Source organism: Neovison vison, chromosome 8 (genome assembly GCF_020171115.1).
Source record: "Neovison vison isolate M4711 chromosome 8, ASM_NN_V1, whole genome shotgun sequence".
Classification (NCBI taxonomy): domain Eukaryota; kingdom Metazoa; phylum Chordata; class Mammalia; order Carnivora; family Mustelidae; genus Neogale; species Neogale vison.
The window spans coordinates 119,368,478-119,495,862 of NC_058098.1; the positions used below are offsets into that span (position 1 = coordinate 119,368,478).

The window sequence follows — 127,385 nt, forward strand, 5'->3', positions numbered from 1 at the left end:
CTGTCTAGGGGACAAGGCTGAATTTAGACTCCTGCTAGTCCCCTGCCTTGCTTTGCACCTTCCCCTGCCCCCTGAAGCCAATCATTCTCTTCGTCCTGAGAGAAGCTCCCCCACCCCCCACCCCCCCAAATCATGGCAATCAATCTCTTCTAAATCTTGCTTCCCGGGAACCCACCGTGGGGCAGGTCATATGTTGTTTTCTACTTGCATCATTTAAAAACACATTACATTCTTGCATCCCGGCCCTCCGGGTATTGTATGGTTGGGAATCCTCACCCATCTTGCGAGACAATGTGTGCCTGGGAATTCCCAGATTACGCGAGCTTAGAGTCAGTCAAATGAGATCAGGTGTGTGTGTTCTTGGTTGATCTTAACGCTTCCTTGAGTCTCTCCTGAGTCTCTGTCACGAACCAGGGCCACTTGCCCCATTCTCACAAAAATGTCCTCTGGTCAAAGCATCATCAATTTCCTCTACCGTTCCACTGAATCGTCGTCCTCTTTTCCTAAGACAGCAGATGAGTTCCACACAAAAGTGACCAGGGCTGTCTGCCTTGCCATGGTTGGTTCCTTAAATGTTCACATGGTCCTCATGTGGGAGGGATTAGTCCCTCAGGGGACATTTGGCAACATACGGAGACCTCTTTGGTTGCCTCCACCAGGGAGGGGGTGGTGAACCCTGGCATCTGGTGGGTAGATTTCAGGGGTGCCACTAACATCCTGCAATGCCCAGGGCAGCTCCCTGAAGCCCCCTAAAGCCAAGAATTACTTAGACCCAAATGTCAACATTGCTGAAGTTGAGAAACCTTGCTTCATCTGATCACCTTGATAAAGGGTTAGGGTTTGGGTTAGGGAGGTGACTGAGGGCTCTGGAGGGGGCAGTGGCAGACTTAAAACCTGGCTTCTTTCTACCAACCTGTTGTCTCTATATGTTATGGCTTCAGTTCTGTGTAGCAAGCGTGTGACAATAATCTCCTTGTAGAATGGAAACCTCCTAGTACAAGAGCATAACAAGAAGTTCTAATTTATAAACGGACACTCAAGAGGTATCCACTCAGCATGAGGAATTACCCTCCCTGCAAAATATAGATAAATAGATCTATATATACGTCTGTATCTCATATCTATATCTAGATCTAGATCTATCCATAACAGGAATGGGGGAATATCTGGTCTATTAGTCAAGTTTTAAGTGTTATATTTTATAACCAGATACACTGTGAATTTGTCCATTTTTTTAAGAACTTTTGTCTTAAATAAATTTATTATAGTATATATCAAACATAAGTAATGTCAAGAAAAATTAAAGACAAATATATAATTCCTACTCAGTTGTAAAAATGTTTGTTTGCCCATATTTGTTTTCCATGCTTAAAAAATTAACATTATAAGTACAGTTGAAACCTTTCAATGCATCTCCTAGCCTCAGGCTTTCCTCTCTGCCTTGAGGTAATCAGTATCCTAAAGTTGGTATCTATCCTCCCTGTTCCTGTTTTTATATTTTTAGTCAATATATGCATATATTCATGGGCAAGGTACAGTACTTGGATATGAGTGTGTTTTAAAATTCCCACCCATTAGCCACCAGAATAGCTCATGTTTGAATGACTAAAAACTCCATTGTAAATAAGACACAGGTTTCCCGGATCTCTCATATAATGTTAAGGAAGTACATGGGTAAAACCACTTTGGAGAACTAGGAGTCTCTGCAAAAGCGGAAAGCACACATGCCCGCTGAGCCAGCAAGGGGTCATTTCCCATTTCCAAGGGAAACGCATACACATATGCACCAAAAGAGAAGTCCAAGATTGATTACAGCAGCGTGGCTTGTTAGGTCCCAAACTGAAACCCCCCAAGGGTAGATCACTAATGGAGTTCATAAATTAATTGTGGTGTATCCATGCAGGAGACCTGAAACCAGGCAAGAGTGACTAAGGTATAGCTTCATGCTTCAGTAATGATGCCACTCACACCCATAATATGGAAGGAAAGAGGCAAGGCACAAAGTGAGTGCAGACTTCTTGTGTGCATGAGCCCATGTGTATAAATTCAAAACTAGGCAAAACTAACCTAGGGGGTTACGGTAGTAGTTATCTTTGGAGGGGGCTAGTTCCTGGAGGAGAGTGAAGGTGCCTTTCTAGGATGCTTGGGAATGTGCTAGGTCTTAATCTGGGTGCTGGGTACAAGGGCCAGTCACTTTGTGAAAACTCACCAAACTAAACATTACAGTTTGTATGCTTTCATAAGCTATCATGAACTACATTCATGATATCGTATGGGGATAACGTTCTCCAACTGGAGTTTCTATTCAACATTACCTCACCCCCCCTTTCAAGAGAGAGATTGCATGTGTGCATGTGCATTTGTGGGGAGAGGGGCAAGGGAAGAAGGAAAGAGAGAACCCCAGGCAGAGTCCATGCCCAGCAAGGAGCCCCATGTGGGGCTCTATCTCACAACCCTGAGATCATGACCTGAGTTGAAATCAAGAGTCGACTGGCTTAACTCACTGAACCATCCAGGCGCCCCTCAACATTATTACTCTTTTGATATGTCGCCATCTTGGCCCCTTCGATCTGGTTCAGTCATTTGTTGGTTACATTGTGTTTTTGTAAAGGTAGTTGTCAAAATATGTTTTTTCATCCCTCTCCTAAGGGTTGTTCATGCTATTTCCAGTCTTTCCTGATTACAAACAACACCATTTGGTGTTTCTCTACTGACCACGTTCTCTTTTGTTCACGGTCTTCCATTGGCGTCAAGTTTTCTCTGCGCGTCCCTCCCTGTGTTCTCCGCTAGTTTGGAAGATCTGTATTTCCCTTCTACTCCGTAACAGTCATTGGTACATTTTCCAGCTGCCCACTGTATTTAGCAAAGCCTGCGTTTATTTCACGTTTACATGCTCTCCCCACACAGGGGAGAGCCCCGGATGGCATGCACTCTGAGCTCTGCCTTCAACCCTGGGCGCCGTGGTGTCACCTGTTGTCAGGCTCCCGGGAGTCGTCGGTTCTGTGATGCCTGTGCAGCCGCGTACTTAGCTATACTCAAATGTTTATCTTTGTTTTTCTCATCTGTGCTTTTATAACCCCCTTCTTCCTTCTGGGTTCAATTTCCTTCAATCAGAAACACATCTGTTAGCAGTTTTCCAGTCAGAATTTGTGAATGGTCATCTCTGGCTTTTGTCAAAACGTTTTTACTTTCCCCTCTTCCTCAGAGGATGGCTTCTCTGGGTGTGGAACGGTAGGTGGCAGCTGGTTTCTCCCCGTCCTGGGACCGTCACTTTCTGATGTCAGTCCAAGAGCCATTCCTTTGTGAGTAACATACCTTCTGTCTCAGCAGCTGCTTTTCTTCTGTGCAAGTATTTTGTTTTAAGGTATGGAGAAACTTTTAATTGATTAAGCTTGGGATCCACTTGCTTCTTCATTCCTGTGCTGGCATCGAAGGATGCCGGTATGTGTGTGGTTGTGTGTTGGGGGGGGGTCCTCGAAACAGTCACTCAGAGACCAAGGCTAGCCGAGGCTCCCTCTTCTGGTAGCGATTGCACCGATGGGGACAGGAGCTCTTTCGGGAGCTCGTGCTCTGGACATTCGGACTCTGAGTTCCCTCTTCTTTTCTGGAACTTGGGGATTTCCCCTTCCTTCTTTTGAGCTCAGCTGGGTGTTCCATCATTTTACCCATTCGACCACATTTATAACCATTTCAAGCAGAAGAAGAACATTCATTTAATTAAAACTTCATGGTGCCAGAAGTTGAATGTTTTAAGAGGTTATATTCCAAAACATTTTCAATCCCAGCTTTCAATCCTGTTTATTTTGTGTATGAATTTACATCTCAGAGCCAACTGCCAGAGCGCTCAGATTCCAAGCATCCAAAAATTACCATATCCTACTTCTGCACGTTCTGGCTTTTCTTACGCTGTCAGTTTCTGCCATCAGTTGGCTATATCTTCGTATACCTGCAAACACTTCTAGGGTCCATCACCACAGCAGTTCATTTTATTAAATAATAACCGCCCATATAGATTAGGAGACATCCTTCCAACAAAGATTTAACACTGACTACATATGTTGTCTGTGCTCTTCCCTGGAAGGAAAATAAAGATGAAGAAGCCTCAGCTACCGCCCCAAGTAGCATGCAGTCTGGTGGGAGAAATATTTCCCTGATACAGACAGACCATGGTATTGACTGAAGAAACACGGGAGCAGAATGCTTTGAGAATTCAGAGGGGACCTCACCTGTCCATGGAGAAATCAGAGAAGGCTTCATGGAAGTGGCATTTTGTACTGGTGCTGAAGGATGGTGTATTCGTTTTCCGTTGTTGCCCACAAGTTTAGTGCCTTGACACAACACCTTGTAAGGTACAGCCTGGGACTGGAGGTAGTAATACGATCTCACCTCTTTGAAAGCTGCTGAGAGTGAGTGCCCCACAGTTCTGTAAGCCTGAACAAAGTGTGAGTACAGCGTGGCTCTGCTGGGCCCTTTGCTTTGTTTCACAAAGTCAGAATCAGGGTGTTGGCAGGGCTGCATTCCTTCTCAGGGTCTCTGGGGAGGAATCTGCCCCCAAGCTCATTCAAGTTGTTTAGTTTCTTGTGGTGGCAGGACCGAGGTCCTGTCTTTGCTCTCAGAGGGCACCCCACTCCCCTTTATGCTTTACATGCGGTCCCCTCCAGCAGTGGGAGGCGAGTGCCTCTCATGCCATGGATTTTTCAGACTTCTTTGCCACATCTCTGCTGACCCCAGCTGGGGCACACCCCCCGCCCCCACCAGCAGCCTCGAGCTCTCTGCTTTTAAGGGCTCCTGTGATTCTCCTGGGCCTGCCTGGAGAAGTCAGGCTAGTCTCCCTGTTTCCGGGTCATAGCCTGCCCTCCATCTGCAGACTTCCTTTTGCCTTGCAAGGGAACGTATTTACAGGATCTGGAATTAGGGTGTGGGTGTCTTGGGTGAGCCATTACCCACCTAGCTCAGGAGTGTAGAATTTACCTATGTTGGGCCATGCCAGAGCTCCCCAGCTTAGGAGGCAGGAGACCATGTGCACGGAGCAGTGAGCACAGCTGGCTTTTTCTTGGGCGCAAACGGGCCAGTTTCTTCCGAACGATGAGATACTTGGGCAGGCTCTTGGGCAGAGTGAGACCTTCTGAACGAGTGGCTGGCGGCCCTGCCCCGAGGGCATGGGGAGTGCCGGGGGGGGGGGGGGGGGGCGTCCCCTCAGCCCTGGGGTGAAATTGCTGTTGTAGCATCTCTAGGCTTCCTGCGTATGCTTTGTTCCTCGTGACTGAAGAGCGTAAAGCTGGGCACCTTTTATGTATTATTACACGTCTGTTGCACAGAGTCCTGGCAGTCAGAAGGATGTGACAAGCACCTATTACCCGAGCTCTCAGACAGAACTGTAAATGCTGTGTTGTTTGAGAGATGCCCTTAAAAGTTACCGATATATGCACCCAGCTTTCCAGGTCTGCTAATAGTCTCCCTCTATAATATTTTTACGGGCTAGGTGGTCTTCTATTGTATGGGTGGCACTGTGGTTTATTTAAGGAGTCTCCCGATGTTGACATTTGGCTCGGGGCCTCGCTGTTTTACTATCATCAACAACTCTGAGATGAACACAACAAGGGTGGTTGGTGCGGACACGTGGCCCAGGATGCCATGAGACCCTCTGTGGGTCTGTGGGGGGGGGTGCCTGGGTGCAGTCCCCGCTGCTAGGGTGCATGGCCCCTTGCTCAGTTTCTTCATCCGGGCCTCTTGGCTGTCTCCAGGTGTGTTGTTTGTCATTCCCTCGATCTAGCTGCCCCGGAGGGCTCTTCTGGGGACCCTGGAGCTGTAGCATGGTGCGGAGGGGGGGGGGGGCGGATGCTGGCTCAGCACAGCAGCTGAGCGCTGTGGAGGACTGTGGGAGCTCAGCTGGGTGTGAGCCCCTGGGAGGTGGGGGGCTGGGCAGGCCCTGAGTCCTGGTGAGCGGAACCCCCAGGGAGACACGCCTGAGCTTCCCAGGACATCTCTTGGAAGTTGTTTCCTTTGGAAGGAAAGGGAAGAACACAGCAAAGGCATGTTGCTTTGATAGGCTGAAGGAGGATGAACAAACAGTTGCTGTGGGCGGTAACGAGGACAGTGACAATATTTGTGCTTCCTGGCTGGCATCCAGCTCCTGCTACTCTCTTTTCTCCTCCCTTGCTTCCAGCTGCCTGAACAAAATGGAGGATCTGAGAGTTAAATGTGTTCCTCTGGGTGGGGGGTGGGGATGGACTGGGAAAGAGCTCGGGGATCCCTGGAGGGCGAGGAAGCATTCCACACATGTGTGTTCTAAGTGGGGTGTGGGTTACACATCTATCAGAACCCAGGAACTGTAGCAATTAAGAGCTATGCATTTCCCTGCATAAAAATGATCCTCAATATTTAGCAAAAAATTTAAGTGTTCTGCATTTGCAAACCAGCAGGATCTGGCTATTTTTGTGCAAGTTAACACAAATGGGATAAGGTGGAGGAAAAGCAGGAAAGAAGGCCCAGCAGGGGCTGTCCAGGGGCTGACCTCTGGCTCCCCGTGGGGAAGCTCAGCTCCGTGGGCTCAGACCTTTAGCCCTCATCTGCGTGAAGGAGTCCTTGCAGGCCAGGACTGTGGGAAGGGTTTCAGATCCCGTGTAACAGTCCAGTGTGGTATCTGACGAAGGACAGAGAGTCCACATGTGGGAGCCATTCCTGAAACGTTTCCAGGGATCTGAGGCTGCTGCTTTGCTCTGTAATTTCCTAGGCAGGGTGGGGAAGAGTCAAGGGCTTGCCCCCAGGAAGAAGAGAAAGAAGTTGGGGCCTAGGGATGCTTCTAACTGCTATTTCTGAGAAACCCCCATCCAGGACTGCTGCACTGTGCCCTTCTGGGGTAGGTACCAGGGAAAGGGGTCAATGGAGGCAGATTCTGCAGGGGGGTGAGGCAGGGACCTGGGACCTGGCGGTTCTGACCCTGTAGAGGCAGACTGGGGTGCAAAGCAGCTAAAAAGGAGGAGTCCCAGAGCCACATGCAGTGCAGTGCTGGTCACGTGACCCTGCCTGCAGCCAGCCAGCCCCACCTTTCTGCTGCCACATGGAAAGTGAACCTGGTTACAACAATGAAATATTAATCTAAAGTAAATTTTGGAGAGATTATATAAATACACATCAGCTTTAGCTCTAAGATTATTCCTATTTGAACAGCAAGCTGCACGTTGTGAAGTCTAGCTTCTGAGTCTGTCTAGGCCACACTTGTGTTGATACCAACCTGCACCCCTGAAGACTACAGGGCTCACCATGCAGCCCTGTGTAGCAGCAAAGGTGAACCAACTGGAAGGTACCCTCAAAGAACAAGAAGAACAAATTTGAAGCCATGACCAGCTCAAGACCGCAGGGGTAGTCCTCTGATTGCAGCAAGTCCTTCTCAACTCACTGGGGACTTGCAGTGACATTTTTGGACCCAGGCCTCTGGCAGTCCAGAGGATGGCCTTGTCCCATGTGGCTGCCTCCTTCCCTGGGAGAGCAGGGAATTGGGGCCCACTTTAAAACCTTAGTAGATTTTTAACATGAGTTTACAAGTCCCAAGTACTAGTAATTCACTTAATAACTTCCTAGATAGGTATTTGCCAAGTCATCTTTTGAAATATGAAATTGTATCCAAGTTAAAAGAGGGATCTGTAAGTGACCTATCAGAGGAATCCTCCCAGCGCTCCATGGGACTAAATATTATACACCGTCAAGGCTTGGCCTTGAGCAGGAGAGATGCCCAAGATGGCTATTGAAAATGCAGCTTCTAGGGTCCCCCTTGTGGAGATTAGAAGAGTCAGGATCGGGACCCAGGAATCTGCATTTTAAATGAGTCCTGGAAGGGAAGCTGATGGAGGTAGTCCACAAATAGGATTGATCGGTATCACTCTAGGCCAGATGCTGCGTCCTCCTGCTCTTCTGGGAGCATCTCCAGGATGGGTGTGTGAGTTCTGGGTGGTTGGGAGGGTCCAGCTGGTTCATATAGCCGAAGGTGGGAAGGCAGTGAGGAAGGGCTCAAACAAGGTAGACTCTCTCTGTGAGAGGAATGTTGTGGTTGGTCAATGAGTAGTAGCGGCTTAGAGAGAAATAAAGGCCTCCTAGTGAGGGTAGGACTGAGGGATGAGAGACTTAGAGGTCAAGGCTAGAGAGGCCACGTGAGAGGAAGAGGACCGTGGAAAAGGCCGGAAGGACACAGGGGAAGTAGTAAAGGAAAAGAAATACACACAACCCTGATTACTTACCTCATTCACAGCGCACCATCATACCCTCTTACCTGTGGGGAGATGGTGCATGGAAAGGTTTACCAGTTGGCCAAAATAAGTATGGAAGTCAGGATTTCAATCCCAGGTTCATAGAGTTCATAGACTTCATCCCAGTTCATGAGCTCTTGCTCTTGACCTGGTGCTTTGTCCAGCGAGTTAATGATTTGCAACTACTCCATTCAACATTTGTTCACTATTTCATTCATTCACCCAGCATGAATCAGCTCCTGCTGAGTGGGAGGAGCTGAGTGGGAGGAGATAAGTGTAGGTGATTGGTAAACAGAGAAGGTACTTTCTGAGACTTAGATAGAAAACATATACATCAGACAACTGTGTGTGTAACTATAACTTTGCAAACAGTTGTAAGAACAAAAAAGGAAAATTATAGGTTTATAAGAAAGACAGCAGGAGCTCTTAATTTAGACGGAGAGACCAGAAAAGGCCTCTGTAAGAATGTGATACCTGAGGTAGGACTTGAAATCTTGGTAGGAATTCGCATCGCTAATACTGTGGGGATGGAAATATTCCATGTCTGTGCAATCCAACATGGTGGCTACAAACCACAAGTGACAATGGAGCCCTTGAAATGTGTCTAGTGTGACCAAGGAATTGAATTTCTAATCTTATTTAATTTTATTTAATTTAAATAAAGATATGTAAAAATCTGTGTGTGTGTCTAGAAGCCATTGCTTTGGACAGCACAGCTCTAGAACTAAGGGAAAGTTGATGTAAAGCCCCTGAGGTCAAGAAGGATTTGGCAGCTTCTAGAAGCCTGAGGTGTTGGGTACAAGGGGGAGGCGAGAGCTGTGAGGCCTGAAGGGAGTGGTGTTCAGAGTACAGTCCCTGAGGGCCTTAGGTGGGTGTTCAGGTTTACTGTGAGGGGGGCGTTGAAGGGTTTTGAGAAGAGGAATATGTTGGGCAATTTTATGTCTTAAGAAAATTACTCTGGTCTGGGGCAAAGTCATTATAGGGGGTGAAAGAGGGAGAAGAGAAACCAAGGAAGAAGAGTTGCTGGTGGTTCAGCCTGAGGTGGGAAATGGAAATGAGCAGAAGTGGGTGGATTTGTGATATAATTTTCAGGAACAATCGACAGAACCCACAGATTTAAAGGCAGATTCTGGCTTCCTAGATCTGTGTTGTCCAATACCGTGGCTGCTGCAGCTGCTTCAATTTAAATGAAGATAATTATTTTTACCAGTAATAATTTTTACAGTTTTTAACAATAAATTTTAATTAATTAAATGAAATAATGAAATCGTGTTGCTTGCCTACGGCACATGTCACGTGCTCAGTGGCCACGTGGGGCCACCGGTGGCCATTATCGGACAGCGAAGATTTAGAGAACTTTTCCAGCATTGCAGAAGCTTCTACTGAATAGTGCTGGGGTCACATGGAAAAGTATTTAAAATAGGTTCTAGACGAGATCAGTGAGGTCATGATGTCAAACACCCCCTCGTTGGATGCCCTGCCGATGTGGCTAGGGCAGTACCCAAGCCAGGCAGTACCTAAGCATCTTCCTCTGTGTGCCTGCTTTGTAAGCATCACGGGCAGAAACACCAAGTTTCCAACGGGCTTTGCTGCAAGAACAAGGGCAGAGCAGCTCTCACTTCTCCCAGAGGTTTGTCCATGAGGAGGCGGAGGAGGGCTGAAGAGAAGGGTGTGAGGATGGCCTAATGACCCCGTTGGACAGCAGGTGAAGTCAGGAGCTAGGGGCAGGGGCTGAATAAACAAAGCTTCCCAGAAGGCTTAGGCCTGAGTCTGACTCAGTCCATTTAATAATTCCATGGTAGCCTGGAGAAGGAAGAGGGACAAACAAACAGCAAAGCACAACCATCATTTCTAGCTAGCATGGTCCAGTGCTGGGGCTCCAGTCCCTTCTGCAGAAAAGAACACACGGCCTTCTGAAACCACACACCACACGGGGGACTCATTTTGTCATTCAGTCCCATGTCCTCCCTCAGTGTCTCCAAAGACATCCCAAAGGAGTGGGTTTCAAAGAACTACCATGGGTTCACGCTTCATGTAGAGTCTAGACCCTAAGGAGACCTATCTCCAGAGAAGCAAAAGAAAAACAACAAGAAAAAAATCTGAGCTAGCAAAGCTTCCTGGTGACTTGGTCATTCTGGGAACAATGAAGTGAGTACACAGGAAGTAGGTGAAAAGAGAGAGAAAAAAAAAAAAAAACCCTTGTTTTTGTCACCTCTGAGCTTCTGGTTATGGGCAGGGCTCAGCTTCAGATGAGTCAAGTGGAGGAAGGGGAGGGGGAGGCTGCCTGAGAACGGGCTTGGGAAGTCGAGGAGGACTCAGGGGAGCACAGCAGATGTCTGAGGGTCCACAATCCCCTGGGGTTCTGGCTTGCAGAACCTGAGAGAGACCACGGCACTGGGGCCAGTGACGTGGGTTTATCTCCACGTCCCCTGCCAGCTCCGGCTGCTTAGGCCTGCAGCACTTGGGGTCACGGCCCATGGGAGACCCCCATACTCGCCCTCAATGGATGCAGTGGTGCTCTGCTAGCCCGTCAGCAGTCCCTGTAGTGCTGTGTCTTCTTGGACTGCGGACAGATGACCCATGACTAAGACACCCCAGTGTCCTCTCCTCCAGTCCACGCTTGAATTTGCCTCTCTCCCGTCAGTATTGCTGTCCTCACCTGAGCAGGACAACCATAAGCAGAGCACAGCCTACATGCTGGGCGCTGTGCTAAATACTTCTCCCGCATCAGCTCAAAAACCTTCACCATACCCGGAAGGACTGTGTTCTCTCCACTTTACCAATGAGGAAGATGAGGCTCCGGAGAGTGAGGGCAACCATATGACCCAGCAGTGGTGCTCTTCAGTATTTACTCAAATGAGTGGAACGTTTCTGTCCACACAAAAACTTGCACATGGATGTTTTTCGCAGCTTTATTCATAATTGCCCAAACTTGGAAGCAACCAAGATGTCCTTCTGTAGGTGGAAGGATAAATAAACTGTGGTCTATCTAAACAGTAGAATATTATTCAGTGCTAACAAGAAATGAGTTATCAAGTCATGAAAAGACGCGTTGGGACCTGAAATACACATCACTAAGTGAAAAAAGGCAATCTGGTCAGGCTATGTAGTGGGCGATTCCAACCATACAACATGGCGGAAAAAAACAACAGAGAGAATAGAAATCCAGTGGCTGCCAGGGCTGCGGGGGAGGGAGGGATGAGTAAGTGGAACACAGAAGATTTTTAGGGCAGCGCAACCGTTCGGTAGTGTAATGGCAGATACATGTCAGTATCTATTTGTCAAAACCTGGAGAATGTACCACACCAGGAGTGAACCATGAGGTAAACTCTGGGCTCTGGGTGATGATGTGTAAGTGTAGGGTCACTGATGGTAACAAATGTGCTGCTCTAATGGGGGAGGCTGTTTGGAGGTGATGGGGTTGTGGGATATGGAACTCTGTCATTTCCATTCAACTTTACTATGACCTGAAGACTGCTCTAAGACATAGAGTCCATATTTTATTATTTATTTATTTTTAAAAAGATTTTATTTATTTATTTGATAGACCGAGATCACAAGTAAGCAGAGAGGCAGGCAGAGAGAGAGGAGGAAGCAGGCTCCCTGCCGAGCAGAGAGCCTGATGCGGGGCTCAATCCCAGGATCCTGGGACCATGACCCAAGCTAGAGGCAGAGGCCTTAACCCACTGAACTACTATGGACCCCTAGTAAATATGGACCAACTAAATATGGACCCCTAGAGTCCATATTTTAAAAAAAAAAATGTGTTAGCCCCTGTCTAAGGTCCCAGCATTAGGGAACAATGGAACTGGGATCCAAATGCAGGACACCCTGTTCTTGACTTGCGTGCTATCCTCCCACTGTAGTCTTTCCTACCTTAATTGACAGTGAGTCCGTGGTTGGCCATTAATTCTGTTTTCCAGATAAAGAAGTAGGCTCAGAGAGGTTAGCTAACTCACTCAAGTCACCAACTGGGTAGGTGACTAGCTGAGTGGGAACTTGAAACTAGGTCAACTGACTCAAAACTCTGTGTTCTTATCAGGTTACCTACTGACCCTCTGATCTAGAAACTCATTTGGCCTGGAAACACACAGAGCCTTGCTGGTTGCCTCCACCTACCGGGTACTACATGACTTCTGCTCTGTGTTCAGTTATCCAGCAGCTGCGGAGAGTGGAGGGAGCCCTGTGTACCCCAGGACCTGGGTCATGTCTTCACCATGGCAAGATGCACAAAAAACAGCTTTGACATCGGTCCACACCCTCAAGAAAGGGGTGTGTGGTAAATGCAGAAGTGGGGCAAAGGCGGTCCCTGGGCTTCCCTCACTTCTCACCAGAGCAGGCTTAGCTCTTCTCGCCTTCAGGGAAGTGGCACTCTGGGCTGGCCAGATCTCCTGGTTGTGGGGGGAAGCTTGCAACAGCGATGGAGAGGCCCTTTGGAAACACTGGGAACATTTAAGACTCCTTTCTGTCTCCTGTTTCGAGGGAAGTTTGAAAATGCCTCCTCCTCTGTGGGCTGAGAGCATGCCTGATTTAAAATCCTGACCACATTGTTCTTCCTCTCCTTCTAGTCTTTCTTCTCTTTGTTCTCTTCCCTGTTTTCTCAGGAAAGGTGGAGTGTGCTGCACATGTCTGTCTGTCTGGCAGGCTGTCACCTCTCTTTCCTGGCCAAAATGTACCCTCTACCCACCGATTTTGCTACTCTGTGTAGGGGGACAACCTGGATGACAGTAAGATGTTGAGTGCATAGCCATCCCTCTGTAGAAAAGGAGCTCAAAACTTAAGATCGTAATCATCAAGACTGCCAATGAGAAGTTGCATGAGTTGTGCACTGTTCAAGGCTGCTTGGTGGAGGGGATGAGTGGTGAGTGGGGTGTGAGACGGAGACCTTGCTGTCCTGGCCACGCCATGACCCATCAGCACAGAGGGGCATCTCTAATGAACACAGAAGTGCCAGGTGGCCTGAGGTATTTTCCAGAGCAATGGTGATCACTGTTCATAACCTGTATTACTGTTATCTTTATTCCTTAATTCTGCTTGGCATGGCATGGAAAGAGGTTGAACTTGGGAATCATGGCCCTAGGTTCAATCTAACTTAACTTCTCTATCTACAAGAAAGAGGTAAGAACTTTGGAAGCCTCTTGGCCTCAATGGACCCACCTCAGAATGCTTCCAAATATATATTTTCATTGACCCTCTCCTCTCTCACACACACATACATACAGAAGGAAAAAAACTCTGTAAGGAGACCAAAGCAGCATGGGTCACCATTCCTGATTTTCTTTTCTTTTCTTTCTTTCTTTTTTTTTTTTTTTTAAAGATTATGTTTATTTGTCAGAGAAAGAGTAAGGGCAAGAGTGAGCACAAGCACGGGAACTGGCAGGCAGAGAAGCAGGCTCCCCACTGAGGAAGGAGCCTAAAGCCTGAGTCCATCCCTGGACCCTGGAATCATGACCTGAGCCAAAGGCAGCTGCTTAAGGGACTGAGCCACCCAGGTGCCCCACCATTCCCTTTTAACAGAGGAACAGTTAAGTGATTTACCCAAGGGCACTGAGTGGTAGAGAAAGGATGGAAGCTGGTGGTCTCTCTTGGCTCCAGTATGGCCCGCCCCACCCCCACGCGCACACAGTGCTTCAGACCTGCAGCGGCCAGTCCAGTGTTCAAAGCACTCACATGTTCATTATCATCTGTGAGTCTCGAGGTGACCAGATGAGGAGGATGGTGGGTGCATTTAGGGTGATCATACAGATGGCTCTTGATTTTTTGCAGGGGGAATGTTATTGCATTTAAAGATTTTACTTACTGTTGTGGGGGGGGCATGAGTTGGTACATGGGTGAGCAGGGAGAGAGGCAAAGGGAGAGGGAGACAGAGAGAATCTCAAGCAGACTCCCCGCTGAGCACAGAGCCTGAGACAGGGCTTGAACTCACGATGCTGAGATCCTGACCTGAGCTGGAATCAAGAGTGAGCCACCCAGGAGCCCCGGGCTGTCTGTCTGATTGGACACAGGGGCTTGTGTGTCCAGCAGGCACCCCGAGGACAGTTAGAGAGCCCAGCGCCTCCGCCGTTTGCTGAGCGATGCTCTCACATGCCTGTATAGCCCTTTGTAGTTTCAAAGGCTCTTCCAGCTATAATACTGAAGAGCTCATTTGATCCCCAGGACTCAGGGAGGAGGCAGCTGTTCCCACAGCAGCCGTTTTCTGGGCAGAGGCGGGCTGGGGGCATGCAGAGGAGTGGACTGGTCTGGTCCACACTCCTTCTGCCCACGGGCCAGGAGTGTGGCATCCTCGAGGCAGTCCCACGCTGCCCCCCCCAACCCCGCACCTTCCCCAGGACTCCCTTCTGCAGGGCTGGGGCTGCCTTCCTGCTTGTCTGTGTATCCCCCATCCGCCAGTCAGTCCCATTCATTCTCTCTCTCTCTCTCTCACTCCCCTTTCATACACACACACACACACACACACACCACACATGCAGATTTTCTCACACATGCTTATGAATTTACATACACACATCGGCATTGGGGTGTAGACTCTGACTCTGCCCCCCCCACACCCTAGCAGTGGGGTGTAGACTTTGACCCCCCGCCATGCACACACACACACACACACACACACACACACACACTAGCTGTGGGGTGTAGCCTTGGACCACAGCCTGCTCCCCAGGGTAGAAACTTTCCTTGGCCCCAGGCCCTTTCCAGGGCTGACTCTATCCGACACAAACAGACCCACGCCTGGCCTCACACTGAGAAGGCAAGGAAGCTCCTGGCAGGTAGAGTCATGAAGGAGACATTGGGGAAGGAAATGTACTAACTCCCCCACTTAGTGGTAATACAGACTTTCCTGCTGCTTACTTCACTGGCTTTTTCAGCTCCGAGGGAAATACATACACAGACTTTAGTTGGGTTTCTTTCTGAGGAGGAATCAACAGACCTCCTGTATCATTTCTTCTAGGGCCTTCCAGCCTGCAGATCTACTTCTGTCTGTGGTCCTCAGAGCAGAGGCATGCAGCCCCCACTGGAGATGGCCAGAGGCAGCCTCATTTCCTCTTCTAGGGGCTGCTCTTGACCTCGGGGCCATGGCCCCACTGCCGGGCTCTGGTGAGGAAGGGGCCCCTTTAAGGGCTCTGGGTATGCTCTGTCATCAAGCACTTATGTGACCTGGAATGGATCAGGGCTCAGTGGGGCTCTGAGGGTAGTTTTCCTCTTATTCTTGGACTGTTAGTGGAGCAAGAATTCCAGACTTTATTTAGAGAAGGCCCCAGGGATCCTCAGAGAGGAAAGTGACACGCTGACCTCCATTGCGAGAGCCCCTGGGAATCTAGGGGGTTCTCCTTTCCATTCCTGGTGCTTTGAACCCAGGACACAGTCCAGGGAGGGAGGACAACCCGGTAGCAGAGTCTCATCTGGGCTGTCACCCACCTCTGGCCCTACCCAGTCTGCGAGGTAGTTCCAGAATGTGTCCTGTGGGCCTGCTGTGCTTTCCTCTGCCTGGGGAAATTGCTCGACTCTGGCCCACTTGGGGAGGGATCTGAGGGACGGAGAGGCCTCTGGTGCCTAGGAATCCTTAGGACGTGGGCAGCTTTTCCTGAGTGACAGCAGTCGTCTGTTGCTGGGTCCGTGTGTGAGCCTCTTTCATCCCAGCCCTGGCTCAGGCTCCCCCAGACCATGTGGCAGCCCCCAGGGCACTGTCAGCCCATTGCTGTTGGTCTTAGAGGCTGGCCTGTGCAGACTGACCAGCACCACCTCCCTCCCCACCGGCCTCGGGCCTCTGGAGATTTTCCCAGGGCGCTTACCAGTCTGGGCCCAGCCAAGGTCTTCTTTTACCCAGTAACCCAGCTGTTGGCAGACAGGTGTGAAAAGAACAGACAGCAGACCTCGTGGTCTGCTGATTTAATTACTGCTCTACAGAGCAGCGGAGGTTTGGTCTGGAAAGCTCCTAATAGCAGGTCTGTCTGGGCAACAAGAACAGACATTGTGAGCTTTAAATAAGCAGTTGATGGGCCACTGCTAAGCGTCATGTCGGACCAGCCAGTGCGGGCAGACCCCTCGGGCTCCGGCTCCCTTTCTCCCTCACCTCAGGCATCTGATGTGATGCTTCCTGGAACTGCTGGTCCTGCCCGGGGCAGGGGGCTGCCGCCAGGAGGGGCAGAGGGAGGGGGGCCAGCCCCTCCTGGGAGGCGGAGCCTCCATTGTCACATCCAGCCTGGGCAGGTCCTTTTCCTCTAGAGGCTCAGCAAACGTTGATCAATTACCCATTGTTTGCCAATGGCTGTCCTCTCCTGGGGGCCTGATGGTGAATGGTAAATCTTAGCAGTGAAGGGTCACACAGTGTGTCTTTGTGAAACTTTTTGCTCCCTGAGCCCTTCAGCTGCTGCTTGCGCTTGGCTGGGAGTTTATGGAGGAAAAGAAGTCTCTACGGCCTTGAGGATGGTGTAGAATTTAGCCTAGATCTCAGGTGGCTCCAGTGGTGGCCCTGGCAAACTCCAGGGAAGGCATAGGGTCCTGTTGGCAGCCCCTCAGGTGTATCGTGCCTGCCCCTGATGGCCTCAGGGACCAGTTGTGGGGTGACCACTCAGGCTGCCCCAGATGGCCATCTTGTGTGTGTGTGTGTGTGTGTGTGTGTGTGTGCACGTGTGCATGTGGTTGGATACTTTTATTCTGAATTTTTGTAAATTATGTTGTTAGTCACCGTATGGTACTTCAGTAGTTTTCGGTGTTGTGATCAAGCTAGAGGTCAGTGCCTCATGTATTCCACTTGTGGTTGTTATTGTTTTCTTCCCCCTACATTGGGATGATTTTCTTTTTCTTGATCAAATTCAAGGCCTTGCTTGCTTATTATGATGCTAGTATAACTTCATTTTTTAAAAGATTTTTTAAAATTTATTTATGTTAAAGAGAGAGAGACAGGCAGAGGGTGAAGGTGGGGGCAGATAGAGGGGTAGAGGGAGAGAGAGAATCTTAAGCAGACTCCCTGCTGATCCTGGCGCCTGAGGCGGGTCTCCCTATCAGGACCCAGAGATCATCACCTGAGCTGAAACCAAGAATCAGGTGCTTAGCTGACTGAGCCACCCAGATGCCCCTAGTGGAACTTTATTTTTAGATATTTTGAGATGTAGTTGGCATATAAAATTACATTAGTTTCAGGTGGCAACATGATTATACACACACACACACACACACACACACACAGAGAGAACAGTGCTCACCATTATAGGTCTATAACATCCACCACCACACACAGTTACAATTTTTTCTCTTTGGCCCGGATGACCAAACACACATATGCGTGTTGTGGGGGAAGGGCACACTTCGATCTGCAAGGACGGGCTGTTATTTCTCAGGGGTATGGGAGGAACATCATGGGCAGCCAAGGCACTCCCAGGACGTTTGTGTAGAATGACCTGGAGGTGTCGTGACCCATCCTTAGGCTTCAGAGGTGTTCAGAGGCCGGGATCACACACAGGGCCTTAGGGCCGGCTTCCGGGGCTGCCCTGCTCCCACGCACGGCACCCCTCTAGCCAGGGAGACGCAGCCGCACCCTCTTTCCACACACTGTCCTGGACATGCTTGCCTCCCTTCAGCCCTGACAGTAGTGCTCTTGCCCCTCAAACCATCCATCTGCTGTGACTGAGCAGTAAAGAACCATGCCACAGGGCGGTTTTAGCATCAAGAGAATTCAAGCTGGACATCTGAACAGGATCAGACCCGTGATTTCCTCCCTCTGTGGTTCCCTCCCTCTGTGGTTTTCTCAGCGTACTCTCCCATTTTCTTCTCTCAGGTGCTTTTACTTGGAGCTAATATCGAGGGCCCACTCTGCACTTGTATGCATTGTTTCATGGAATCTTCAAAACAGTCTTGTGAAGAAGCATCCTGAAACCTTAGTTTATGGAAGAGGGAACTGAAGTTGTTCAAGGAAGCAAGGTGTGCCCAGAATCCCCCAACAACTTAAAGGGTTTGGCCCCCATGGTCTGACCCAATCCCATGGCACCATGCAGACCCCCCAGGAGAGGATATGCTCATGTCTTGTGTGTCTCATTCATGGTCAATGCTAAGGTTTGTCCCTGAACCTGACATTGAATTGATTCAAGAAGGTAGCTGATAGTCTCTTGTCTCTTGCTTACAAGACCTGATGACCCACCTCTTTGTGCCCTCAGGTGACACCTGTTCAGGTCTATAGCCTACAGACCCCATGAGAGTCACTTGCTTTTTCCAGGTCCCCACCATCATAGATGCGCCCAGAGGGGACCACCCATAGGAGAGGGATGATGCCAAAAGTATCCATGAAGTCCTGCTCCAATGCCCATTCCCTGCGTGATTTTTTAGGCAAGCTCTTAAAGCCTCAGTGTCCTTATCTGTGAAATGGAAGTAAAGTGAGCGCCTGCCTCCTGGTGCTCTCGGTGGGTTATATGAGGTACCTTGCAGTATAGGCACTTAGCAGAGCTGGCAGAGAATAAGCACGCAATCATTCCTATCTATTACAGATCCATGGTATGTTATCTACAGTTCTGAAGTCAGAAAGCTCTGAAAATTGCATGGTTGGTGTCAAAACTCATTTGGAAGCAAAGCCTATCGTGAAGTGGCGCAGAGCTATATTTAGAAACGCTAATGAGGCAGGGCTCTGGAGCTCACTGGGGCTGTTATGTGACACGCTGTACATACGCCGCATTACCCATCTAACGTTTGAAGCATTCTGAATTCTGAAATGCACCTGGTTTCCAGGGTTTAGGATAAGGGATTGTGAACCTGGGTTACCTCCAAGTGCACCGTGTCCTCTGACCAACTTTCGATAGCCGTGACTGTCCGCTCCGGAGCTCTAAAGAGCCAAAACCCTAGAAGGAATGGAACTAACTCTCTCCTCCTCAGAGAAATTGCAGATTAATATTTAAGGACAGAAAGCATGAGAAGTAATAAGTCAGCTGAAACAATCTATTACTTTCTTGTTTGCTCTTGTGATCGTTGGAGAGTTTCTGTAGGAATCTGGTCCTAGAAGAGAACAGTCTTTTAAGACCATTTCAGTTCCCAGATCCCAGAATGCAGCACTCACTTCCTGCTTGTTCAGCATCTTGCTAGGCAGGGCTGGGGAAAGGAGAGCAGACCAGTCATCTCCTCTCAAGGAATCTCTGCTTGTATTTATTTATTTTTTGAAGATTTTATTTATTTGTCAGAGTGAGCACAAGCATGCGGGAGAGGCGGGCAGAGAGAGCAGCAGACTCCCCACTGAGCAGAGAGCCTGATGCTGGACTTGTCCCCAGCACCCTGGAATCATGACCTGAGCTGGAGGCAGAGGCTTAACCAAGACTGAGCCATCCAGGCATCCTGGAATCTATGCTTTTATTGAGGATAAAAGATATGCACTCTTGAAACAGAGATTCGTATGTTGGAAGATTAGGGTTGATCAGAATATACTAGAAGATTAATTAAGAAATCAACGTTCAAGTGAATAACAGAGCTAATATGTACTCTAGGAGTCCAGAAAACGGACCCCAAGGTGGGAGAGCTAATTGAAGGCAAGTTAATTCTCAGAGAGAAAAGCCCAGGGAAGGGGTAGGAAAGAAGAGGAAAGGTAGCACTGACGTTGGAAGGGAAAGCAGGGACTTTGGAACTCAGTCTACACTCCACAAGTACAGGCTATGTGGTTCGGGCAATTTGGTTAAGCTTTCTGAACCTTCGTTTCTTCACCTCTAATGTGGAAATAGTTCTACCTCTCTCCAGCTGTAATATTATAAATATTAGGTAAAATGCTATATGTAAAGTGTTACCAGACTACCCCTTCTTCTTCTTGTGGCCCTTGACCCTGCAGTTTGGCTCTTGGAATCTTAGTTCTCTTTGGCTCCATGATGTCTGTGTTTGATGAAGGCACATAAGTCAGGAAGAACCAAGCAAGCAACCAACCACTCACTCAAAACCTCACACAAATATCCCCGTTCCCCCGTGGCAGCATTTGGCAACTCTCCCACCAGCCCTTCCCATCAGTGTAGTTAAGCCACACCCTCCGTCTGGCAGTGGACAGGGAAAGCCAGCCAGCCTGCCCGTGGAACTTTGCCCTCTGGTCAGATGTGTGTGTTCTCAGGAGATCTCGTTCTGTCTTCTTCTTAAGACCTCTGGGCCCGTGACCACTCAGCACCACCCCATGAGAAAGACCCCAATAGATGGCAGTTGTCCTGAGATCTTGACTCCAATGTCTGATTTCAGCAGGTCATAAAAATACCATATAATTTATACATATCAACTAGGGCAGAGGTCAAGGGGGAAATGTTCAGCAAAGGGGAGTAGAGATTCATGGTCAAAATGCAGGGGGAGAGAAGGCTGCAGTGGATCTAATGCAGAAGAAAAAGGGGAAGAAAGGGTTGCCAGGGATGAGTTAACCCCAGAGCCTACCACACATGCAGGGAGCTCGGGAAGACTGTCTCAGTTTAAGGGGTGCGTCTGCACCCCAATATGAACGCCTAAGAGAGCTGGGACAGAGAAGGCTGTGGACGAACGGGGGCGGCGGGTGGTCCAGCAGCAGTGTTTGGTAGTGCTGTCGTCAGCCCACCTTCACGGAAGATAGAAGGTCCCTGAGGATCCGCTCCCTTGCCAGGCCCGGGCAGGAAGAGCACAGGGGCCTCGGGGACCAGGGACAGTGGGGAGAGCGGCCTGGCTAAAGCAGATGGGATGCTTGGCCGCTTAGAAGCAGAGATTGGAGGATTTTTGCACACCAGACTGAGCCTTCATCTCCACTCACTGGGTGCCACTGGGCATTGTTGAGAGAGCCAACGTGGTCCTTAAAAACAGGGTGGAGCGAGCCCCATGATGACAGTGAGTGTGAACATGTCAACAAGGAAGGGAAAGAAAGGAAAGGGAGGTGAATAGGAACAAAAAGAAAGGGATGGGTCCTGATGATATATTTTTTTATTTTGTTCAAATGAGTGTTATTATTATTTCATTGACTTAAAGGGTATTTTTTATAACATGATTTATCATGGTGAAATTCACATAGGATGAATTTCTGAGTTCCATCACACAGTGAACAATTCAGCGGCACTTTAAATATTCATAATATTGTGGAACCACGACCTTGATCAAGTTCCAGACTTTTCTATTACTCCCAAGTGAGACCCTGTATCCGTTGAGCCATTTCTTCCCATTTCCTCTTCCTTCCAGTCCCTGGTAACTGGCTGTCTTCTATCTTTATGGATTCATCTCTCTGGGATATTGCAGATAAGTGGAATCAGACAATACGTGACCTTTCATATCTGGCATCTCTGACTCAGCGTGTTTCTGCGTTTCCTCTACACCGTAGCATGCATCCGTCCTTCATTCCTTTTAATGGCTGCGTAATATTCCATTGTGTGGCTAGACCGAATCTGTTTAGACATTCAGCGTTACTGGACATTTGGGCCATTCCCCAATTTGGCCATTGTGAATAGTCAGTAGGAACACACGTGTACCATCCTGGTGACATTTGGAAGATGACTCTGGTGCCATGTCTTTATGTGTACTTTGCTTCAATGCGGGGACAAGTCAGACTGTGAAATGTATTTCAGAGGTTAGGTGCCCAGTTTCAGACACTGATGAGCCAGGAGACAGGCATCAGTAGGCAGAAACAGCTACATGTTGGCTAGGCCCCAATTCAGCTCAAGAGGCCTGGGAGAGTCGGTGTGGTCTGGTGGAGAGCACTCTAGGTTGGGGTCAGGAAGCAGGGCGGTGTTTGAAGGAATGGTCCTGTGGTTCCCAGGCTGGGTAGTAAGTAGCTGGGGAGGTGTCTGAAGTTTAGCTTCCTCCCTTCTCAGAATGTGCTGTGACCCGTGCTGGCCTGTCCCCAGGGCCGTGAAAGGCTGTAAGACCTGTCTTCCATGGGAGCTTCTCAAGCAGCGAAGGATCACACGTTCGTCCTGTGACTGTTACTTCCCTGTTAGAAGACACACAAGCTGACACTCCCGAGTCACCCCCCCCCCCCGTATACTTGTGTGTTAGTCCCAGGGCATTATTTGCAAGTGTTAGAAAATGAAAATCTTCAGAAGGCTGCTGGGGAGCCCACAGAATTGGAGAAATGAACACTCTGCCTCAAAAGGACAGGGACCACCCAAGGGCTGAGGGTCGGGACTGACTTCTGGGGCAAAGAAGCTGGGGTCATTTTTCTGCCTTGCCTGGCTCGACTCAAGGTGTCTGATCCCTGGAGAGGGTCTGGATGATGGGAAGGCAGGATCAGCAGACAGCTCCATCAGGCCTGCATGGGGGAAGGGGGCTGGGTCAGGGGAGAAGAGGTGGTTCTCCAAACGCCAATAAGTGAGCTGTTGACAGAAGGGAGAGGAAGTGGGTGCTGCGAGGGCCCAGAACCTCAAATGTCCACCAGAGGCAAACTCTTTGCCCAGTTTGCACAGAAGCAAGCACAGCCAGGGCTCTGGCATCAAAGGTTCTGGGGGCTATCCTAGAAGCAGAGCAGAAGTTGGGGCAACCAGGGATTTGGGGTGAAGGTTGGGGCCGGGCACCGGCACACCCTGGGGAGGTGCTGCCTGCCCTTCTGGGCCATGTTCCCTGTGTGAGGTCTGACAGCTCCGTCTGAGAGGTCTGGACCGAAGGGTATCTGGCAACTAAAAATATCCAGGCTCCAGGGAAGCAGCAGAAAGAGGTCTTTCAAAGCCGGCCGAGGGCCTCAATGTAGGTAGGAAACGATTAATCACACCCTGTGATTCTTCTTGCTATGAGTTGTCTTTACCTCTTAAAAATAAATGAATGTGAACCGAGGCCCTTTAATCATCCAATGTCGGAAGCGGCTGGTAGGCCCCCGTGGCCCATGTACCCCAGGCTGGGGTGCCCTGCTTCCTGGGAAAACAGGAATTTCTCATCAGATCAACAGGAAATTCTATTCTTATTGATGTTAGAATTAAAAATACCACAGGGAGAGAGAGAGGGACACTCTTCTATCCCTGCGGGGCACGAGATGTACCCCACCCCCTCGCACTGAGGCGCTCCCCTTCCAGACTGTTGCTCGCAGCCCTCGGTCCCAGGTTTGCGCCCTCCGAGGCTGGCCCCGACAGCATGGTGAGACAAGGGCCTGTGACCTCCCCACGGGGTTTGTTTCTGACCCCAGGCAGTGGGGTTGGGGCCATGAGGGAGACACATGGCTGCAGGAGAGCTGTGCTCTATGCCGGTCACGGTCAGGCCCGGGGAGCTCCTGCAGAGGTACTCATGGACAAGCCGAGCCAGCTCCAGCGGGCCTCACTCTGAAGCCAGCTCAGGGGTCCTGACCAAGAGGGACCCCTCGGTCAGAGGACCTGTTTCCCCACAACAGTTAGGAGAATGGCACTGATGGGCTGTGAGAAACCAGCCTCGAGGAGATCGGGGAAGGAAAGCCAGCGTCTCTTGAGGCCTGTTATGCTGAGGACATACTGGGGGGTGCCGGCCGGGCAGAGCCCTTGGATCTTTCCAGCAGCCATCAAGGGAAAGTAGCATCAGTACCTTCCCCATTTTACAGAGGAAGGCGCAGACACTCAGAGAGGTTCTTGGGGATTGGAACCCGGATCAACATGATTCTGGAACCCACACCCATTTCTCTTTACCCTCGCTTTGTTCAACGTGTTGCCACAGGTCCAAAGCAAAACTCACAGATGCCGTGGCTGCTGTTGTGGGCTCCTTTCTTCTGGAAGGAGCGCCAGTCTCTTTGGCAGGGTGGTTGCCTTTGCATAGCCTTCACTGTAGCACGAAAACTCAGAGAACGCAGAGAATGCAGAGGGTGGCGAGAAACTCATCGAGGGGCTGACTTGAACTTGAAAGTCACATGACTCCTCGTGGCCGGGCTAATGCACCCTTAGCCTTTTGTCTGGCACTGTATAAACCAACATCTTGTTTGCTTGCCGCGTGGCATTTTTGGTTTGTTCTGGTTTGGCTTATGTTTTAGCTACTGCAGGGAGAATGTTGCGCAACACCTAGGCTTTACGGCTGCTTCCAGAGCAGGGATCTTGGTGGAATTTGCTTCTCATCTTGGGGCCTGAGTCTCTTCATCTGTGGTGATAAGATGCTGGACTAGGACCTGTGTTCTTGGTCCAGAGGCCAGGGTCACACACGAGCACCCTAGATGTCACTCGTCTAAACTGCAATGTGCTGCGAACGTGAGACACACCCTGGATTTCGAAGACAGCTCCCAGAAAGGATGTAAGCTTTCTCGTGAATCCCAAATGAATCAATTACTTGTTGCAATGATAATAGCTCGGGTGTATGGGGTTAAATAAAATAGCTTCTTCAAATTAATTTCACTGCCTATTTCTTCATACTAATATGGTGATTAGAACCTTAGAAATATATATGTGATTGGGACTAGGTTTCTCATGGGCAGGTTGAACTAGACCTTCTAGGCTCCTTTCCAATTGCAGTCTGGTCAGGTAACCTGTCTGGGGTTAGGTAGCCGGGGAGCTTCACAGAGGCTGTGGTGGCTGCAGGGACCCCTTCCTCTGGCAGCTCCCCTGTCGTCATTCTGATGTCCTCTACAGAGCTCACCCCCAGCGGTGTCCTTGCAAACTGGTGTTCATGGGAAAATGGTGGCCTTGACAGGCACTGCGCCAGCTCCTGGCTTGTCCTCACTGCCCTCAGTAAGAAGAAGACACCTGTACTCCGAGATCCTTCCTGCTCTGGGGTTGACTACGCCCTTAAAAAGGCCAGGCAGGTGGCCAATGGCTAGGGGGCAGCCCCAACATTAGCCATGATGTCCAGGACGAAGAGATAGTCTGTTACATTTTATAACCTTGATACATGTCTTTGCTTCTAAAGAATTTGTTCTTGGGGCACCTGGGTCAGTTGGTTATGCGTGTGCCTTTAGGTCAGGTCATGATCCCAAGATCCCGGGATCAAGCCCAGCTCAGCAGGGAGCCTGCTTCTCCCTCTACCTCAGATTCCCACCTCCCCAACTCTCTCTCTCTCAAATAAGTAAATACAATCTTAAAAAAAATAAAAATAAAAGATTGGTTATTTTCATGCAGAGGCAGCCTAAAGAAAGAGCAAAACCCAAAGGAAAAGGAGTTAAGAGCTAATCCTAGACAGAAGCCCATGGCCAGGTGGAAAGGCTGAAAGCTCTTCGAGTACTCAAGAATTGGGGGTGTGTTAGGATAAAGCAGTAGCAGCACATCCAGGGCAAAGCAAGCCCACGCCTCTCACTGTGGGCTGCACCTGTCACCAAGAGCCTGTACTTCTGTGGCATCAGCTGAGGTCTGCAAGTGTTAATTCAATGAGGGGCAGCTAAAGGCAGGGTCTGGGAGGTGAGAGTCAAACATACCTTCCTCCCCGTGGGCAACCATATGAGGACCCAGGATATGGGGAGATGCGAGAGTGGGTCAGCGCACCTGCCTGGCCTTTGCCCCATTTGATGAGCATGGTCCTTCCCACGGGAAAGCCAGGATATGCCTGAGACCACCAGGGATCACCAGCACATCAGGAAGCACCATAACGATCATTGTGGGGCAGGTCATGCTCCCAGAGAGGCACAGAGCAAGACAGCCTTAGAGCGATTTCTGTCCCAGATTACCATTCTGGAAGAAGAAAAACAAAGGCCTGTGGGCAGGCATGACTTACCTGGGATCACATAAGCTAAGTCAGGGGGGTGGGGTGGAGAATGGGGCCAGGAGCCCAGACCACTGTTCAGGTTCTTGTCTCAGGGATCCTACGGGATGGTGTCCTGAGAGACGTATTGGGCCAGATGTGAGGGGGACTTGGTGCCAGATCTGAGCCATTTCTAGTGATGTGACCTTGGGCAGGTCATTTTACTTCCTTCAACCCTTTGTTTCCTTATCTGTAAAGCAGCAGATGGAGCTAAATGGCCTCTCAGGTCTCATGTTCTAACCATCGGGACAAACTAGATTTCACTGGGATAACGAACAACCTCCGGATGTCAGTGACTTGAGAGGAAGGGTTATTTCTTGCTCACACCATGTGCTCCTGGCAGGTTACCGAGGCCGCAGACTGATGGAGGGTCCTGACACTTGTTCCGTGGGGAAGAAAACGTGGTGACTACACACTGGCTTTTAAAGCTTCTGGCCAAAATTGACACATGTCACTTTCACTTACGTTTTGTCTGCCAGAGTAAGTCACAAGGTCATCCGCCACCTGCCAGGAGGAGAGGAGAGTGGAAGTACTGGAAAGTAATCCTGCCACCCTGAAGGGTGCTTACTTTATGACAAAACAGCAGAGCTGTGTGGGACAGGTGGGGCGGGAGCACTACCCTACAGTGGGCTTAATGGGAAGGCTTCCTGGAGGAGGCTGCACTCTGCGAGGCAGAGTGTGGAGAGCTTTGTATCTAGAAGAGGTGGCAGGAGCAGAAGCAGGGGTGTGGCAAAGGACAAGAATAACGCTGACTTAATGGGAATCGGCCTGATTTGGCTGAAGGGTGGGTATAGCAGGTGGGAATAACCAGAGAGAAATTCGAGACCAGATCACTCAGAGCTTGGGGTGCCAGGAGGAAGGGTGTGTGCCTTATCTGCTTTGCTCTGAAAGTTCTGAGAGGTCTGTGAGCTTAGGAAGAAGGGTAGGGATGGCACTAGAAGCCCCAGGAGAGGGGGTGAGGATGGCATCAGGGTCAGGAGGACCAGGTAGGAGGCCACTGGGGTGGGTATAAGTGGGATAAGGGGGTGACAGCTGAGGATGTAAAGGGAGAAATAAAGGTATGCAGGAGATTTTGAATTTATATGACTGGAAGGAATATGGCATCTACAGAAAGAAGGAAGTCAGGTTGGGGAGCTGGTCTGGTGTGAGGGAGATAGGGAGCTGCACTCAGTGCTAGAGATAAACCAGGGGGTCTCTCTTCTCTTCTCTGGGGAAGGCAGAAGGCAACGGAGCATGTGGGGAGCCCTAGATGGTTGTCAGGTGTGTCAATGGGCAGGAGCCATCCTGCTGGGTATCAGGCCAGGATTCCCAGAACCTCCCAGAGAGGATCCTCCAGCCGTCCATCCTGTGTCACTGGAGCACATGCCAATGCCCTGAAGGTCACCTGGGGCTTTCCTGAGAGGGGACAGGGGTAACCCAAGGGCTTTTGGGGGTCCCTCCTGAACTCTAAGTGAGAATCAGGCCATGTGACATGGACGGTACTCCTTCCTGATCTGGAGTCCTTGTCAAAGGCATGGGCAAAGTCCAGTGCCAAGCCCAGGGCAGGCCCGTGTTTCAGGGGTCTGTCCCTTCTCATTCCTGACTCGTCACTTTGTGTGTTTTGTCCAGGTTTCAACTTGCTGCTTCTAAAGCAATCATCCCGAGTTAATCTAGAAAAGATGTTGACGCACCCCTCCACCCCTTCTGCTCGTGATCATCCCAGACTCTGAGTATGATTATTTAAAGTAATAATGAAAAGCAAAACAGGAAATTCTTATCCGTTTTGGCAGGAAATTCTTTAGCTGCGTGGAAGGTGCTGTGCTGGGGGTTTGTGCCCTCCAGGAACTGTTTGGAAATGATTTATGGTTCAAGATGGCGCCAGTCTTTCCTCAACACACCATGGTAGACAGGGAAGGGATAAGCCGGACCCTGGGAAGTGGGGCCTGCATTATCTTGGAATGTGTATTTCTGTTGATAACGTGTTCATTGTCTCCACTAATAAGTTATGGTCTTGTTTTCATCTCGCCCCTGCAATGGGATGTACCAAATTTAGGCAAAATAAAGATGTCCCATTTCAAATTTGAAAAGTTTAATTCCTCAGTATGTATTATTTTATGAGGAATCTGCTATCATATGGCTTAGGGCAGAAGGTTTGCATTTACTGAGGACACGTGAGTTCCACAAAACGTAACAGACCCTTTATATGTGTCATGTTATTTTCACTAATAATGGGGGTTATTTTCCCCAATCTTGCAGATGTGAAAACTGAGGTTCACTGAGGCTAAGTAATCTGGTCTAAGTCACATAAGTAGGACAGCTTGGAACGAGGAGAATAATGTTTTCCGTAGACTCTGAATTACCAGAAGGCCCAGGCCGGGTCAGCTTTGCTCCCCACTGTGTCCACGACACCTGCCATGGTGTCTGGAATAGAGTCATTTCCACTCCCCAAAATAGTTTGTGAATGAAAGGATTAAGGTGTGAGGCGAAAGGAGGTTGAATATCTTAGTTTTGCTGTGAGATCCTATGCCTAGGCTCCCTCATTGTTTCTATAAGCTCTTTTGATGGTTTCTATAGCACCAAAGAAAACACATCTCAATAAAATTTGGAAGGATCATTGGTATTTACCAAGGGCGAGTGTTCTGGCCTGAACTGGGTCCCTTCCAAAATGCATATGTTGAAGTGTAACTCCCAGTACCTCAGAATCTAACTGTACTTGGAGATATGGTTTCAAGGAGGTTATTAAGGTTAGTTGAGATCCTTAGTGTGAACACTGTGATGGGTCCTATGATGAGATCACTCAGTGTGACTGGTGTCCTCATAAAAAAGGAGCAATCAGGATGCAGAGACACACAGAGGACAGTCCACATGGAGAGACATGGAGAAGATAAGCCAAGGAGAAATGTCTCAGAAGAAACTGTGCCCCCTTGATCTTGGGCTTGTAACCTCCAGGACTCTGAGGATAGAAATTTCTGTTGTTTAGGCCACCCAGCCTGTGGGCAGTCCATTATGGCAGCCCCAGCAAACTCATCTCGCTGGTCTGTCTCAGTGTCTCGTTACCTCTTGGGCCTAATGTCCATCTGCCTTGCTCACAGACCCTCCCGTCTCCCCCGTCATCAGGAAGTACGTTCCTTATGGTCGGAAGATGTGCTTTCCAGTAGCTGGGCTGTCTCAAACTGGCAGGCTCCACTCTCCCAGCCGATTTCTTCATCCATATTTATTTGGTTCGCAAAGGTTTTGTTTTTAGCTGTTTTTAAACGTCTCCCTTTTAAAGAACACACGTTCTCCAGCTCTCCATCAGCCAGTGGACTGTGGCCTTAGTCCTGTCTGCTTTACCCATCTCCACTCGTCTGAATCACTTCTGACTCCAACGGCCTCTGTTATGGGATTCTAGGATACTTCAGGCCGAGGCTTACCCTTTGCTTGGCCCCATTCCTGGGAGGCTTCTCATGACCAGGATGGGGCCCAGCCCCCTCCCCTCACCCCCCACCTCCCGCGAGGCCTCTTCTGCGGCCAGGGCTTAGCACCTGGGGTCCTGCCACCTTCTCTGCTTTCGCACCTCTGACTTACTTTAAGTTTCCATCTTCGTGAACTTGGGACTACTCCCCCTTGTTTGGTGCCCAGGTTGACACTGGCTGGGTTTGAGGTTCTCCGTAGGTCTGACTGGCCTTAGCAGTTCCATGCTGATCCATTCATTTCTTCTCCACGCAAGAAATGATTACTGCTGGCTTTCCAGTATGTCTGTTTAACTTGAGTATTACCTTCTGTGCTGTTAGCTTATTTATGGAACATCTAAGAATTTACATTTCTTTAGGGTGTGTCTAAGAATTTTGTTTACCCCTCTAATTCAATTAGACTGACCCTGGGAGGTAGGCAGTATATACCCATTTTACAGATGTGGGAACAGAGGCTTAGAGATCTTGAATTACCTACCCAGAGTCTGATGTGGCTAATACCCAGAGCCACAGCTACTCCCTCATCTTCTGGCTCCATCTTTTCAAGACTCCTCTTTGCTTCTATCTTCTGCCAGATATAAGGGGGGGAGCTTTGTCCATTTTGGAGAAGTTCTTAATTTCTAAGAGAAGATGGCCTAGAAAGGAACTGGGTGCCTAAACCCTGCTCCTGTGAAGCTACTACTGAAACAAGTAGGCCCAGGATGGGGGAGGCTGGGTATGGCGCAGTGTCAAAGGGGGATTTGAGGACGTGGGCTCCGTAGGGATATGGCCAGGTGGGAGGGAAAGAAAGAGGACTTTCTAGCAAGCTCTCACACCTGCTGCAGGCCTCAGTGCTTCCCACCCATGCAGCATTGAGAGAGGCCTGGCCTGGGGCCTCGGCTCCCCAGAGCTGTATTTGTCAGCTTAACTGTGAAAGCTTGACTTTGAGTTGGAGAGCAGAGAGCTGGAAGGTCAGTGACCAGAGGCTCTAGATAGCAGAGGGAGTTAAGCAAGAGTCTGTAACGAGACCAAGACTTCAGCTCTGCACCACACTCACTGAGCAACTGAGGATGTGTTTCTATCATCTGCAAAACTAGGTGTTCTTTCAGCACCAAGATACTTCTTGGTGGCATAAAAGTTGGTATATAGAGAAAATTCCCTCTCCTTTTCCAGTTAGTCTTTCTCCCTTTTCCAGGATCCTGCCGCCATCTCTCTCTATCCCCACACTGTCTACTTGCATGTTGTATGATGGCAGACTTGTTCGGGTTTGCCTGGGATCTTACTGGTTTTAGTGCTCAAAGTTCCACATCCCAGTTAACTCCTCAGTTCTGGACAAACCAGGATGGTAGGTCACCCTGAAGATGGTAAGTCAACTTTCCCTCCACGGACTCCTTCCTAACCTACGGACAGGCCCATGACTCCTCTTTGTTAAGCAATTCTGCTTCCCCTTGAGCTTCTAGTCCACTCTCATCTGTGGATTGCTGGACTTCTACTTGGAATCCATATCACTATGTTCCCTCACCTTCTAGACCACTCCTGAACCTTCCCTTTCAAACTTCACCAGCCCTCATTTTTGATAACCACTGGGTTCTGGGCTTCCATGTTCTCCTTCTAGCTCTGGAGCAGCTGCTTCTCTGTCTCCCATCGAGGGCATGAGTGCTGCCTCTGCTCTCTCTCTCTGCCCATGTACAACAGTCCTCAAGGCTCACGTCTTGGGCTGGGCCCTCCCTGATCTGCACAGATGCCTACAAGAGTCAGGCAGGGAAGGCAATCCATTAGACAGACTGAGTAAGGTGGAGAAGATCCAGAGACTATGGGCTCCATTTAGAGAGGTTTTCATTTTTCAGGTTTTCATGAGAGGTGGCTAACCTTGGTTCAAGTTCACAGCTTTTGAATTTCAGCTGCTATGTGAAATAAGGAGGAAGAAGCCTTATCATCCAACCTTGGACTGGAATACTTCCACCCAAAGGCATAGAAGGATATCTGGATATATCTTTGGCAAGAATTCTGAGAGTGTTTGGAAATATCCTGTCCTTGACTTGGGAGAAGAGCTCTCCTCCTTACAGCGGCATGAAAAGGCTTTCTCTTCACCTGCTTTGTACCTCCCTCCAACCCCCCTGCCCAGTAATCAAGTGCTTAATCACAAGGCTCTCACAGGGCCATCAGGACCCTGAAGGGGACAGGGGAAAACCAGCTACTCAAATCCTGGGAGCTCTGTTCACGTGGACAGCAATTCTCCTAGCTGATAAAGGCCTCTTCACTCATCATGGGCTCATTCATTTTTCCACTGGAATTCAGGGGCAGAGCGTGGCCCTCTAGTGAGCGATGATGGTCAGAAGCTAATGAGCTGGTTGATCACAAGAAATTGCAGACGTGAACAAGGTCAACAGCTTGAACGGTTAAGCTATTTTTAGTACCAGCGTTGTTAAGTCTAGAAAGGACTTTGAAGAAGAATTTGTCTATTCTTCTTGTCTCTAGTGGAGCTGTATATAAGTAATCTCTAATTTTTTATATCCTAATTCTTATTTCCATGAAGAGTTTGTGTCCTTTGCTCCTTTAAAAAACAAACAGCCCACCCCCCAGCCCTTCATTCCTCTATTAGGAATTTTTTTGTGTTTTAAAAAACCATACAGTTGGATATAAAACAGGTAGAAGGTATATATATATATATATATATATATATATATATATATATATATATTTTTATTTTTTATTTTATTTTTTTTTTTTTTACTCTTTGAGACATCTGCAATTACAGATGGGAGGACAAGGTACACTCAAGAATAATAACTCTTGAAAAGACTTCTTGCTGCTTCTTCTGGCCCTGCCACGTAATGGATGCCAAGCTTGTGCAAGTAACTCAGAAACTTACCCTTTAATGGTCTCATCGGTCATAACAGTGATTACCTTAAGGGGCTGTTCTGGGGTCCAGATGAAATGCTTGTAAGCAGCCCAGCCTGTACGCAGTATGGGTTAACAAATGTTGGCGATCATTAATAACTTTAAGTCTTACAGAGGTTCTGGTGGTAGAAGCATTATTACCTTTATTTTATAAGTGAGGAATACTGCTATTTATTTAGTGGCTCAGAACTAGTTGCTCGTGGTGGATTTGGGCTTTCAGCTTGGGCTTCTGACTTCTTGGAATCAGCATTTACAGACTATTACTGTGCAGGATAGTAGTACTCCCACCCTCTCCCCTGTAACACCAAGAACTTCTGGAAAGTAAAATAGAAGGCTTTTAGTGCTCAAGGAGGTGAATTTCACAACTGGTTTAAAAGTGAGTGATCGTTACAGAAGTTGAGGTTATGTAGGTCTTGGGGTATCTGGTGGGCGTAGGGGAGACTCCAGTGAGGAAGGGCAACTGCTGACATCAGGCACATGCCTGCCTTCCAAGATTTGTCCAGGGGACAGAAGAGGCATGAGCCTTGGGTGTGGGAGGGCCGGCGATCTCTCCTCTAGGGGACCAAACCTTCGGCTCCCAGTGCTGTCTGTGAACCACACAGCCACATCAGGGTGGATTCTTCTCCAACAGCAGCCCTCCGGGACCTGCATTCACAGGGCCTGGGCAAATCTGTCCAGCACCAAACACCAGTGGATCGCCCCAGTTAGTCCAGGTCATCTGGGAGGGAACAGTAGGAATAGGAACCCCAAGCCTGTCTTCTGATACCTTATAGTCGGCTTGGCAGACAAAACAAAGACACTTGAGACCCTTAATAAGCTGCTCAGTCTTTTGTGATGAGATGCTGAGTTCATGCGTGCTTTCAAGTGTGGGGAAGGGAGAGTCATCGTGGACTTGTGACTGGGGCTATAAAGAAGGGCAAGTGGAGGCAACCGGCCTCGGCTCATCCCCTGGCCGCTTCCTGGGGCAGCGTGTTGGCAGCCAGCGTCGGGAGGACATGATCCAGAGCCACGGGGAGGGGAACATGGGGAGGGTGATCGGGCTCACTGCAGACACGGTCTGGTTTTATTCTCATGCCAACCCTGGGACGGTGGGTTTAATTATCTGTGGTTTACAGATGTGGTTCAAGGAGGAGGTCAATTACCCATCCCGATGATATGCTGCAGAGGCAGGGCTGCTGGGCCTGGTGGCCTTGAGAGGGGACTGTTTGACCCCATGTAAACGTGGTCCTCAATCTTCAGATTGCTCAGCGGGAGGCCCTTGTCAGTGCTGTCTTTCCAAAGCTGGAACCGCTTCGTAGAAACAGGATAGGAAGGTTCTGGTACAGCATTTTGCAGAGTTGTTCCCGAGGACTCTCCAAAGGTTTTGTGCCACTAGAGGAGTCAGATGAGAGGAGTTAACAGCACACACACACACACACACAGCCACACAACCACACACACACACACACAACCACACATGGGTGCCGAAACCCTGCGGACAGTACAGTGCTCCCAATACATACTTGGCCAAAAACGTTGGCTTAGGGCCAGAAACTACAATAACTGAAATAACTTTGGAAGAAGCCCTTGGGGGCAGTGGGAAGAGCCAGGGGAAGGGCATGAGAAGGATTATCTTACTCTTCATGCTTGTTTAATGCTCACAGAGAAAGCGAGCAGCCTGAAATTAATCACCCCCCTCCCATCCCAGATCTGCACTTTTTATTTAAAAACAAAACAAAACAAAACAAACAAACAAACAAAAAAAAAACCAGGGACACCTGGGTGGCTCAGTGGATTAAGCCTCTGCCTTCGGCTCGGGTCATGATCTCAGGGTCTTAGGATCGAGTCCCGCATGGGGCTCTCTGCTTAACAGGGAGCCTACTTCCTCCTCTCTGCCTCTCTGCCTCTCTGCCTACTTGTGATCTCTGTCTGTCAAATAAATAAATAAAAATCTAAAAAAAAATTTAAAAAAATTAAAAATTAAAAGAAAACAACAAATAAAAAAACAACTGTAGTTGGAGACACGTGAACGATACATTTGGTTTTCAAAAGAAATTGTATTTTTGCATTGGAAGAAATTTAGAGTCTTTTTTTTTTTTTAACTTATCTAGAGAGTTGTATTTCCTGAGCTGTAAAGAAAAAAAAATTCTTTCCCTTCTTGAAACTTATCTTGTTTTTTTTCAACAATAAGTCATCTTGGGTTATTTTTTTTCCATGCCGACATCAAATGAGACCAACGACAAAGGGAAGTGATGGGACTAGTTGATCTCAAAGTTCAGCCACGGTAGAAGGCAGGCCCTCTAGGAACTGAAGTAGGGTGACAAGAAGATCGTCTGGGCACAAGGGGAACCCTGTGTGCCCCAGATTAGCAGCCCTTATAAAGATGAGGACATTGCACATAATTAATTAAATGAGTATTTATTGACATCTTCTTTCTTTTCTAGACCCAAATTCCTCTAGCTCAGAACTTAGTCTCTCACAATACCCACTAGCCATGGATTTTATTCTGCTTAAGTGAGAAGGTCAAGGGGCGCCTGGGTGGCTCAGTGGGTTAAGTCTCTGCCTTCAGCTCAGGTCATGATCTCAGGGTTCTGGGGTCGAGTCCCACATCGGGCTCTCTGCTCAGCGGGAACCCACTTTTCCTTCTCCCTGCCACTCCCCCCTGCATGTGGGCTCTCTCTCTCTGTCTATCAAATAAACAAATAAATAAATAAAATCTTAAAAAAAAAAAAGGAAAGCAGAGACAGTCCCATAGACCCCATCCCCACGCAGGCATACCACACTGTGGGGGGGGGTCTAGTTTTACACTGGGGGAGACAAAGGGACCCATTATCACCATGCGAACCCACAGCTTACATCAGCGTCCCCTCTCAGTGTGATAGACTCTGTGGGTTTGACAAATGTGTTGGCCCTGCTTTCTTTTCTGATGCGGTTCTGTGTGCATGGGAAGGTACTGGATCCCAGAGAAAGAGGTCCTGACACGTGGGCAGCCAGGAATGGTCATAAGGAGACCGAACTCCCCGGTGGGTGTCTGGGGCTGGGGGGACATGATGGTTTCCAAGGGCCTATTCAGCTCCAAGACCTGCGCTTCTGTAACCCAGCTGTCTGCTCTGAGGAGCGCACCCATGAAGCCGTGTCCCACGGGGCTGCTCCTTCCCCCTTCTGCCCACTCCAGCCCCCGGGGCCTTATCATAAGGATCACTCGAGTTTCATGATATCCGAGCTTCTCTTTGTTTGATAATGTCTCAAGCGGTTTGTTTGTCTCCACTCCTTTCAAAGATGATAAAATGATGGAGGACAAGGAATAAGATCTGTCTGGTTTATTAAACTTAATTATGGATAGCGTAGAATTGTGTGAACAGTAACACAGAGTATTGCCAGTGGTCCTGGCAGTCCCACTGGTCCTTGCGCTGGTGTCCCCACAGCTGCCACCGATCTATGGCCACTGGATGTGGCGAGCAGCTGAGGGAGGTCTGATCCCCATCAGATCCTTTGTTGTTCCAGTTCTTGGTCATTCACTGATCTTTCTTGACCTACGAGTCTGGTCTGCAATTAAAAAACAAACAAAAAAATAAAAAAGCAAAACCCAACTCATCACCGGGGCTTTTATACCAGATGTAGAAACATTTTGGTCTCAGTATGCAGTTGTTTGGGTTGCTGTAAGCAGCAACCCAAATGACTGCATTGTTGGGTCAGCGTCTTCCTCAGGAAGCATCCTTCCCTCTAATGCTTTCTTCTTCTCCTCCTCCTCCTCTTCCTCCTCCTCTTTCTTCTTTTTTCCACAGCAGACTACAGGCCCAGCACGGGGCCCGGCACGGGGCTCGATCTCACAACCCTGAGATCATGACCTGAGCAGGAATCATCGGGTCGGATGCTAAACCGACTGCACCACCCAGGCGCTTCTCCAATGCTTTACTTCCTGAGAAGCCCAGGCAGGGAGGGATGCTCTCTCTCCCTCAACCGTCCCTCTCCGTCTCTCTCTAAGCTGTGGCATGCCCCAGAATGCAAGATATTTTCTTTCGGCAAGAATAGCAGAAATGACAGATTGAGGGTGATGAGCAAAATGGTCTCATTCTGCCCAGAATAAGGGTCTTGTGGTCCTTCTTATCCATCACTGTGAAACAGCCTTCTGGCCAGAGCTGCCTGAGGTGTACCTCCGGGCCCATCCTTGCCTTTTCCCATGGGCGTGACGCCTCCAGCTTCTCCTATGTAGGGTCCGGGGCCACAGGGTGCGTGTTTCCTGGTAAGTCCACGGCTCTTGCTTGCAGTGGTCAGCTGACTCGCCCCCATGAGCTGCCCTCTGATGGGATTTATCACGAAGCTGTTGATGGGATTTATTGACGAGGCCCTCTGTTGGAGGTGGGCTGCCCCCGAAGCCAGCTCTGAGGTGAGGACATTAGCGTGCGGGAAGCCGCATTCCAGGCTCTCAGGCTCAGCACTGGGGAAGGGGAGGGGAGGGAGACAGAGCTGGTGTGGTCGGTCACGGTCACGAGGGCTCAGCTCACCCGAGATGGGACCACCCATCAGAACTGCTCCAGGCTGCGACGAGGGCAGCAGGACTTCTGTTTCCTCACCCACCGCTGGAGGCTGCAGCTGCCTCAGGAAGAGGGTGTGGCTGGGGCGGAAGCAGATTTCTGCAACCCCAGGCAGTTTCTCGAGACCGCTTGAGGGCGAGGTTGGCTGCTGGCCGCACTGCTCGGACTGGGGCAGTAACCAATGAGGACAATTTTGGTGGCACAGCAAGGTGCCCAGGGCCCGAGCTGCACCAGCGCGATGCCCTTAAGGAGCGTAATGTCTAGATGGTGATTAGATAAGAGGGTGAGTGATGAGAGCTGTAAGGTGGCAGGAGGCAGGTGGAGACCCCAGAGCCCCAGAGATCTGTGGACGGAGAGGTCACTGGTGGCAGTAGAGGTGTCACATTTGCTTGGGGATCGCGTTTGCTTGGGGACGGCGTTTGAATGAGTCTGGGCAAATACGGCCGTGAGCAGGCTGTCTCCTCGTTAGGCTGGCTGAAGTGCGTGGTGCACCCAGTGGGGCTTCCTGCACACACACCCCTGGGCCCAGATCCCACACTCGAGGTTCTTGGGTCAGTCCCTGGGCTGACAAGGGCCATCTGGTCAAGCACCGCAGCTCAGTCTGCTTCTTTTCGCTTTATCTCAAGAAGTTCCAGGAAATGTGGCTGCAGAGTTCAGGGCTCCCGTTATCTCCAGCTTCACTTCCTGAGGCTGCAGGCCACGCCCGGGTAGCGAGAGGACAAGTTACCTCTGGTTTGGGGCCTGGACAGTCACGCTGCTCCGGGTGGAGGTGGGGGGTTGAGGGGGGGCCCTCCGCTGACTTCCCTGCAGTGAATTCTAGCATTTCGTTCCCGGCCACGTTCCTGAGGAGTAGGATTTTCTGGAATGAGGGGACTTACTTTGTGCTACTGAGAAAACTGTGCAGACATTTGGGGAGCAGTTAAGATCCAGAGGGTCAGGCCACCCACACGGGAGCCCGTGCCTGCGGGGTGGCCTGTCCCCGACACCTGCCTGACTCTGAACCTCTCACCTTCTTCTCCACCGGGCTGCCAGGATCCCTCCCACTGGGCTTCTGCTCCATTCCTTGCTGTGACTTACCTGTGAGCAGAGAGTCGCGGCAATAGCCTCTAATCCCATGGTCACACAAGCAGACTCTTGGTTCCTGGGGTCAGCTTAGCAAGACCCAGCTCGGTGGGATGGGGAGACATGTGTGACGGGAATGGTGTGTGCGTGTGCTTGTATTCTTGCATGTGTGCATGCGTGGCTGGCAGACAGAGTCAGGGGAAGGGGGGTCCTCAGGCTTCCTGGGGTGGGAAGGAGAGCAGGAGGAATGGGGTTGAAAGAGACAGCGGCCTCGGAGTAAGGAGACCTGATTTCCCTGGGGTCATCATTGGGTCCATCTGTCTGAGATTCTCTCAAAGGTGAACGAAATCTTAGTTCTACCCCGAGATGGGTCGGGGTGCAGTGAGGGTCATCTGTCTACACTGAGCTGGCCTTGGCTACTCAAACAGAAATTGAGAGATGCTATGACAAGACAGTGGCTGGCAGAAAAGGAGCCTTCGCCTTCACCACGGTGTGATCCTGAAACTTTGTGGATGATGGTAAACGTTTGCCATTTGGATGGTGCGTTCAGGACATCGAGGATCATCTACTACCTGAGAAAGTCTTAGGTGGTCTACATGGGTGTGGGGCTGTCATGTCGCCACCTCCCTCCAGACCCTCCCCAACGGGTGCTTCCTGAGGGTTCTGAGCCTGCTGTCGGCACCAACTCATGGTGGCTGGGGGGCCAGGCAGGGACTTGGGGCTGTGCAGGGGCCATAGGGGCCCACAGAGAACACCCGCTGGGCCAGCATATTCAGGCCGCTCGCTCTTCCTGGATCTTCCACACTCTTCCCTCTGTGCCTTTCCAGGGCTTTCCCTCCCGTAGATGGGATTCTTGCCTCTTCCCAGAACCGAGCCTCTTCTCGCCCTCCCGACAGAACTCACATGTGCAGCGTTTATGTTCTTGGTAAATTGTCCCCTCTATCAGCATCCTCACAATATTTGCAAAAGATGGAGATGACCCCCACTTGGGGGAAAGTCAGCGGAGGCCCAGAGGCCACACAGCTCGTCCTGAGCTAGAAATCAGGCAGCAGGCATCCACACTCAGCTCCATTGGTCTCACATGGCCTCAGGCCGTGGTCCCACATCAGGCTTCAGTGCTGTCCTGAGGCGTGGGTGTGGACTCTGAGTGAGGAGGCAGAACTTCCATTTTTAACATTTCCTTTTTCTAGAATGTTCTAAGTGTTCTAAGGGCACGTGCTCACAGCCTCTGGGTTCTTCGAAAGGGATTATTACTTTGAAAGTTCCCCAGCCATCATCCCCTGTGGAGAGCCCTGCCCTACCCGCTCTTCCTCACTTATCCGGTAAGACCCACTTCAGTGCTCCCTGGGCCCCTCTGCTTGTCACAGTGGCACTCAGGCAATGTGCTTAGGTGGGCAGACCTAAGGGGGCATGTGGCCTATTTACCGTGCTACTTAGTGCTATGGGTCGCTGCTCCATCCAACCTCACGAACAAGACCTCCAGCTTCTCGAGCACAGAAAGGAAGCTGGGAAGCCGGGAAACCGTTGTGTTGGCTGCAGGGTCTACCTCCGTCCGCCTTAGCAAACTCTCCCATGAATGTCTGGTTGACAGGCCCTAAAATCCTATCCTGAACGTGGTGGCAAGGGGGGAGTCAGAGAATTGCAGTGTGTCTCTGTCCAACCTGTATCCCTTCTGTTCAGCTCTAGGTAGACACATGCTCAGTCAGTCCCTGGCATCTGCAGCATCACGGGAGAAAGGGAAGTCCCATCCGTGTTTGACTCCATTAATGCCAAGCTCCCCGGCCTAAGAAGCCACGTGGAAGGGCCCTCCGTGGTGTTCTGAGACGCTGCAGAACGAGACTCAGACCATGATGGTCTTTGTGCAAATCTCACATGCCTTCAGCATCAGTGACCTTGGTCGTTAAGAAGGCAGGAAGTCAGTCTCCCAGACTTTCTTTCCTTTACACCCACTCAGGGGACTCGAACACTGGAAGAACTTCCTAGGTATTTTGGTCACGATAGTCTAGGTTATGCTGTGGGATCAGTAGCCCATGGCCATCGGTGGTTTAGCATTAGCTGGAGGAGGGGCTGACCTCTGGTTCCTGCCACCTGTGGACTGGTAAGGAATTTCAGAGTGCCCCAGGGCCTTGGGCTGCCCACAGCTCCACCTTCACACCTGCTCCCAAGTGCATTCTTGGTGAGGCATGAAAAACAGAGTGTGGCAAGCCCACACTCGTTTCTGCAAGGAAGGGACTTGTCATTGACACTCATGTTTCAGTAGCCAAAGCAAGTCCCCCAGCTTGCCTCGCATCAAGGGGGCAGAATTACAATCATCCCTGTGCTAAAGGGACCAGAGAACCAAAATGCAGCAAACAGCACTGATTACTTCTGCTGTGGGGTGGATGGGAGAGCCCGGGCCCCCTACACTGTGGCCCCTACTCCATCCCCATCACTCCAGCGGGGCCACTCAACATTGCCCCATTACCATTTTCCTTCAGGCACTGACAAGTTCAGCTTTAAAGATACTGATGACATTTCTACTTGAAACTGGCCTGTGAAAAACCAGGCAAGGTCCCCAGAGGCAAAATTCTCCTCGTGCTTTTCCTCAAATACATCTGTGGTTCTCAGTCTGTCATGACTCTGTGGGCTGGGAATGTTGCATGTTTACTTTTGTATAAAAGCCCTGCTTATCTTTCTTGAATTAGGGAAAGAAGGTGATTGGCACAAGAGGCACAGCCCAGATGGTTTCTCGGGTTCAGCCCGAGTGCCTCACGAAGGCTTGTGCTGACCACCTTCTCCCCAGCTGGAAGCCATCTGCTCTCCTGAGTCCCTGCTTGGCCTATGCTCCCCACCACCACCCCGCCCGCCCCCCGCCCCCGCTCCCTATCCTGGCAGAGTCCCTCATTGCATTATCAACATTTGTATAAATGCCTCACTTCCCCCACTCGCTCTTTCAGAGCCAGAATTGATTTGATCCATCTAGAATTATCCCTGCTACACAGATGGCATTTACTAAGTATTTTTGAATAGGTCAGAAAATGAATCTCTGTCTTTACCTTAGGGCCTTTCCTACAGGAGTATCTCAGTGTCTTCTGAGTAAAAAAAAGGATGGATGGATGGATGGATGGGTTGGTGGATGGGTGGATGGGTGGATGGTTGGATAGAAGGTTGGATGGAAGGATGGATGGATGGATGGATGGGTTGGTGGATGGGTGAATGGAAAGATGGATGGATGAGTGGATGGATGGATGGGTGGATCGTTGGTTGGAAGGATGGATGGATGGAAGGATGGATGGATGGATGGATGGATGCACAAATGAAAGAATAAAGGATTGACAATGGACAGAATCAGTTAACCTCTCCTAGGGAAATCAAAGCAAGCCTATTCTCCCCACATAGCTTTGCTGATTCGACTACCTAATGTAGGCTCTAGGAACAGAGGGGACCGGTGGAAGTGGGGTGACACAGGGCGACCTCTTACCACTCTGCCAGCTGAGACCTGGGCCCTCCCATGACTCGCCATGTCCTCTGCATCCTGTACACAGCTAGACTTTGGTCATGAATTAACTCTAAGGCACCAGGGGCACGATTTGCTGGGGCAGGGGTGAAGGGTGTTGCTCTTCTGATCTGATGGTTTCTGTGTATTCTGCTGTATTACCATGAGTCCTAACGACAAACGCATGGCCCCAAAGGAGTCATGTGGGGGAAGGAGCCATAGTCATGTGCGGGAAGGAGCCTATGTGCCCATAGGACAGTGGAGTCTCTAGGGATTCTTGCCTGTGAAACCACCATGTGGGTCCTTGCTTTCTACACTAAATGTTTCCCAGGCAGAGGCACGATCTGCCCCGAAGCAGATACCTCTTACAGGCTCCCGAAGCCTGTAAGAGGTCAGGAGGATGAGGCAGCAAGAGCCGGAGGGACAGCCCCAGGGAAAGTGTCCCTCCGTTGTTCCCTCCCCGGTGGAGGAGCCTCAGGCACCACTTCCTCCTTCTTGAGAGACGGGAGAAGTGCCACCACACATTCCTGTGCCTTGCAGATCGCTCCAGGCTGGAGTCTCGGAGGGAGGGAAGAGAGGCAGGGACAAGTGGGGCAGGAAGGTGTGCAGGTGTCCGAGTGGTGGTGGGAGAGGGGACCAAAGGACACCCCTTTCTTCTAAAGAGACAGCAACTTCATCTCCCTGCTCTCTCGTTCATCTCAGGGAATGGCACAGAGCTCAGAAGTGGTCCCTCTTGCTGGGCTTAGCACTCAGCTCAGGGGACGTGAGACCTCTTTGCCTTGGTCTTCCCTTGCCCTTCATTTCACGAGAAAGTGAACCCTGTGGGTGCAGAAGGGAGCCCAGAGGTTTGGGGACCCTCTCCATTTGGGAGTGGTAGGAAGTGGTGGTTCCATGAGGTCAGCCTGGAGAGCTCCTGGCCCTGGAGGCATCAGGCCAAGGGGATGCTGGGTATGGACGCTGGCTGCGGGCAGCCCGATCCTCTGCCAAAAATGCCACCAAGAACCCCGAGTAAGAGCCCACCTCCCTTGGCCTCCTTCGGAATGACGCTCAGTGGCCAAGCAGGTACCAAAGGATAAATGTGCTGTATTACCATGAGTCCTAACTACAAACGCACTGCAGTAGTAAGCACATGAGAGATACATAGAATTTTCTCTATATAGTCTGAACATAGATACAAAATAAGTTATACTTGTTTCTATTTTCCATCACAGTAGGAGTAGAGCATACAAAGTGATTGGTTCAGTGGCCACAAAGCAAGCCAAGGGAGAGACCGCGAAGGAGGGCGTGGGGCACTGAGGATGGTGGGGGTGTGCCAAGGACGCGGCTGAGTCGCCAGGGCTCCGGCCGGGAACCAGACCTCAGACCCCTCACGTTAGGCTTCTGAGCATTCGCACGAGGCCCACGTGATGAGGGCTGGTGGCCGCATTCAAGCTGGGACCATCCCGGCGCAAGCAGCCTCCCGCAGGCCAGCCCACCCTCCTGCCGGCGCTGTCAGACTTCTGTGATTTTAGGAACATGGGCTGCATAGCCAGACGGCACAGTTTGCTTCTGGGATGTGACAGATGGCCAGACCGACGGCCCACGGAGTGCTGGCTGGCCCTCCTCCTTCAGCAACCTGCCCCGGGAGGCTGTGGTGTGCCCAGCTTGCTCGGCTTGTCCTTGTGGCTGGGCAGCGGCTAGCAATGCTGGGATCCTGCGAGCGTCCCCGCAGCAGAAGAAAGGGTCTGAGTCCTCTCTCTGTATGTGTGACCTCTGTAACTTTGGGAAGGTCACCTCAAATCCTGAGTCTCAAGCTCCTTATCTGCGAAGTGTGTGTGTGTGTGTGGGTGATATTTCCCTCCTAGGGGGTGGTGAGGGCCGAGGGGGATAATGGATGTGAGGTGCCTCCCACAGCTCCTGGCACACGGGAGGGGGCGGACCAACGGCAGGAGAGTCTGAGCATCCAAACATCAGGGCTGGGCAGAAAACACATGAACCTCACAAAAATCTGTGGAACAAAGCCACTTTGACTGGCTTTGCGTTGAGGATTTCAGGCAATTTTTTTTTGCCTTCTTTCCTGCCAATTTGTTCTCTTTTCTCTCTGGGTCTGGGACTCTTTGACATGACGTAGGGGTAGGGGTCAAGGACTGGTCTGCGCTGGCAGACAGAGTTGAACCTGGGGAAGCGCAGAGCTCAGGGCCCTGTCTCTTCAAGTCCAGACCTGGCCAAGGATGCTTCCTTCCACAATCCCTCCACCCCTCCAACAGCAGCCCCTTCCCTCGCATCTCTCAGCCTTGGAGCATTGCTTCCCACTGGGAAGCCAAAGAGGGGGAGACAGTACCCGAAACAATGCAGTGCCTAGTAAGCGAGAAGCATTTTCCATCTGCTCCAAGCCTGGAGGCAGGTGGGCCCCCTGTGGGTGAGCAAACTGCCTCTGTGGGAGAAAGCAGGTCTCCGGGTGGTGGGAGATGGGAGGGAAAGACAGATGGAGACCTGGGCTTGAGCCTGAGGCCCTGGAAGCGCTCTTGTGCTTCTACCAATGCCAAGAACTTGGAGATGTGTCCAAAGCCCAGCCTGGAAGCCTGGGGGTCCCTGCCCCTCTCTCAGCTGCAGTGCAGTTCTCAAGATCTGTGTGTGCAAGTGTGTCCGTGTGTGTGTCCGTGTGTGTGTGTGTGTGTGTGTGTGTGTCTGTGTGTGTCTCCTGCCCTCCTATCTCCTCCAGCCCCTGCCTGCTCTGAACCTCCTCCGCCCATCACTCGGCCACTTTCCTCTTGGACGGGGGCAGCAGGTGGGCGGGCAGCTCGTTGGGCAGCTCATGCCCCTCCAGCTTGACCTTGATGAGGTGGTTGGCCAGTGCAAACTCCTCGTCGTCCAGCATGCCGTCCTTGTCAATGTCAGCCAGCTTCCAGATCTTGCCCAGCACGCTGTTGGGCAGCTTGGAACGCACCATCTCTTTCTTGGCGTTGGCCCCTGTGATCTTGCCGTCCACTGGCGACAGGGTGTAGAAGATCTCGTCGTACATGGGCTTGTCCCTGGCCACCACCCACTCGGCGTCATCGATGCCCTCCCCGGCGCCCTCCCCGTAGCCGTGCCCGAAGGGGCCGTGCAGGGTGCCCTCGAATGCTCCGCCCTTCACCATCTGGATGGGCCGCTGCGTCTCCTCCTGCCGCACGAGCACCATGAGCTGGGCAATGTCGTGGGCCAGCATGTCGTCCACCACCTCCAGCAACTTGCTTTTCAGGGGCTGGAATTTGCTAAAGTCCTGGGCCTGCAGCTGGTCCTGGGGGGGAGAGAGAAAAGAAAGTGGAGATAGAACACGAGGGAAGGAGAGCTTTCTCCTTGCTGGGCATGCTGCCTTCTGCAAATGCTGGAATGTTCCCAGCCCTGGAGGCTAAAAAAGCCAATCACAAAATAATAAAATAACTGAAAGATGTGAGAGAGGAGGAGAGAAAAACAGCACATTGGCTCCGGGTGGAATTTTTGCAGGAGAGAACAGGTGCAGGGGCTGGGGAGGAAAAGGAAATTGAACCAATACCGGTTGCTCCATTTAGCTGGATTCCCTTTAATGCTCTGGAAGATCATTAAATGTCTCTTTCGCTAGTTCTGGCTACTGAAGGGCTGTTCCTGAATGCTTTGGCCTCTGAGCCCGGGGTGTGTACCTCTTTCTGGGGCTGTTCCTAAGTGCCCTGCATGTGTCTCTTGGGGGATTTTGCTCCGCGGGGCCTCCCAGGGAGGAACATCATATTCTGTCCCCATTCAGGGAAGGAAAGACCGAGGCAGAGGCAAGTGAACACCAGTCATAATAAAAGCCACAGCTCATCCCCAGACCAGTGATTCTTAACTCAGGATGCTCATCAGAATTATGTGGAGAGAGTTGTCGACTATTGGCTTCTCCCCTGGGGGTCCGGACACGGTGGGCGCAGGCAGGCATGCAGATTCTGTAAGAGCTCCCCTCCCTGCGTCCCCCGACAGCCACTCCACATGGCAAAAGAAATGGGTTCCCCTTTGCACGTCTCTGCGATTTTGAGAGATCCCAGATTTGGAACACCCAGCTCCCTGGCCTTTTCAGTCACAAGGTGAGAGCTCTCTGCTCCAGCCTTGGGTCTGGCCACAGCATCTCAGGACACTGGGTACAGTGGATGCCTCAGGGACAAGCACATCGAGTTCACTGCAGAAAAATTCAGAAAACACCCACAGCTACATTTCAAGAGTGAGTGTTAGCTTGTGCATTTCTCGCCTCCCTTCCAAGGCAGGGCTGAACCTGGGAGGGGAGTGGGGGCTGGGGGGGGGGTGTGCTTTCCTCCTGCCCTTGGGGCATAACCTCCCAAGGTCCCTGGCACCTCTCCCAGCCTGTCCACAGCTAGGGGTATTTGGTGGGCTGCCAAACAGGTATCCTAATATCTTCCAGGGCGTGTGGTGGGTACCCCCATCACCCCACACATATGCCCCGCCAGGATGGCTGTTTATGTGACTGGCTCAGAGTCCCTAACAACAGATCCTAACACGGGACTTGCAAACACATGAGAAAGTGAAATCATTTATAATGTGAAAGGATTTCTCCCATTAGAAGTGGGGTCATATGGGTCCTTTCGAATGTTTTCTTTCCCCAGTGCTGGCTTGCAGATCAGGACGCTCTCAACAGAAGGAGGGACCAGAAGTGGGAAGTATTCCAAGCCACAGCTGAGTGGCAAACCTGAATTATGTTAAAGTGATTCTGAAATCAGTAACTGGCTCCCTAGTAGGTGGTTACAGGAATGAACGGATACACGAACAAAGGCGTACTTTGAACGTCTATTTTTTTCTCTCTCTCTTTTAGCCCATAAGAAACTAAAAATGCCTACTTGTGACTCCACTGACGTTCTGAACCTCCGGTCTTAAACTGAGAAACAAGCTCCCAAGTCCAGGATCCAAATCAGCAACAGGAGCACAATCAATCTTACTACGACACCTGTTGCTATTTTTAAAAAATGCCCTACTTCTTAGAAACCTTTTATTTTCAAATAATGATAGAACCATGAGATGTTGCAAAAATTGTGCATACAGAGAGGTCCCTGGTGTTCACTAGCCAGCTTCCCCCAGTGGTGACCCCTCACCAAATTGGACCCTGCCTTTTGAGCGCATATTCTGTGCCAACCTCTGTGCTAAGCACCTTGCAAATATTATCTCACGGAAGCTCATAACATCTAAGAAGGTGGGTACTTCTGGAGTCTCAGGCTACAGAAGAAGAGTCAGAGGTTCAGAGAGGATCCAGTTGGTATAGTCTGGTGGTTTCCTGCTTGGACTGTGGGGACAGCTTCTGGCTCTTCTATTAGCACTTGAATGAGCACCACTCTCAGAAAACTGCCAGCTGTTAATTACAAAGGTTAATTACCTTTTAAACCTTAGTTTGCTCGTCTGTAAAAGAGGATGAAAAGGTCTTCCTCAAAGGACTTGTATTGGAAAATAACATGAGAAAGCGGGTGTTATGGCCTCTGGCCCAAGACAGAGGCCCAGGGTGTACCCTGAGGATGGCAAGACACTGTGCAGACTTCTGTTTCCCCATGGCTTGTATCTCACCTTGCTCCCAAGTTGGGGCTCAGGGGTAAATGTAAACACTTGAGGGTCTAGAGAACCCATGTCAGGTGACATGTCATTTTTGCATGGAATGATGGGGACTTCAAGCCTGTGGTGGCTGTGATGGGGGGCGGTTTGTACACTGGAGGTATCAGGCCCCAAACATCATGGATGCCCCTGTCTCACTGGGAGCACTGGGGCTCCGAGTTCTCTCCGGGCCCGGATAGGACACCTGCTGGCCAGTGGCAGTCCAGCAGGGAGGGCAGAGCTGGGGCCATCTTCTTGCCTTCGGATTCTGGGTCAGCTTCCTTCTGGAGCCTCCAAGGCTGGCCTTCTCCATTGTCGGGCTGCTCGGCCAGCTCGCATGACATTGTCCCTTGTCCTAGAGCCCCTGAACCCTAGTTACCTGCATCCTCTTGAGGTTGGGAAAGTCCCCAGGTGAGATCTGGTGCTCCCGCTCGATGCGGCCATAAATCTCAGCCAGGTTGTTCACCAGCTCCTTCTTCTTATTCTCCTTCCCGAACACTGACGGCATCTCCTTCTTCAGGGAGCTGATGATGTACGCGTGAACCTGAGACACAGGGGCGGAGAGAAACCTTTGGATCCAGGCCTTCCCTCCGGGGGTGCCTCCCACCCATCTCTTCCTGTGGATCTCTCCTGCTGCTGCTACTTCTACTTCTGTCTCACCGCCTCGCCCGCCCCTATGGCCTCCACCCTGAAGCTGTTTTCCTAGATCCCAAGGTAAGGGCGAGATTACGGGGAGGTTAAAGTCAAGGCAGTACTAGGTAGGCACGGGAACACGGCTGATGGGGCTGGTGACAAGGAAGATGACCCCAACTAACATTTCCAGAGCTCTCTGAGATGCCAGACACTGCGAAGGGGGCTGCTACGTTCCCTTTTTAACTTTATCCTCCTACCCTATCACAGCAGAGCTGCAGAGATAGGCACAGAGACACCTCGCCAGGGCTGGGATCACAGCTGGAAAACCGTGGAGGTGGGCTCCAATCTGGCCGCCTGGCACCCGGACCTGTGACCTAACCAATAGGCCATCCCGCCCCCGGCTGCCCGAGTGAGGACAGCCAGTGCCCTCGACACAAGGGCTCTAGATGGTTGTCAGGAGGGCAGGTGATAGCTCAGGGCTGCGGGCGGCGGCCCCCTGCTCTTGGCGCTGACCCTCCCCCCGCCAACCCGCGCGTTTCCCTGGCCACAGCCTCACCTTGGCCAGCCTGGCTCTCTTGATGAGGTCGTTGAGCTTGCGTAGGGCGGCATTTCGGGGCAGACTCTGAATATCTCTGAACAGGTCCTGCTCTTCGGCCTCGAAGAGCTTCCGGTTGTCAGGGATGAGGAGCGGGTGGGACCAGAAGGAGCCGATGTAGACTCGGATCACCTCCGGGGTGTTCACGATCTTGCCCAGGGACCACATGAGGGCCCCGTAGACCCGCATTAGCTGCTGGGTCTCGATCTGGTCCGCCTTGTTCAGCACCACGCGCATCTTGTCCTCGTGGTTCTTGAGGGCCTTGATGACCTCGGAGAACTCGTCCGAGATGTCCAGCTTGTGGGCATCGAAGAGCAGGATGATGCGGTCCACCCGCTCGGCGAACCACTCGAGGACAGCCGCGAAGTCGTACCCTGTGGCAGAGGGACGGTCAGGAGGGGGTGCCTCGGGACACAGGGAGGGGTTCGGGCAGAGGCAGCCAGCACCGCTGACACAACATGGGCTTGGGAGTCAGAGCTGGGTTCCGATCCCTGCGCCTCCACAGGCTCACTGACCTTGAACATGTTACTCCGTGTCTCTGAGCCAGCATTGCCCTTGCCTGAAAGCTGGCAGAGTAAGAGCGCCTAATGCATGGATTTCCAAGAGTCGATACACTCAGAGCCCAGCACGTAGTTGCTGTTAACACGATTACCCCATGTAGTCGTCTTATTCGGGCAGAGGGGCCCTCACCATTCAGGGATGGGGCTCAGGAAAGTGCCTCGGGGCCAGTCTCTGCCCAGCAACAATGGAGGGGCTTGGTCAGTGCCAGGGAGGGACTGTGGCACGGTGACTCAGCCAAGACCATCCTGCTTGTCGGAGGCAGCCCTGGGGGCATGGTACTGCTCTCCAACCCCAAGTTCAGAGCTTGCTCTGGTTGGCAAGACATTGACATCACAGCCTCATTCCCCTCCTCCCCACAGCACCCTATAAGAGAGGTAGAGTGAAGAGTCGTGAATGGGGCCGTGTGGGGGGAGGGGGCAGAACCACGGTCAGAGCTCCTGTCTCCCCACCCCGGGTCAGGTCCTCTTACCACCCCTCCATGGGCTCAGGAAAGCAAAGGGGCCAGAGAGGCTGTGGAGAAAAGAAGCTCCTCCCCAACCCCAACTCTCTCCAATCCCCGATGGCACCAGCCATGCAAGAAAGGGCTCAGCAGTGAGGGCTTGAGGGGGAGTAGGGGCAAGGCTGATGGGGTGGGGGCGGGGCGAGAGCAGCACCAGGTCCGTGTCACCAGAAGAGGACAGCCTCCAGCCCATTTCTGACCCCTTGGCTGGGTGAGGTGCCCCTCGGTGTTCTCAGGATGTGCTCTGAAGGGGTCGCCTGAGAGCAGTGGCCTGGGAAGCCCACTTCTAGTTTCTGCTCGGCCATGAACTTGCTCTGTGTTCTTGGGCAAACAGACTTCATCTCTGGTCCCTGGACTCTTTGCCTGTCAAAGCAGGGTGGTTGGACTGGAAGATCTCTGAGCTTCCCTTCTTGCTTTGAAGACTAGAGATGGAGGGCGGAGAGCACAGCAGGATGGATGTTGGGGACACACAAGGAAGCCCTCGCAGGACAGGGAGAAAGGAGGCTGGGGGCCTCTGACTTCAACACCTCGGGGTGCCTGTGTGAAGTCCGCTCCTGCCTGAGGTCCAGTGGACAACTCCGGGAAGCTTTTCTGGGATTTTATAAGCACAGAGACTTCCTATTCATCTTCCTGCTTTTGTGAGTTCTGTGTGCTCTGACAGGTGCTGTCGAAGTGCCAAGTCAGCAATGCCAGGCGCCTTCTCCCCCCGTTTGGCTGTGAGGGCCCTGAGGATGGAGCAGGGAGGTCGTGGCCTTCCTCTGAAGCTTGGCCTCCTGTGCCCAGCTGGTTAGAACCTAGCAGCCTCCAGCACGGGTCACTGTGTCTGGGACTGGGCTTATACACAACCAGGAATGGGAGCGTCTGAAAGGCACGGACTGGAAAAGGGCATGGGACTAGGTGGCTCATTTACTTTCTGTGTGGCCTTCGCAAATGTGAACCTCGGCTTTCTCAGCTGTACAGTGGGGATACTAACACCCAACCAATAAAGGATCTGTGGTAGAGCCATGGCGATAGGATCTAAGAGAGGAGGGAGAGCCTGGGTCAGTCTGGGGGCTCTGCCCTCACTTCCAGGGCAACAGGCTCCCTTCCCCCAGGTGGTCGCTGGAATGGCTCAGAGACCCCCCAGCGGGAACCCCTCAGCACCTGCAGCAGTACAAGGGCTCCTGATGTAGGAACTAGCAGGTGGAGGGAGACTGCAGCCCCAAGAGACTGAGCGGCGAAGCGAGTTACTGGAAGCCCGGGGCTTTCGGGTAGCCAGTCTGCGGGCTCCCAGAGATCCCGTCTGCAGGCATCAGGCCCAGAGACCAGGCAGGCTGCGGGATCTGAGGCTCTCCCTACTCACCCCCAGGCTCCAGAGGACTGGAAAGAAGCATTTCTAAGCAATGCCAGGCAGGAGGAAATCAATGAGCGGAACACAAGAAGCCAGGCCACTCCTTGATCACCCCCCAGCTTCCTGCAGCGTGCAGGGTGATGCAGGGGAGCTGACAGCACGTTTCTTTGTAGTTCCAGCCATACTGTCCATCTGAGCCTCCTCAGAGCCTGCACGCAGGAGGTACACAGCGTGCACATGTCTTACAGGGCAGGGAGGGGACAGAGAGCTTAGGGGCCAGCCAAGCTCCCATGGGTGGGGCTGGAACCTCGACCCTTGCCTCCTGTCCACACTCCCTTCTCAGGCAGAGCCGTGTGTGAGGCTAGAGCCCAGATGCTGGAGCATGTGAAAGGTCCCATCTCACCCCAAAAGCTCTCTCTGGAGATTTAAAGACATCTTAGCAAAAGAGAGATAAGAGTGCATCGATTTTCAAAGTGTGGGAAGAGTTCAGATGGCTGGGGGAGCAGATCATACTGCGTGCCTCCTAGACGTAACGCTGAAAGCGGCCTGACAGACGCATCGTGGGCCTCCGAGGACCACAAGGCTGCCGGCCAGCCCTCGTGACGGGTGTTAGGACCCCGTTGTTCCCGCTGCTCTGGCACGTGGTGCCCACACAGCCATAGGTGGGCAGCACAGAGTTAGGGCCCAGGCGTCCCTAAGTGTGGGTCCCACTCCGATGAGAGTCCCAGGATGGGCCAGGGACATGAGGCTGCAAGGACCAGCCCAGACCCTCCAAGCACCACCCCCCAGGGGAACTGTAGGTGAGGGTCTGCCCCTATTCCACTCCCTGCACTCTTCTTGGGCAGGAGATGATAATGTGCTACAAAGCCGGTACACTGGGAATCAGGACACCTGAGTTCCCATCCCAGCTTTACGGCCTGGGCATGGTTTTTACTGCTGTGGCCCCACTGAGCTCGCCTGTAAGGGAAGGGGCTCCCGTGGAGGGATGTGAGCACATGCCCAAGGGGTGGCTTTCCTAGGGTGGGGCCTGTGGGGATTTCCAGCCAAGAAGCAGCCAGGAAATATGGTTCCCAAGTATGCGGACACTCAGGCTTCCGGAGCCCTCCCACTTTTGCTGCATCCTTGTTTCTTCCCAGTAATGAGCCTGGGGCTGGGCACACCCTGTCCCTTCCAGGAACTGGCTGCCTGCCCCTGTGCTGCCCCTCCCAGTGCATCTTCATCCAGAGACACGTGCTGGCCTGGGACGTCCTGGACTCAGGTTCCCGGATGTCCCCTGCTTCCTCTCTTCCCCTAGAACCCCCTCGGACAGGCCTGGGTAGAGAGGTCACACCCTCTCTAGGACCACACTTTTTCCAGCTCTAGCCCAAGGCTTGGGGGCTCCTTCTCATGAAGCCTGACCCCAGGGGAGGCCTTGGGAGCAGCTCACTTTCCGGCATGTGGCACCCTGGGGTGCCCATGCACCCAGATTTGATAACACTGCCCCTTTTTCCTGGTGAGCCACAGCACTGTGCCTGGCATGAAACTCAGCCGATGGAGAGAGGGCTGGATTTCAGGCTCTGCACGCCTTTCCACCTGGTGATCTCACACAGAGCCCAGTGGCCAGACACCCCCTGGGGCCCTGCCCTGTCCAAGCTGGCTAGAAGTGGGGAAGAAGCACCAAATCCATGGTGCAGCCAAACTCAGAGCACGGAGGGCCCCAGGCAAGAGGCCATACAGAGAGCGTTTGGTTCTGCGCGTTCCCTTGTGTGTGTGTGGTGGGGGGCGGCATGTGGAGGAAGGTATGGGCGTGTGTAGATAAGAAGGTATATGTGTGTATAGGCAGAAATTGGAACTGCCAGGTCCTCTGGCCAAAGGTGAGTGAGGATGGGAGAGGCTCTGCACACTGGAAACTTTCCTGATACCTGTTGGTGTCTGATGCCTTCCATTCTCAGTCTCCTTGGAGTGCGGGGGTTGGGGGGAGGGAGCACTGCCCCAGGCTGGAGATACGGTGCAGGTGCCCAGCTCCCAGCCCTGGTTTTCATCACAGACGGCTCTTGCCTGCAGCTGCATTTATAGTATGAACTTTGGAAGACAGAGAATAAACTGGCTTATGTAACCATTCATGGGCCCATCACTTCTAGAGGTCTGTGTGGGGTAGGAAGGGATAGGAAGGACAGGCAAGAAAACCAAGCACCCCATTTTCCAAGGGCAGCCCCTGAGGTCCAAAGATGAAAGAAGGAGAGAAGATACAAGAATAGGAAAAGAATAGAATGGGACAGGAGCTGAGGAGGGCAAAGTCCCTGGAAGCAGTGCTGCCACACACAGCTGCACAGGCTGTGCACTGTACAAGTGCATGGGAGGCCATTCACATTGATCACCCTGCCATTATGCAAAAGGCAACCCTGGCTGGCAGATAAAGGGGAAAGAAGGGAGCTCACTGTGATCCAGGCTCAGATCTGATGTCTGTGTTTCCATTACCATCTGTAAATCTCACAGTCATGGGATGCGTACCATCATCCCTTGTTACACAAGGGGACATAGGCTCAGAAAGAAAATGTGACCTATTGGGACCCATCTAAAACCTGGGGCTGCGAACTCACAGTCCAGTGCTCTTAGAGGCCCTAGAGGCCAGAGTGCTCTCTGGACCCAGCTGTCAGGCTTCAGGGCCTTGCAGAATGCCTCCCCCTTGCCCCCAGGTGGTTCATATTGAGAAGCTGTGGCTCTCCTGAGGCTTCCTCAAGGAGACCCAGGCTGCCAAGTGTGAAACAGTAAAGCTCCTTTAGCTCTAAACCAGGGGGAGCCCAGATGAACCTGGGGCAGTGGTGGCGAGGGGCTGGTAAGGAGGGAGGGAGTGTTTAGGGAAACACATAGAAGCCGGACAGAGAGCCATCCAAGCCTCCCCTCCACAGGGTTAGGACCAAGCACCACGATGCTCATGGAGGCTGGAAGGAGAGGGCAGGCGGGCCTCTCTTTCCAGGGCCGTGGGTTTTCTGTCTCTAGACCAGCTCTTCCTCAGCCCCCGCACCACCAGACAGCCCAGAGGTGGGGAGCCCAAGCCCAGGCTCCCCAGACTCCCTCCATCAATTTGTTGCTGATTACATGGTGTGTTAACACAGGCCCCTCCTGATTGGCTGCCTTCTTTACCCCCTTGCCCCAGGTGTCCCCTCCTGAATGAAATGGGAGGTGGGAGAGGCAGAGCTTTCCTACTGGGTTCTGGCCCATCCTGCCTCCCTCCTGCTGTGAATCACATCCTGGGCACAGGCTCTGTCTTTCCTGCAGGACAGAACAGAGTCCTCAGGCCCCAGAGCGGGCCGTAGACCCGAGAGGGCCTCTCCCACCGTCTCCCTATCTATCTGCTGCCAGGCCTGGCTGCGCCCACTCACACAGCCGTGTTGCGTCCCAACAGGGCCGAGCTGGGTGCTGCCACTCCAGAGAGCTGCTCACTCGGGGAGGAAGCTGGGGCAGCCAGCAGGGGTGCTCACGGTGGCCCAGTTCTGACACCACAGGCCTGTCCCCAGGCCAGCATGGGGGGCGCTTGGGCCTCCTTGGTACCAGCCCCTGGCCTGTTGCCCGTGAGGCAGGGGGCTCTCCTCCCTGGGGCCCAGGAGCCTGGGCTTCAGCGGGTGCCTGTCCATGCGGGCCACACCCTTGGAGGAGGGGCTTCCGGGCCCCAACACGATGGCCCAGACATGCCACAGGACAGATCTGGGTTGGCTGCAGAGCACAGGGGGCCAAGGGACATGCGGGAGGCAGCCGTCACTTAAGGCCACTGCCCAGAGAACCCTGCCAGTCCCAAGCCCTTCCTTCCCGGAGGCTGCCTTCTGAGTGCAGACTTGGCTCCAGCTCAGCTCCTGGCTCCAGGACTGGGGTGGGCGTAGCTTCATCTGCTCTGCTTGCCAGAGACCCAGAGAGGGCAGGGGGCTACCCAGGGCACACAGCAGGCTGTGGCCCGAGAGGCTCAAGTCAGGAGCCAGGTGTTGACTTGAGTTTTGGATGGCATCATAGACACTGGAGCTAGATAAGACCAGTGATGACGGTCTGTTTACTCATGTTTACTGAGCACTTGCTATGTGCCAGGCAGAGCTTGCTATCTGCCTCTATTATTTCTTTTCATCCTCAAACAACCCTACAAGGTAGATAAAATCATTTCCCCTTGTTTTACGGATACATCATTGAAGTCAAGAACCCTGCTCAAGCTCACTCAGTGAGGACATGACGGAGGCAGGCTTAGCTCGCTGGCCGTCTGGCGCCAGCGGTCCATCTCCTTGCTGCCCTGCCCAGGGACCTCTCTGGTGAGCAGTCGCCCCTTATCCATCTGGAGAGCACAGCCTTCAAAGTGCTGTTGCATACCCCGCTCCCCACTCTCACACCCCGGAGCATACTCCCATCCCCACGTTCCTGGGCAGGCATTCGCCCTCCCTGCAGATGGCAAGCTCCCCAGCCTGGGGACTGTCAGAACTGCAAGAAGCCAACCAGGGTCTGGCCCACAGTTGTGCCTCTTGGAGAATAAATACACCCACTGAGGTAAGGCAGATGCTGATGTCTCCTTTTCCAGGTGAGAAGACGGAAGCCAGCTGTCTCCTGAGCGACAGTGGACCCAAACTCTCCTCCGGCCCCCTGCCTAGGACTGTTCCACCCAGCACAAGAGGCAGTGCCTGCTCATCAAGGTACAGCAAGGACCTGGGCTGGGGGTGGGGTGGTCTATCTCATAGGCTGGAGGCAAGAGAACATACCAGAAAGAACACAGCACAGGGCCACAGCCGATCCTAGCAGGAGCCTCGCTTACCTCGGCTGATCCTCTGCTTCTCCCCCGAGAGGATGCCCGGAGTGTCGATGACGCTGATGCTCTCCAGCACCGGGTTGGGCAGCTGGGCACACACAAACCTGCACGGGGCGAGAGCAAGCCCACGCTGTCCACTCGTTGGCTCTCACACACCCTCCCTCGTCCCAGCCCCGGGATGGAGGTTCAGAAGCCTGCTGCCTTCCAGTGTAGACGCCCAGGCTCTGGGCCAGACTCAGCCCCAGCACCAGGCCCAGGACCTTTGCGGAAGCTCCCTGGGTGACCCTGGGGCAGCCGAGGTCCTCCGAGGTCCTCCACTTGTAAACCCCTGCTGTGAGGGACGCTACCACGTCCAAACCTCGGTCTCCGCCCCCAAGGAGCCCAGCCTGGTGGGGAGAGGAGGTGTGTGCACGGGCAACCAGGATATGAGGTTAAATGGGACCAGCACCCTGAGGGAGGTCAGTGAAGGGCTCGGGAAATCCAAGGTGGAGAGATGGCTTTTGGGGACGGCTTCCTGGAGGAGGAGGCAGGGAGCTGGCCTTGATGAATGGTTCATGCCACCCAGGAACATTTATCTGGGCTTCCAGATGCCCTGTGGTCAAGATAGCGGTCGAGTCTCATTAAAGGAGACATTTCTAGGGTTACATCCTAAAGTCTCAAAATACAAACTGGTAAACCTAAGTTAGGTCCTTCTAAATTCAAGCCTTCTCTCTTAGATGCCATTTTTGGTGAATAAGGTATCTTATTCTCTCAGGAGGTACGCTGGGCCTCCACTGCCCAGCGAGGTGGCAGCAGAGACGCAAGGGAGGGGAGGGGGCCAGTGACACACAGAGGAAGGCATCAGGGAAGGCTGCCCAGAGGAGTGGCCAGGGTGGGGCTGGGTGGGGACGCAGGGCCCCTCAAGCCTCCTCGTGAGGGCCTTGAGAGATTCGGATTTTATACTGAGGCCAATAGAAACCCATTTAGGCGGAGGAACATTTTAAACAAAAGAGTGACTCAGTCGGATAGGATGGTTGTCAGCGAGCCCAGTTTGGTCCGTCATGTGTTGGGGGGGGGCATGCCCCATGTCCGGCCTGGACTAGGTAATGGGATGGGAAAGTCCATGACAAAGCCTCTGTCTTATCGAGGCCCGTGGCTCCCATTATTCCTGAGGCCCAGCCTCTTTCTAGTCCTTAGGCTCTATGGCCCATTCAAGTATTCTGTGGAAAATTCCTCATTTTGCTGAAACTGGCGTGACCTGGGTTTTGGACACTTGGTGACCAGGTGGTGGGTGCACGGGGCTGGGGTCTGGGTCAGGGGCTGTGGTTGAAGTTTCCCCCAGGCTGAGCTCCTGGAGTGACAGGGGGAGGGGGCTGAGGGAGGGCCCCACCCAGGGGGACACCTAGTCACGGGAGCCATAGAGAAAAGGGGACAGAGCAAGCTGGAGAGGGCCTGGCCAGGGAGGCAGGAGGAGGGCCAGGGAGCTGAGAGGGAACAGGGCTCTAAAGGTACTGACAGCAAAGAGAGGGGACGTAAGGAAAAGGTGGAAAGTACCCGCTGCTCATCACCGAGAGGTCCGGTGACCTTCACGGGGCATCTGTGATGAGGAACAGGGAGAAGTGAGGAGGTGATGTCTGGAAACTTGGCTGTGGAGGGAAGTGAAAAGGAGTAAGAGCTAGTAGGATCCGCCACGTGGGGCCTGAGGGTTGGGGGGGAGAGGCTGTCAAGAGGAAACACTCCCACGTGAAGGGGAGGGGCAGGGGCAGGGGCAGGTGTCGCTGTCACAAAGAGAAGGAATCCCCAAGGGAACGTCCCTGAGTGGCCGGCCCCGCAGCACCAGTGGGGACGGGAGGGGAAAGAGAGAATGCAGCTCTCCGCAGAAGGGGCGGGTGACCTCAGCGCATGCACAGATGAAAACCCAACTCAGGGGCTCCAGGGATCCTGGCTTCCGTTTTCTCTAGAATAGGCGGCAAGGGCGTTTGCTGAAGAAGGAAGCTAAGGTGGTTGGAGCGTGCTTGCAAGGGGACCTCTGGGCAGCTGGAGATGGGAGCCAGATGTCCGGGTGTGGCTACCATGGAGCTCCGCCCCGCCCCGCCCTGCCCCGCCCCCTCCTACCAGCGGACCCGCCCACGCCCGTCTAAACACCTGTCTGCTCAGCCCCTGTGCTCCCAGACAATAGCCCGAGCCTCACAGCGCTGGGGGTTCTGCTCCCAGGGCTCCTGCAGCAAGCCATTTTCTTTCCTTCCTCTCTGCTTGTTTTTTTTTTTCCCCCCTCCCAGTTTTCTCTGCCTGAAACCTCCCCTTTCCCCCACCTTCTCAGCCTCATTTCACTCATCATTGAACACCCATGTCCAATGCCAACTTTTCCATAGAGGCCTCATCAGTCCTCTTGCCTTGGAGAAGGATATTTCTCTTACCCTATTTCACAGATGGGAGAAGTGAGGCATGGAGACATTAGATAATCAAAGATCCACGGTGCTCTGTGGTAGGACTTTGACCCAGGACCACCTGATGCCAGAGCCCATCATCTTTGCCTTTACTCTAAATACCTCCTATTAGAGAAAGTCGTTCACACTGTTTAGGTGAAATGCCCATGCAAGCTTGTGGTGTGGCTCCATCTAGCACAAGGGGATCGGGGGCAGCCTGCGTTCTGGTGAAGCAGAGTAATAACGAGGTGCCACGCACTCCCTGCAGCTTTCATCCCTCAAACTGACCCAATGACCCTGGTGTCTGCAGGCGTGCATTCGTCCCAGGGGAGGAGAGGTGACCTGTCCGAGGTCACACAGTGAGTTTAGTAGGAGAGGCTGTGCTCAAACTCAAGCCACCTTCAGCCCTGGGTTCTTTCCACCCAGTGAGGACAATGTCCAGAAATAGAGAGGAAGCTTCCTCTACTTCCTTCCGGTTGGATGCAAATTCCCTCTGTAGTACAGCTGATCCCTGATCAACGAGGGGGTGAGGGGCATCCATCCCCCATCCCACCCCACACAGCGGAATATTCGTGTATAAATGGACCCACACAGTTCGCACCTGTGTTGTTGAGCTGTCAGTTGGATAGACAAGAGCTGGGAATGACACAGTACAGCCCTCTCTGCTTTACTGGAGGGAAGTGCAGTTACAGGGCTGTGATTTAACCGGTGTACCCTTCCCAGCTTCACAATCACGAGGAATTGGCCCAGATTCCTGCATCCCTAATCAGTGGTGACCCACTCAGTTACATTCCCAGCAAGAAAAGGGGCAATCAAGAGACTCTGGATATGAAGAAGGCAGTGAACCTCCCAACACCTCCTCTCTTCCTTCTCAAACTCCAAACAGAAGAGAGTGTTTTCGGAGCACACACCTGTTCAAGAATGCGTTGCCAAAGGCGTTCAGCTTCCTGAAAGGTTTCTTAGGATCCACCACCAGGGCATTCCCAGGGACGATCCCCTCCACCTGTCCGTGCATCACAGCGATGAAGGAGTCAGTGGTTGGCTCGGGCCCAATCCTCATGCCGGGGAAGTCCTGTTCCAGGAGGTACCTGGCGGAAGGGAGCGCAGTCATCAGGCAGGGTTCTGTTTGCAAAGCAAAGCCACGCGGGCAGGCGGCCATGCGAGTCACGGCAGAGGGGCAGAGGGACAGCCGTGACATTTCACAGCAGTGTCAGATTTCCAGGGATGGGGAATCCAAAGACCTTTGTGAAAGAAGTGAGATATGAGCTGAACTTAAAATACCTAATCTGTGCTTCTTGGTCTTTATCCTTCTCCCTCCCTGAATCAGTCACTGGGGGGCAGGGAGAAGCAGGATTTGGGCTCAGCAACAAAGCACGGATTGAGACTGAATTCTGCACAGAGTACAGCAGACTTGACAACGGCAGGTCGCCTGCTCAAGTACCTGCATGAACACAAGGTTAGAGTGAGACCATCCAGAGATGCTGCTGGCTTGCCTTAGGTCTGTATTTCTTTATCTGGTTAGTCAGCCATTTAATATAAAATACAGAAACAGCTCCCACATCATATGGGGTGAAGGGCACACCGTGAAAAGTCAGTCTCCTTCCATCTAAGACTGTGGGTCCCACCTCCAGCATCAGAACCAGGCTGTGAGCTGGGGTGGCAGGTGCCTCTCTCTGCTCTTCTCCAGGACTCAGCAAGGAGAGCCTGAGGCCACAGCTCCTCTCCACAGCCCCTTTTAGAAGTTTGCTTTTAGAGCAAACAGGGTGAGCCGGAGAACGGAGAGAAGGAAAGTGAAAGCCTCCAGGCCCAGTGGTCCTCAGTCCTGGTGGTGCACAGGAGCTACCATGCACCTTCGGCTAATGGTACCCAGCTCCCCGCCCCGCCAACCCGAGGCCCCGCTCTGCTGGCTAGGGGAGAGCGGGGAGGACTGGCCACTGGTCCTTTCTAGGAAATTCTTCGCTGATTCTAAGGTACAGCCTGGGTTGACAACCTGCTCTAGACCAACCTTCCCATTTCACTGATAAAATCACGGACAGTAGCATTTCCACCGGCCAGACATTACACTACTCACTAGGAGAATATTATCTTCTTCAGGCTTCACAGTGGCGCTATGCACAGGTACTGAGGAAACCGAAGGGTAGTAGGGTTATGTGGCTTTCTCCAAGTTCAACAGCTAGTAGGGCAGTGGGTACCCAAATCCCCATCCGTCTAACCCCAAGTCCTTGGCCCTTCAGCGGTCTTCTGTCTTGACAGTGAGTGGATTGAAGTCCCGCTGGTCAGGACAGAGCTGGGACTGGAGGCCACGACTCCAGGGCCTGAGCTCTCTGCCTGCCTTCTGCTTCCCCAGAATGGGCCTTGGGGCTCCAGCCCTGCTCTGCCTGAAAGGTAGGGAGCTGGGGAGACCTGAGGGGGTTTCTTACAGCTCAGCGATGTCCTGCTTGTGCTTCAGAAAGTGTTCTGAGCCCTTCGTCTACTGGGAGGCACAGGGAAGCCACAGTGGGGTTGATATGGGCTCCCTCCCCAAGGAGCCGGCAGAGGGGCTGCTGCCCAGGACGTCCCTCCTACCGCACTGGAGGGTGTGTAGTGGCCCTGGGAAGCCCATCTTCCTCTAGGATGGCCCGCTAATCCAGGAATGAGGGCAGGATTTTTCTCCCCTCAGTGAACCACTCTGAAAGCTGGCACTTGGATTGTGAGGAGAATAAAGGACAGCACGTCTGGCTTTCTCAAACACGCTTCCTTCAGGGCCTCCGTGAAGGGGTAGGGAATCTCAGTGGCCTGGGGCTAGTGACCTTTTTCTCTAACCATGAGGGATATGCCCTTCAGGAGGGAACCTCACCGCCTTCCTCCACGATGTGGGAGATTACAGTTCTGATTTCTTAAGCACCTGCCATGGGCCAGGCGCTGTTCTAGACTTTCCAGGGATTATCTCATTTCATCTTTGTATGTCAGATGTGAGCACTATGATCCTTCTCATCCAATGGGTCTAATAAGAAGACCCACCTCATAGGGTGTTCCAGGGGTCCAGTTACAGACCTTAGCACTGAAACCAGTACCAGCCCCAAGATGACCAGTCACTGTAAAAAGGAGGAGACAGAGGACAACGAATGTGCCCCAAGGCATGCAGTCGGTGAAAAGCAGAGCAGGGATTCGAACCACAGCGCTTAGACCTGAGAATTCACACTCTGAACCACTACATCCACTGTCTTCTTTCCTGCCTCGGGTCCCTGGACCAGGATAAGGGAAAGGGCTGAGCCCCCCAGGGGACCAGAAGGAGGAGTGGGACAGGAAAGCCACAGAGGAGTATGGTTTGGCAGGAGGCTGGCCGGGGGCCAGGCCTTGGGGGAAAGATGGGCTTCAGTGCCCACAGACCCAGGGATGTACTCATCTCCATAAACACCCACCGCTGGGGTCCACAGCTCAGTCTCCAGGAGGGGGCTGCGGCACACAGAAGCGGTTGCTATGGGGGACCAGAGCAGGCCCGGGGCCGCTGGCTCTGCAAGGCCCCTCCTGGAACCTGCAGCTGCCTCATGAGATCACAGCTGTGCTCGGGAAGCCCCATCCATTGCTGGCTGGGGTGGCGGTGGGGGGCGCACCTGTCCTGCCAGTGCTTGGGTGAGAGCCTTTGCAGGGTCCCCTGGCAGAGTGTGTGGCAAGTGTGAATTCTGAGCCTGGAGCAGGGTGCTGGGTGTTATCAAAGGCCTTGGGGACAGCTGACATACAGACGGGTAGAAAGAAACAGGCCTGAGACAGCCTCAGGAATGCCCAGCCTGCAGAGGGCCAAACTCAGTGACGAAATATCTTCCTGACACGGGCGCCTCCGATGCCGGCCCCGGGAGAGACGCGGTGTACCAGCAGATGAACAAAGGGGGACGCTTCCTGGCACAATAGGGGCCACTTTCCAGGACGTTCTGCGGGCACAGCCTCAGGCGGCCAAGCGAGCCTCTTGGCTAAACCCACGTGACCCGCAATTTGCTGACCACACATGGGTCTGGAGAAACACAGACTCCAACAAAGCCCCCAGCAGGTCCAGGGACACAGCCAGGCCGGGCAGAGAACCCCGGGCTTGGTGAATTCTCAGGGACATTTGGGTAGGGCTTGCAACACCGAAGGCCCCCTTATCAAAGCCACCACTGTGTCCAGAAAGGAAAAAGCCATTGAGGGATCTCATGGCTGCTTCTCGACGGGGAGTGACACAGACCGCCTCTGTTGCCAGGCAAAAACATTCCCACAGCAGGGTAAAAAAAGAAAAGTTAATTCAAGCCTGGGTGGGAACAGCTGAGACGGGGACACACGAGAATGTGGAGGGACGGGCGGGCTGAGCACCCGCTGTGTGGCAGGTGTCCCTCCGGGCCCTTCCCCCGAATTCCGTCACTTCACCAGTCCCAGAAGCGCCAGGGGACGGCGGCATTTCTCTCCCCGCAGCAGCTGAGCAAACGGACACAGAGGCCGCCCAGCTCTGCGGCCAAAGAACAATATTCAGAGGGCCTAAGACTGGAAAAGATGTTGGTCCGCGCCCCCGGCCCCCCCACCCCAGGCCGTCCAAAGCAAAATTAATAAATACTCCACCCTAATATAGGTGTCAGGAAGCCCCACGCGTTTCTGGCTTTTCCATGATGACAATTTTTTTTCACATCTTATAAAACAAATTATTTTCTAACATTTTCCTCATTTTTCGGTGTCCTCCTTGGCTGGCAATCTCGGCACGCGGCCTGCATTACTGGCGGCCTAAGCACCCAGGGGAAAGGTGTGGGGCCAAGAATCGGAAGCCCTTCGTTCTCCAAAGTCTCCACGTCCCCAGCAGCGGGGCCAGACCTCAGGCTGCGGCTCTCGCTCTGCATTTCTTTAGACCCTAAAGGCACGGGTCACTTTCCGCTCTGTTACAGGTATTTGTGTTGTACGCCTGTATCTTTGGTCTCTCCAAGCCTGGGGTTCTTAGCTTTGAAACAGGGTCAGAACTATGATACTGGGGTATCTGGGGGGCTCAGTGCAACTGTTGATTTCAGCTCAGGTCATGATCTCAGGGTCTTAGGATTGAGCCTGCCTTGAGCTCCCCGCTCACTGGGGGTAGGGGGGCGTCTGCCTGAGATTCCCTCTCCCTCTCCCTCTGTCCCTTCCCCTGTGTGCGTGTGCGCTCTCTCTCTCTCTCTCTCTCAAGTACATAAAATCTTAAAAACCAAAATAATACTTGCCCTGTTGGGTAATACTTGTCTCAGGAGATTTTAGGGACACCAGGAAGCACCCCATAATCACAAAGTGAGATAGGAGATGGGAAACCCTCGAAGGCCATGCTGAGGATTGAATTGGCTCTGTGCTCCACAGAACAGCCACTACTGTCCCTGGCACCCAGCAGCCTCTGCCACGGGACAAAGAGACCCCAGCACAGAGGAGACCCGCAGCCAGGCTGCCAAGCCCCCCACTAGCCTCCCTTTCCTGCCCCCACCCTGCGACAGGCCACCCACCCAGTCTACCACTGACCCAGCACTGCCCACTGTTCCCCCTTCCCACTCCTCTTCCAGCCCTTGGTGGTAAAGGCAAGATTCTGGCCTCCCTCACATCCCTCCCCTTTCCTTCCCCCCAACTGCGGTGGGGCTGGATAAGAACTTTCCCGGCCCTGCAGTCTGCTTAGAGAATCAGCTAGAAGGAGAAGAGTGAATGATGAAGCCCCAAGTGCCATGCCCGTGCTACTCTGCTACTGTCCCTTCCTAATCAGGAGAGAGACCCTACAAGGTGGTTGCAGATCACCACACATCAGAGAGGCGTGTGATCAGCTGCAACTTCCGGACGAGGCCTCTTGGCCGGTACTATAGAGCCTAGACTCTGCTAAGCCAGCCTGGGTTCTTTCCATGGCCTTTCTCCACTGTCAGTGGGAGTGGGATGGAGGCCTTTCTCCAGAGGTGCCCTCCTGCCAGTAAATGCTTCTCCTGATGGCCTCCAGAGACCTGACGTTCAGGCAGATCTGAAGCCAGACCTGAGGCAGGTGGACCCGTTCCTCCAGCCCAGGGCCATCTGCTCCCTTGAGTAACATTCAGGTCTTGTAAGAGGTGGGCAGGGTCCCCCACGCCGGGACCAGCAGACCACAGCCCTGACCGGAGAAGGGCATCTACTGACCTCGGCAGGAAGACAGGAGTGAGGCATGACTGTGGCTGGCACGGCGGACCCTGCAGAGGTCAGCGGGTCTACCTGGAACAGTGGCCCCTTTCCCTAGTCCTTTGGCTTCCTAGAGGGTCACTCTTCCGTGGCAGAGATGCTGTGATGCCGGGGAGGAGGCCTCGGCAGGGGGGGCGCGTGGGGTTGTGAGGAAAGAAGGCGCAACCCAGCCAAATGCTGACTCACCTTTGTGGGAGGATGCAAAAAGCTTCCTGAAGAAGTGCAGGAGGTCCAAAGGGCCTGCTGAGGGCTCCCCCCCACCCCCACCTCAGCCCGTGCTCACACTTTAGAATCTGAGTTCCATTGTAGAAGGGCCTCGGGTCCTCACGACCAGCCCAGACCTTCCTGTGGAGGCCCAAGCAGCTTCGCTCTGGCAGCCCCAGGCCCCACACTCCATCCCCTGGTTCGGGGGCAAACATGCAAGGGAGGGGGCGGGTGGGCAGGTGGGGAGGTTGGAGGCTGTGGGCCAGTGAGAGGGAGAGTGAAGGGAGGCACAGAGCAGAGGCTGGAGGTAGGCTGCCAGGGCCAGAGGGACACAGAGCTACTGTGTCTGAAGAGGCAGCCTGTGTGGAGGGAGCAGCCACCACAGGCCAATTTATTGTTTATTTTATTACTGTCGGTTGCCGGGCCAGGGAAGTTATTTCAGGCAGAGATTATAGCCCATTAATTAGTTATTAGAAGAATGTTCTTTACTGCATGTTCTTCCTGAGACAAGAAATAGACGCCGTGGCAAGTACATATAACTGAAAGTGTATGGGTACTCAGCGGGCAAAGGGCCAAGGGCCAGGAAATGAAGAGGCAAGTCTTTGTTTCCCAGGGAAAAGTCCCTCACAGGTCCAGGCCCGGGACAGGACAGGAGTTGTGAGAACCACTGCGCTTGAGGCAACCAGCAGGGATGGGAGAGGGCGCTCTAGGCTACCCCAAGGGGGGCCTTCTTCACTCTGGGGAAGGGGCCTTGTATCAGTCCACTCTCTTGGAAAGCAACTCAGAAATAGGATTCTTAACACCCAAATTAAAAAGTAGAAACATTTTAAAAACACAGTGAAATGGTACAACCTTAGGCCCAGTGATTTCACTCCTGGGACTCTCTGAGAAAACAGTCCAGCATGTGGAAAAAATATTATGCATAGAGGTAGGTATTTGGAGTGATTCTCCAATAGCAAAAAAAATTAGAAAGGACCCAAAACATTCAAAAGAAGTGGACTGGTTAACAAATAATTACATGTACCTACAGTGAAGCATCATGTGGTTCTTAAAAATAAGATTACAAAGATTTTTAAAGTCACAGAAAAAATGCTCCTTCTCTAAGTGAGATAAATTAGCATGCAGAATTACTTTATGGCGTGACCTCAATTGTGTTATAAAATAGCTAAAAATACTGGAAGATAAACATATACGTATAAAATATATAAATATCTCTATCTATTTATATGATATTTAAAATGATTTCCCCCGAGTCGTGGGCTTATGGGTGATTTCTTTTTTCTTCTTCCTCAAATTTATTCTCGCCTACATTTTTCAGTGGGGGAAAATAGCTGTTTAGTGGGTTTCAAGAAAAGGAGGAAAATATGTAATTTGGTTTTGGAGGGCTTCCCCATGCTCCAACCCCTCCCACCCTGCTGATGCACTCTCCCTGGAAGGGGAGGGCTTTTGATGCCGGAGCTAAATTCAGTTACTACAGGAGTGGGGAGGGAGAGCTCTTGTACTTGGAGGATAAAAAGCGAGGGATCTGCCTCTCTGGGCCTTCCTGTCTCCCTCAGATAAGGAGTAATCTATCGGTACTTGACTCTGCCACTCTCTTAGACCCAGTAACAGCCAGCATGACTCAGGCAAAGCCAGGAGAGCGTCTCAGGCAAGAGGTACTTAAATCTGTCTGCGGCTCCAGGATCCTGCCCCTGGAGAGACTCGCCTTTCTCCAGCTTCCCTCCCATTCTGTAAACACCTCCTGGGAGCCTCCAGTAGCTCCGACCCCAGACAAGGCCCTGAGGGAGCTAAGGCACAGTTGTAAGCTCTGGTGCTGCTGAAGAAGATCTACATAATGTTCTAGGACTGAGAACCCAGGTGTGTCCAGAGGGTAGGGAGGGCCTGTGCAAGGGCGCGGGCCATCAGTGAATGGCCTGTGCTTCCGGTTGGGGCACAAACCAGGCCAGCTGGAGAACAGGGATTACAAAGGAAACCTTGTACAGAACCTAGGGAATTCAGAAGTGCCTTTGGCAGCGACGGGTGCCTAATGAACTAAGGGAAACGGATTCAATCAGGGCTTCTTGCTCTAAGATTCCATGTATATTTGTGCATTTTTGTGTATATGGACGTGTATTTTTCTAAAGATAGGGCCACAGCTTTTGACAGATTTTCATGATTTTTCGAAGGATATATTAACCTTTTAGATCCATTAGAGCCCTTGTCGTTCTTACAACATAAGGTATCCAAAGCCAGTAGCTCCCCACCCCTCACCGCCCGTCCCTAACTTCTTTGGAAATCACTCAACCCCTCATAGCCGCTGAGTCCAAGGCTGTCCACCCCACAAAGGCAAAACCGATCTGGTGTTCTGTTCAGACATGACATGTTAGCATGACGCAAGCCCTGCTCTCAGGCGGCTTGGGTACAAGCTTGGTGTTAGAGAAAATTAGTATCTAGAAAAATCAGTAACCAGACTGTTAACTTTCCCACTCCCCTTACCAAACAAAGCACAGGGCTTTGCATGTCACAGGTGCTCAGCTCGTCAATATTTGACCAGAATGGAAACAAGATTTGATTTGAATGGAAACAAGAGCACGCTGCACAAAACCTTCTGCCGGAGACGCGCACCACTGATTTTGGGGGGCCACCGCCCCCATTGCCACACTACAGGAGTCTGACTCCACAGAGGGCCATGGAGCACCTGCAGCGGCTTGGCAATGGCTTTGAATGAGGCCAGAGGAAACTGCCTGGCCTTGAGGGTCGTGTGGGACTGAGGACTGGAGAGAGGCCTGTCCTGAAAAGATGGGAAAGATGGTCTTCACTCTGGTGGACGATGTACGGACCTCTCTGAGTGCAGGGTGGGCAAGCTGACCCCTTGAGGATCCCTCTAGCCCTAGGATTCCGTTATTCCCGGGAATAGATGACTCACGCTCAGCACCATGGGCATTTAGCCAAGCATCTCCTCCCATGCTTCTCAGCATCCCAGGTGGGCCTCCTCCTGTTACACGGCTTAGGACAGTCACTTAGCCCCACTCCAGTCATCTCACCTGCCAAGTCAAGGGGCCGGCTGACACAATCCGCCCATGTCCCTTCCACTGCTAAAAGACTAGTTAATGTTATTACTGAGACATTAAGATCAAACAAGGGAGAAGAAAAAAGCATTCTGCTTCTGACACTGCTTCTGTCCAGTCTGTAAGTAGGAGCTCTGGTCAGAGCAGGAAACGGATAAAAAGAAAGACACATGGCACTGCCCTAGTCCACCTCCTTTGCTGCAAAAGCCTCCATGTGAGTGGCTGGGCCTTTGAAAAGGCAAGGGAGGTGGTCCTGGCCATGACCGGCTTGCTCCTAAAAAGCGAGGGTGTGAGGCATCCCCAACCAGTTTCAGGTGCTCTTGTGACCTGGAGCTTTCTCACCGGGCCTCCTGGGCCTCAGTTTCATCATCCATAAAATGGGGAGAATACGGACGGCTCTGAACTTGCACGCTTCGAACGGACCTCTGGAGCCAAGGGCTAAGCCCAGCAGAGAGGCACTAGGTAGGAAGTGGGGGATGGGACCAGCAGTGAGATGGTGGGGTAAGCTTTGGACACACAAACACCAGAATGTCTTCAGCGCCCCCCACGCAAGGCTTCCCGTGTGTCCCCAGGCAGGAGGGGCCACTGGGACTGAACGGAGGCCCTGCGTGCTGGGCGGCGGGGTGGGCTGCCAGGGCCCTGGGCCGGCTCACCTGATGAAGGTGGTCTTCCCAGTGGAGTACTGGCCCACCAGCAGGACCATGGGCTTGTTGTCGAAATCGGCATCCTCCAGGGCGGGCGAGTGAAACTCGTGGAAGCGGTAATGCTCTTCCAGGGGCAGCAGCTTGGTCTTGTAGAGTTTCTTGAGTCCGTCGCTCACCGTCTGGAAGACCTCGGGGTCCTTCCGCCGGCGGTCGTCGGAGCCCAGCCAGCTGAACATCGCGGCCGCCGCTCGCCCCCCGCGCGCAGCCCCGCGGCCCGCGCCCTCGGCTCCCGGGGAGGGGAAGGGGCCCCACAGGGCCGGCCCGCCGCTCCGAGCCGCGCCGCCGCCTCACCCGAGCGCCCGGCTCGGCCGCACCATGGCCGGGCGCGCGGCGCGGGGGGTCCCTGGGGCGGCGGGAACGCGCCCCGCCCGAGCTCCCGGGGCCCGGCCCAGCGCCCCGCCGGGAGCAGCCGCCGAGGCGGGGTGGGGAGGAGAAATAATCCGCGCCGGGCAGAAGGGCTGCGAGCTGGGAAATTCAAGTCAAACCTGCAGTTAAAGTGCCAGACGCCGGCGTGCGATGCCGGGTCCCCGACCTTCCCCCGCCGACCTCTCCAGCCCCGGCCCGGGTGCCGCGAGGGGATGCTGCGGCTCGGCTCCTGCGCGGCCGGCCGGCTCGGGAGAGGCGGCGGCGTCGCCCGCCCCGCGGACAGCTCAGCACCCGCAGCCGCAGCCCGCAGCCCCAGGCGCCGGTTTAAATGCCAGCCGTGCAGGAAGCGGGCTCGCGGAGGAAGTCCCCGAGTACTGGCAAGGCCGGCCCGGCCCGTTGGACCCGGCGCCGGGAAGCTGAGCAGGGCGCCGCCATGTGTGTGGGCAGGCGCTGCGCTGGGGACCGGCGACCGCAGCCTGGGAGGGAGGGATGCTGAGTCCGTGGGAGCGCTCCGGTATTTCACTCCCGGCCTCTGGAGGTTTGGTTTGGGAACAGCGCCCTCTCAGGGACAGCTGTGAAGACGGAGCTGACCTACTCCGCCCTCTTGCTTTTAAATGGCTTTTCCTTTAAGTTACTGAGGCCAGTTCCTAAGGAAGACAGGTGCTCTAGCATCTGGGAACATTTTCCTCGGGGCATGGAGAGAAGAGTCCAATATCAGGACTCTCACAAAATGACAGAACTGTCACTACCCAAACTTTTTGCTTGATCTACGGTGAAGTCAAAACAATTCTCATTCATTCATTCATTCATTGGTCAATTCCATCCAATAGAAGAAAACAAAACAAGCAAACTCCCACAATGGTGAGTGGGTATTATGGGGCAGACACAATTATGGTGACTGTGGATACAAAGTAAATCACAAGGATGATGACACGTTCCTTCCAGAAGCTCTGTTCTGGGTGAGCCCTAGGGAGGAACCAAGAGAAGAGGGCCATCCGTGCACTGGGGAGGACAGAGAATGGGGAGGAGGAGGCATTCTTTTGGACTGTATAAGACTTCCCAGAAAGAATGACAATGTGCTGGATCTGAAATGATCACTTCTTAGAGAAGCAGAAGCAGGGAAGATGTTCCAGGTCGCGTACAGGGCATTTGCAAAGGCTTGGAAGATGGAAGAAGAGTAAACAGTTTCTATAGCTAGGGTATAGGGTTCGGGAGGATGCAAGGGAGTGAGCAAGGCCAGTGCAAAAGGCTTTGCTTGCCAGAGCAGGAGTCATGTAGGAAATAAGGAATCAATAGCACTAATTACTGGTAACTGCTGACATTAACCAAGCGCTCAGTAGATGCAGGAGGCTGGGCTAAGCTTTTGGGAAGCGTGTTCCTGTCACCCTTCACGACAGCTCTGAGGCAGATCATATTTTTCCCAGCGCAGCACCAAGGAGAACAAGGTGGGAACAGTTGGCCACATGTAGGTGGTGTCGTCCGTAGGGAATTTAAACACAATAATAATACCAACTCAAAGTCAATCTGCTTTATGTTAGCATTCTAAACTGTGCCTGTGATAAACTCCTCCCCACAAAGGTGGATGGCTCCTGTGTACCACCTTCCAGAGATGAGGACACAGGATGCACATGGTCCAGGCCGGACCCCTGATGCTGGGAGCAGACAGGGAGGGGCTGGAGAGGCAAAAGGGGCTGGCAGCCAAGAGAACGGTTAGGAAACTATTGAAACATTTACAAGACAGCGACGATTAGGATGGGGAAAAGGCGGTATTCAAGGCTTTTTATGGCATAGAACTGACAGATCTTGGTAAGCAATAAGAAAGAGGAAATGAAGGTTAGGCAGAGTCTGGAATAATTCTGAATTTTCTACTGCAGGAGACAAGATGGTTGGATATTGGTCCACCAGTCAGCGGAGTCAGGAAGAGGGCAAATTTAGCATTTAAAGATGATGTGTTCAATTCCTGGATTATATGGTATATATATATATTTAATTTTTCAAGGACCCACCATACCGTTTTCCACAGTGGCTGAACCAGTTTGCATTCCTACCAATGGTGCATGAGGGTTCCCTTTTTTCCACATCCTCACCAACACTTGTTATTTCTTGCCTTTTGATTCTACCCATTCTAACAGGTGTAAGGTAGTAGCTCATTGTGGTTTCGATTTGCGTTTCTCCATGATTAGTGATGTGGAGCAACTTTTCATGTGACTGTACTTCCCGTGGTGAGCTCTGAGTAATGTATCGAATTGTGGAATCATTATATTGTGCACCTGAAAATGCTATAGCCCTGGATATTAATTATACTTCCACAACAAAAGAATAACGATGAAAATAAATACAGACGATGTGTTCAGTCTGAAACGTGGTGGTGGAGAGAGCTGTGGGAGCTCCATGGGGTTAAATACAGGGATTTGGGTAGGGATTGTTGGACATGGTGCTGGCTAGAATCTCCATACTTAAACAGCTCAGAACTCTTGACTTCCTCTTTCAACCCCAGAACTGATTGCTTCTTTCTGAGCTCTTCACACTCCTGCTGCAGTAACCACTTGGATTAATATTCACCTTTGGTGTTGGGCGCCTGGGTGGCTCAGTTGGTTAAGCATCCAACTCTTGGTTTCAGCTCAGGTCATGATCTCAGGATCATGAGATCAAGCCCCGTGTCAGGCTCTGCACTGGGCGCGGTGCCTACTTAAGATTCTCTCTCCCTTTTCCTCGCCCCCTTCCCTACCACGCATGAGTGTAAGCACATTCTCTCTCTCGTTCAAAAAATATATATACATATTTCACCCTTGGTGTTTATGTTAACACCGGCGTCTGAGCACAAGAGGTAACATTTGAAATAACAGCTCACATGGCCTGGAAACGGAGCCATCAGAACAAACACCTGCCATCCCAGGATATTGGGCCTAAGACCCCATGTTGTGCTAGGGGTAGAGATACAAAAGAGAGGGAAAAGATATTACAGTACATAAAGCCAACAAAACGGCTTCCAAAATACATAATTAATGACTGTACATCTGTAAGAAAAAGGAAAACATTCCAATAGAAAAGCCAATAGAAAACAAATGCCAGAAGACACAAAAATTACTCCTACAAAAGTGTTGACATGAATATCCTGTAGACATCAGAAAAGATCGTAAACCTCAGTAGTAGTATCTGGAACTTGGGGAGGAACTTGTGGAAGTCTGGGTCTGTCTGTGGGGAGAGGCCAGGAAGGCCAGAGTGTCAAGGAAGAAATCAGGGGATTCCATTATGGAAATATGTTAATATTTTAGGAACGAGTACAGCTGTGGTATTGTGTATCACTGAATGTCAGCCCCGAGTGTCAAATTTATGGAATGCCTCTTGACACATATAACTCTGGCTCTCAGTCCTGAAGTGTTCTTTGGAAAGGAACCAAGTAATAGTTCAGCATTCCTACATACTAGCAATAGTTATAAAAAGGAGTTTTTTAAAGATATGGTTTACAAAAAACAAAAAACCTTAGGGATAAATCTAACAAAAGATGCTCAAGAAAATGATGAAATTTAATGGAAAGATGTTAAAGAAGTTCTCAGTCCGTGGGAGAGTCATACCATGTTTAATTATGGAGAGATTCTGGGTCTCAAAGATGAGAATTTTTTACAACATAATTGCTAGATTCAATAATTGATAAGATTTAAATTAAAATCTGAATAGGATTTTCCCTGGAAGTTAACAAGGCGATTCTAACAATACTCCAAGAATAGCTAAGATATTGAAGAAGAAGGAAGAGGAGGAGGGGGACCTGGGGGGAGGAAGAGAGGAAAGAAGGGGAGGGAGAAGGAGAAAACAGTAACACCAGTAGAAACAACTAGGTGAAGGGAGCTTGCCCTAAGGGGCGTCATTATCAAGTTGCAGTGGTTAAGATGGTGTGGTTTTGGTGCAGAGATAGACCAATAGAACAAAGACACCGTAAAAGAGCCAGCCAATGTGAAAACCCGATATACAGAAAAATTGCGATAGATATCCCGTAGATACGGCTACAAGGTCAGGAAGAATGCTTTTGGCAAAACACCGAAAGCGTAAACTGTAAATGAAAAGATTAATAAATTCGGCATTGGTAAGCGTAAGCATCAGTGCCCAACTGAATAGAAAAAGAGAGGGAAAAGATATTTATGATATGTAAGACCTTATTAGTAGTTAGAGAAGCGCCACGCACGCCACAATTTGATAACACTTGACACTCACTGATGTGGACAAAAAATAAAAAAAATGTTGGATGATACCAAGTGGTAGCAAGGACGTGGCACCATGGGTATTTTCACACCCTGTGTGATGTGTAGATTGGCATAAACACTCTGGGAAACCATTTGGCATTATCTGGCAAAGCGGGAAATGTGCACATCCTCCGCTCGGCGGCTCCCCGCCCAGGCGTGATCTAGAGAAACTCCACACACGCACTGGAGAGATCAGGACCAGAAGGTTCGTGCTGGCTGTCTGTGTGGGGCAGCCCAATGTTATAAACCACCAAATTTCCCCCCACCAAGAAGGTGGATAGAAACATTTTGCCGCCTTCCTATCATTAAATAAATTTCTTACACAATAAACTTCATATAATGAAATAAATATGATGCAAAAGAGAAAATGAAGGAAAGAGAGCAAGGGAGGACAAGACAGCGCTGAAGAAATGAAGCCAGCCGGGGGCTCTAACGTGCAGCCTGAGGCCGCTTCTCTCAAGTCTGAGATCTTGCAAAAACCACTTGCACTGTTCCTGGATGCGCTGAAGTTTTTAAAAGAGAAGTGAGGGAATGTAAGACAATCAGGAAAGCCGTGTCCTCTGGGGACAAGAAGGGGACATGGAACTGGAGAGAGGTTACACCAGGCTCCATCTATATTTATGATGTTTTATTTCTTAAGTGTGAAAATGGATACTTGGCTGTTCATTTATAATTCCCCCTATCCTTTGAAAAAAAAAATCTGGTCCTTTGATGCACGAAATTAGATTTTTTTTTTCATAATCTGTGGTTCAAGATGAACTCTTTGTATTTGACTCTTTTTTCTTTCTTTCTTTCTTTCTCCTTCTTCTTCTTCTTCTTCTTCTTCTTCTTCTTCTTTTTTTTTAAAAGATTTTATTTATTTAGTTGAGAGAGAGAGAGACAGTGAGAGAGAGCACTAGCGAGGAGAAGGTCAGAGAGCGAAGCAGACTCCCCATGGAGCTGGGAGCCCGATGCGGGACTCGATCCCGGGACTCCAGGATCACGCCCTGAGCCGAAGGCAGTCGTCCAACCAACTGAGCCACCCAGGCGTCCCTTCTTCTTTTTTTTTAAGTAGGCTCTGTGCCCAGTATGGACCCTGAGATCAAGACCTGAGCTGAGACCAAGAGTCCGACGCTTCACCAACTGAGACACCCAGGCGCCCCTGTGTCTGGCTTTTTCATCGTATTCTTTCTTTCTTTTTTCTTATCACAGTCTAAAATGAGGTAATGGTGAGCCCATCATCCAACCCAAGGAGTAGAAAAACAAGCAATCATTTCCATCCACCTATGCGTTCCTCCCCAATCCTCTCCCATCCCACCTGGAATTTATGGCGCTCGAATCCCTTGCTTTTTAAATTAATGTTAGCACATGTGTATGGAAGCCTGAGCAACATATCGTGGAGGCCCAGGGCTTCGGGACTTAACAAACAGTATACTGGCCGCACGCAGTCCCCAGGAACTCCGTTTTTCCTAGTCAGCGCTGTGTCAGCAGCATTGCTTTCCAGCCCTGTCCGGCCTCCAGGCGCCTCTCTCCCGCCGGGTGCCTTGCCCGAACCCAGCACCTGGTTCCCATGTTCTGGCTCCGTGCTGGCTCACGGAGGGTCCCAGTCAGATACCCCGCAACACAGAATCCCGGTCCTCCAACATCCTGGCTGGGTGAACTTGGGAAAGTGGCTTTACCCTCCGAGCCCCAGCTCCCTGGTCTCTGGATGGAGAGAGTATAACAGGATTGTTCGGCATGAAAGGAGACAACGGGTGTGCTTAGGGCTGTGTCTTGTCCACTGAGAGCACGTGGTGTAACCGTTCTACATCCGAGGATGTCTGTGACTTTCAGTCACCGTGTGTGTCCTGTCCTGTGCTCTGGAGCTATTTAGTAAGCGAGCACATAGGTCAGGGGTAGTTCTTTCAGTTTTTTTGTATCTAAACCGAAGATGGCTCACTGACTCAAAAGAATAGAATTTGTGGCATTTGCTATAGGCTCTTGGGAGTGACACTACGAAACAGGGGACTTTCTGTTCTCTTCCTCTTTCTCTGTCCTTCCTCACCAAGATCACCAAGGTCTGGCCAGAAGTAGAGGGAGAGAGATGGAAAAGGCAAAGGCAATTTGGAATAAAAGCTTGAGCCCTGGTTCAGGGAGGCTGGCAGAGTCAGGAGAGTTCACTGGGGGTCTCATGTGAACCCCTTCTGCAACCCCAGAACCCAGGCCCCTCTCAGCCTGGCCCCTGGGGAAACTATAGTTGACTCATTTTGTTGGCCTCCGTTGGAGAGGTAAGTGCATCGAGTCAGCCAATACCTATCATTGAGAAACAGTCTAAGCTATGTAACCATCTTATGATAACATCCTCATCTGTGACACCAGACCTCAGAATCTTTGCGGAGATAGAATAAAATAGCATAAGTTGGGGACCGAATACAGTGTTTATGCATTTACATCTAGCTAGCTAGCTAGCGGTGTAATTATAGGCTAGATCTGTAGCGCTCAGTAAATAGTAGCTCACTTCCCCCTGAATGAATGACAGTTCAATACACATAAGGACAGGGAAGTCTGGCATAAAAATAAAGAGATTAGCAAATTGTGCTCCAGAAGTGGATAAACAGGAAAAGGGGATGAAGAAACAGGGTCAGGCTAGGTTCCGTTGTCCTGTTGTCTAGGAACTGCTTTCCCCTGTCATGCCATTACTGCCACATCTATGTAGTTGCTGGGACATGTGTCTGTTTTGCATGCCAGCTCTCATGGGCAGGAACCTAGGTTCATTCCGTGGTGTACCAGGAGCAGAGCTAACCTAGAAAGTCCACCATCACAAAGAAGAAAGCCCCCACCATGGAGGCAATGGTGTAAGTCTGGTTTTATTAAAATGCCTGCTTGAGGAGCCCCCATGGCTCAGTTTTCTCTCTAAGACCCTCATCTCCCAAAGGCAAGACAAATGAAACTTGTAGGATGTGAGCTGTGATTGGAAAAACTCCCCACCATCACCTTCAGCCTCAGACTGATTCTGGGGAAGGGGAGGAAGTGCAGCAGGAGGGGGAATTACTGTTGCAACACAGGGTCCTCACAACAATCCTGATGCCAAGACAGGATGTTTCCTGGGGAGGGACACTCAAGCACAGAGACGCTGAAAGTTTTGCCCACTCAGACGTCTTCTACAGAGCTAGCTATCCTCCTACCTTCCTACTTTCCCCTCAATCCACAAAAGCTGTGAGGCACCTTACCAAAATCTCCAGAATTCTAAAAAAATGATTTAACCCTTGAGGCAGCAGGTAGGAGGGGAATGGGCAGGTAGGTGGCTGGTGCCGTGAGAATGTCGTTGGGAGCCCATGAGCTCACCCCAGGGCTCCTTGGACGTGAGCAGCACCAGTGGCTTCGGGCTTCTTGATCAAAGCAAAACAGAAGCAAGTTTTTGGTCCCCACCCAGATAGATCGAGCCTTTCCTGCCAGCAGTATTGGATTGCACCATTCTGCTAGACAACCTCAGTTGGGTGAGGAAAGTGACAAAACAGTGAAACTCCAAAAGCACAAGATCCCAGAACTGGAAGGAGCCTGGTGTGCTCACAGTGAGGAGTCCAGGCATCTTTCCCAGGTAGTGAGTTTTGTCGGTCTGCCCAGCAGGGGGAGCTACTGGAAGCTCCTGGAGGAGGAAGGCTGGGTTTTCATCTCTCAAAAACTAGCCATCAGGGAAATCCAAATCAAAACCACATTGAGATACCACCTTACACCAGTTAGAATGGCCAAAATTAACAGGACAGGAAACAACAAATGTTGGAGAGTACGTGGAGCAAGGAGAACCCTCTTTCACTGTTGGTGGGAACACAAGTTGGTGCAGCCACTTTGGAAAACAGTGTGGAGATTCCTCAAGAAATTAAAAATAAAGCTTCCCTATGGCCCTGCAATAGCACTACTGGGTATTTACCCCAAAGATACTGATGTAGTGAAAAGAAGGGCCATCTGTACCCCAATGTTCATAGCAGCAACGGCCACAGTCGCCAAACTGTGGAAAGAACCAAGATGCCCTTCAATAGACGAATGGATAAAGACAATGTGGTCCATATACACTGTGGAGTATTATGCCTCCATCAGAAAGGACGAATACCCAACTTTTGTAGCAACATGGATGGGACTGGAAGAGATTATGCTGAGTGAAATAAGTCAAGCAGAGAGAGTCAATTATCATATGGTTTCACTTATTTGTGGAGCATAACAAATAGCATGCAGGACATGGGGAGATGGAGAGGAGAAGTGAGTTGGGGGAAATTGAAGGGGGAGACAAACCATGAGAGACTGTGGACTCTGAGAAACAAACAGTTTTGGGGAGTGGGGGAATGGTCGCACGTTTGCATGGAGTCCTGGGTGTGGTGCATAAACAATGAAACTTGAATATTGAAAAACTAAAATAAAATTAAAAACAAAAACAAAAAACACTTGCCCAGAGGTACCTAGCTGGCTCAGTCCTTAGAGCCTGCAATGCTTGATCTCAGGGTTGTGAGTTCAAGCCCCATGTTGGGTAGAGACTAATTGAGAGTGGGGGGAAAAGACCCTATCTCATGGCTATGGCCTGCCGTGAACTTCACTCACAGCTGAAGTCGTTCTTGATGAGCAGAGACTGGAAATGTGAATTTTCTACAGCCAGCCAACGATTATAAGACAAGAAGGCCATGACCATCCCAAAAGGTGCATGGGCAGAGGGAACCTGATAAGGAAGAGGATTTTTTTTTTTTAAACACAAAAGCAGACAACAGTGGCAATTATAGCCTGCTCATGTCTTTAAAAGTCACTTAGTCAGCTGCTACCTCGTGCTTTGTCTCCATTCTAAAGTTGTATGTTTTTAAATTTTATTTAGTTTGGATTTTGTTTTCTGATTATAGATTTTTTTTTACATACTGAAATTTAACAGAAAAAGCTATTGATTTTATTCTTTATGATTCTTTCTCTTACTACACTAAACGTGGAATTCGTCTGCTCAGAAACTTGAGAATTTTTTTTTCTCGAAATTGTCCTGTAGTTGGACGTTTTTCTATGTAACTTTTTAATTCATCTTTATCTTTGTTGTTGTTATTGTTGCACAAAGTTATGGAATGACTCCAAATGCTTGAGCAGTTCTCCGGTAAATAATTTTCCAAACTCTTTTCCATGGCAAGTTTTCTTAAAGATAGATTAGTACAAATGATTGAAGAACCTAAAACCTATTTCAGAATTATATGTTCTGTTGCAGTAACTGATTTGTCTATTTTTAACAACATGCCATTAAAATCACTATGATTTTATGATACATTTTAATATCTGGTAAGAATATTCTCCCCCTCCCTTACTTACGTGATCTTTAAATTTCTTAGATCTTCTCTTTCCTCTGGCCTTCATTTTCTTCCCCCTCTCTCTTACTCTCTCTCTTTTGCGTAAAGCAACTAGGCTGTTGTCCCCAGGCAACCTCATACCATGAGTATTTTACATATCCTAGAAAGCTAGCCAACTGTTTAAGTTGGAATGAATGCTAATATTCAACTACATGGAAATTTCATTAATTGAATTAGTCAATGGTGGACATAGAAATCATTTGCAGAATTGCTGTCAACAGTAATAAAAGCTCTATTTCAAAGTTATCTGTTTTGTTTTAGTGATCATCGATGAAAGATGAGTATTTTTGTATATATGTCTTCATCCATGGTTTTATTTACTGAATATATTTTATATAAATGGAATTATTGGGAACATTATTAATGCTTTTGGTACTTATCACCAAATTGCTTTTTGAAAGAGTTACATCAATTTATATCCCTATCATAATGATACCAGAGTTCCTATGGTTTTTTTCCACCCTGTAACACTGCATGTAATTAATTAAAAGTATTCACCAATGTGGGAAGTGGGCAATGATATTTCATTTTTTAAAATTGTAGATGCATTATAACAAAAAAGCTTGAAATTTTTCTTGTTTATTAACCATGTGTATTTCTTCCATAATTGTCTATTTTTCTTTATCCTTCATTTTTCTAAAAACATTTAATGTTTTTCTCATTGTTTGGAAAAGAACTCCTTATTTACAATAAGGACATTAATCTCTCATGTGTTTCTTTATCTAGAGTAATTTTAAAGAAATTTTGTCAATTACCTTCTCTGTTCTCTTCACTCCTCTGCAAAATGGAAACATTAGTTTTATTTTGTTTTCATTAGAATCTCATGAAAGCCAGGGATTGATTTTAAGAGCTTGAACACTTTCTTGGTATTTACTCTTTCCATCCAAGATAGGGTGACTTCCCATTTACCCAAATATCTTCTCTATTTCTATAAACTGTTTGTAGTTTCCATCAAACAGGTCAAAATGCTTCCTTTAAGATTATTCTGTTAATTTATATTTTTATTGTTACTCTGGATGAGCTAATTCTATCATGGTAACTTCTGACTGCTTATTGTTACATATAGGAATGCCATTACTTTAAAAAAATTAGTCTTAAGTATAGTTGTTTTACTTAATACTCATTAATAAAATAATTTTAGTTTATTCTTAGGTTTTCTAGTTATATGAGGATCATGCAACTGTGTTCTTCCTCTTCATTAATGCTATTTTAGTTTATAATTATATTTCATATTTTGGATTTTCAGGACAATATTGAAAATTTAAAGAAAGAATATTCTTGTTTTGCTCCCAATTCCTAGATACCTATGTAGATTCTTCTTTCTATGCTCCCTTGGCTTGAGAGTTGTGACCTTTATCAAAACTTTTTTCTTTTTTGTCAGATAAAACATATTCTACTGAAACAGACCATCTAGAGGATAGCATCCTCTCAAATAGAATATACATGTATTTGTGTATATAGAGAATCCTACATACCTAGTTACATGTCCATGTTATGTAATCCGAGTGTTCTCGTTTAGAAGCCTGGGTAGCTTGTGGTGCATTAGTGGGAATGAGACCACAGGAGGACCTTGGGGAGTTATCTAGTGACAGCTACCAGAATACTGAAGCACTTCTCAGTATCTTCTTAAAGGATGGGATATCCTCTCCCAGGATGGGAGAGAATTCAGATGTTAAAGAGACACGAGATTTAATTTATGGAAAACCCAATGTGAGTCGACGCTGAGAGAGAGCTGCCAAAAATAACTATAAGGTTCTAACTGCCTGAAGACAAACATAGGAAATGATGACGGTCGGTGTTCGCCAAGAGCCTGACACATTGCAGGCACGAGGCTAGGTGTTTTCGCACAGATGACTCATGTCGTTTTCACGACGACAGTTCAAAGAATCAAGAGAGAAACTGAAACTTAGTCCCTAACATGCAGCAGAGCAGGGGATGTGCTAGAGTTTTTACAAAGTGTAGGGTCTCAAGCTGAAATAGTATACCCCAGATGTGGCCTGATGTGGCACGTCTAACAGTGAGGGAGGGAGTCCTTATATTGTATTGTGAAGCATTTAGGGATCTAAAAGTTTTAAAGCTATCCTTGAAGGACTATCACATGGGAGGGAAAACACTATGGATCTAGGGTGAGCCAAAAACAATCAGTCTACTACTGTGATACGACCCGCTTGCGGATTTCAATTACTGTCTGTCTGCAAGCGGATAATCGTGACCATTCCTCACTCCAGCCCAGGCATTCCCTGGATGTCCTGTAGAGGGCAGACACTCAGTCCCGGAGGTTAAGGGGGTCCTCAAAGACCTTTCTGTGAGCACTGAATCCAATCATATGGACTAATCATAATCATTACTTTAACAAAATGTTTTGAGTGCCGATTATGTCCTGGCCCCTGAACGAAATATGTTGTATTCATTGAACACAATATTGGTCAAATTCTCCCACTAATCTTCCCAGTATGTGTGATTACTATGTTGTAGAGGGTTAGAGTGAGACCCTCAGAGGTAAGTTAGTTCTCAAGCTATCCGCCTGAAACTGGTATCCGAAGGGGTTATGGGACTAATAAGCCCAGCTGTAACTTTTTACCCAGGACTTTCTCATTTGCCTTTAAGATTGCCTGACTGGGGCAGATTTGAGGCATTGCTTTTCTGTCTCTGCATTTGGCTGCCTCTCGAACAATCTCTTTCCTTTCTGCTGCTCCAGGTCCCAGTGATTGTTTCCGCCGTGTGTCCAACAGATGAACTTGGGTTCGGTTACACAAACTATAAATGGAGTCAGGTTCAAGCTTCCAGGTTCATCTGGCTCCAAAGGTAAGTAAGCTCTTTCTAGGACACAAATGTCACCGTTCCAGCGCGGCAGATCAAAGTGGAAGGCAACACACCCTGGGGAGACCCAGACATGAGGACCCTCTAGGCAACTGATGTTTTCATGGATGCTGCCTCGTTCCAGAAGCCTTTCAGAATGATGCTTTTCAGTGGGAGAAATGTTCATTTTGTTCATGTTTTGAAAGGCACACACAAACGCTTCCATGGAACCGTAGGAGGGCAACCTGTTTCAACACAAATCCCTGCCATGTTCCCATGGAAGACTTTCACCCACACAACTCCCTAAAAGCCATTGTTTTCTGGATGTAGAGAAAGCCCTTATTCTGAGGACACAAGGTTGAGGATGGCAAACAGACATACTTGCTAAGGTTAGGAATTGCATAGTCTGCAGTCTGCGTGCTAGAGACCCTGCTTTAGATAGTTACTTAGGACCAGACTCTCAGGAATGGGAGCAGCCATATTGGCAGCCCGGCCGGGATGCTGCTGACTTCGGGATGCTCTTCCCCTCCTTTCTTGGATCTTCTTTCTTGGGCGTTAGGCAACGGTCTTACTCATTTTTTGTGCCCCTGGGATTAGCCATGGTTTATTGACCATGGGGACTATCTCCCTAACAGAAACTTTGCCACCACCTCTTGGGAGGAAATATGGAAACTGTGCTGTTTTCCCCAGCAGTTACTTTTCTCTCTCATGAGCATCAAAATGGCAAACAAACTTTCTGCCAAGAAGGATAGGCTAGGTCATAAGTCAAAAGAAAAAAAAGAAAAAGCGACAAAACAAATATATAAGTAGAGATAAAATCGTAAGATGCTCAGGGGAAAAGGATGATGGGAACAAAGTCAGGGTCAGGGAGAAGAAGGGTTTGAAATTCATTCCATAGTTGTGTATTGATGTGGTCGAGTTTAATAATGCCAAGAACACCATTAAGTATTGAGGCAGAAAACAAGGTATACATAATGAGACACTGAAAGAAAAAAGTCTAGACAACATTTTTTTTTAAATTTTATTTATTTATTTGACAGAGATCACAATAGACAGAGAGAGAGGGAAGCAGGCTCCCTGCCAAGCAGGGAGTCTGATGCGGGACTCGATCCCAGGACCCTGAGATCATGACCTGAGCCGAAGGCAGCGGCTTAACCCACTGAGCCACCCAGGTGCCCCTAGACAACATTTTTATTTGTTAGGAAACCAGACTAAAAGCTAAAAAAAGAAATGAAAACAAATCATGCTGTAGACCTTTTTAAAATTTTCTGTCTTTGGGGCGCCTGGGTGGCTCAGTTATTTAAGTGTCTACCTTCAGCTCAGGTCATGATCCTGGGGTCCTGGGATTGAGCCTCATGTAGGGCCCACTGCTCTGCAGGGGACCTGCTTCTCCCTCTCCCTTGGCCTGCCTCTCCCCCTGCTTGTGCTCTCTCTCTCTCTCTGTCAAATAAATAAATAAATAAAATTTCCTGCCTTTGGACAGTCTTTCTTTGGAGGAGTAGTCAGTAGTTTCATAATTGTGTGATTTCTGGGTGGGCTAGGGAGGCCCATCATGTGAAAGGGATCTCCCTCAGTGGCTTATTGATAATAGATGAAGGTCTATGCTTCAAGGTCTGTACTGTGTGTTTATTTTTTAAAGATTTATTTATTGGAGAGAGAGGGAGAAAGCAATCGAGTATGGGGAGGGGAGGGGCAGAGGAATGGGAAAAGAGAGAGTCTTAAGCAGACTCTATTCGGAGCTCAGAGCCTGACATGGGGCTTGATCTTACAACCCTGAGATCACCTCTTGAGCCAAAGCCAAGAGTCAGGTGCTTAACTGACTGTGCCAGCTAGATGCCCCAATCAAGGTCTGTATTTTGTAATCGAATCATGGGCACTTGACAAATCAACGATTATTAGCCATCTTTTCATGAATTCGTTTATCAGATTCTTTCCAAAGGTCTTGGAAGAAATCACATGAAAAAGAAAGAGACAGGAGTGCTGGATGAATGTGTTTCACAAACTTACTATAGAAAATGCCAACATATACTCCCCACGTATGTATCTTAAGTATTGCCCCAGTATGACTCCAAGAGCTATAGAAACCGGCTCGCCTGGACCCCTACTAGATTAGAGAAGAGGGGTTGTGAAGATATAACCAGAATGGAGGCTGATAGAAGAGGGTTCTTGCTTCTGCTTCCATGGGATTGCTTTCCACCCAAGATTCAGTGACCAATTCTGCCCCAAGACTGGGGAAATAGCTAGGTCCCAATTAAGTGTTTTGTTGTGGTGGTTGTTGTTGTTGTTTGTGGGTTCTTGAAGTCTGTTTCAACAACTTTTCTTATTCACCTTTCTAGGATCAGTCTCCTTGCATCCTAATACCATGAAGGTGCTCCCTGCCCCGGACCTGCTTTCCAATTAGACAGTTACCAGATGTGCTTCTGCCACCTTTCTAGGAACCTATCTGTGCTCTGTAGCCAGGTAATCATGGCTGTTTTAGGCCATCTCCGATGCTGCCTGCCTTCCTGGTGCTTAACCTAGTGTATTTCTATAATTCTTCACCCTCCCAGACCTTTCTGGCCCGGCTCCCTGATCTGCATGGTTTCTGGGGCACCCCCAAGCCCTTCCCAAGGACAACAAATCTTGTCAATTCAAGTTCACTTGGGTTATGAGTTAGAAATAAGTGCCCTTGAAATTCTGCTGAGTTCTCTGATAATTTAGGAAAACACTCTCCTATTGAAAACAAACAAGCTTGTCTTTTTTATTTCCAAACTTTGTAGTGAATTAATTTGGTTTTTTTTCCAATTTATTTATTTTCAGAAAAATAGTATTCATTATTTTTTCACCACACCCAGTGCTCCATGCAAGCCGTGCCCTCTATAATACCCACCACCTGGTACCCCAACCTCCCACCCCCCCCATTAATTTGTTTTTTTTTAAAGACTTTATTTATTTATTTGAGACAGAGAGAGAGACAGTGAGAGAGTGAATACAAGCAGGGGAAGTGGGAGAGGGTGAAGCAGGCTTCCGGCAAAGCAGGGAACTTGATGCGGGGCTCAATCCCAGGGTGCTGGGATCATGACCTGAGCCGAAGACAGATGCCTAATGACTGAATCACCCAGGTGCTCCTGTAGTGAATTTCTTTTTTTTTTTTTTTTCCCTGTAGTTAATTTCTTAAAGGATATTTTCCTATGACATTCTGAAAATATTTTGAATATAGAGAAATTAGGAACTTAGGCCTGAGAATTTACTGGAGTCTTGGAGAGGAATTAGCCCACAAAGTCTCTTTTTATAATCTTGGTTTTTGGAGAAATTTCTAATGCTTAAAAGTTATATATGGAAGCATCAATCTTTCCTTCCATTCTTCTGAACTTGATGGGGCCCTTTCTTCTACTCACAAATCAAATCCCTTCTCTTTACCTTATTTGATCCTAGTTTTGAAAACATGTAACCAACTGAACAAAAATCGAGCAAGAAAAACGTCAGAGAATAGGACAGCCTGTCAATTGATTTCGTGAAGCTTTGGAGCTGTCGTAACTACCCAGACCTTGAATTCTCATCTAGAGGGCTGCCAGCAATAACTTCGCCTGAGCTGTGATGCCTCATGATTTTCTTGTCTTACTCTTATATCTGCACGGAAGGGAATCAATGCAAGAAATGGTTAGAGCTTGTCCGTATGTATTTTAGTAGTTTTCCTCATTTATAGTTGTGTAAAAACATAATAGTTTTACTTGTTTTTTAAATGTGAGTTGAATTAAACAACAGAAGTGACCCGTGTGAGCATGAACGAACATTTGTGAGCTGTTACATTTACTGTACTTGGGGCCTTAACTTCATTCTCAACCAGACTTTTTCACTGATTATTTCACTGCCTGAAATTCTGACAGTCAGGAATTTGTCTGGATAAGAAGCTCCCTATTAAAAAAAAAAAATGCAAATCCTTACAGCAAGGTTAAGGAGGTGTGAGCTCTTCACACATTTATGAAAACCTGTTCCATCCGATTGTTTCCTGGTGGAGGAATGAGAATTTTTCTTGGAGGAAAAGGAAGGAGCCACTTTGGAGAGAGAACTTAAGTTTGTGCAGGGCACTTTGGAGAGTCCATGGAGTGGGGTAAAAAGGTGCCAGAGACAAACTTGTTTTCCTTTGAATGTTTGCTCAAGGCAGGTCCCAAGCAGAGTCATAGAATGTTCTAACAAAAGGCTGAGAGGTGGTGGGGTACCACTTCCTCGTTTTATGTAACTCAGTTGCAGAGAGAGGAGGTGACTTGCCCAGCTTCAGAGTCAGCAGCAGAACTTGGACCTGAACCCACATTTCTTAACTCTCGTGTCTGCGCTCCTTCTCCAATATTCTGCTGCCTTGCAAAGTTAAGGAGGCACTCCTTTCCCCCTTGGATTTTCTGGTAGGACCCAGAACTTGGCAAGCGCTCAGGTCCTGCTGCTGCAGACCTTGCAGAAGCCACCAGAGCTCTCCTGGGGGACTTTAGCACTCCTCAAGCCTTGTTTCTACTGGAAAATGGACTCCTGGTCCCAAATCACAAACGTGTTAACCCGCTTTTGGTTTACAACCCACTCCTGGGTCAAGGACTGCCCGTGCCGTGCAAAGATAGAAGGACTCACCCCCAGATGAGGAAAGGTCATCTGACTTCTGAATAACTGTAAGTCATAGCGCTCGTGTGAGAGGCCAGTGAGCCTCCCTGGCCTTGTTTCCTTCACCCGAAACAATAACTCACAGGAGGGTCAAAGGAGGAAACGGCCATTGGGCCTCGCCCTCTTCCACACAGTTTGTGACAAGCCCAGTGATGACCTGACAAAAACAACTCTGATGGAGAGTCAGCCCCGGCTCTGTACCAGGCGTGGAGCAGGAGACCCAAGGTTGAGAAGCAGCCCCGGCCAGAAGTTCTTGAAACAATGGCCGGTGTGAGAGAGAAAAGATCAGTGCCGGGGTGGAGGGGTAATAGTGAAAAAGTTACACGTGACACGTGACTTAGAGATCAGTCATAACAGCGGTCCTTTGTATACACTTAGATCCCTGCGGTTTTTACAGAACATTTTCGTATTTGCGACCGGATGTATTAGTATTTTTTTCAAAGATTTTTTTATTTACTTATTTGACAGAGACACACAGAGAGAGGGAACACGAGCAGGGGGAGCGGGAGAGGGAGAAGCAGACTTCCCATGGAGCAGGGAGCCCAATCAGGGGCTCGATCCCAGGACCCTGGAATCATGATCCAAGCTAAAGGCAGATACCTAATGACTGGAGCCACCCAGGCACCCTTGATGTATTATTAAGAAGGATGAATTATTGTGCTGATTTTTCAGAAGAGAACATTGATGTTTTCTTAACCAAACAGGATCTTTTGATTTCTTTTGATTTCTAAAATCAGAAATCTTTTGATTTCTAAATCCACTACTCCTGCTCTCCGCACAACACCCTCAGACCAAAGAGTGTGAGGGTGTTGGCCGTTTAAACACCAGGTGGGGGGCACCTGGGTGGCTCAGTGGGTTAAGCCTCTGCCTTCGGCTCGGGTGGTGGTCTCGGGGTCCTGGGATGGGGCCCCGCATCGGGCTCTCTGTTCAGCGGGGAGCCTGCTTCCCTTCTCTCTGTCTGCCTGCCTCTGCCTACTTGTGATCTCTGTCTGTCAAATAAATAAATAGAAAATCTTAAAAAAATAAAATAAAATAAAATAAACACCAGGTGGGCCAAGGATTCAAACAGCTTTGAACTCAGGAGGAAAGCTTTGGACTTGACTTTGGATTTGGCAGAGAAACATGGTTTCTTGATGGATATGACAAAAAGCTCGTGGAATATGATACATCCAGGACTGAGTTCCACTCTGCCGTTTACCAGCTATGGGAATCTTGGTGGGGTTACCACTCTGTGCCTCACTTCCATGTTTGTGAAATGGGGATAATAGTACCTCCTCACAGAGTCGTGGAGATTTGGTGAGATGCTGAGTGCTGTGTACCAGCATTGTACCGGGCATGTCACAAGGGCGCGGTGTACGTTGGGATGTTGGCTATTGTCTTACTCTGCTCAGAATGCCCTAAGAAAAAAACATAGATTGGGGGCTTCTGCAACAGAAATTTATTTTCTCATGGTCCCAGTTCAAGGTCTGGCAGGCTCAGTTTCTGGTGAGAGCTCTCCTCCTGGCATGGGGACAGTTGCCCTCTCACTGTACCTGCACATGGCCTTTTCTCTGTGCATGTGCGCACACACACATGCACATACACACACACAGAGACCAGTATCTCTGCTGCCTCTTCTTAGAAGCACGAGGATCCCATAGGGTACAGGTCAGTACGACCTTACTTGTTTCCTCATTTAATACAAATACAGCTACACCAAGGGGCTGGGGCTTCAACATGTCACTTTCTGGGGAGATGCACACATTCAGTCATCACAGCTTTGACTACCATTATTATTTTCCTTATCCATACTTATAAAATGAGTGGGGTGATAGATAATTGCACAAAAAGATCAAGGTGTGAGAGGTTAGAGTCAGAGCAAAGGCCACTGCAGAGAAGCCAGTAGGAAGGAAGAGGAAGACAAAGTTCCGGAAGTAAGGGACTTGTTCATTGCACTGACGGTGTTAAGAACCTATTGGATGCCAGGCCCCGATCCATGTCCTGGAGACCCAAGGATTATGAACGTGGAGTCAGGTGAATGAGAGCTCTGCACAAGCCATGTGGGGGTTCTGAAAGTTCCTGGGAGAGCCAAGAACACCCACCAAAGAGTCAGCATGTGAGTGCCAGGGTGGAATGTAAGGAAACCACCAACAGAGGTCATTTCTAGCCCTGAGCAGCCAAAGACAAGAAGACAAAATGGACTGAAATGGGGGATTCAGAAAGTAGGGTTGGGAAAGGAAAGGGAGATCTCTCGACAACACAGAGGAATTGCTGGGTTCCTTCTTAGCCGAGAACATCCTTCAGGGTGGCAAAGACCACAGAAGAATATAAACACTGCGTTATTTCCTGTAACGAAATAATGTTCTAAGTAATATCTCCAGATACCTCCCTTATCTGGAAGTGGGAAGATGACTAACTCTCTCTGCCAAGGCATTACTGAAACAATGCTGGTTTTCTAAGAAAATAATTGGATTTAGGCAATAGCATCACAAAGCCCTGGGTGCTCCCCTCCCTTCCAGGCAACACACAGTGGGAAGAAGCCGAGGCTGGAGGAGCCAGGAACCCAGACTCCCAGCCAAGCACCTGTGCTTAGAAAGGCTCAGATAAAAGGTTGGTCTCTGGCAGCTTCTGGTTGCACAGGGATGAGAGCCTGTCCATTTGCTTAAAGAAACAAGATCTTCAGTGCAGGTAAATTTCTTTAGCTTCAAAGGTGGGTTCGGTTTAGCCCAGAGCCCCTGTGGGCCACCGGAGTGTTTGGGTTCAGATGATGAGAAAGAGGTAGTTGCCTCTCCTGGTTTGAACGTTGCAGGTCAGAGTGTATATGGAAAGAGCCCTGGAGTTCTGGAGACCTGAATTTTGTTCTCAACTTTGCAGTCCCTAATCTGAGTGATTTTAAGGAACAGATTTCTGGCCCTTTGGCCTCAGTCTCATCATTAAAATCAAGGGTTCTTTGGGCCTAGGGGAGCTCTGAGTTTCCTCCAGCTTTGATTGTTATCGGTGGTTATTTTGTGGAGTGACTGATGTCCCTAGGTGCTGTCATTTCCTAGCACTCAGGCCATTCCAGGGTTTTTCTGAACCTCCTTGATGTTAGAAGCGGTCTGGAGGTAGCTGGTTCTTGTCTGGAGCCTTTTGTGGGATCCTGATGTTCTGGGAGGCAGGCTGTTCTCTGGGTGCTGATAGACGGTGAGGCTGTTTTGGCTTCTGTGAAATCAGATGAGGAAACACCAGTGATGATGTTCCCATTCTGTAAGAGGCAAATCGTTCCTGAAGGAAACCAGAATACATCACCCCAAAATATGCCTCCTTGATATAAAAATTATTTTGAGCTGAAGGGACTTGAGAAGTGGTACACACAGAAAAAGTTCCCTCTTTTCTGCCTAAGGCAGGAAATAAATTCTCCTTTTATTGGAGACATACTCTTCATAGGCTCAGAGAAGGCACTAAAGGAATCTGCAAACAAACCTCATGAAAATAACCCTGACCTTCCTTGTTCTTGTCCTAGTTAAGGAAACTCTTTTCTTAGTTACGGAAGACGAGGAATGCTTAGTTCTAGTTGAGCCTGGCCCAGATTCCTTTGTCATGTCAATTACTCACAGATTATTGTTTCTTTGTCTAAAAGGTACGAAAGCCTCCAGCTCTGGTCACTTTGGGTCTTCCCCCCCTTATAAAGGCTCCCATGTAAAAATTCAATAAAATTTGTGTGCTTTTCTCCTTTTAATCTGTCTTCGTCAGTTTGATTTTCGGACCCAACCAGGACCCTAAAAGGGTCTTTTTCCTCCCTCCATCTCTCACATAGTGGTTATCATTATGGCATCCTTATGGCACTAGGGCTCATTTAGACTAAAACTCCAGAACTCACCATGTTTGGAGCCATTTGCTGGTCTCTGGACACAAGAAGTCCCTTACTGGGGCTCTGGATGATTCTGGAAGAAGGCGGGCAGCTCTCAGCTCAGCTCATAATCCTTTTTGTGGTTTGCGTGGGAGGTAGCTTGGATATGGGTTAAACATTGTTGTTCCAGAAATGCCAGGTATAGTCTACAAGAGTTTAGGGCTGGAACAGTGATCCTAACCTTGAGCTGGTGAAGTAGACCTAGGTTTTTCGACTGGGGGATTCTCCTTGAGAGGGTGTCTTTGACTTTTAGAATGAGGATTCTTAGACTGGTGGGTAGCAATCATTACGTGGAGTGAGCACCTTGCCGTGAAGCGAAGAAGGCCCTCTCTAGAGTGGGAGCCTGGCCACTGGTCTGTGATTTCCTTGTGGCCAGAAACTAATTCATCCTATACACCTATCATCAAGGGTGATGCCTGGCCCATGGGGAGGCACTCAATAAAGCCTTGTTTCCATGAGTTGAATCTACCACTTTTCAATCTCCCTGTAAATCTCTCTCCTGACCATCAAAACAATCAATAGAAAGGAATAGAATAGACTCATATATTAGTGGTGTAATTGGCTTTGTTATAAATGTGTCCACTCCAAGGGTAAGCAGTAAACTGATTTCTTTTTTTTTTTTAAAGATTTTATTTATTTATTTGACAGAGAGAGATCACAAGTAGACAGAGAGGCAGGCAGAAAGAGAGGAGGAAGCAGGCTCCCCGCTGAGCAGAGAGCCCGATGCGGGGCTCGATCCCAGGACCCTGAGATCATGACCTGAGCCAAAGGCAGCGGCTTAACCCACTGAGCCACCCAGGCGCCCCAGTAAACTGATTTCTAACACATAGATTGGTTTTGCTTTTTTTTCTGTTTTTGGAAGTTACATAAATGTTGTCATAGGGTCTCTGTGCCTGGATTTTTTTCACTCCGTACTAGTGTTTGCAAATTTCATCCCCATTGTAGCAAGTAGTTCCTATTTGTTCAGTCTCAGTGCTATATGGTATTCTGTTGTGTGAATGTAGCCCAAATACCATTTATCCGTGTTCATGGGCATGCGGGTTGTTTCTCAGTCCAGGCCTCATTTGAATAACGCTGTTACGAATACCGTTGTCATAGGTCTTTGGGGGCTTAAATTTAAGCATTTCTGTTGGGTGATGCCCAGGGATTGTTGTGTCATAGACTGTATATATGTTTAGCTTTAATATTCATGGCCACGTTGTCTTCCTAAAAGATGTTTTTGATTAGCGTACTGTCCCCAAAGTTTTGCCTTAGTTTCGAACTACACAGCTTGGTGTTTTTAGAATACTGTAAATCATAACCTAATATGCAAAGCTACCACTCCTCAAGTCCAGGACTGAGCATTCCGGGGGGAAGGGGGTGATCTTACCCAGGATCCTCCTACCCGGTTTACACAATTGAACAATGGGCAATGGAGCGCTAGGTCAGATTCAGGATTGTTCTTTCTGGGCAGCTCCTTTTACAGTGATCTCTGCCTGTCACCAAAGATTGGAGACCCTTGGAATACCTTTTCTTTCTTTCTTTTTTTTTTTTTTTTTTTAAGATTTTTATTTATTTGACAGACAGATCATAAGTAGGCAGAGAGGCAGGCAGAGAGAGAGAGAGAGGAGGAGGCAGGCTCCCTGCTGAACAGAGAGCCCGATGGGAGGTTCGATCCCAGGATCCTGGGATCATGACCTGAGCTGAATGCGGAGGCTTTCACCACTGAGCCACTCAGGCGCCCCTAGAATACCTTTTCTAAGGTAAAACATCAGTACATCATGAGGTGACTCAGCTGTGAGGAGAAGATCAAATGTGCTAGAGAGGCAGAGAGGGCTCTGGGGAGGAAGAGAGACCTGAGCTGAACTTTGAAGGATGGTTTTATTTGAAGCAGAGAGAGCAAGAAACACCTTGTACTTGAGCACCCATGAAAAGATAAGTTGGGATAGAGAAGAGGTGTGTGATGTATGTTGTTTACACAGAAAGGGGCCAAAACACCAAGAGCCCAGCTGTTGGGTTTGAGACCGTGGGCTGTGTGGATCTGAGGGGGGTGCTGTGAAATTGGCCACTCAGAAGGTAAATGCAGGACCAGTTGGAAGAAAAGCTACCTCTGTCTGACCAGGCAATGCAGCACTAAGTCTGTGACTCCTTTGAGATGCAAATACTCCTATAAAAATAAAAGTAACTCCTCTAGATCTGTTTTAAAACTGGTTCCTATTCAAATGCGTTTTGAAATGTTCAGAAGAGGGAAAAATTGAAAGGCTTCGTCCATTGAAGTGTGGAAGGCGGTGGAGGAATAAGAGAAGGGACTGACCTGAGGCTAGGGTTTGGTGATCTCCTGGGTGGGAGCTACAAGACCAGAAGCAGGCTTGAAGGAACAGAGTGACCCCACTGGGATTCGGGATGAGGGGCTCACCCCCATGAAGCTGAGCAGGCTGAGCCCATGAAGCTGAGCAGGCTGAGAGCCCGTTAGACCTCCTCAGAAGTCTTATCTGTACACAGGAGTGCTGAGTGGGGTGACAAATTCCTTTTGTCTTGATATTTGGTTCATATACAGTGAGTGACATCTTCCACACAGGCTCAGGGAATATTCCTAAGCCAAGGAAAGTTATCTCTATGAGGGTGCCTGTAGTTCTACAAAGCTGCAGATTTGTGGCTCTTCAGTGTCCCATGGAGTCAGATGACAGATGGGGCAGTTGGGAGTGAAAAGAGAGCTCCACAGAATTTTAATCTCTCCAAATAAGTGGGCAATCAGCCCATAGGAACCCTTAGCATCACCAGCTAAGGCGGGCATTTCCTGCCCCTCCTCCCTACCCAGTCTACTCCCAAGGTGTATATTCCCCTTGGAGACTCTTTTCTCCTTGAAGGATGACCTTGATTTTACTTTGTTCGCCAGGGTGCTTTGCCTTGGAACCTGTATAATTCCCCCAGGAAAGTTACTTCCAAGCCAGCATGGATTAGAAGGGAAGGCTGTTATGAGGCTCCTAAAAGCAAATCTCAACCAAAACCAAATCTTGGGGATGTGGTCAGAACAACAGAAGAGCAGCCAAAGGATTGCCAGCTCCCCGAAATATTTCATAGCCTGTATCTCATTTCAGCTTCAATCAGGAGGGGTGGAGAGGGCAGGCTTTATCATTCTTTATGTTTTACAAATGAAGAACGAACTATTTGTTCATTTAGTCAGCCTGTCAGCAAGTGTTTATCAGGCATCTGTTTATTCATGATGTATCACCTGGCTCTGTGAATCTAGAAAAAAATATATACCATTCTTATCTTCTGTAGCTCATGGTTAGGCCACATTCTTGTTTCCTCAAAGACAGATGTCTTCCCTAATATAGGAGGGCTTGGGGTCTTCTGTTACAAACTGTATCTAAATTAGACATATCTAAATAGTAAAAACGTTCATGATCCTTTCAAACCATTAATTTTGCTGTTGGGAGGAAAATTTTTCCTTTACCCTCCCAGCTTCTTTTGGCTGATCTAAGAATTAAATTGACACGAAACAGATTAACAGGGGAAAATCAAATTTAATTATATAAGCAAGAGAGCTTCCATAAGAATAGGAGGCCCACAGGCTGTCAGGCAATTGAAGCTTATATGCCATCCAGAACTACGAAAAGGAGGCAGGGGTCTAGGTCTTGACAGGAAAGGAACACGATCCACCCAAAGATGAAAAGGAGTAAAAGAGTAAACAAATGTTTGCTGGGCCCATAGCAACAATGGAAGATAGAGAAGAATTTTAACCAACAGACTTTTCTAGGTCCCATCCTCTCTACCACACCTAGTTCATATTGTACTATCGTTATCTATGGTAATAGTTCTTTTTCTGAAATAAGTCCTCTATCTAAACTTTCTTAGGCATTAGGAGGGTGGCAAAAAAGAAAAACTTCTTGAGTCTTCTGCTTCTTAAAAATAAACAGCATAAGGGCACCTGGGTGGCTCAGTGGGTTAAAGCCTCTGCCTTCAGCTCAGGTCATGATCCCAGGGTCCTGGGATTGAGCCCTGAATCAGGCTCTCTGCTCAGAGGGGAACCCGCTTCCCTCCCCCCTCCCCCACTCCCTCCTCCCCTGCCTGCCTCTCTGGCTACTTGTGATCTCTCTGTCAAATAAATAAATAAAATCTTAAAAAAAAAAATAAAACAGCTTAAAATAATCCACACGCCACAAAGACACACTTGGGGGAGGAAAATTTTGCTCCCCTACATTGCCAAATAACTTCCTCTTTTACAAACAGGTCATGATCTGTACATAGAGATGTGGGTTTTCCTATTCATAATCAGTAACCGCAAAACCACCCGAAACTTCCAAGGAATGTCTGATGTCATCACATCTGAAAAATGAATTAGAGACAAGACTTTAGCAGAGAGGAATGGCAGGCCACATCTTCAAATCTTTTTGAGACATAAAGGTAACCGTAAATGTTGAGTCTATAAAAAATTAATGAATCAATTAGAGAAAAGATTCTGTTGCATTAACATAAATTCTTAATGATGAACCCACTTAATCACATTTTATTCTCTGAATTCCTATTTGGAGCCTACCACTGTGTCTAGCATTGTGCCATAGCATTTATGGAGTTAGACCGTGATTTAAGCCAATTTGTCTATAAAGGGCCAGCCAATAAATATTTCAGGCTTGTTGGCTGTATGATGTCTTTTGCAACTACCCAATTCTGCTGTTGTAACTTATGTTGCAGAAATAGCCATAGACAGTACATAAACAGGTAGCATACCTGTGTTTCAATGAATTTATTTACAAAAACCAGCAATGGGCCAGATTTGGCCCATGGGCCATGGTTTGCCAACTCCTGCTTTAGACTAAAGTTTTTTCAAACTTTATCATTAGCTCTTTTGAGTCCTGAGAGTTTACAGTATGTGTCATCTCCATTTTACAGGTAAGGAGACCAGCTCAGAGAGGGTAAGGGTCTTGCCCATAGTCACAGAGGTAGGGGGCGACAAACCCAGCCACTTCCCGGGTTGTCTAATTCCAAATCGAGTGCTCCTATTACACAAAAGAAGTACAGTCCCTGCCCAAGATAAATCAGGCAGGGCCAACAGTTAGTCTTGTTCTTTTGTTCCAGCTGTCCAGACCCTAGAATTGATTATGTTTCCAATCCAATGCTTTTTATCATTCAGACAGACCACTGTGCAAGAAGCCTAGGTTTCTTTTCCAATTTTACTTCTGACAGCTTGGTGGGTTGTGGCAGGATGCCAGAGTTCTGTGGAAATCAATCATCCCTTAGGAGGATGCTACAGGTCCATAGCACCTGTGAATGAGAATGTGGTTCTTATCTCTTTTGTTGCCTTTCCAGAGCCCCAACTCTATACTTACATGTATGTGTTTAGCATGAGTACAGTGTCTGGCGCATAGTAGGTGTTCAATGCACATGTGAATTAACCGCATATCAGGGCAGGGACTCAAGGCATGGAGTATTCAGGTGTCTCACTTGGTAATGTCCCTCAGTGTTCACCAGCCAGTTAGCACCAAAAGGCTTCATCTGGATTAAGAGCACCAGGGACACCCCTCACCATTACAGAGTTCCCCATCTTGCCCTAAAGTCTATAGAGAAGGCGAGTGGAGCCAATGCACAAAAGTGAAATGGAGGCTCTGACTACTTCTTTGCGGAGTACAAATGAATCCTGACATGAAGAACGTGACAGAGAAGTCTAACACCTTCTCGGGTGGCAAGGGAAGGATGCTCAGGTACGGGCTCTGTGCCTTTAGGCTGCACACTCGAATATCATGTGCCTCAATCAGCTTTTCCCTATTCATTTGCATAGTCTTCTGTTATGGGCCTGCTCCAACACTGTTTACTTACACTAGTTAAAATGAGTTTCCAAATACAACCAAGATATACCTGGCCCTTTGCAGAGTGCTATGGCAATCTGAGAAAGCCCATTTCAGTCATAGGTGGTAACATACAGAAGACATTTAAGACCCGCCAGCTACCCACATCTGGGTCTAGACTCTCCTTAAGGTGCCTTAGGAGTGTTTATTTAAAGATAAGATGTGTATGGGTTTGGCCTCTTTCTGCAATTTGGAGGGTGGAAGCATCTTGTGATGGGTATTTAGGCCTCTGAGCCCGACAAGGCACCACAACTTCTCTTAAGAAGCAATGTTTTCAGGCATGGAGAGGAATCTGAGTGTGACCCAGCCCTCAGGAGGAAGGGCCTGAGCCTGGATCTGGTTCTGAAGCCAAGGGACCCACTATTATTGGTCACACCTCAAGATTTGAAGGATTGCTGTTCAGGCTTGAAAAAAAAGTAAGATAGCCTCTGTGTGGCCTCGTGTTTGTTGACAGATGTAAATGTGGTTGGAAGAAGGAGTTAGGGCAGAGGAAGCATAGTCTGATGGTCCATATCAGGAAGAAACTCAGGGGAAAATCCCAGTAATAACGTTTGGATCCCTGTAAGCCAAGGTAGGAGAGTACAGGGTCGTCCCCCAGGAAGTGTGAATAAACTTGTGACAAATAAGGACAGCCAGGAATCAGACTGCCCTAACCTCAGAGAGAGGTAAGGGTGTGAGACAAACAGCATTCCACCAGTGTTAATCCTGTGGGGGAAAAAAGGGTGTTAGGCAGAGGAGGTTTCCGTGTGTGAATCACTCAGAGCAGAGCCCACAATGGGATCCAAGAACAAGACCATTTCAGAAACTGATTGCTAGTGGTGCATGTTAGGCTGAATACAAAACTAAAGGTAAGTGTTTAGAACCTTATTTTATAGTAATTGATCAAATAATTTTATTTCTGTTGAATCTGAAAAAAATTTTTAAAGGAGGGCTTGTATTTTACGTATCCTTTTTGAATTTCATTTTTAAATAATTTATTAATTTATTTTTAAATAAATCTAATAAATTATAAATACATAAATATAAAATATATATTATATAAATATAAATTCTTTAAAAATATATAAATATATATATTTATAAAATAAATTTATAAAATAAATTTCATATTTATTTTCATTAATTTCTGTGGCAAGCTGAAAAGAATACAGGTGCTTCTCTAGTGATAATTTGAGAAGAACCAATTAGAAGGTGATAGGGAGTCCTTGGTGGTAGATGGTGGAACAGTAGACAGTCAAGATAAGGGGAACTCAGTGAAGACTAGACACACAAGGAAGGTTTCCTGGTGGTGGGAATAAAGTTGGAGTTTGGAGGATAGGCAGTATCTTGATGAAGGAAGATCACTCATACAGCTGGGAGGGAGTACTCATACTTGGAGTAGGCTTGTTTGAAGGCTGCTTTTAGTGCATATACATTCTGGCCCAAGCACTGTACTGCACAAATAGGAGCTGTTGACATGGAGGGCTGAGCACTGTTGTGGGAGTCAGGGCCCTGAGTTCTGGATAGGGTTCTGATGAATTTTCCCTGGGTAGCCCTGAAAGGTTACTTGACCCCCGCTAGGCTGGAAAAGCCAGGAGGGCAGGGACTGTCTCTCATGAATGATGCTTAGCTCAAGCCTGACAGATGAAAAATTCCCAATAAAATTTTTGGTGAGCCAATGGATGAATGGGTTTTGGTTTTAACACTTGAAAAATGAGAGGAGCAAGATAAGATTGGTGGTTTTCAAACCATAAAATGAGAAATCTTGCAAAGCTGCACTGAGGTCCAATCTGTAAACTCAAGCCTTTACCCTTGAGTTTCTGTAGGATTTCATTTGAAGAAGGAACTCCACTGATAAAATAATTTTGGGGAAATACTGGATTTGATGATTACCAAGCCATATTCTAGCTCTGACATTTTCAGATTCTAAGTAGATAGGAATACAAATCACAAAGGCCATGAAATCCCTGGCTTAATGAATCAACTACCGCACAAAAATAGACATAGACATAAGATATGCTAGAATATTGGGGTTGGTGGGGTCCAATCGGTTGGCAGAGCTCTCAGTGTGAAGGTTGTTGATGAGCTTCAGAAGAAGGATCTATTGATCCATTGATCTCCCAAAAGTGTATGTAAAATTTTCTAGGCCATTGAGTATCACTTGAGAGTGCTATGATTGTATGTAACAGACGTGTAACATGTAACAGAGAGAGCACGGCCGAGTCTGGCCACTCTCATGACTTAAGTAAGCAAATGGTTTGTCCTTTTCATGTAATAAGCCTGGAGGCAAGCCACCATTGGAGACTGGAGGCAAGTCTGGACCATTTGTTCAAAGATTTTTTACCACATGCTAGTGGTCCCTCTCTAGCTGTTACATCTGCTCTCCCAGGATTGGGATGGGGGGAATTCAGAAGTAGTGCCAACTGGAAAAATTGGGAAAGTCATAACTTTTCCAAAAGCCTCACCTGCTAGACTGCCACCTTCAAATCAATGGCCAACTTGTCCAGCAGGAAGCTCTGGGAAATCGGGTTTTATTGAGTGATCAAAACTGGGTTTCTATTAATAAGGTGAAGAAGAGAACAGGCAGGTACAGACCTTTCAGTATTCACCATAATACATATGTGATTTTTTTTTTACATTGCCAAAAATATCCTTAAAGAAGGAGTTGATTTGAAGAATATGTAGAAGGAGGAAAGCTAGAGACGTGGTTTTGCAGGGAAGACAGAGGAGGACATTAGAGCAAGTAGAAGGACGTGTGTGAGCTTGGAGGTGACAGCAGGAAGGCCCTGTGAGGGAGGACAGAAAGGGTAGCCACTGCTCCTTCCTTGTCTGGCACAGGGACCCTCAAGTCCAATGAACTGAACTTTAGCTTCCTGCTACTCTCCTCCTTCCCCTGCCCCCCTAAGCAGAAGTGTCCTTGTGTCATTGGCATGGTCAGGGGCCCAGGACCCAGCCCTGAGGCTGAAGAGACCCCTCCTTTCCCTCAGGCCTTGGCTGTGGGAGCCCAGAACCCTCATCAGAACCCCAGCACTGGAGCAAGTGCTCAAGGACCTCATTCTCTGGGATGAGAATCAGACAAGATGCTGCAGTCTGTCTACCTCTCCATACTCTTCCTCGCTGGGGGAATGGCACAGGGTCAATAGGCAGTGAGTAAACTGAACACGGGCTCTCCATTCCAGGAGCAACAGAAACCATCCAGAAGACCCACTGGATCATCCACTCGACCATGTCTCTGTGGCTACCTTTCCGAGGCAGATGGAAGTTGGGACGGAAGAACTCATTGCGGGGCTCCTCACAGCTCTCCAAGCAAGACTATGAATCCCTGAGGGAAAGGTGCCTGATGGAAGGCCACCTCTTTGAAGATGACAGCTTTCCAGCCAGTCTGCGCTCGGTGGGCAGCGGGCCCCTGCTGCGGAAGCTGCCACCTGGCCTACAATGGAAGAGGCCTCCGGTAAGGGAGGGGGGTGCTTCCCCATACACGTGTGTGTGTGTGTGTACATACACACACACACACACAAGTCAGCCCAGACCTTACTTGGGGAGTGTTCCAGATGCCATGTCTTACTTACTGCCATTGATCCCCAGGTGAAGGCAGTGGGTGAGTGCCCACATTCCCATTCTCTAGATGGAGAAAACCAGGGGTGGTGCTGAAAGGGATCTGAGATATGATCTCCCTCAGCCCCTACCCAGAAATACGCTGGGCAGCCATAGCCAAAGTACTGTTGGGTTTCATCCAAGCTGGTGGGGCATCCTGAGCCACCACCAATGCCATCGACCAGGAAGACACATTCTCACATACCTTCACCCTTAACACTTAAATCAGGCCCATGGAAGACATAAATTAAGAAGCTATTAATCACCTTACAACAATGTTCTTCACTTTCTAAAGTGCTTTGACAATTCTTTTAAAAGGCAACTTACTGTGTTCAAAGGCAATCCAGCCCCCACCAAACTTGAATTATACAATAATTTTCCCCAACATGGCTGGGGAACAAAGAGGAGTCAGGCTTGCCACAGATTCACCACCCTCTGGGCCCTGTTCAGCCTTCCCATCAAAGCGTATGGCCCCAGATTAAGTCCCTTCTGTGTGCAAAATTCCCAAGCGGGCCTCCCAAACTAGATAGCAGCCAAGGTTCTACTTTTCCCTGAAAATTTGGGAACTGCTGATGTAGAGTCTGTCACACCTGACCTTGGGTGAGCTGTGCCTATGCTGAACATGAGGGCTTTAGTCCTCACTGTGGAGCAGAGACCACCTGCCCCCCCTCCCACTTCCATCCCACCTGCATCTCAGCACAGAAAGGCAAAAAGGCCATTCTGTTGGGCGGTAGGGTAGGAAGGAGGAGGAGGAGGAGAATCAGGACAATGGGAAGGTCTCTAAGAAAAAATATGAACACCCTCTAAAAGACATACTTCTATTTTAACAGAAACTCCAGGCAAAGGCATTTTGGGTACCAGTGCTATTTCTCAGGATCCACACAGAGTTCTCCCGGACTCTGGCTTCCATGGGCTACAAGAAGGAATGAGAAATGTGATGGGCTGAATCCATATGCCAGGTTTCCTGGGACAGCCCCGATTTCATATATATTCCATATCTGTGTCCCCATAAGTCCAATCTTGGGGTATGGGAAACTACGGTCACTGTAGCTCAAGGAGCTTCTTGGACAAAAGGACAATTCTGTCTGTCCCCTGCAGGAGTTACACAGCAATCCCCAGTTCTATTCTGCCAATGCCAAAAGGCTGGACCTGTGCCAGGGAGTGGTAGGTAAGTGTGTACAGCCCCTGGACACGCGGACCTGGCAGCCACGAGCCTGACCCAGCCAAGGCAGAATGGAGTGGGAAAGAGTGGATCTGAGAGGTCCCAATGGGGGAAATGGCCACCCTGAATTCCACCTTGAAGTCTGTGTCCTTTGCCAGGAAAATGATAATAACTGGTCCTCTGAGGGTACATGGGAATGCCAAAACTTTCCCCTAGGACAATCCTCATTACCAGTTTACAGGTCTGGGTTTTGTCTTGGGAGAATGTGCTCCCTCTGTTCTAGTCCCCATAATGAGTCCTTTTTGGCACACCAGTCACTAGATGCCCCATCTAGAGTCCAAGCAAGCCTATCCTCATCCTGACTTTCTTTTTGGGGGGACTAAGAAAAACCCATGGCCACAAAGGAAGGCACAAATGTAGGGATACCTGTTTCACAGATGGGGGTAATGGAGCGTGGAAGGGTTGAGATCTTTCCAGAAGAGCATAAATCAGTTACAGAAGCAGGACTTTAGAAAAGTTTGGTTGTGTTTGCGTCCAAGTTCCTGAGGATGTGGCCTTCAGGAAGCTGGTCCAGGAATGTGGTTCAGTTCTTGGTGTCAAGTTGAGATTCCTGGCAGTGCTCTTCCCCACCTTCTGCTCACTCAACTGTCTTCCTCCTTGGTATATCTTTCCCTTCTGCTAAACTGGGCTACAAGCCCAGGGAGAAAAGCAGCTGGGCCTAGGCATTTCTTGCATATAAAGTCTTCAGTAGATTGATGCAAACACCTGTAGAATGTAGGAAGTACACCGTGCAGATGCCGTGTGCTCTCTGGCTTAGGAGACTGCTGGTTCTTGGCTGCTTTGCAAGCTCTGACTTTGCACCAGGACATCTTGAGTCGTGTTGTTCCCCTGAATCAGAATTTCACTGAGAAGTATGCTGGCATCTTCCAGTTCTGGGTGAGTAACTTGCTGGTGCCCCAGCCTGGAGGAAGCCTTAGGAAAGAGGGGTGAGTCGTCGGGAGAGTCGTGTCTTTGCCCCCTGGGCTGACCATCTTCCACGGCAATCTTCACTCACTAGTGGGCACTTTCTCCTTCCAGTTCTGGCACTTTGGGAAGTGGGTGCCAGTGGTGATAGATGACCGACTCCCTGTGAATGCAGCTGGCCAGCTGGTGTTTGTCTCTTCCACCTACAAAAACTTGTTCTGGGGAGCTCTTCTGGAAAAGGCTTATGCCAAGTAAGACAACCACCAGAAATCTTTTCCCTTCCCTTTCCCTTTCCCTTTTCCTTTCCCTTCCCAATTCCCCCTTCCCTTCCCTCCCCAATTCCCCCTTCCCTTCCCAATTCCCCCTTTCCTCCCCTCCCCTCCCCTCCCCTCCCCTTCCCTTCCCTTCCTTTCCCTTCTCTTCCCTTCAGCTTTCCCTAATGGATGGAGTTGTTTAACAAGGACAGGGGCTCAGTATATATTTTCTCCTTTGCCTCTGGGATGGAAGGAAGGAGTAGCAGGCATATACCCAGGAAAGAACCAAGCAGGGGCTTCACTAGACTCATTTGGACCATGCCAGGCTACAGGCTACATGCCTTCCCTTCTACTCCCATTTGTACTCCTTCCCTGGGCAGGCTCTCTGGCTCCTATGAAGACTTGCAGCGTGGGCAGGTGTCTGAAGCACTCGTGGACTTCACTGGAGGGGTGACAATGACCTTCAATCTAGCAGAAGCCCCTGGCAACCTCTGGGACATCCTAACCCGAGCCACCTACAACAGAACGCTCATTGGCTGCCAGACCCACTCAGGGGTGCGACTGGGCTGTGTACCAGCACAGTGTCCTCTCCTGCTGCCATCCCCTTCATCTGCCAGCTTCTGTTCTCACCTAGCATGGTCCCCAAGACCCCCAACCAGCTCTCGCTCCTGGAGTCCTGGTGTTCAAACCTGAGCAGCCAAGCGGAGCCCTAAGGGGCCAAAGTCAAATGCTGATGGTGTAGACAAGCAAGCTAACGGTGACTAAGTGTCAACCAGGTGCAAGGGGCTGTACTAGCACAACTGGTCTTTACTGACTAATTTAGCAAAAACCAAGAACATGGAACTAACATAGGGAGCCCTGGGTTTGGCCCCACCCCCACGAGCAACCACCCTGTCATCCCACATGATGGTTTGGCAGCTTCGAATGTGAGCTCATCTTCTGTCCAAAGGGATGGGAATCATGCAGAATGGCATCCTGACTTAGAGGCTCCAACGAGTGGGTGCGAAAGAGCTTTGACAACTGTGAGGCCACTGTGTGGGTCTCCCTCAGCCCTCCCCATAAGCCCTTGCTGCAGCCACACAGGTCCCCATGCCCCCCAAATAACCTGTACACAGCCGCAGTCTGACAGGAGCTCTCTTGTCTTCACAGATGGAGAGGGTGCTGGAGAATGGGCTGGTGGGAGGCCATGCCTATACCCTCACAGGAATCAGGAAGGTGGGTGGAACCAGCCCTTCTGTTTCCCCTCGGGCCTTCCCTTCTCTCTCGGGGCTTCTCACCAAGGCTTTGGTGAGCATTATTAGCTATGCCCAGTCTCGGGGGCCAATTCTTTACCTGCTGAAGCAGGGGCTGTGCTCTCTGCACCTGTGCACCTGTGTTCTGGAGTGACGTGGTGGGTCCAGCCTGGGCCACCTGCAGGGCACCACCCCAGCCCCTCTGCCCTGAGGAAGCCCTGCCAGTCAGCCACCCAGCCCTGCTGGGCCTCACCGCCCTTCCTCGAGACCCTCTTTGCTCTGGGCTTACCACTGACAACCTTCCCGTCTGGGGCTTCCCACCCAAATTCCCGCTTCTTTCTCACACACTCCTTTCTGTCAGCCTCCTTTCTGAATAACTCTCCATGGTTATTCATGTTTTGAGCTGTGCTAAGCATGGAGGGAAAGAGGCATCAGACAGGGACCCTACCTACACGGAGCTCAGGGATGGAGACAAACTGTATGTAAAAATGGGAAGGAAGCAAAGGAGAAAGTGGAGGGAAGAGTAGATAAAAGGCTTTAGGGGCTCAGAGGTCGTTGAGGAGACATTTGCCTGGTTGGGTTGGGGAACATCAGGAAAGGCTTCATAGAGGAGGTGGCATTGAGCTGGCCCCAGAAAGGTCAGTAGATTTGTCTGAGGGAGAGGGGTACTCTGGGTGGATGGGGCATGCGGGTGAGAAACATGCAGGTTCCATCATCGAGGGCCCCCGATGTCCTCTAGACAGCCTGACGTCCCCAAGTCCTCCAGTTCCCTTTTACGCAGCCAGATCTCTTCAACTCAGCTCCCACCTGTCTTCCTCCGCCTCCCAGACCTGCATCAGTCGTGTGTGTGTGTGTGTGCGCACCAAGAGTTTTTCATGTATTCCCATACTTCTTTAACAAAACTTAGACTTTATTAATATTTAGTTATATGTTTATGTCCATATTTTGTTTTATATTTATTTTATTTATTTATTTATTTATTTTTTTGATTTAACGTTTTTACCAAAATGTGCACTAAGTCATGGTCCGGCTGCTTCACAAATGTTAACAATCCTCACAACAACCCCGAGAGGGGGTGTGTTAGCGTCCCGGGCCTGCCGTAATAAGTCACTGCAAACTGGGGGGCTTCAAGCAACGGAAATTTATTCTTTCACGGTTCTGGAGGCCAGAAGTCTGAAACCAAGCTGTCATGGCAGCCTGTGCAGGCGGGGTGGGTGGTTATGGGGGTTGTGGTAGGGGGTCCTTCCTCACCTCTTCCGGCTTATGGCGGCTCCTAGCACTCCTTAGCTTCTGCTGGAGAGCTCCTGTCTCCACGTGGCCTTCTCCTCTGTGTCTCCCCACCCTTCCTTTCCCTTCTCTTGTCACTGGGTTTAGGACTCCGCTAATCCACAGTGATTTTTCTTTTCTTTTCTCTTTTTCTTTTATTTTTCCTTTTCTCTTCTTTTCTTTCTTTCTTTCTTTTTTTTTTTTTTAATATTTTATTTATTTATTTGAGAGGAGAGAGTGAGCCAGAGAGCACAAGCAGGGGACGGGATGCAGCAGAGGGAAAGGAAGAAATGGGTTCCCCCCTGAGCAGGGAGCTGGACCATGGGGCTTGATCCCAGGACTTGAGCTGAAGGCAGACGCTAACCTGACTGAACCACCCAGGCACCCCTCCAGGGTGATTTCATCTCAAGTTCCTTAAGTCTATTATGTCTGCAAAGACTCTTTTAATAAATGGGATTACACTAGGGCAGCTGGGTGGCACAGTCAGTTAAACACCCATCTCGGTTTCAGCTTGGGTCATGATCTCAGGGTCACGGGATCGAGCCCTGTGTCAGGCTCTGTGCTCCATGTGGAGTCTGCTTGAGTCTCTCTCCCTCTGCCCCCCAGCCTGTGCGCACTCTCTCTCTCTCTCTCTCACTGAAATAAATAAATAAATATTTAAAAATAAATAACTAAATAAGGTCACACTGACAGATATTGGGTGGACCTATCTTTGGTTGGGGAGGGGAGCACCATTCAACCCATTACAGCAGACGTGGCTATTAGCTTTACTTTACACATGAGGAAACAGACCCAGAGAGGGTAAGTAACTTGCGCTAGGTCTTGGCAGCTCTAAGAGGCAGAACCACTTTCTCTTCTCCCCACGCTCAGGGCCTTCCGTCTTCCACTTCAAGGTCTCATCTGGCAGGCACGGATTTCACCCAGATCTCTGCAGCATTTGCGTTTGGCACTCAGCCCAGCCACCGAAATTGCTTCTCATTTTACGCAGGTGACCTGCAAACATGGACCAGAATATCTAGTCAGGCTGCGGAACCCATGGGGCAAAGTAGAATGGAAAGGAGACTGGAGTGACAGGTGAACACCCAGGACGGGCTGGCGGGGGTGAGGATGGGGCAGGGCAAGCCTGCGAAGGAGGCTGCCCTCTGCACGACAATTCAACATTGTTCTTCGTTCTCTAGCTGGATCGGGAGAGCGATCTGACGGTGAAGGTCAATCGCTCACATTTATAAGATGCTTAATGACATATAGACGGTTTTCTCATTCATTACAATAACCGAGCTAATGTTCACTGAGAGCTTGCCAGCACTGTGCTAAGCCCTTTGAATTTTTTTCCTGCCCTTATTTATTTAAAAATAAAAATTACCTTGACTTTGAGCATGCAGAGACCTCTCTTATGTGCCTATTTCCTTCAAGCACTTTGACTATTTATTATTTCTGTTCCTCTGAACAGTGCTCATATAGGTAGGGAATTTTATCCCCATTTTACAGATGAAGAAACTGATGATTAGTGAATGAATCACTTAAGGTCTTTGGAGTTGAATCTGTGTTCTGTCCCGGGCACGGTTCAGTGTGCTTTTGGGCCCACTGGGTCAGAGACAGACAGATCCGGATTGGCCCGGACCTTCTGGTTCCGTGTCGTGACCTCTGGGAGCTCTGCTCAGACCAGAATGGGAGTCTCTGTGTCACCCTCCAGGGATTTCGTTTCAGGCAGGAGTCTGGGTGACGCTGGGATTCACCTCCCCTTCCTCTGGATCGTAACCTGGTGCCGCCTCCTGTCTAATGTTTGAAGACAGTTGTTTTCTCTATTTTGTCGCATATTTAGTTGTTTATGGGGGGAAATACTACAGGAAAGCCTTACTCCCTTGTGATCAGGCACAGAAGTTCAAAACGTTGGGCTTTGAAAATACGTAGTACCAAGGTCGTTTCAAATGTGTTCGGACATTTCGTAATTTTGTGACTTCGGGAAAGTGATTTAATCTGTTTTAGCCTCTGTTTCCCAACATCTGAAATGGAAATAAAAATCCCTACCTTGCAAACTTGTCGTTAGCCTTAGGTGAGATAAAGTCTGTGAGGGGCCTGGCCCAGAGCTTGGTGCCCTGTGAGGGATGAATTACTGTTACGTGTTGTTTTTAGAAGACGGGATGTGAGATTCAGTTGTTTGCAAAGCAGCATGAGGAGGAGAGAAATAATGACACTTCTGAGGATCTCCCCCACATCCCCCCCATCCTTCATTCCCACAGAAACACCCCTTTTCTCTTTTCAGCTCAAGTACGTGGGAACTACTGAGCCCCAAGGAAAAGATTCTACTGCTGAGGAAGAGAGATGATGGCGAGTTCTGGTATCTGACCTGGGGACTTGGGGCAAATGCTCTGGCTTCCATTTGGACACCCAGCCTGCCAATATTTACTGGGTGCCACACATGTGCCCGGCAGCCTCGTGTGCAGAGATCACAAAGACCCGTTAGGGACCCGCAGCTCCCGCAAGCCGTCACAGTCCCTATGATGAGAGCTGTGACTTCTGGCGTGGCGCTCAGTGGGCACTCAGTGCCGAGCAAGGGGGCGGCCACCTCCTTCTCCCTGCTTTCTACCCTGTCTCTTGTATCTCTCAAAACACTCAAACCCAAGGTTTTATCTTTCCTGGCCTGAAAGAGAGATGAGGAAAGAAGGCATTATAAACTCTAAGCCACCTCGGAGTACCATGGCCAGACTCCCACCCACCCCAAAGCCACTCACCCCCTTTTATGAGAAGCCACCAAGACGCCTTGAGTGGATGCTGTTTCTGGGTGTGTGATGGGAGCCTCACCTGCTCCCCTTTTTCTTCTCTTCTGGCCCTTATTATTAACTTCCACCCTTGTTCCCATGGGCCCCTCTTTCCCCATTCTGCACTCTTTCTAGACTGCTGTGACCCCTCTCTCTTTGGAAGTGGTCTCTGAACTCAACAGCCCTGAAAGTACTATTAATTTCCACTTTATGGATAGGTAAACGGAGCATCAGCCAGTGCAGATAGCTTGCCTTGGGTCTCAAAGTTAGTGAGTAGGGCCTAAGGCTTTTATCAATGAACAGTTGAGAACTGACTTGTACGATTATTATCGGGCATTTATATCTCAATCCACCAGTCAGGAACACCCCAGTTCAGCTTTATCATAGCAATCGGCACAGCAAGAATGTTTCCCCCGGCACGCTTTGCAGGAGGCTGCTTCCAGTGACGAGCTGGGGGTGGGGGAGTTTTCTCGATGGCCCATGTCCTCTGATGCCCCCTCACACTGATGGAGCCAGTGCTGCTCTCCTGTGTCCCAGGCAGGCTCAGCTGGACAGAAGGGGGAGGTCACCGGGCTGGGGCTGCTTGGTTCTGCCCCTGCTTTAGTCCTGATGAACGGACATTGTGCTGTGCCCCCGTCCTCTCCACAGGATGACTCTGAAGGACTTTAAAGCACATTTCATGCTTCTGGTCATCTGTAAACTGACCCCAGGCCTGCTGAGCCAGGAGGTGGGCCAGAAGTGGGCTTGCACCCTGCGGGAGGGGAAGTGGGAGAAGGGGAGCACGGCCGGTGGCCGGATGAAGTCGCCCCGAGGTAAGCAGGTGCACAGGACCTAGGGTTCTGGGGGGCTGGAGTTGCAGCGTGGCCACTCCAGTGGGAAGGGGGCATCTCGGGGGCATCCAGCTGAGTGTGAGGAATTCTGATGGTCGAGCCGGGTGCTCTGCCTCTGGGCTGTGTCCTCGGCCCCAGGAAGGGACAGGCACACATGCACGGTAGAAGGAGGGGGGTTCAATCTTTGGTTTTAGGACAAGGCCATTTCTATGCTGAAATAACCACCCCTTAAAGGCAGGCTTGAAACAGTGATTTTATCCTATGTATCAGGCCTTCCTTGCCCGGGGATTGGTGGTGAAACAAAATTAAGGATTCTCAGCTCACCGGTTACAGGAGACAAAGGTGTCTGAAATCTCAAAGTGCAGAGATTTGGTCACTGTGTCCCTTTCTCCATGCTGGAGGTGCTGAGCCATCTCTTTGGAAGGAAAGACCTGTAGGGTGTGATCTCAGGGGGCCAGGTGCCCTTGGCTCTGGCTCCCCCCTTTCACCGCAGTGGTCCTCCCAAAGGCTGAAGTTGCCCTTCAGCTAAGGCTTTGTCCCTGTTAAAATGCAAATCTCCCTGAAATCATGGACCTATTCTCAGTTAGTTAATACAGTCCCTTACTCAGGCAGTCAGTGCCTATGGGGCACAAAGTCTGTGCCAGGAACCGTGCTGTGCAAAGGGGCTACGGTGATGAGAAGAGCTCTTGTCTGTGTGTCTGTAGAGCACAGGGTGGGAGGGGTCGGGGGGATAGAGGGGAGGCCGAGAGCTCCACTCGATCCAGACGGACCTCAGGGTGGGAATCTTAGGACAGGTACTCTGGGTCTGTGGGAATGTGATGATCAGGGAACCAGGGCCTGGCTCACCTCACTGCATCCTGGTCCAGACACATTCTGGAAGAACCCGCAGTTTCTGCTGTCCATCTGGAGCCCTCAGGAGGACAGGAGATTCCTGATGCCGTGCAGCGTGCTGGTGTCCCTGCTCCAGAAGCCAAGGCACCGGCACCGGAATCGGAAGCCTCACCTCGCCATCGGCTTCTACCTCTTTAGGGTGAGGGCATGCAGCCTCACGGGGCATCTCCCACCGCTGGGCATCCTTCCTCCTCGTTTCCTGTCCTCTTCACCATCTGTATGTCTACACACAGACCTGGGTGCTGACCTTGACTCTGTCCTTTGGGAATATGTGACCTAGAACACATCACCCGCGGGCCCTTGAGCACCCACTTCTTCATCTGTAGAGTGGGGATGCTGATATTTATGCAAAGAGTAGACCAGAGGGACATCGTGTGCCAGGGCGCCTCATGGTGCCCGGCACACAGTTCGTAAAATCAATACCGCTGTTGTTTTCCTCTCCCCAAAAGTCAAGGTTGCCTTCCCTCACCCTTTCCCAGAATTCCTGATGATGGATTAAAATGTCACTGATGAGAACAGCGAGTCTTATGGGAGAGACGGGGGCCCCCGGGGGAGCCTTCTTACATATTAGCCTCTGTTAGTTTGTTCTCGTGGAGGAGCTGCTTTCCCTGCCTAATGAGGCCTCTCTTTTCTCTGTTTTTCAGTTGAGCAAGGTGAGTGCCACCCTTGACCAGCCGGCCCCGGTTTGGAGTGATGTCACGTGACAGGTTCAGCCTGACTGTAGGAACCTCACAGACGTCCGGCAACAGTGCCGAAGGGACGAGCACTTGACATTCTTTCCACCCAGGGACCTTGAGAAATCCTTCTGCCTCTCTAGGGCTGTCTCTGAGCCTGGTGCAGAACCGATGTATTTTAGAATTTATTAAATGTAAGGTTAAATGAACTGACATGTGTTTCCTCAGCCCCACAAAGGAGCAATGGTGCCCATTCCTGACACGTTGTGGTTTTTCCTTTTCTGTCCTCACCCCCTTATCCCTCCACTGGAGCAGGTTGGGTTTGGCTAATCAGAGACCATCTGCATCCTGTCTCCTGGCCCAGGGCCCCAGGGCCGGCCACAAGCCCTGAGTATCATCTTAACTGGGGCTCTTCCATCCTCTACCACAGTACTATGGTGACCCAAGGAAACTTCCTCCTCAGTTCTTCTGGGAAAATGGCCCCCTCAGCTGGCCCGAAGCATTTCTCACAGAGAGAGAAGTGAGTCAGGAACTACAGCTGGTGTCAGGGACGTATGTCATTGTGCCCTGCACGTCTGAGGCTGGCCAGGAGTCGGAGTTTCTCCTGAGAGTCTTCTCCAGGAAGCACATCTTTCAGTAAGGACCCAGGACTCCCCTGGCGGTTGGGGCCCCCTCTGGACAGGGGGGTATGGAGGAGGAGGAGGCAGAAATGGCAGAGGATGGGGTCTGTGTGACCAACACAGGAGAGGGTAGGGAGAGCAGAGAGCTCCCTGTATGAAGAGCTCCCTTCTCCTCTTCCTCCCCGCTCTCCTAAGAAATGAACAGTCTGCTAGACATGTGAGAGAAAAAGCTAGAACATGCCTGGACCTTGCCCTCCAGAAGCTCAAGGCCTGGAAAGAACAGGGATGTACGCGCAGTGGTTTATGCTACACTGTGTCCCATGCAAGTGTTTATCTACACAGGGTGTTAGCAGAACATCAGGAGGGGGATCTGAGGCAATCTCCCATGGTCCTGGGGGCAGCAGAGGTAGCATCAGGGAGGTGTTAATTTCTAGGAGATGCATGGGGGTTGTGCACACGAGGGGATGCTGTCATCAATGAATCGGCTTGGATCCGTAAGTGTGTGCGAGTGAGTCAGTAGACACACTTTCCCGCCCAACGTCTTCTGCTCATGATTGTTTCGACATGACAGCCCTTCAAGGCTTAGAATCCAGTTCTCTTTCTTTTTATTTCATGGTTTGGCCCTACGTAGTCTGATTTGACCTTGAGCCTCACTGCCTAGCAGTGCCGAGTCGTATATATGAGGAGTCGCTCGGTGCGGGTGGGGACAGCGGAAGGCGTGCCAGGCGCGGAGATGAGCGGCAGCCCCAGGCACATGGAGAGGGACCAGCAGTGTGTGGGGCCACGTGGCTGGACTGTTGACTCTAAGGAGAAGTGGGGGGAGAGGTGTGAGAGCAGGGTGAGCCCACATTGGCAGATCAGCTAACAGACTTGGAGGAGGTGTTCCCTGGGGAGGGAGAATATTGGCCGAAAGGCTCCCAAGACGCCCGCCAAGAATTAATTCTGCCCTTTGTTTTCCCTCAGTGAAATTGGCTGCGACGCCAGTGCTGTTTTCTCTAAGGTATGTAGGCAGGTGGGATTCCCCATGCTGGGACTGTTTCCAAAGAATGGTGGGCTTCTCCCGTCACGTTCATGTGTCTGGGGAAGAAGTCTGCCGATCCTAAGGTCCCTACTCTATGGCACTCGTACCGTATTACTTACTAACTTTTGTGCCCTAAGGGTCCCTAGGTTGTGCTATTTTTTGCACCAGGAGAACTGTCCTGGTCAGGTCCTTGTCATGGAGGGCCCAGAGCCCCAGGTACACAAGTTATACATTGACTTGCTTCCGCTTCTTTCTACCTGGTATTCCTTTTATCCATTTCACTGTTTGCTACTTCCCCAAAGGCAGCGAGAATTGGAAAACCAAAGGAGGTATAAACGCTGTAGTAGGAAACGTAAGACGATGCTCAAGGTCCGACTTAGGGGGGTGGTCATGAGACACGAGTGTATGCATTAGCGTCCATTCATCCAGATGAACGACAAGGTTTTTCCGTGTGTCTGTTCCTCTAGGAAATAGTGGACCAAAATGAAGGGCAGGATGAATTCTTCACTAAACTCTTTGAGAAGGTAAGTTGGCCAGAGGTGGTGGCGAGCCGAGGGCAAACCAGGGGACAGAGTGGAGCCTAGAATTCCATGGAGGGTGTGTCTGCAGCCGCCTGACCTTGGGTACGAAGTGTGATGTAAGGCTACTGTTCCCCAAACTGCCACTTTCTATTCAAGTCCTCATGTTTTTAGACAAGTAAGCGGAAGAGGATTGTCTCCAGAAGACTCCTGTAAAATATGAAATCTGTTCTTGAAAGCGACATTGATTTGTTAGTTGTAGGAGAAATAGCTTTAATCTTTAATTTCTAAGAAAATGGAATTGAGAGTTAAGAATCATTGTTGGCGGTGGTGTAGAGTATGAGGATCAACTTTAGGGGCCTGGCGGGGAGGGCGGCCCAAGGAGGAAGACCCCTTTGGGGGTCACCTAGAGAAGTGATAGGGCTGGGAAGAGGGCATTAGGGAAGGGGAGGGCCTGGGGCTGCATACCTGGTCCCCTTGAGGCCTTTCCTTGCCCTAACACAGATCACAAGGCCAGCGGTGTGAGGTAGGGCTCTGGAGGCCACTCTGTCCCTAACCCGCAGGACGCTAGATCCGCTGAGGAACAAGATACGAAGTGCACTAGAAATCTGGCGTCGGACTGTGTAGTGATGTCATTAAAACTAGAAAAGGATGAGCTCCTTGTGTTACTCTGGATTTAATTCACAACATGCCTGCCCCTCATCTTCTCTCATATTCTCCCCTGGCATTTTTGCCTAATGTAGCCAGAGAGGATAGACAGAATCTTACATGTGTTGTTCATAAATGTTTTCCTCTCTACAGGGATTTCCAAACATTTTCTGTTGCAGTCTTTTTTATTTTTTTTTAAGAATTTATTTCTGTTGCAGTCCTTTTATCAAATGGAATCTCATGAGAACCCCTATATATATATATAAAACAGATAAAAATAAATTATGAATGTGTATCTATTTTATAAGTCACATTGAAGATATATTTCATATGTATATTTTAAAGTTAAATTTTTTTAAAGATTTTATTTATTTATTTGCAAGTGAAAGAGAATGCAAGAGAGCACAAGCAGGGGGAGCAGCTGAGGGGGAGAAGCAGGCTCCCTGCTGAGCAGGGAGCCCGATGTGGGGCTCAATCCCAGGACTCTAGATCATGACCTAAGCAGAAGGCAGATCTTAATTGACTGAGCCACCCAGGAACACTTTTTAAAGTTACATGTCGGTATAAAAGTTGCTTCTGATGAACTTCAGAACTTGGAGCCTTGGCTGAAGTTATCTTATTAAGAATAAAATTCAAACCAAATTGTTTGCTGAACTCCGGAAGCATCTTGATAAAACCCAGTTGGAAAAACACCATTATTACAATGCTTCCTACAAGTCCTGTCCTGCTGGGGTTTCCTCGACTTGACTCCCCGGGCTTACTCTGCCCGGAAGGGACATATATACCGTGCTGAGCAGGTGCCGTAGTGACTTCCCAGCCCCCTTCTCCCGCAGCCCCTCTGCATCTAATGAGCCTTCGGTAATGATAATTTTCTCCTGCCACTCTGCTCCCACTTCAGTATCCAGAAATAAATGCAGTGCAGCTGCAGAAGATCCTGAACCACATGACCTGGCCAAGTGAGTATTTCAGAGTCATCCTGTAGGACTCAGGGGGCATGGCTGTTCTGAACACAGGGTCTGCTCTCTTTCCCCGGTGGGACATGTGGTTTGCTGCACGAGGCTCCCCTAGGCAGCTGTGTCTCACACCAGAGTGGGTCATGTAGTGGTAGAGAAATTTATACAGCTTGGAAAATAGTTACTTCCTTTCTTGTTTGGGGGGTTTTGTTTTGTTTTTGCTTGCTGAGTTTGAGTGTATAGAGATGTATGGCTGTGAAAATAAAGATTTCTGATGTTTTGCTAGTTTGAGAATATCTGAGTACTTCTTTCTTGGCATATAGATTCCATGTGGAAGGACTGTATCCAGCCTGGCCTATAAATATTGTATTTATATACAATATAAGTACTGACTACCCCCCCCCGGGAGCCTTCTAATAAACTCATATTTAAGTTGAGGAACTACTAAAATTTGAAGGAGGGGAGTGCATCCCCTCAGAGGGCTGCAAATGGCCTGTGTGGATGCCTTCATATGAAACCTGAGGTAAATTATTAAGAAAGCTTAAAGCCCGTGGAAAATTTTTTTATGTATATTTCAAGTGAGAAGCACATGATTTCTCCAGAGAGGAGAATGAAGTTCAAAATGAAAAAAGTAAACCAAACAATTAAAGAGTATTTGCCACCTAACATATGTGATCGCTTCTCCTTTATATGAAGCCAAGACTTCAGACCCAAACAAATTATAGTCCAGGGTGTTGTATAACTCAGAGCTTGAAATAATTTCCAGATGGTTCCTCATTGCCAAATTCAGGTATCATAAAAGAGCCAGAAGGAGAGATTCTAGAAATTATATAAGAATCCCCCCCCCACACCACACACACACACCCCAGAAAGTAAATTCTAGGGAAATTATCTAGAAGAGATGGCTTGAGCACATTTATAATTTTTTAAATGTTTTGAACACAAGTATGCAAAATGGTTTCCCAAAGAATGTGTGGACGGATCACTTTTATTTAGTCCTATGAGAGAATTTTTGGATTGACAGCTCAGAGAACTACTGCGGTTTTGGGCGAAATCCTTGGTAAAGTACCTGATGGAGAATGATGATGTGTGGGTTGGAAAGTGGCAATAGAAATGGAGTCACAAGTCTGATAACCATTCCCAAGAGTTATATAAATACAAAACCAGAGAGGGTAATTCTGTGTCATAGATGAGAGTCGGCAAGTATAGATGAGAGTCCCAGGTTTCTACCCTTGGTCCCCTTCACTTCTTCAGCTTTTATCCATGACTCAGAAGAGGATGCGGGAGGTGGGCTTATCAGATTTGCAGATGGCACAAAGCTGGAAGGAATTCTGCTATAATAGATAGCAGAATTGAAATTCAGAATGCTCTTAACAAGCTGTGCCCAAGCCCAAAAGATGAAACAGAGTCAGGATGATAATTAAAAACTGACATTTCATTATTTTTTTAAAAAATTGATCGCATGAGTTCCTGGCAGACGAGATCTCATTTTCATGGCAGCTTATGTGAAAGATATCTGGTTAATTTAGTTGACCTGGAACTTAACACGAGCTCACAGTTTCAAGTTGCTGCTAAGTAAGCTAATCTAAATTCAGGCTATATTTAATGGAAACCTTTAGATTTGTATTTCTGAAATTGCATTCCAAGGAGTATTAGACACTATGAAGTTTTAGGAAGTGTTCCATGAAATAGAAGGGGTTAGACTCTGTGGTCAATTGTGCTCGGGAAATTCTGCATTAAACAAAAACAAAATTTTAATGTTGGCTTCTCAGTACCTATTATAGGCTATGATGCACGGCGAATGGAGAAAAGGGTCCATAAATGCAAAATATTTCAAATACAGTTGAACTCAAAACCCTTTCTCTGCAGAACATCATCATTGGAATATAATTTGGGGAATACAGCTTGAAGATTTGGGAAGTCATAGCCCCGTTGTACTCTGTCTGCTTCATTAAACCACAACCGAAGGAGTGCATTCTGGTCTTGGTACCGCATGTAGAGAGAAGATGGCAAAGCATAGGGTCTCGAGGAAGGCTAAGAGATCTTAGAAGCCACGTGTAGAGTAGAGGGGAGATGTTGGAGAGACATAAGCCTGTTTATGCCTTTCTGGAGGCAGAACTTGGACTGGGGACTAAATTTTGGAGGAGGTTCCTTTGGAAGTAACCTAAATTCCTCCTGACTGGAGCTCTCCATCTGTATGAAAAAGCGAACACCCATGACTGAGAGACCGTCCACCAAACATCTGGAGAAAGGATCCCCCAGTTTAGGTGGCGCTCAAACAAATTGATCTCTCAGCTCTCTTGCAGATTTGGGGATCCGTGACTCTGTGAGGTACCTAAGTCTTAGGTACCTGGGGCCATGGTCACCAGCCTACATGGAGGCAAAACTGCGTTGTGATCGGGTCGTCTCTGCGAGGGTTTATGGTGCTCCTTGGGTGAACCATAGCTGAGCCCTCTCTCTCTGCTGCCCTCTTGTCCTTACTCCCTGCTACCCCCCATAAATGACAGTCATTAGAACCTATAGGTGGCCCAGATAGCTCGGCCTCTGCCTGTTCAGAAAAGGGCTGTGCCATCCTAGGGCCACCTCCATGCACACTCTTTCTGTCCCTCTGCAGGTCTGGGGAGCGCCCGGCCTCTCTTCAGCCTGGACGCCTGCCAGGGGATCCTGGCCCTGCTGGACGTATCTTTTCAGGTTTGGGGCAGGAGGCCCGCCGCTGCTGTTGGAGAATTTCGCACTGGGCCATGCTGCCTGGGTTTGAATCCCAACCTAAGCGCTTCCTAGCCGTGTGATCTCCGACAAGTCACGCAGCCTCGTGGTGGGTTCAGGTCCTCGAGTGCAGCAAGGATGCTATTAAAAGCTGCTCTGTAGAATCAGTGGGAGAATGTGGGGTAACCCAGGCCTAGTGCTTGGTGCTGTCATCCAAGGAGTCCTGAGTATTACCTGTGAATAACAAGAATCTTACTTGCCGATAGTGGGGATGAGGCAGCCGCAGGTGCTGGTTAGGAGCAATCCTCCGGGTAACAAAGAAGCTGCCACAGGAGCCTCAGGATCCCGAGTTTTCCGGCTGGTGACCAGGCCATGGCTGCTCCTCTTTGCAGAGCAGGAAAGCAGAGTAAGCCCCATGGCACGCCACCGACTCTCTTTTCCTGGCTCTCAGCTCTGTGATGTTTCTAGCAAACCCTCTGCTTTTCTAAGTGGACAATTGAATGGCAGTTTCATTATCCATGGTACAGAGAGGCACGTGGAACGGATAGTATGTGTCGGGGGTGGGAGGAAGTGAAAGTTGCAAGTAACAAAGGGGTCTTTGCAGAAATGTTGCAGAGGATGGCGTGTGGCCCCAGGCAGGTGTGCTAGGCGTCGGGGAGGGCGCAGCCTTATCGCCGGCTGCAGGAACCTCAACAGGATCGTACTCTCGGAGCCCCCATTTTATCATCATTTGGGGGGTAGTGAATACCTATCTCACCTGGGTGGTGAGAATGAAGTAACGTAGGTCAAGCCTGTAACGCGGGCTCCAAGAAGACCTGCGTGTGGCAGTATTTGACCCGGTCTCTTTGATGCAGAGCTATTCGGACATGATCTACAAGGCCCAATCATTAAGTTTTTAATGTTTTATAAAATGAATAAATGTAAGAGCTGCCCTATGATGGACTCCCTCCAGAAGCTGGTTTTAACAATAATGGGGGGAAAAGTGACTGTTTTTTTTTTTTTTAATTTAAATCCCATCAAATAGTCTGTGTCGGAATATCCTGTCTCCCTAAGTGCTAGCAGTGGTCATCACCGTCATGCCCCCTGTCCTCAAACTTCTCCCTGTGCAGGTGTGTTTCTGGCTCCTTCTGTCCCTTCCTAGCAAGGGCGGGGGCGCTCTGGGCTGGACAGACTAGCCAGCAGAAGCCAGGCAGGGCTATGAAACAAAAAGCAGGGCTGTCCACCAATGGCACCCTGTTGTGCGGCGGGCCCGCTGCTGCTCCCAGAGGTGTGACAGCAACTCCCCAGGCGGCTTTGACCTTAACCCTCTATCAGCTTAATGCTTCCGGCACTGTGAGCATCCAGGAGTTCAGAGACCTGTGGAAGCAGCTGATGCTCTATCAGGTAAGAACACGTCTTCCCTAGACCTCCTTGCAGGGGCGGGGGTATGGGCAGAGAGGGCAGTTCTGCGAAGCCGTGTAAGCACCACTCCCTTTCAGCTCCATGTACCCCACTGTTCACCCCGCAGCTCTCCCCTCCCTTCGGTGCGCCCGCCTTCCCTCTCTCCTAAACTCAGCCTGTTGCAATAGTCTCCTGGATTTCTAAAGGGCATGTCTGATCATGTTGCTTCCTTGATGAAAGCTTTTTGAAGACCCCCTGTGGTCTTTGGATAAGGTCTGAGCTCCTTAGCAGGAAAATTAAAGTCCTGCATCAGCTGGCTTCTTCCTCCTTGCCCAGTTCTTACTGACCACCATCCCTCTTCTCTCCTGGGTCCAAAAGTCGGCAGGCCTTCAAGGTTCGGAGAATGCGCCTAAGTCAAGCACATTTAGCTATGCTCAGATTGTCTATCTGCGTGACCAAAAATCCCCACTCCTTTTCTCAGAAGCCCAGACCCTCTGCCTACTCCTGTCCTGGCAGCAGGCCATGCTGGCAGGGTCCCACAATGGCCGCTGTGGCGTGGATGCTGGGACACGGCGGGGCGGGGGGGGGGGCGGTTGGCTCACAGGTGATGCTTGTGAACACCTGATTCCCGAGCCTTTGGTTTGGGTTCTACGCAGGAGGTTTTCCACAAGCACGACAGCCACCGGTTGGGACACCTGAACAGGACTCAGCTGCGGGCGGCCATGAGGGACGCAGGTAAGCCCAGGCCGAGCAGGTCCTGAGGGGCGCACCTGCTCTGGGCTGGGTGTGGTGGGGTGGGGCATCACTTCTCAAGTAATCCCAAGGCACAGAGTTGCTCCCCAGGTCCAGAGGCCTGAGGCTGTGGATCTGCAAATCACAGAAACGTGTGTTATCTCTGGTCACAGCTGACAGTACTGAAGTGCTGAAGGTTGGGGCATCCACACTCTGGTTTAATCACCCACGTCGAGGGCTAATCCCAACTCAACAAAGAAGCAGTTACCGGTCAGAAAAGGTCGTAAATTTGTCTGGAGCTTGAATCCAAGACTAGCAGGCCCCCAAAGGGATGTTCTGGACCACTCTTGGACAGACTGCCTCCTGCCTTGAAGGCCAGCATCCCACTCTATAAAAAGATCCTCGTGCTGGTGGCCTAAGGGGGTGGAAATGGGGAGTCGAGATGGAGATAACGTTAAGGGACTAACTAATTGAGCAGTCCATACTGAACCTCATGAAAGAAGACCCCCATGTTATCAGGATTCGGGTCCTAGAAGGGGACGGACAGCTGCAGGGGCTTCAGGTGAAGGGGCGGGGGCATGAGATCCCCAGCACCCATGGCAGGAATCTGTGTCTGACGCAGGGATCGTGCTCAGTGACTACATCTGCCAGCTGATGCTTGTCCGCTACGGCGGCCCCCGCCTCCAGATGGACTTTGTCAGCTTTGTCTACCTGATGCTGCGTGCGGAGAGCATGGAGGGTGAGCTGGTGGGAAGGAGGCAGGGTGGGAGCCTCCCCTGCACTCCTTGTGGATTTCCCCCTGTCCCCGGTTCAAGCAGGAGAGAGGACAGATGCCGGGGCAGAAACAACGGGCCAGGAGCTATAGGGACACGCTGGCTCCGTGCCTGAGAACCCCGCCTGCATGGCCCCAGACTCATGTACACCCCACCTGTCCCTGGGCCAAAGGTCTGAGGCAGCTCACTTGCCCTCGTAAAGTGTGGCCACATGGGGCTGAAACCAGGCTCCCGGCAGAGGGGATGGGTAGGAGGAGCCAGTGGCTAATGTTTCCATCACACGTTAGCTGTGTTCCTTGCTGCTGCATTTTCACAGGTGCCTTCCAGAACTTAACCCAAGATGGCAAAGGGATATACCTCCAGAAGCCAGAGGTAAGCCTTTGTCCCTGGGGCGGTCGCACACCGTCTTAGGCAGAGGGGGCCACAGCGGGTCCAGGCTCTCATGAAGGAGTGGGGGTCTGGGGCCTTCGTTCTGCTGAGCTGGGGAGGTAGCCCCTCACTCACGGTACTTCTCCATTCATTGGTCCACTCTTTACTGAGCACTCAGTCTGTGCTGGGTGCATAGGCAGGGACCTACACTCTGGCTCAGTGGACCCAATGACTGTGACCGCAGTAATGCCATGGGACAAATCCACCCAACTTCAGCTGTGACGGCGACACTCACTGAGTTCCCCAGTTACACGTCTGGGAGTCAGTGTGTCTCTGTTGGCTGGCTTATGATGGGTGGGTGAACTGGGGACTTTGCCAGTACCTTCATTGAGGAAGCTCTGGCCGGGCTGGTCTCATTGTCTCCGGACAATAGCAGAAGTACAGAGGAGGGAGCTTACACACGCAAGGTCTCCAAGGTCAGGCACATGGTGTTGTGCAATTCCTTCTGTTGTCCAAAGCAAGTCATGTGGCCAAGTCCACTTCCAACACATGGGGAATAGCCTTCTCTGTCATGAGAGGCACCACAGAGCCTCTTGCAGAGGGCGTGGACACAGAGTGGGCAAGGACCCAGGCCAGCAATGAACTCCAGCATGAACAGAAATAGGGCAGCTGGTCTGAATAGGGCATTTCACAGAGGCCTTTCTGGAGGAGGTAACGTCAAAGTTGAAACCTTGAAGATCAGAAGGAGCCAGGGAGGCTGAGTGGAGAGTAGGAAAGGCTCAGGCTAGAGGGAACAGTGTGTGTGGTCCTGGCGGGAGTAGAGAGAATGACAAAACTGGATCAAGATGAATCTGAAAAGATCAAGGTCAGATCTTTCTCAAGAGCTGGCCTAGCCTTCCCCCTAGGGGCAGGGATTCTGATCTTGTCTGGGTAGCTTGTTCTCAAACCTCATACAGTGGTTTGCATGTAATAGGAGGCTTGACAAATGTTTGTTGAGTGAATGAGATGATATGCCAATAAGACAAATCTGTGCCTGACACGATGGTCTTCCCTGATGAATCAAACTGCACGGATTTACTGAGCACCTACTCTATGTCCGACGTGGGTCTAGGTAGTGTTTTCTGCAAAGACATTGGAATCTGGAATTAAATTATGTTTTTCCTTTGTAAAAACACATCCTTCATTTAGTCTGCTTTAAAAGAGTCTAGTAAAAGCAGAGATTTCTTCCTTGACCTCAAATGTCCATTCTACGTAGTATCTTTCCAAGATATCGGGATACTCAGCATGTGTCTTGCCTCAATCACAGTCCTATCTGAAGTGAAGCTAGGAGTCAGCTGGAGGGGTAGTGGTTAGAATTTTCTGAGCCTATCTCCATCTCAAATCCCCAAGCTCATGTCCTGATCCCAGGCAGTAACTCCATAGCGCAGGCTGAGAGCTGGGAGAGCAGGAAAACATGAACGTGCCATTGAAACGGGCAACCCACAGCCCTAGCTGGATCCAGCAGAGCAATGTGCCATCATGGGAAGAGAACTGGACAGAGACCCGAGGTGAACCCACAGCACTGCTTGTAACTAGCTGTGGGATCCTCGTCGAATCCACTTCAGTATGCCTGATATTCAGTTTCCCCACATGTGAAATGAGTGACCTGGGTTAGATCGTCTCTAAGATCCTCTTCAGCTCTGAGCATCTCTGGCTGCACGAGAAGGAGATCCTCAGGGCCATCCAAGGACGTCTATAGGGAGTGGCAGCCAACTGGTTGGAATTTCACACTGGTTTTCTCTGATGCCATGGATAACTCCAACCTTGTCTCTTCCTCACCAACATCATTAGCAGCATCATTCTGATGTAAATGGCCTGGGAAGTGGTTTCTCCAGAGGTCCTCTGTATGTGAGACAGAGGGACTGTGCATCACACCCACATAAAGCTGTCAGACAAATGGGCCCATAAATGGAAACATGTAGACTAGCTCTAATGGATTTCTGCTACCCAGTTGGTCCACACACCTGCACACTGCTGTCCCGAGCACGCCAAATTGAATTCAGGGCAGAAAATTGCATTGAGAATTGAATACAGAATCAGCCTGCCTCTTGGGTATCATCATTCACTCACACCCTGAGAAGTCAAGGTTGATTATATTTCAGGTTGATTTATACTTACTACCAGATGGTGTGGTCCCTCTGGCTAAACCATCCATTACTGTCCTGTCTCCATGGCTTCTCAGGAACAAGAGGGGAGGAGGTCCCAATCCTGTGTCAGGCTCCAGGGTCTGGTGACCGAAAAATGAAGCACCCTTAGCTGAATGTCAGGGATCTGCCTGAACTGACCATAATTTGCTTCCCCGTTATGTCCAGTGGCTGATGATGACTCTGTACTCCTGAGAAGGCTGGGGCCCTGTCTGTCTTCTCCGTGGACTTTGCATACGGCTCAGAGGTGGCTTTTGGCGGACAGCAGTCCACATGCAACCCATTTACAGTTCTTCAGGACCACGTCTCCAGTCATCATCTTCTCAGAGGGGAAGATTTCTTTTCTGCAGACCCCTCTTTTGGATAGGCAGTGTGCAAAAAGGGAAAGGAGTTAGCAGAGATTGCCTTGGACTTGTAAAGACCAATGACCATTCTCAGGCCACAACCTTTTCACAAGCAGAGATGTTACCTGATGTGACCTAAGCAAACTGATTCCAGAGTTGGTGTCTCAACCTTTAACAATCTTGCCTTCATGACCGTCCAGCTTCAGTGACCTCAGCCGAATGTTATCCCATTTGGGGCAGTAGTCTAGGTTTCAAGACCTGAGGAGAGACTAATATGCCCTTAAAAAACTGCGCCAGCTTCTAGAAATTGATAGAGGCCTAGGCTAGATTTCAACCATGTGGAGGTGGGGTGAGACTGAAGTGAGCTTTCAAGAGCATGGAAAATGAGAGGATTGGCAGGGTCCAGGTGGTTTGGGCCAGCTCTGACATTTGAGGGCACTGGAGGGTCTTCTGCTCCAGGATCTCCAGGTGGTTGAAATTGGGGCGGGAACCATTGGATTTGAAACACCTGAGTTCTCCAAGGGCTTCCTGCATATGATAGATGCCAGTCTGTTTACTTGACCTCTGGACTATCAGATCCATTTCAGATCAGTCCCCAAAGCCTCCGTGTGCCTACTTTAAAGAAGAGCAACCTGTCCGTGCTGTAGTATAACACTGAGCAGTGGATGGTTGGTGTCTCTGATTTTTTGAACTACCATGCTCCCGCATCTTCACAGCATCCCTCCCAACCCCAGAGCCTGGAGGAAAACCAGAATACCGTCCATCTTCCAAAGTCCATATATTTTACTCACAGCTTAGCGACTCAGAGCCATTTGTTAAAATTCTATTTACTCTTGATTTCCAAACTGTTCTAATAGACATGACTGTCTGGTTTCCAAGCCCATAAAAGACTCAGGGAGGAAACTGACTGATGGGATAAAAGGGTGTCTGTTGGCAGAACAAAAGGAAACGTGACAATCCGATAAGTGGGCACTGAAGAAGGAGCAAACACGTTCTAAGCACGGCTTACGGAAGTTAAAAAGTATTTCACTTAGAGAAAACTTTGTTGATTCCAAATGATGAAATGTAAAATGGTTTTCCATGAAGTTCCAGGTACATGATTATTACTGATTGTATAAATGATGATCATGTATCATAGCCAGGATTTTTATGTTTATTTATTTGTCAGTATCTCTGTCCTTAGATTCTGCCATTGTAAATATTTGTTTTAATTAAAGAGCTCTTGCTTGGGGTTCCATGAAGGCAGTGTGGGAGATTTTTGGAGGAAGGAAGATGATACCTTCATCCTGTTCACAACCCGTGGGTTACAGTGTAGTAGTTTTGCTTGGTGCTGAAGGTGTTTATAATGAAGTTAATTAAGTCTGACAGAACCTCCCTTTTAGCTTCTCAATGGTCTGAACTGCCTTCCTACCTCACTCATATGTTCCCCTCGCTCGCCTGGGCCTATCACTGTGGTCAGTCAGATGCCCCACACCATGCTGACCTCCTCCCCCATTCCTTCCAGTGCCCCCGAAGCTGAGGGCCAGAGACCACAGGCAGAGCCCTTTTCCCACCCAAATATCCCTTCCCCATCCTCTGTCACTCTGGGGCATGTGAGGCAAGTAAATGTCTGGGACAGGATGGGCCTCACAAAAGTCAATGACGTCAGGCCGAAGGTCTGAGAGGTGGGCAGCTGCGTTTCCCAGAAGTCAGAAGCCAGAAGTTTGATCCTGACTGAGACAAACAAGAAGTGTGCAAACCCAGCGAAGGATTAGCAAGAAATCGGTCCTCAGGTGCCAAGACAGGTGAGGTCAGGGAGTCTAGAAAGTTGGGGTGTCCACCCGTCCACCATAAGCAGGCAGAGCATACCAGGCTGAGCACTGGTGCAAGCTTTTAAAATCTCGGGAAAAGAAAAGGAAAAAAGACCCTAACTGGTGAAAAGAAAAGGACAATTCCAAGACCAGGACTAAAATACCTGCCCTTTCTTTACCCCTGTTTTTTCTCGCTTCCTTCTCTCATGTTTTGTACAAAAACTGAGCCACCAAAGAGAACCTTCTAGATTCCAGTTGGAGCCCGGGGCAGGGCAGTCAGCAGCTGACTGTAAATAGCGCTGTTTCCCTGCCACTGTCATGCTGGGTTAGAGAAATGGTTTTAGCCTCTGGGATTCTCAATCTGATGTTTCCCCAGTGAAATATCTGCATTTACATTTATAATGGGGAAAAAGGAGGAAATGAGTTTCATGGGTCATGGGTAGGTCAAAGTGGGCCAGCTGCGCCGGCCTGAGTTTTGGAGCAAGCTGTGCATCCAGCAGTCTGGGAGCTTTGGAAAGATGGCCATCTGGGGTCACTGGCCCCAGGTCCTGAGTACCAGCTCTTTTCCAGTGCCCTTTTTTTTGTACCCAGGTATACAAAATCCAACAGCAATGAAAGTGTGGAGACGTTAGGAAGGAACATTCTAGCTGGATGATGTTGGGCCTCAGTTTACTCATTTATGAAATGGGCCCCCAAATGTCTATCTCACTGGGTCATTATGTGATAACTAATGCCAGCATACTGGGGGCACTCAATAAATAAAGTGTCTCTTTTTTTTTTTCCTGAAGGAGTACAAGTATTTTTTTACAACTATTATAATTTATTTTTATTTTTGTGTCTAAGAACATGGTTTCTCCTACCGACGGCTCTTCATAAACACCCAGCATTTCATAGTCTCATATCCACTTTCCTCTTCTTCCTCCATATCGCCTCTCTGAACACTTCACCCCATGTCTTTGAAGTGCGGCCTCAGGAGGACTGCCCTGGTCACCGGTGTCAGGGACTCAGCTCCGGGAACCTCTGAGAAAGTGGCCGTCTGGCTATGAGTACTTCCCTCCTGTCAGGCAGACAGACTCCAGGTTGCTAGCTGGTGGTTTCCCAGGCCACAGACCAGGCGACTTCTGGGAGAGTCTTGTACGAGATGGCAGACTGACCAGAACTTACTCCAGAAACTCTGCCGGGCAGCTCAGTCGCGATCTAGAGCTGACCTTAGAGTGAGGAGGTGTGGCATGGCCATGGTTCAGAGGGCAGCCCCTGGCTCTGGCCCTGCAGCTAGGCACTCAGCCCTCTGTGGGAAGGCACTTGGCCACCTTCTACAGTGGGCCAGGCCCTGTGCTGGGCCCTGGGTACCAAAGTGACAATCTTTCGGGGTGGCAGATGACTGGCAGGTGGCCTGGCCCTGTGATGGGTGGGGCAAGGCTTCTTGGGAGATGATGCTTAGTAAAGAGGTTAGAAACTAGAAACCTAGGGGAGAACAACCAAGTTCCCTATGGAGGGTACTGCACGGGTGTGTGTGAGCGCATGTGTGTGTGTGTGTGTGTGTGTGTGTAAAAGACCCAGGCGAGAGATGGAATCATACATTTGGATAGCAGCCAGCGGGTCAATGGACCCAGAGCTTAGCTCTGCTTGAGGGAACAGTATGTCCCAGGTGGCCCAGGCAGGTGGTGACCAGGGCCCTCTAGGCTTGGTCACATCACAGCATCCGGGTCCTCTCCTGCAGGGCTGAGGCATCACCCAGGAACTTCAAGCCTCATTCTGAGACCTCTAGGCCCTTCTTTCCCACCAGCAAAGCCAGGAAGTCAGTAGGGTACAGACAGTGACCTGGGGGCAAGACAGAAGAACTGAATTCAAACCCCTTTCCTGGTTCACCTTTCTGAATCTCCACAGCATCATTGACAAAATGGTGGGAACGGCACTCACCTCTGAAGGTGAGGACCTGAAGATAACCAGGGGTGGGTGCCTTTATTCCCGCCTGTGTGGCATGCGCTGAGGCTGTTCCAGCACTAGATGGCGCTCTGCCCCCACACACCGGCTCCTTCCCGACCCAGGGCCGGCAGGGGACAGCTTCAGCCACCAGTCTGGGCATCTGGTCCCTTTAGTGCCCTCACAGTCTGACTCAGCTCAAAAGGCCAACGTCAGCCCCATGCAGGTTCACTATCCTTTTCTTGCTTCTTTGCTTCTGCTTAGTTTTAAATGATGCCCTGTGCTTTTACAAATCCTGTCCTACAAGTAACGCATAGCTTTTTTGTTTCTGAAAAAGGCAAAACTATGTTTTCAAGCCTTTATTGTAAAGGCGTCTCCTTGAGAGATACAACCATGCCCCGTCCACTCACCCATGAGCCCTACCACCTAGCTTAGCCCCTAGATTGGTGCCGAGCTCATGTTTGGGGTTCACCGAATGAATGGACAATTTTTGAAGTAATTCAGGTGAATCCTGCCACAAAAGAGTCAGTGTGTATTCGAGATGCTAACCGAAGATGTTAGCATGTAAGGGTTGCTTACAGAAACATAATGATTGTCCTCTAAAAGGGTCCCCCTGATGTGGCCCAAGATAGTTCACTCTGGGGTCCTGGGCCATACCCTGGCCCCAGGGCCAGTTCAAACCACCACCCGAAAGCTCATTAGACTCTTCCTGAAGACATTCTTATTTTGACATTCTGGGGACTTGGACATCATTTTCTCTTACATATTCAGAATTCCTCCTCCCAAAAGCATTAACCATCTGGGACAGGTTCCGGAGCCTTTTTACTTTCCGCGGAAGCTATGTGAGCCGTGGGAGGTAGCTGGTCCTGGGCCAGATCCAGACTGAGGTGAGGCCAGGTTGGCAAGTCCTCCTCTCCACTCTGCGCTCACTCAGCCTCTCCTGCTTGCAGAAGCAGAAAAGGCCAGACGTGGTGTTGCCCAATGCAGGCCTGGTGGGGGTAGTGGAAGGTAGTGGAAGGTAGTGGAAGGCCTCACCTTTCAGGGAGTCTGGTTGTTTTTTGTTTCCCTGACCAGCTGTCCATGGGGCCGAAGATGAGTTCCCTAACTTCCTAGCTCAACTATTTTAGGAAGTTATGTGTGCAGTTGGGGGAACTTGGATTGTATAACTTCTAAATCTGCCTCTGGACAGAACAAATTTGCAAGAGCACAGCCTGGCTTTAAAAAAAGATGCCTGCTTGAGGCCACCTCTCCCATTTCCTGGTGTAAGCTCCCCTCACGAGTCCCAAATGTTCCCGTCTGCAGTCCGGAGGGTGCCCTGTGGATCGCATCGGATCACACACTTCAATAGCTCAGCCCAGAACCGGGCCTCTGCTGTGCCCTCTCTATTAGGAAAAAGCTAGATGGTTTTTTAACCGGGGCAAAGCAGAAGCCACAAGTCTCTGATGCTTGATACCCAAACTTCCGTTCTGCTTAGAAAACATCTCTTGGAAAGCTTTCATACAAAAGATCGGGTTCCCAGATTCATTTTCATTCTGGCTGAATGAGGGGATAGAAATGAGGGTTGTCTTTGTTCTGACTTCCCTCCTCCTGGCTTCACATCAAGTCTCCCCAAGAGAAAGCCTCAACATGCTTGACATCGCCCTCACACAGCACTCAGACCAGTTTGCTCATCAGCAGGGACGGTGGGATGCAGCCCTGTGGCCACCCAGTGGGCAGCAGCTCAGACCCAGCGGGAAGGCCAGACGTGGGCCCCTAGGTTGCCTCCTCTGACCTTTTACCCTTGGTCCCGCACACACTAGGGGAAGTGGGCCTGCTTCAGGCCCCTTGGCAAAGCTGGCCCGTGTGCTAAACCTCACTCCCCAGAGTGCGGTTGGGGGTGGCCTGGGGGCAGCTCAGTTGGGTAACTCACCAAGAACCTTCTTTTCCTGGTCTTTGGCAACCTTGGGAAGGGAGAAACCAGAGATTGTTAGAGTGCCCTTGGCCTGGGGTTTAATGTGGAGAGGACCGTGGTATTCTTGGGGTGTGGACACTCGGCTCCTCAAACTGCCGCCATCTCCGCATGAGTGGAGGAACTTCTCGAAGGAGCGGGGTGCAGGCAGGCTTCCTGCAGACTCTAGGAGTCTGTGATAAGCTTCTGGGTTTGCAGACGTTACGGGGAAGCGGTGCTTTGAGATGGTTGCTCAGGTCTGCTCATTGCTCCAGATCTGTGCCCCGTGAGCGTGGAGGTGTGTGTCCCACACCCAGGCGTGCAGGAGTGGTGGCGCTGCAGGTCAGCCAGGGCCGGGCTGGGAGGCTTGGGAGCTGGCAGGAGAGGCCTGAATTCAGTGAGTTGTGCTGTGAAACGTGGGGTCTCCCGGGGGGTGGAGAGGATCCTGGGAGGAGGTGCTGGCGACATGGGAGACACACTTGACCAGAAGCCAGTTTGCTTGTTCCGACCTCTCCCCTGCCACCGACAGGCTGTGCGACTGTGTGGCCTCAGGAACATTGTTAAACTTTCCCGGAGTTGGTGGGAACTCCTGCCTCATAGGATGGTGGTGGCAAAGATTAAATAAGATTTGGAGTGTGAGAGAGCGTTGCACACTGTATAGTGGCGGTTTCGCACACAGCCGTGGCTTAGTGCTCTAGGAACAGACCTGGCGTCATGTGCATTGGCTGGATGTTTTGAGAATATTTGACTCGGCTCTAGAAAATAAGGGAAGCCAACGGATGAGACTCGATCTTACTAAGTGGGGAAGCAGACGGCTGGAGAGGCACATTAGACAGAGATAGAGGGCTGCTGGGGTGTAAACAGATGGGGGGAGGAGCGGAGTAGACACAAAATATTCCTGAATGTACGTGAGCCACGGGGAGCACCAGACACTCGGGATACAGCAAACACATGAGAGGCCCCCAGGGCCCTCCGTCCTGCGTTGTTTGCCCATCAGTGCCCCCCCATACGGCTCCACTGTAAGCCCGGGAAATGCAGTCTGGGAGTCCCTGCTCCCAGCTGATGACCTGGCTCGCGGCCACTGTGGCCGGCCAACCCTGTCCCTGGGTCTCTCTGATGGAGTAGCTGTGTCGTTGGGCACCAGCCCCTTCTGGCTTGTAGGCATCTTGCTCAAACCTCAAGTCTGGTGCTTGCGACCCCACCGTCGGCAGGAAGGGCTGATGTGGGGAAGA

The 127,385-nt window shown here is 50.0% G+C and overlaps 2 protein-coding genes across 3 annotated transcripts; one reads left to right on the plus strand and one right to left on the minus strand.

Annotated features, from left to right (window-relative positions):
- Positions 1 to 42,236: 42,236 nt before the first annotated feature.
- Positions 42,237 to 67,811, minus strand: EHD3 (EH domain containing 3). Its single transcript, XM_044261822.1, has 6 exons — positions 67,566 to 67,811; positions 58,426 to 58,602; positions 55,116 to 55,213; positions 47,922 to 48,334; positions 47,112 to 47,276; positions 42,237 to 44,432 (listed from the first exon to the last, which is right to left on the minus strand). The coding sequence occupies exons 1-6, from the start codon at positions 67,790 to 67,792 to the stop codon at positions 43,905 to 43,907; spliced, it is 1,608 nt and encodes a 535-aa protein (XP_044117757.1). The 5' UTR covers positions 67,793 to 67,811; the 3' UTR covers positions 42,237 to 43,904.
- Positions 67,812 to 84,944: 17,133 nt separating this feature from the next.
- Positions 84,945 to 120,364, plus strand: CAPN14 (calpain 14). 2 transcript variants are annotated; one of them, XM_044262527.1, is made up of 22 exons: positions 84,945 to 84,977; positions 97,821 to 98,092; positions 99,334 to 99,403; positions 100,215 to 100,333; positions 100,475 to 100,611; positions 100,995 to 101,169; positions 101,764 to 101,829; positions 104,101 to 104,186; positions 105,376 to 105,450; positions 106,520 to 106,683; positions 107,568 to 107,731; positions 108,237 to 108,245; positions 108,697 to 108,902; positions 109,850 to 109,886; positions 110,375 to 110,431; positions 111,972 to 112,029; positions 114,641 to 114,705; positions 116,047 to 116,115; positions 116,769 to 116,847; positions 117,467 to 117,583; positions 117,934 to 117,989; positions 120,338 to 120,364. In XM_044262527.1, exons 2-22 carry the CDS (start codon positions 97,868 to 97,870, stop codon positions 120,362 to 120,364), a joined length of 2,061 nt encoding a protein of 686 aa, XP_044118462.1. In that variant the 5' UTR covers positions 84,945 to 84,977; positions 97,821 to 97,867. The 2 variants fall into 2 exon arrangements, with proteins under 2 accessions (XP_044118462.1, XP_044118463.1); XM_044262528.1 differs by lacking the exons at positions 84,945 to 84,977; positions 97,821 to 98,092; positions 99,334 to 99,403; positions 100,475 to 100,611 and having other exon boundaries at positions 100,311 to 100,333.
- Positions 120,365 to 127,385: the final 7,021 nt, after the last annotated feature.

Bases quoted from the DNA above. Each gene is read 5' to 3' on its own strand.
- CAPN14 (XM_044262527.1), top strand. From the start codon at position 97,868: ATGTCTCTGTGGCTACCTTTCCGAGGCAGATGGAAGTTGGGACGGAAG. The intron at 101,830-104,100 runs GTGGGTGGAACC...CATTTTACGCAG, and splicing joins CCCTCACAGGAATCAGGAAG to GTGACCTGCAAACATGGACC. The intron at 109,887-110,374 runs GTATGTAGGCAG...CTGTTCCTCTAG, and splicing joins CCAGTGCTGTTTTCTCTAAG to GAAATAGTGGACCAAAATGA.
- EHD3 (XM_044261822.1), bottom strand. From the start codon at position 67,792: ATGTTCAGCTGGCTGGGCTCCGACGACCGCCGGCGGAAGGACCCCGAG. The intron at 58,603-67,565 runs GTGAGCCGGCCC...CCCTTCCGCCAG, and splicing joins GGGAAGACCACCTTCATCAG to GTACCTCCTGGAACAGGACT. The intron at 44,433-47,111 runs GTAACTAGGGTT...TCTCCCCCCCAG, and splicing joins CCAACCTCAAGAGGATGCAG to GACCAGCTGCAGGCCCAGGA.